The 137,955-nt window shown below is 51.6% G+C and overlaps 6 protein-coding genes and 1 pseudogene across 21 annotated transcripts in view; 1 reads left to right on the forward strand and 6 right to left on the reverse strand.

The window, feature by feature from the left end:
* Positions 1–5,255, reverse strand: part of REM2 (RRAD and GEM like GTPase 2) — an 8,005-nt gene extending 2,750 nt beyond the window's left edge. The window contains exons 1-3 of the mRNA XM_051822640.3: positions 2,016–5,255; positions 486–827; positions 229–302 (exon numbers count right to left, since the gene is read on the reverse strand). Coding sequence (XP_051678600.1) covers positions 229–302; positions 486–827; positions 2,016–2,118 — 519 coding nt within the window. The 5' untranslated portion in view covers positions 2,119–5,255. The remainder of the gene's footprint in view (positions 1–228; positions 303–485; positions 828–2,015) is intronic.
* Positions 5,256–8,604: 3,349 nt separating this feature from the next.
* LRP10 (LDL receptor related protein 10) lies at positions 8,605–14,541 on the reverse strand. 2 transcript variants are annotated; one of them, XM_002718061.6, is made up of 7 exons: positions 13,907–14,541; positions 13,515–13,559; positions 12,239–12,374; positions 11,341–11,531; positions 10,206–11,223; positions 9,780–9,909; positions 8,605–9,669 (listed from the first exon to the last, which is right to left on the reverse strand). In XM_002718061.6, exons 1-7 carry the CDS (start codon positions 13,938–13,940, stop codon positions 9,082–9,084), a joined length of 2,142 nt encoding a protein of 713 aa, XP_002718107.2. In that variant the 5' UTR covers positions 13,941–14,541; the 3' UTR covers positions 8,605–9,081. The 2 variants fall into 2 exon arrangements, with proteins under 2 accessions (XP_002718107.2, XP_069909995.2); XM_070053894.2 differs by lacking the exons at positions 13,515–13,559; positions 13,907–14,541 and adding an exon at positions 12,470–12,621.
* A 15,738-nt stretch (positions 14,542–30,279) lies between these two features.
* MMP14 (matrix metallopeptidase 14) lies at positions 30,280–39,879 on the reverse strand. Of its 2 annotated transcripts, NM_001082793.1 has the most exon segments (12): positions 31,970–32,307; positions 32,573–32,688; positions 33,107–33,257; positions 33,384–33,522; positions 33,713–33,793; positions 33,796–33,848; positions 33,850–33,873; positions 34,038–34,199; positions 34,695–35,002; positions 35,316–35,438; positions 35,707–35,855; positions 39,497–39,609. In NM_001082793.1, coding segments are annotated over 12 exon segments (1,746 nt in total). In that variant the 5' UTR covers positions 39,605–39,609; the 3' UTR covers positions 31,970–31,975.
* Positions 39,880–41,985: 2,106 nt separating this feature from the next.
* Positions 41,986–45,894, reverse strand: MRPL52 (mitochondrial ribosomal protein L52). 3 transcript variants are annotated; one of them, XM_002717900.6, is made up of 5 exons: positions 45,857–45,894; positions 45,692–45,749; positions 45,546–45,613; positions 42,780–42,844; positions 41,986–42,154 (listed from the first exon to the last, which is right to left on the reverse strand). In XM_002717900.6, the coding sequence occupies exons 1-5, from the start codon at positions 45,882–45,884 to the stop codon at positions 42,005–42,007; spliced, it is 369 nt and encodes a 122-aa protein (XP_002717946.3). In that variant the 5' UTR covers positions 45,885–45,894; the 3' UTR covers positions 41,986–42,004. The 3 variants fall into 3 exon arrangements, with proteins under 3 accessions (XP_002717946.3, XP_017203680.3, XP_089166063.1); XM_017348191.4 differs by lacking the exon at positions 42,780–42,844; XM_089309937.1 differs by lacking the exons at positions 41,986–42,154; positions 42,780–42,844 and adding an exon at positions 43,215–43,300.
* Positions 45,895–59,315: 13,421 nt separating this feature from the next.
* SLC7A7 (solute carrier family 7 member 7) lies at positions 59,316–99,969 on the forward strand. 12 transcript variants are annotated; one of them, XM_089309938.1, is made up of 11 exons: positions 59,316–59,447; positions 65,428–65,549; positions 66,586–67,129; positions 91,155–91,280; positions 92,808–92,952; positions 95,988–96,111; positions 96,355–96,458; positions 96,746–96,842; positions 98,765–98,914; positions 99,100–99,283; positions 99,486–99,969. In XM_089309938.1, exons 3-11 carry the CDS (start codon positions 66,631–66,633, stop codon positions 99,590–99,592), a joined length of 1,536 nt encoding a protein of 511 aa, XP_089166064.1. In that variant the 5' UTR covers positions 59,316–59,447; positions 65,428–65,549; positions 66,586–66,630; the 3' UTR covers positions 99,593–99,969. The 12 variants fall into 12 exon arrangements, with proteins under 12 accessions (XP_089166064.1, XP_008267568.4, XP_089166068.1 ...); XM_008269346.5 differs by lacking the exon at positions 59,316–59,447 and adding an exon at positions 62,517–62,685; XM_089309942.1 differs by lacking the exon at positions 59,316–59,447 and adding an exon at positions 63,352–63,437.
* Positions 99,970–101,511: 1,542 nt separating this feature from the next.
* OXA1L (OXA1L mitochondrial inner membrane insertase) lies at positions 101,512–107,762 on the reverse strand. Its single transcript, XM_008269344.5, has 10 exons — positions 107,682–107,762; positions 107,086–107,247; positions 105,559–105,769; positions 103,343–103,486; positions 102,992–103,077; positions 102,662–102,826; positions 102,380–102,484; positions 102,136–102,298; positions 101,973–102,053; positions 101,512–101,895 (listed from the first exon to the last, which is right to left on the reverse strand). Exons 1-10 carry the CDS (start codon positions 107,742–107,744, stop codon positions 101,750–101,752), a joined length of 1,326 nt encoding a protein of 441 aa, XP_008267566.3. The 5' UTR covers positions 107,745–107,762; the 3' UTR covers positions 101,512–101,749.
* Positions 107,763–118,835: 11,073 nt separating this feature from the next.
* On the reverse strand, positions 118,836–118,952 carry LOC127484076 (U2 spliceosomal RNA; annotated as a pseudogene).
* Between the last annotated feature and the right edge of the window lie 19,003 nt (positions 118,953–137,955).

The raw sequence follows: 137,955 nt of genomic DNA on the forward strand, positions 1-137,955 counted from the left end.
GAAGCTGCAGGGCTTGCCAAATCCAGATCCTAACTTTCCTCTAGTTCAAAAAGACAATGGTTCCTATGGCCACCGGCCGGCCACACATTGGTGTGGGCCTTTGAGCTCTGGGATGGCGGGAATGGAGGGTCAGGTTCCAGAGTGTGTGGAAACAAGAGCCTGCAGTCCCACCAGCCTGGAGCCGGTTCTGGCTTCATCACCCGCTTACAGCCACTTCTTGGTTCTCACCTGTTCCCAGATGTCATAAACAACTAGAGTCACTTCTTCCTTATCCACCGTGATGCGTCGCTCATAGGTGTCCTCTGTAGGGACATAGGGAGAGGAAATGAAGTCCATCAGGAAGCTCCCCAACACTTGTGAGACCTGGGCCCCAGCCCCAGGACCCCCTCCAGGAAGCTGCCTCAGAAAGCATGGGAAGGCCTCGTGCCACCAGCACTTCCATCCTTGCCCAGGGCCCCAGAGCCCCTACAGGGCTCCCCCAATACCTGGGTTCTCCAGCTCGTGAGCGCTGTCTCCCTGGAGACCACCGAAAGTGCCTGCTAGGGTGCTCTTGCCCACGCCGCTCTCCCCCACCAGCATGATCTTGAAGATGCCGTCTTTTGGGGCAGAGCCCGCATCCCCTGAGCCCAAGGAATCGGAGGAGCCAGAGGATGAAGCCTGGGTTGGCCAGTCAAGTTCATCCACAGCTTGGGCCCGCCGCAGCTGGTGCTTGTAGGGCACAGGCATACTGCCTCTCCTCCTGGGGACCCCAGGGGCAGAGGGGGGCCCGCCCCGGGCCAGCCCTGCCAGCAGTTTCTCTGGTTTCTTCAGCAGTGTAGCATCTGCTTCTGAGCGTGGGAGACAGGGCAAAGAAAAGGAAGCTATGAGCAGGATATGCCCAGTCATCTGCAGAGGGCTCCGTCCAGCTTCGCGGGTGCAGCCACACCTACCCTACAATGGCCTGGAGGGACTGGGAATCTGACCCTTACACTAAACTCCTCCAGAAACCTGAACTGGTGAGAGCTGACAGGGTGGCTCCCCCTTCCCCGTGCAGTCCCAGCCACAACCTGTTCAAAACAGGGCCCGTGCAGGAGAGGCAGTCGTGTGCAGGCTCACACACCCACTCACGCTTTACACTGACAATGCAGGCACAACCTCAGCCTAGCCCTCCTGCCCTGCTTTGTGGGGGTGGCGGCTGCCCCTCCTTCTACGAAGAGGCCCTCTGTCTCCTCCTGCTCCCCCCGCCCAGTGATGCAGATTGAGGAGAGACTGAGGGGATGAGAAGCTGAAGCCATGCCCAGGTTCTGGGGAGTAGGCACTGGCAGACTCAAAAACTTTGTGGCGAGCCTGCTCCCAGGGCAGGGCCTTTGCTCTGGGAGACAGAGTGGGCGTGAGGGTGGTGCTCCAACCCTGGGCCCCCCGGGCAAGTGTCCCCAGTGCACAGGTGTACGTGAGACTGCTCTGTGTCCCTGGCTGTCCCTGTGAGTGGGAGAGAAGATGGTGTTTGTGGAGAGGCAGACACAGAGAGTGTGTGTGTGAGCGAGAGGGAGAGTGACAATGCGCGGGTCAGGGTAACCGCAGGAGAAACAACAGACACAACAAAGGGGGCTGGCGAGAGGCTGGAAATAGCCCAGATCAATACTTGGCTGGCAGCCAGGGCCTGCAGGAGCCAGGAGAAACCCTGACAACAGGTCCCGGGGGCAGCCCCCCACCCGCCCGGGATTCCCAGGCTTGGGGGCTGCCTCGGTCCTTCCTCCCTTCTCTGCTGCCTGTCCCAGCCTCTTGGGAATGAGGTTGACCCAGGGGCCAGGTACGAGTTTCTCAAGCAAAGCCCTGGGAGTGATGGGGGAGGGGACACTTAGGCAGTCTCCTGCTCCACCCCGCCCAGCCCCAATCCTTGCGTGAGCTGGGGTCTTCTCCACATCCTGACTTGCCCTTTCCCCCTGCTGATGGAACCCCCAGTTCTGACATCGCCAACGGGGCTTCAGCTCCCACCCGCAAGCCCTCAGCCGCAGCCTGCCCAGGTTAGCCCTCACCTGGTGTGGGTGTCCCTGGTGGGGAGGCCTTGTGGCTGCCGGAGGGACAGAGTGCTGTGGTTTCTGTGTCCGTGTCCATGTCGGTGTCGAGGTCCGTGTGCATCGGTGTGCGTGTGTGTGTGCAGCCCAGCGGCTCGCGGCAGCCGCTGCTTCACTCAGCGGCACTGTCAGCTTTTCGCTTTAAATGCCACCCCCCCACACACATGCCCTCCCCCCAGACACCTGGGGAAATGGCCCCGCCCCCTGATGAAGTCACACATGCTAATAAGCAGTGACGTCAGCGGGATTCCCTCCTCTCCACCCTCCCTCCTTTTCCTTTGTGTCGCTTTCCCCCTGGGAGCATACACACTGCTGAGCAGAGCCCGGAGCCCACCCGGGGAAGGCGCGGAGGGCCCAGGATTCTGAGAGGTGTCTGTGGGTGAGGAAGCTGAGGAAGCAGGGTGCAGGCACCCAGTGGAGCCAGGGGACTGTCTTCAGGAGCCAGAACTAGGCATCATTGCCTCTGCTTTTCCAGCCCCCTGGCCCAGCGTCCAGACCACAGTGGGTGCCCAGTGCCCAGAAAGAAGGGTGAGAGGCAGAATGACTACATGCTGATCTGGAAGACAAACAGGCCAAAAAGATGCAGGGACAGAGGGCCAGCCACCCTGCCTCTTCGGGGCTAGTAGCCACCAAAGCGTCCATTTCCCAGCCTGGCTCTAGAGCGCGGGGCTCTCGGGACAAGGCTGCTTTCTTTGGGCAGCTGCATTTGGGCACTAGGTTCAAGGTGTAAACCTTCGCAGGGACTCCTTCAGTGTCCCCGCCCCTCTGCCCGGCCCACCAAGCCCAGGATAGAGCAGGGAAAGGGGAGAGAAAGCCACCGCTGCAGGAAGCCCCGATAGGCGGCCTCCTTTGCTGTGCCTTGTAGTTCAAGTTCCCTTTCCCAGGAGGTTCCCACACCCCAGTCTTCTCCTGACACCCACGGGCAGGCACCCAAGCACAGGTTTGATGTCTTTCCCTCTCTCACCCCATTTGGCCAGGTGTTATGCTAAGCACTTCTGCACTTTCTCCTTTCTTCCAGGAGACCCTTAGGTGCAGAGGGGCAGGTGGGGGGCAATCATGCCAAGGGAGAATGGGGACACCACGTTTCTCACCTAGATCTCTCCAAGCCCAAGATTCTTTTCATATCTACACTGTGCTGCTTTCTGTGTCTCCTATTACTGGGAACAATGTATATTGCAATCCTTGGTGGACTTTTCCAGTGGAAGAAGCAAACAGCAATCTTGGGAATTCTGGGCAGACCCTCCACTCATCTGGAGGTCAACGACGAGGTAATGGAGTCGGGGAAGCAGGGAGGACCCCTCAGCAGCTGAAACAGGCATGCACTTCACTGATCAGGGGGCTTCTCCAGCCTTCAATTACTGCCTACTGATCCTGTATTCCCAAGTTTATTTGTCTACGTGTGTTCCTGTACTAATAGATCAGAAGCGGCCGGCGCCGTGGCTCAATAGGCTAATCCTCCACCTTGCGGCGCCGGCACACCGGGTTCTAGTCCCGGTCGGGGCGCCGGATTCTGTCCCGGTTGCCCCTCTTCCAGGCCAGCTCTCTGCTATGGCCAGGGAGTGCAGTGGAGGATGGCCCAGGTGCTTGGGCCCTGCACCCCATGGGAGACCAGGAAAAGCACCTGGATCCTGGCTCCTGCCATCGGATCAGCGCAGTGCGCCGGCTGCAGCGGCGGCCATTGGAGGGTGAACCAACGGCAAAGGAAGACCTTTCTCTCTCTGTCTCTCTCACTGTCCACTCTGCCTATCAAAAAAAAAAAAAAAAAAAAAAAAGATCAGAAGCACATTTATGGGGGCTGGCACTGGGCGTAGCAAGTAAAGCTGCCTACAGCACCAGCATCCCATATGGGCTCCTGTTTGAGTCCCGGCTGCTCCACTTCTGATCCAGCTCTCTGCTATGGCCTGGGAAAGCAGTAGAAGATGGCCCAAGTCCTTGGGCCCCTGCATCCACGTGGGAGATCAGGAAGAAGCTCCTGGCTCCTGACTTCGGATCAGCTCAGCTCCGAAAGTTGTGGCCATCTGGGGAGTGAACCAGCAGATGGAAGACCTCTCTCTCTGTGTCTCTACCTCTCTCTGTAACTCTAGCTTTCAAATAAATAAAATATACCTTAAAAAAAAAAAGACACTTAAGCAAGACAAAAAAGGAAAATTGAGAAATCCTTAGCTTCTAGATGTTATAGCAGCCACACAAGGAGAGTTTAAACCTGAAAAGAGGAAGTTCAGTTCATCATCCAAGATGGGGCAGAGAAGGAAACTGACACAGGGTTAGTTTGGATTGCATTAAAGGCTCATCCCACCTGGTCTTTATTTCGTCAGTAAAGAAGGCAAAAAGCCCTGTCAAACAGGGAAATGGGTCAGGCACTGAAGGCATCAAGAGTGGACTGCGGGGGCTGGCATATGGCAGAGCAGGTAAAGCTGCTGCCTGGGACGCCAACGTCCCATATGTGTGCAGGTTCAAGTTCTGGCTGCTCCACTTTTGATCCCTGCTAATGTGCCTGAGAAAGCAGTTGAGGATGGCCCAAGTGTATGGGCACCTGCCACCCATGTGGGAGACCTGGAAGAAGCTCCTGGCTTCTGACTGTCTCAGGTCCAGCCATTGTAGCCATCTGGGGAGTAAACCAGGGGTTGGAAGATTTCTCTCGCTCTCTGTCTTTCCCTTTCTCTGTAATTCTGCCTTTCAAATAAATAAATTAAAAAAAAATGTACACATTTACAGCAGTAAGTGACCCCAGATAGGAAAGAGGCAACACCACAAACAGCAACAACAAAAAACAACCATGCTTTTGGGGCCAGCGCTATGGCTCACTTGGTTAATCATCTGCCTGTGGCCCCAGCACCCAGGTTCTAGTCCCGGTTGGGGCACCGGATTCTGTCCCAGTTGCTCCTCTTCCAGTCCAACTCTCTGCTGTGGCCCGGGAAGGCAGTGGAGGATGGCCCAAGTGCTTGGGCCCTGCACCTGCATGGGAGTCCAGGAGGAAGCACCTGGCTCCTGGCTTCAGATCAGCGCAGCGTGTCGGCCGTAGCTGCCATTTGGGGGGTAAACCAACAGAAGGAAGACCTTTCTCTCTGTCTCTCTCACTGTCTAACTCTGCCTTCCTCCCACCCATGTGGGAGGCCAGGATGAAGCTCCTGTCTCCTGGCTTCAGCCTGGCCCAGTGCTGGCCATTGTAGCCATCTGGGGAGTGAACCAGCAGATGCAAACTTTCTCTCTGTAGCTCTAACTTTCAAAATAAGTAAATCAAAAAAAAAAAAAAAAAAAAAAAAAAAAAAAAAAAAGGTGTGTTTGTGTGTGGGAGAGGTCCATCTGGGCTGGCATTTGGCCTAATAGTCTAGACTCCAGTTAGGAAGCCCTGGACCTGTGCTGGAGCGCTGGGTTCATTATCTAGCTCTGCTCCTGCCTTCGGCTTTCTGCAGCTGAAGAACTGGCTCAAGTAATCCTGCTAGCCACGTGGGAGACCTGGATCGAGTTTCTAGCTCCTGGCTTCAACCTAGCCCAGTCCTGGCCATTGTGGACAGCTGGGGAGTGGACAGTGGAGGTCTATTTGTCTGTCATTCTGCCTCTCAAATAAATAAAATCCTTAAAGTGGTCTAAGGTCATTTAGCATCAAGGCAAATGGCTACCCCCACCACCACCTGTTACAGCTGCACTACTGCAGAGAAGCCATTGGTTTCTATTAATGTTCAACTATTCAGAAAATTTTATATTTCACATATGCTGAAGATGAATATAACATTTGAGAATTATCTCCTTCCGCTGTGAGTTTTTAAAGCATTTTAAATCGTAAAGGAGTGAGCTTTATTTATCAGAAAAATTCACTAGATATTTGGACTCATTCACATAAAACCTGCCAGGAGTGAATCAGGGATTGTAGACCCCAGCCCCAATTCCTTACCCTGACATCTGCCTACCTTCCATCCAGCCATGGGCCACAGGAGCAGACTGGGTTTCACTTTGTTTTTTTTTTTTTATTTTTTTATTTTTTTTTTTTTTTTATTTTTGACAGTCAGAGTGGACAGTGAGAGAGAGAGAGACAGAGAGAAAGGTCTTCCTTTTGCCATTGGTTCACCCTCCAATGGCCGCTGCTGCCGGCGCACTGCGGCCGGCATACTGCTCTGATCCGAAGGCAGGAGCCAGGTGCTTCTCCTGGTCTCCCATGGGGTGCAGGGCCCAAGCACTTGGGCCATCCTCCACTGCACTCCTGGGCCACAGCAGAGAGCTGGCCTGGAAGAAGGGCAACCGTGACAGAATCTGGCGCCCCGACCGGGACTAGAACCCGGTGTGCCGGCGCCGCAAGGCGGAGGATTAGCCTGTTGAGCCACGGCACCAGCCCTGGGTTTCACTTTGGACAACTCCCCTTCTCCCAACTGCAAGGTGCCCACACTAAGAGGGGCTGGAGGAGGCCTTCTGCGGTGCACCGGCCATGACCAGGCTCACTCAGGAGGGGAGATCCTGTGCCAACAGTGGGACAAGAGGGTGGGATCTGGACCTGAACCACGCCAGGTGGAAATCCGCCCTGCTAGAGACTGGCCCAGTCTGTACCTCCCCTGCTGCTGCTCTGACCCTGTGAACAGAGTGCCCACAGCACACCTTCGCTGTGAGCACCGACAGCATGTGGTGAAGGGTCTGGAACTCCAGCAGACCTGGTGGGCCCACAGCCTCAGGCTGTATGGCTGGGGACCCCCTCCCCTCCCACCAGAGCCTGGAGTTTGCTTGGCTCAGGCCCAGAACTTTGCTCACGGAGTGTATTTTGGTTCTTTCTGTCACCTCACTCACAGCCTAATCCCCATTTCAGCTGGGCACACCTTCCCCTTCTGTGCCAAGAACCCCCACAGAGGTCCCACACCCTGAGACGGGGCACCTTGGAGAGTGGTATGTCTTAACAGGATTTCTTTCTTTTCTTTTTTAACAGGATTTCTTAAGTTGCCATGTTTCTTTTTCCTTGGATCCTGGTGGAAATAAACTTGAGCGACTGCTCCCCAGTGCCCGTACAGCCTGCACCATCCCTTTCCTCCTTCTCACCAACCAGGGCCTTCACCGTGGTGGCTCAAGTAGTGTTTGTGCTTGCATCCCAGAGCCCGCACGCAGCACCTACAGGAGCTGCTTCCAGCCCCACTCCTCTGTAAGCACAGTCTCCCCAGTGGACTCTGCCCCAAGTGCCCCCTAGAGCGCTGGGAAGCGTGCCACCACCGGGACATGCCTCCTCCTTCAGTCCTGGCCCAACTGCAAGGTGCCAACACCCCCAGGAGGGAAAAGCTAAGGGAGCAAGCTAAGGAGTGAAGTTACAAGGCTGTGGGTTTTTGAGGTGGCCAAGGGGGAAGAGAAGGGTGAGGCAGGGGTAGGGAAGTCACTGTTCCCTGCTTCACGCTTGTCCCTGGGCCTGACGTGTACTTGGGAAGGAGGCCCCAGAGGGAGACCTGTAAGCAAGAACCAGGCTCCCTGAAGCCCCTCCCCTATCTCTGGAGTCTCATCCCCGAGCCCAGATGCCAGCGCCCCAGCCGTGCACCTGGATCCCCAGCCCTCTGTTGCCTGCCCTGGCTCTCACTCATTAAGGACAGAGAAACATGGTGTCAACTAGTGCTGGATGTGAGGATGCTGACAGGTGGACTCGCCAGGGCCCCTCCACCAGAGGCATGGGGCTGGCCAGGCCAGGTAGCCAGGGTGGGAGGGCAGAGCGTAAGTGGCCTCTTGCTGGGAGACCGGGTCTCCCGCTCGCTTCTGAGACATTGCTCCCACCCCAACATGTCACTGCCAGATCCTCTGAATTCATTTTCATACCCAAGGGCAGCTCTGTGGCCTTGCCCACATTTCTCATGGGCCATTCCCTCCCCCATCGCCTTCCCCAGCTCTTCAGCCCTGGCCACTATCTGTGTTCCTGCTTCCTTTTCTCAGGAGGCCCAGGGTCCAGCCCACACCCTAGCCCTCACGTCTCCTTAGCTGACTTGTCCTGTGGACTCTCACCCTGCCTAGAAGTCACAGCTCTCTTCAATTGCTGACACCATTCTTTAGAATCCAGTTTGGGCCCTAGAAGGGAGAACTCCTATGTTTGGCCATGGTGTCACCAGCACCTTTGTACCCTGAATGCTTGTGACCTTTCCCTCATCTTTGCCTGCTTTGAGGCATCCTGGCTGACAGCTGATGTGTGATGCATACGACAGACCTCCAAGTGCCTGGTGGGGGTGGAGAATGAAGGGCAGGAGTCAGGGCTCCTGTGTTCCACCAGGGACAGTCTTCTCCCGAGATCTGTGCTCTGGGATCACTCCATCAATGGGGACCCTGCTGTTTGCAAGCCCCAACTGGCCTGGCAGTTAGTAAGGAGGCTCGGGGGCCCCTGGCAGTGAGTGGTGGTGGAGAGAATTGGTCCTTAGGGTTTCCAGAACCTTCTTACCTTCTGAGTGGTATACAACTCAGGAGTGGGGTGGCTGTCAGAGGAACAGCAAGGACAGGAGGTGAAGGGCCGAGCAAAGCCTCCACAGGATGAACAGACGAGTCAAGCAAAAGCTGAGGAGGGTGGAGAGGCAGGGTAAAGAGGCAGGGTAAAGTTGCAAAAACGTTAAAATTTATGATTCCTTTATTTTTGACTTTGACACCTTGGGCAATGAGCTAGCTATGGGACAAAAGCATTTCTTGTGTTCTTTGTGTGAGCCAGGCCCTGGAGGAAGGATGGCAGTTAGCAAAACCTCAGGCCCTGCTCCAATCGTCCCGGTGAGGGCTAGAGGGTCTCCAGGCAATTGGCATTCTGGTGCTTAAGGCCACTTCTGGGTAAGGGTTGGCAAGGGTGCAGTGCCCAGGCTTGTGGTCCTTGAAGCACTTTTACTTTGAAACAATAGCCAGCTCAATGGGGGAGGATGGAGAGGGGGTGGTGGTGCAGGGGCTGTGGTCTCTGGTTGTGTTCAGAGGGGGCTCTGAGCCCTCTCCCTGCCTGAGGGACACCTAATGTCACAGTGGGAACATGAGGCCAATGGCAGGCCCCCATCTCCACTAGCCCATGGACAGAGGAGCTGCTGCAGAAGGGCTGAGCCAGGGCCCCTCAGGCAAGCAGCGGCTCATCCTCTGCCTCGACCACCCAGACCCCGGGCTCAGCCAGCGGCACCAGCAGCACATCGTCCTCATCCTCTGGTGCCAGGACTGCTGCCTGGGGCCCAGGCGGGGGCCAGGTTGATCCCAGAGGCCGCAGACTGGGCAGGAAGCGGCCTCGAAGGGCCTGCACCACTCCAGACAACAGCGATGGCTCCAGGGGCCCCGAGGGCAATGGCTCTGGGGCCTCGGGGGCAGGAGGGAGAGCTGGGGATGTGCTGGCAGCTGGGAGAGGAGCCTTGACAGGCAGTGGGGGTGCCTGCTCCCCATCCTGCCCACCCACTGCCCCGCCTTCTGGGGCTGGACCCGCGCTGCCATCCAAGGCCTCAGGGGGAGCAGCGGGAGATGCCACCTGGGATCTGGTCTCAGGGGCCCGAGCTGGGGGGTTGGCTCGAGGAAGCAGGCCCCAGCGGCGGAGGCGGCGCACCAGGCGGCGCACCGAGCGGCCCCGCTGGCGGCGGCGGGCTCCCGAGGCACCCCCTGGAGTCATATCCTGGCGCAGGATCTGCAGCAGAGAGCGCAGGTTGCCCAGCACCGAGTTCTGCAAGGAGAGGAGGCAGACATCAGAGTCAGAGGCTAGGGGCTGGGTGATGGCGGGGACCTCAGCATGGGTGCGACGGGGAGGTGCTCAGGTTAGGGGGAACGACTTACGTCATTGGGGTTCTCTGTAGGGAAGTCGTCCACAGGCGGGATGGCGCCCTGGGCAATGAGCTGCCCATAGGAAGGGGGCGCCTGCTGCTGCACAATCTCGGCCTCCATCCGGGAGAGGGGGGCGAAGATGCTGGAAGGAATGAGGGGCTCTCGGTCACGGGCGCTTCCCAGCATTGCCCCAGCCTGGACATCCTCTTCCCTCCACACCGGGGCTGGGGCAGCCCTGGCTTTCTCAGTGGTCAGCTGACCTCCCTTCCTTCCTTGAGACTGCTCTCAGGACCAAGAGCTGTCCTTCCAACAGCCAACCAACAAACCGGTCCCAGGGAACTCCCACCAAGCGGGTACCCTCCGGGTCTCCGGCAGCCGCACAGGCCCCGTCTCACCCTCCGTCCCCACTGCTCCACAGCCGGCCTCCCGCCCACTGACCTGTACTCCTGGGTGCGAATGGCATAGAGCTTGCAGGTGCAGCCCAGGGCGATGACCAGCAGCAGCCCACACACAAGGCTGCCGATGATGGCGGCCGTAATGACCTTGCGGGGCAGGGCGTAGGAGCAGTCCCACTCATCGCTGCCGTCGGCACAGTCTGGCTGTCCATCGCACACCCATGTCTCATACACGCACTTCTCGTCCCGGCACCGGAAGTTGCCAGGCTGGCAGTGCCGGCAGCGCCTCTCGTCTGCTCCGTCAGCACAGAAGGTCTGGTAGTTGCAGCGGTCAGCAGGCAGGTAGCAGGCCGTGGCGCTGGGGGTGCCGGCAGCCCCACAGGGGTAATGTCCGGGCGGGCAGCCCGGGCAGTTCTCCTCATCTGTGCCATCAGCACAGTCCCATGAGCCGTCACAGCGCTGCGCCTCGCTGTAGCAGCGCTCACCCAGGCCTTCCCCAGCCCCTAGGCCAGAGCCTAGGCCGCAGGGCCGATCCCAAGGCAAGCAGTAGCCTCGCACGTGGTAGGTGGCGTTGAAGCCCCGGCCGCTGCTCCAAGCAACCGTGTGGTAGGCCACGACAGCCTGGCCAGACAGGGTCTCCACGGTGACAGCCTTGCCATTGTTCAAGTGGGTGAGACTGCGCAGTAGCCGGGGGGCCTCAGGGGGCCCGGCGCCATCATACACGTGCACTGCATCTCCATAGCCCAAGTCCAGCGCCGTAAAGCGCACCGCAAGCCGCCGGCCATCGTGGGGGTCCAGCAGCCAGAGGCAGGACTGGGGGTGGGAGACTGAGGCCAGGTGTGAGTATCCCGGGGAGGAGAAGACCCCGTAGAAGTCCTCCAAGGTGAGATTACAGGGCAGGGTAGGGGCAGAGGCTGGGGTCAGGCCAGGGAAGGGGTCTGAGCTGCAACCTGCCTCATCAGAGCCATCGCCACACGCATCGACCCCATCGCAGCGCTGGGCAGCAGGCACGCAGCGGTGGTTCAGGCACTGGAACTCCTCCTGCAGGCACATCAGCCAATCTGCAGAGGCACCAGGGAGAGGGGCTGGAGGCATTAGAGTCACTGCGATCTTCCCCTCCCTCCCGGGGCTTCCACTGCCTGCTCCAGTGGCCTGTCCAATACCCCTGTCCGGCATACCTTGGCTGTAGGAGAGCAGAAAGCCCGGGCCTACTGGTGCCCTGGCCCCAGCGTAGCTGTAGGTGATGGTGACGTTGCCACCTGGCAGCTGCAGAGGACTGGCAGGTGCCTCACACAGGGAGATCAGTGGCTGGAGAGGGGAGTGCAGGATTAAGCGCTCTGAGCCACAGGCCAGGTGCAACTTCTGGAACCTACAGGAGTTGGGCGGGGAGAGAGGGTCAGGACATGGGATGTTCTTGACCGCCGCTGGCTGCCTCCTCCCCCAGTGCCACTGGGCGCCTCCTGCTCCCAGCAGCACATGCACTTGCTTTTCCAAGCAGCCAAATGAAAACTCGGTTAACCACATGAGTCCTAACAGAGGCCCAGGACACCCAGCAGGCTCGGTGCAGGCTGCCCTCTCTCCTCACCTCCTCCTCTCTGGGCAAGTTCGTGGAAGGTGAACTATGAGAGGCAAATAGCCAGGTACTTAACGTGGACCCCAAGTCCCTGAGCCAGGGTCAGAGGGGCCTGAGGAGACTTGGAAGGCTTAAAAGATCTGGGGAGGCGGAGGTCAGCTCTGAGCTAATGAAGGAATGGCTCTGAGTCCCAGGCAGGGACGTGCAGGTGATCGAACGAAAGACATCTCAGAACAGTCAGGCGATCGGAGGCCATCTCAGAACAGTCAAACCTGAGCCCAGGTCCTTTACCAGAGTGACTGTTGACCTTTGGAAATGCCCAGGACCCACACTTGATGTCCACCCCCACCCAGCTCCAATTTACCCTGCTTAGCAACAGAATGGGTCAAGCTTTGATGATGGCCATGGCCACACCCAATCCTACTCCTCCCATCGGCATGGAGGAGCAGAGCCTGGGGACTCCTCCCGCAGCGGGGTGGGGAGGGATCTGGTCTGCTTCTCACCTGACTGTCACAGTCTGCTCCTTGCTGCCCAGGATGAGCCAGGTGCAGTTGACAGGGGAGCCGCGGCTGTCCCGACTCAGGGGCCTCTGCAAGGTGCCCTGTACCTCCAAGAGCAGGGCTGGGGGATCCTCACAGGCTGGAGAGAGGAAAGCGGGACACTGGCGGAGAGGCCCTTACAGCCCACCCCTCCCCAGCCTTGAGGTCTTCGAGCAGCATTGCACCCAGGCACACCTGCACCCTGGATACAGCACTCTGGCCCTTGCTCGCTGTCCAGAGCTTCCCCTCACCGGTCACCACACCACAGTTCTGAGGTTTGCTGTGCGCCAGCCACAGGGTCAGGAGGAGCAGGAAATGCCGTCTCTTCCCCTCAGGGAGACCACATTCTGGCTAGGCAAGTCAAGCATGAATATTCCAGAAAGAACTGACAATGGTACATAAAACTACTAGGTGTGGGGCAGGCGCTGTGGCGCAATGGGTTAACGCCCTGGCCTGAAGCGCCAGCATCCCATATGGGCGCCAGTTCGAGACCCGGACATTCCACTTCTTGTTCAGCTCTCTGCTGTGTCCTGGGAAAACAGTAGAAGATGGCCCAGGTGCTTGGGCCCCTGCACCTGCATGGGAGACCTGGAAGAAGCTCCTGGCTTTGGATCAGCGCAGCCTCGGCTGTTGCGGCCAACTGGGGAGTGAACCAGCGGATGGAAGACTTTTCTCTCTCTCTCTCTCTCTCTGCCTCTCCTCTCTTTGTGTAACTCTGACTCTCAAATAAATAAATCTTAAAAAAAAAAAAAAACCTACTAGGTGAGGGGCTAAGCCTCTGCCTGCAGTGCGGGCATCCCATATGGGCACCAGTTTGAATGCCGGCTGCTCCATTTCTGACCCAGTTCTCTGCTAATGTGCCTGGGAAAGCAGTGGAAGATGATCCAAGTGCTTGGGCCCCTGTCCCCATGTGGGAGACCTGGATATAGTTACTGGCTTCTGGCTTTTGCCTGGCCCAGCCTTGGCTATTGCAGACATTTGGGGAGCTGATGAAAGATCTCTCTCTCTCTGTCTCTCCTTCTCTCTGCATTTCAAATAAATTAATAAATATTAAAACATAAAAGAACAAAAAATGAACAACAGCTACCAGGGAGGGCCCCCGCAGGGCCTCAGTACCCCCTCTGTAAAGAATGGACGGTATCCACTCTATGACAGCTGGAATTCGGGGAAGAGCGAGTCCTCCTCTTGGGTGCCCCCTCCTGACCAGGGTCACCGAGCCCCATGGGCTTCCTGCACTCACCGGGATTGGGGAAAAGGATCCGATCTGGGTGGGCCAGAGCGCCTCCTAGAGGAGGAGAGAGAAAGGGCAGGAGAGCGAGTCACCCTTGGAAGTTGTCTTCACCTGAGCAACCCCGGGAGGAAAGGGAGCCATCCTGGACTTCCGGGCAGTTTATGGGAAGGGGTAGTGGTGCGGGGGCAGGCTGCGGAGCGTGGCCTCGAAGGGAGATCCGGCCGCAGGGCCTGTGGGGTAGCTCAGGTGGCCCGGAGGGGACGAGGGCTGAGCGGGACTCCCGGCTGGGCACTTCCTGGGGGGGTAGGGACTGGCGGTGCTGGGAACGCCGGCCCGGGCGAGTTGGAGCGACCGGGTCCAGTGACAGCCCCGGGGCCGGGTAGCCTTGGCGGGATTCTTACCGAGGAGGAGGAGGAGGAAGGTGGCCGGCAGCATCGCGGACGGTCTGGAGGTGGAGGAAGAGTCCAGGAGCCCTTGTCTACCCGGTAGGGAGGAGGCGGCGGCGCGCCGGGCGTCTAGCCTCCCCGAGGGGGCTGCATGGCCCAGACTCGACCGACGCTCTGGATGCCAGGGCTGGGGGCGGGGAGGCGGCGGCGGCGGCCCGGGTGCAGGGGCGGTGCCTCTCACCAACTTCAGAGTTGTTTTCTCCGGCCGTCGCCGCGCGTTCTCTCCCGGGGCCGGCTCGCGAAGACGCAGGACTCAGTGCGGGACTGGGCGCTGGGGGCGCGCCCTCGCCTTCGCCGGCCCGCAGGCCGCGACCGCCCCCTGTCCAGGCTCGGCCGCCACCTGCCGGGGCTGGAGGCCACTTCCTCTTCGGGCCAAACTTTGCCGTCTGTCAGCCCGCAGGACCGGCCGGACGCGGCTCAACTTCTGCAGCGCCTCCAGCCCGCGGAACGCGGCAGGGCAGCGCGGGGAGGGGGAGACGCGGCTCGGCGCGGCTCCCCGGCCCTGGCCACGGCCCAGGCTGTACCCCCGCCCGCCCGAGGGTTGGAGGAGCTGGGGCGTAGAGAGGGCGGGTGACGAGCCTGGTCCCACCCCTGCCAATCAACGCGATCGCCCCGCCCACACGCTCGCCTTAACCCCTTTCCGGCCCTGCCAGGACTTGTCCGACTGGCCCTTGACCGGCCGCCTCCGCCTGCACTCTGGGGCCTGGATAGCTGGGTCCTTCGGGTGGAATGCGTTGTCCGAGGCCATCTGCTTGTCCCTTAACTGCCGTGCTTTTGCTTCAGACTCCTAAGCTCTCAGTACTTTTCTCGTCCCAGGATCTGAGACCCGAGAGCACTTTTGGTGGCGAGCCTTTATTGAAGCAGTTGCCACGCGGAATTGTAACGATTTGTTTATTCATCATTCCCGCCCCTGCCCTGGAAGCTGAGGCTTCCCGTGGGCTGGGCTCCACTGTTTATCTCCGCGCCCCCTGGGGAGACGCGAAGCAACGTGCTGGCACCACTTGCTGGTCACGTGACCTTGAGAAACATCAGGAAACCTCTCCTGCTTCTCGGAAAGGTAGTGCAACTCCCTCTGAAGGTTGTTGTGGACACGGAGGGGGAAGATGCAGCTTGAGCAGCCGGCGCCTTGCCTGGTGAGCCTGGTGAGCGCTGTGTGTGGGTGGGGATTGCCCACTTCCTGTGGCACTGATAGATAATAAACAATAACAACTCACAGCAGATGGTTCTTACGCTTTCCCCACATTTCTGGCCCCAATCTAAGTAATCCCTCTGTGACATACTTGGGAAGAGCTTTATAGGTGTCTGTTCCTTTAATACCGGCGACACCTCTGTGAGGCAGATACTGTTGCTACTCCCATTTTGCAAACAGGGACGCTCAGGCTCCAAGTGTTTGGCCCAAGATCTGGTTCAGGCTGAGCATCAAGTCCAAAATGCTACAAAATCGGACATTTTAAAAAGATTTATCTTATTTTATTTACTTGAAATTCAGAGTTACAGAGAGAGAAGTGACAGAATCTTCCATCTGCTGGTTCACTCCCCAAATGGCCCAAAGCCAGGAGCCAGAAGCTTCATCTGGGTCTCCTTTGGGTACAGAGGCCCAAAGACTTGAGCCATCTTCTGCTTTATTCCCAGGCACATTAGCAGGAAGCTGGATTGGAAGCAGGGCAGCCAGGACTCGAACCCATACCCAGATGGAATGCCCGGCGCTGCAGATGGCGGCTTAACCCGATGCACCACAGTACCAGCCGCAAAATCTGAAATTTTTTGTGTGTCATTGATGATGCCACAAGTGGACATTCCACACCATGAAGCTTTGTTTCATGCACACAATTATTTAAAATACTGCATGGAATTATCTTAACACTATGTGTATATGTAATAATGTTGTATATGTGTGTCCTTAAATGAATGTGGCTGTTAAAGTTGCCTAACCACTTTTTATTTTTAGATTTATTTATTTGAAAATCAGAGTTACACAGAGAGAGAGACAGAGAGATCTTCTATCCCTTGATTCACTCCCTGGAGCCAAGAGCTTCTTCCCTGACTCCCACACACTTGACAAGGGAACAGGCACTTGGGCCATCACTGGATGCTTTTCCCAGGCAGGAAACTGGTTTGGAAGTGGAACAGCCAGGACAGGGGATGCTGGTGTCACAGGTGGTGGCTTCACCGGCTGTGTCACAACGCCAGCCTCCTTCCATTATTTTTCATGATTCCTCAAAAACATCCAAGAACATTCCTCAGGCCCATTCCCAAAAATTCTTGATGGTTTAGGATGTGATTTATATGGCCTTGGATAGTTAAAGATGAATTAAACCTTGGGGCCAGCGCTGTAGCACAGCAGGTTAAAGCCTTGGCCTGTGATGCCAGCATCCCATATGGGTGCCTGCTGCTCCACTTTCGATCCAGCTCTCTGCTATGGTGTGGGAAAGCAGTAGAAGATGGTCCAAGTACTTGGGCCCCTGCACCTGCATGGGAGACTGGGAAGAAACTCCTGACTCCTGGCTTCAGATCAGCGCAGCTCCGGCCATTGTGGCCATCTGGGGAGTGAACCAGCAGATGGAATACTCTTTCTCTCTCTCTCTCTCTCTCTCTCTCTCTCTCTCTCTCTAACTCTGCCTTTCAAATAAATAAATATTTTCTAAAAAATTTTAAAAATAAACTAATTAAACCTACACTTATTGTAAACACCTTGGTCCCCTCTGATTTCCTTCTTACTCTTTTTTTGTTTGTTTGTTTGAATTCTTTTTTTTTTTTTTTTTTTTTTTGGCCAGGCAGAGTTAGACAGTGAGAGAGAGAGAGTTATAGACAATGAGATAGACAGAGATAAAGGTCTTCCTTCCGTTGGTTTGCTCCCCTAAGGCTGCCACGGCCGGTGCTGCACCGATCGGAAGCCAGGAGCCAGGGGCCTGGCAGGGCCCAAGCACTTGGGCCATCCTCTGCTGCCTTCCCAGGCCACAGCAGAGAGCTGGACTGGAAGAGGAGCAACTGGACTAGTACCCGGCACCCTAACTGGGACTAGAACTCTGGGTGCCGGTGCCGCAGGGGAAGGATTAGCCACCAAGTGAGCCATGGCGCCGGCCTGATTTCACTCTTAAATAATAACCCCCAGTGCCTACTACAGTGCCTTGAACTTGGAAAGCACTCAAATATTCAGAGAATGAAAAAGTATTTTCATTCATGATGAATGCTCCCAACAATCTAGATTTTTGGTGCATTTTTTGTATTTTCCCCCAGCAGGGCTCTCTCCTCCCTTTCCCAGCCACCTGCCACTCTTCCTATGTCACCACCACCTCTCCTGCTCCCTTCTCAAAGTCCCTGCTCCCCCATACAGCCCGTCCCCCACGGACTCCCTGGGGCTGTCTGGTGTTTTTCCCTTATGTGGCTGACCTCCCTTTCTAAACGGGTTGTAAGCTCCTTGGGACTGAACTGAATGAAGTCTGAAGAGTTCTCAGCATCTGCCAGGTGCCCGGCACAGACAACACAACCAGCACTTAATGAAAACCTCCACAACTGCTTTTAGGGCTTAAACCTTTGCAAGTTCCCCGTTCTCTCTGGCCTGATTCCCTTTGCGGCCCCCTCAGGGTACTCATCAGAGTCCCTTGGTAATCCTTGAAGGCAACAGTGGGGAATCCAGAGAGACTCAGAGCGTGGGACCAAGGTCCAAGCGGAAGGAAGCCAGGGGCCTTGTTATGGCCAACTCTATGGCTTCATGCCTTGCTGAGGTCTCTAACAACAGATGGACAGAACACAGCTGTGAGAAAGGATCCCAATGTGTGTGTGTTCCATCCAGAGCCAGAGGGGTTGAAGTCACCATTTACTGGTTGAGTACCCCTTATGCAAAATGCTTGGCACCAGAAATGTTTCACTTTTCAGACTTTTTTCATATTTTGGCATATTTGCATATACATAATGAGATACCTTGGGAATGGAACCCAAAACACAGAATTTAGGGACCAGTGTTTCAACATAGTGGGTAAAGCCACTCACTACCTGTGACACCAGCATCCCATATCAGTGCTGGTTCGAGTCCCGGCTGCTCCACTTCTGATCCAGCTCCCTGCATCAGAAGATGGCCCAAGTATCTGGGCCCCCACCACCCACATGGGAGACCCAGAAGAAGCTCCTGGCTTCAGCCTGGCCCAGCGCTGGCTGTTGTGGCCATCTGGGGAGTGAATCAGTGGATGGAAGATTCTCTCTCTGTCTCTCCCTCTCTCTTCCTCTGTAACTCTGACTTTCAAAATAAATAAATAAATCTTTTAGAAAGGAAGAAAAATAATGGAAGTAGTGGAAAATGGATAGATGTCTGGCTTTCAAAATGAAAATACCTAACTTATACAGGGTACTCAGCATGCCGTGCTAAGTACTTCATGCGAATTAACTCACATAATTAGCTTACCATGCCTCTGGGAGCAGTTGCTGTTTGTGTCCTTGTTTTATAATTGAGGAAACTTGAGTCACAGTTTGGACAACTTACTCAAGCTCAAACTATTAGCATGTGCCAGAACCAAGACTTGAATCAAAGTGATAGATTCTAGAATCTTCAGAACAAGGTCTTCAACACCTGGCTGATTGCTAGAATAGATTATGAAACAGATGGTTTGTGAATATGCAAAGAGGGAAGGCGCAATATGCGGCTCGTTCACCTGTGTGGTCTCCTGTTCAGTGCTCTTTTACAGAGTGAGTGACTTGGGGCTAGGTTCTGCCAGTAGGTGACACTGGTGGGCGACTGGAAGGGAGGAGAAGCCAGGCTAAGCCCCATTCCCCCAGCTTTAGCTTTGTCTCTCCCAGGAGGTGTGTGCCTGCCATGGTTCCACTCCTGTTAAGTAGCCTGCTGTTAGGCACCTGTAACATCACCTCCTTGTTCTCCAGCTTCCTGCTGTGCTAATCTCTGGTCTACCTCACCATCTCCTTTTTTGGTTTTTTAAAAGGTAGAGTGATAGAGAGACAGCAAGCAAGATTTCCATCTGTTGGTTTATACCCCAAATGGCCACAGTGGTCAGGGCTGGGCCAGGCCAACGCCGGGAGCCTAGAACTCCGTGTTAGTCTGCTACAAGGGTGACAGGGGCCCAAGTACTTGGACCACCATCTGCTGCCTCCCTAGGCATAATAACAGGGAGCTGGATTGGAAGTGGAGCAGCTGGGACTTGAACCGGCACTCTGATACAGGATGCTGGAATTGCAAGAAGCAGTTTAGCCCATTGAGCCACAATGCCAGCCCCCTTAAGTTTCTTAAAAGTCCGCTTGTGTGACTAATTGGCTTTCAGAGTACTACCCTGGATGTATTCAATCCTAACAAAAAGTGATGTAACAGTCAATCTTGGCTTCATCTTTCTACTGTGTTTGCCTGAGAGTATCCTGAAAACTTGCTGTTTTCCTGGAAGCCATTTGAAAATTTTAGTATTATCTGCTGCCTGGAATGTTAAAATCAAAAGCTTTCTGGTTTCTTTTAAACGGTAGTTTTTCCCACCTAACTCTCTCTTCTCACACTTTGCTGTAAGTGCATAAACGAAGCCGTGTCACCTTCAGTGCTCTAATGCAAATCTCCTTAACTGCATTTCCATTCATTAGCCACATTTCCTCCTTTCCGTGTTGCTACGGGCTAACTGCCCTGGCTGAACTTGCTGCAGAAGAAGGATCCTCTTTCTGCCAGTTTCAAAAACATTTTTCTCCCTTCTTTTGAATCTTCACTGCCTGCCTCTCCAAAGGCCATCAGGTTCTACTCACAGTCACTTCAAGGCATTTTGGTTTTCAAATTTTTAAAAACATTTTCTGGTATTCTTTTTTTTAAAGGTTTATTTATTTATTTGAAAGGCAGAATTACAGAGAGAAAAGTCTTCCTTCCATTGGTTCACTCCCCAGATGACCGTAACAGCCAGAGCTGCACAGATCCAAAGGCAGGAGCCAGGAGCTTCTTCCAGGTCTCCCACACCGGTGCAGGGTCCAAAGACTTGGGCCATTTTCCACTGCATTCCCAGGCCATAACAGAGGGCTGGATTGGAAGTGGAGCAGCTGGGACTTGAACCGGTGCCCATATGGGATGCTGGCACTGTGGGCAGTGGCTTTACCTGCTACCCCACAGCGCTGGCCCCTCAGCATTCTTTTTTTAAAGTTCTATTTATTCGAAAGGCAGAGTGACAGAGAGCAAGAGAGAAAGAGAAAAAGAGAGAGAGACATCTTCCATATCTTGACTCCCTAAATACTGTTAATAGCTAGGGCTGCGCTGGCCAAAGCCAGTTACCTGGAACTCCATCTAAGTCACATGTAGGAGCAGGGGCCCAAGTACTTGAGCCATAACTTCTGCCTCCTAGTGTGCATGTGAGCAAAAAGCTGGATCAGAAGTGAAGTCAAGACTTGAACCCAGGCTGGTGCCGCAGCTCACTAGGCTAATCCTCTGCCTGTGGCGCTGGCACCCCGGGTTCTAGTCCTGGTTGGGGCGCCAGATTCTGTCCCGGTTGCTCCTCTTCCAGTCCAGCTCTCTGCTGTGGCCCGGGAAGGCAGTGAAGGATGGCCCAAGTGCTTGGGCCCTGCACCTACATGGGAGACCAGGAGGAAGCACCTGGCTCCTGGCTTTGGATCGGCACAGCGCCAGCCGTAGCGGCCACTTGGAGGGTGAACCAACAGAAGGAAGACCTTTCTCTCTCTCTCTCTCTCTCTCTCTCTCTCTCCAACTCTGCCTGTCAAAAAAAAAAAAAAAAAAAAAAAAGACTTGAACCCAGGCCCTTCCATGCAGGATGCACTGTGGCTTAACCTCTCTGCCACAATGCCTGCTCCATCCCAGGCCATTTCAACTTTCACTGACACAGTTCTAGTCTTTCCAGCTTCAGCTCTTGACCTGTTGCAAATAACTCTCACATTTTAAGTATTTGCCACAGAAACACACCACTTTTGGTGCTCGAATCTATATTAGTTATATTTTTCTGAATGACAAAGTACCCCCAAACTTCAACGGCTTAAAATACAGAATAGGGATGGGCATTGTGGTGCAGTGGGTTTAGTCACTGCGTGGAACACCCACACCCCATATGGGAGTGTAGGCTTGAGTCCCCGCTACTCCATGCTTCTGATCCAGCTTCCTACTAATGCACCTGGGAACCAGCAGAATGAGAACCCAAGTACTTGGGTTCCCAGCTGGATGGAGTTCCGGGCTCTTGGCTTTAGTCTGGTCTACCCCCAGATGTTGTGGGCCTTTAGAGAGTGAACCAGTGGATGGAAGCTCAGTCTCTCTCTCTCTCTCTCTGTATTTCCCTCATTCTCTGTCAATCTACCTTTAGAATAAAAGAGTGTTCTTCTATTTGTTGATTCATTCCCCAGATGGCCGCAACGGCCGGAGCTGGGCCTATCCAAAGCCAGGAGCCAGGAGCTTCTTCTGGGTCTCCCACTTGGTGCAGGGTCCCAAGGACTTGGGCCATCATCTACTGCTTTCCCAGGCCATAGAAGAGAGCTGGATTGGATGTGGAGCAGCCAAGACTCGAATCGGAGCCTATATGGGATGCTGGCACTGCAAGCAGAGGTTTAGTCCCCACTACGCCACAGTGCTGGCCCCATTGCATTAAATTTTTTAAAGCTGTTTATTCAGTTTAAAGTATAAGTAGAGATATTTATTCTTTTTTTAAAGGTCTATTTATTTTATTTGAAAGGCAGAGTTACAAAGAGGCAGAGAGAGTCTTCCATCCGCTGGTTCACTCCCCAAATGGCTGCAATGGCCAGAGCTGAGCTGATCTGAAGCCAGGAGCCAGGAGCTTCTTCCTGGTCTCCCATGCAGGTACAGGGGCCCAAGGACTTGGGTCATCTTCCACTGCTTTCCCAGGCCATAGCAGAAAGATGGATCGGAAGTGGAGCAGCCAGGACTTGAACCGGCGCCCATATGGGATGCCGGCACTGCAGGTGGTGGCTTTACCTGCTAGGACACAATGTTGGCTCCTGCATTTAATTTTTAAAAGATTTATTTTATTTAACTGACAAGCAGAGTGAGAGGGAGAGACAAAGACAGAGAGAGTTTCCATCTGCTGTTCACTCTCAAAATTGCTGCAACAGCCAGGGCTGAAAGAACGGGTGTTGAGAGGTCTTGAAGCCATGTCTGATGGTGAGCTGTTTAGGGAACTAGAAAGTCTTCAACCAAAGAGAAGCTTAATTTTAGTGAGAGAGAGAGAAGCTATGTAAAATAGATGCAAATATTGGACAGGCTGCAGTGCAGAGTGATGCTTGTTTATTTTGTCTAATCTGAAAGGCAGAAGCTGGAATTAAAGGGGCCTGCCCCTGGCTTTAGGTGCTGGAGGGCTGACTTGGGGCAGACCTGGCCGGGGGCCCTCCGTGCCCCCTGGAACTCTGGCACCGGTAGGTTGCAGGTGGCTACCTCCACAGAACACACACAAAGAGAGCCAGGCACCTGGGGTTGAACTCCACAGAAGGCTGAGAAGGGCCCTGGGCGGGCGGTGGGAAGAAGGGGGCCCTCAGGGTGCTTTGGGGGCAGCTTCAGTCAGAGCCTGGGTTGGGATGCAGAAAGAAGCGTGAAGGAATGCAGACAGTGCCTATAACCTTTGGCTTGAGACAAAAGGAACAAGTGGGGGCAGTCACTGGGGGCTGCAGCGGGCTCCAGGCGCCAGCTCTGCAAGCCAGGAAACCTCTGTGTGTGCAGAGAGGGAGGGAGCTGAAGGCCTTACCATATGGGCCCCGAGCAGGTTTCTTGGGGAATGAGGTACAGCACAGCCTCCTTCCTACCTCGGGGTTTGAGACCAACTTCCCTGAGACAGCCTCCAGTCTATATTAACAAAATTAAGAACTGCTAACATGGCTCTTAAAATACTAGGTATAGTAAGAACATTTACATTCAGCAAACGAATGAGCAATGAATGCAATAATACAGCGCTATTCACAAGATACCTACAGGAATTTCTTTGGCGGTGGGGGCGGTATAAACTTAAGGGCCTTTATCACCAGGAGACCAGGACAAAGGGTTGGACTGGCTCCAGGGCTGAAGACAGGCGAGTGAGTGCTTAAAGCTCTCCCCAAGAGGCAGGGGCGTGACTTCCAGAGGCCTCGGGGTAGGTACGGGGAGCCCAGAGACCTGCTAGCTCAGGCTAGCCCGGGAGTGCTTTCCCCTGGACTGCGGCCCGATCCCGGAGTGGCCCGTGCCTGAGGCGTCCACAGGGGGGCAGTGTGACAACTCGGAGGCGCTCTGAGGGGAGGGTGCAGGAGCGCCTGTCTGGCTCGCTCCCGCGGACCCTCAGCCCCAGCACCCCCTCTTCCTCCCTTCCCCGGCGTTAGCGAGGGCCGTCCGCCAACCCCCGCACAGGGGCCGCCGACGGAAACTCTGACTTGTCCCCCTCTGCAGCTGGAGGGCCAAGAACGGCTTGTCTGCCTGTCTCGCCCAGGGGCCCACCCCTCTAAGTACAGGTGTCCAGGGTGGAAACACGGGAAGTGGGAAGGGAGAAGGGAGAAGGGGGAAGGGACAGGCGCGTGATGGCAGTGGCCCTGGTGCGGCTGGCTTTGACCCTTGCTCTCTCAGCTCCCTAGGTTCGGTTTGCAGTCTCGACACCCGGCACGAGGGGGCGCCACCAGCATGCAAACCCTGCCTGGCTGGTCGCTGCTGCAGAGGAGGCTTGGGGGTTCCTCGGGGACCCTTCCCCAGCTTCCCTCCGCTCAGAGCTAATGCGCGGTCCTGTGTAGGGATGAGGGTACCTCCTGAGTACCTGTCCGTGGGACGGAAGGGAGCGTTTAGGGCCTTGTGGCACGGAGCTTACAGGGAGGAGAGGAAAGAGCAGCCCTCCAGCCAGGGTCTAGGCTGGGCTGGGAGTGCAACCTGAAGGCTTGGTATTTCCAGAGAGCTGGTACAGCACAGCCTGATGGGCACAAAAGTAGTGTATGTGGAGGAGGGGAGCCATGGGGACAAAGTAGGGAGGGCTCGGGGCGTGAACATCTTCTTTTCAGTATATTTTCCTTGTTTTAAAGCCTTTTAATGATTGAGGTGAGGGGCTGGCGTTGTGGCGAAGGGTAAAGCCGTCGCCTGCAGTGCTGGCATCCCATATGGCCGCCGGCTTGAACCTCTCTCTCTGCCTCTCTCTCTGCGTAACTCTGACTGTCAAAACAAAACAAAACAAAACACCACTTCACCTTGTGAATTTCACCTCAATCTTTTTTCTTTTCTTTCTTTCTTTTTTTGGCTGCAATGGCCAGAGCTGCGCCGATCCGAAGCCAGGAGCCAGGAGCTTCCTTCGGGTCTCCCACGCGGGTGCAGGGGCCCATGTACTTGGGCCATCTTCCACTGCCTTCCCAGGCCATAGCTGAGAGCTGGATTGGAAATGGAGCAGCCAGGACTCGAACTGGCGCTCATATGGGATGCCCGCGCTACGTCAGTGCCCCTAAAGTGAAGTTGTGAAGTGAGCACCTCAAAAGTGTCTACAAAAATGTTTAGAGCGGGAAGGAATCCCCCCCCCCCCCACACACACACATTGTAGTACAGCAGGTTAGACCACTTCCTGCAACACCAGGATCCTGTCTGAGCATGTCCTGGCTGCTCCACTTCCGATCCAGCTCCCTGCTAAGCTGGGGAAGATGGTCCCATGTCTTGGGCCACAAGACACCCACGTGGGAGACCCAGATGGAGTTCCAGGCTGCTGGCTTCTGTTGGCTTGGGTGTTGCAGCCATTTGGGGAGTAAACCAGCAAATGGAAGATTTGGGGCTCTCCTTCTCTCTATAACTCACATAAATTAAAAAAAAAAAAAAGGAAGCAGGGTATAGTTCATTAATGGTGACACATACACTATCAGCTGTTAATAATATGGGAAGTGGAGTATGTGGGAAATTTTTTTATTACTACTTGTCAACTTTTTGTTCCGTAAATTTAAAACTATTCTGAAATAAAATGTTAAAAAAATGTTTATTTGTTTTTCTTTGAAAGGCAGAGAGACAGGGAGAGCCCCTGTCCCTGGTTCATTCAGCAGATGCCAGTAACAGCTACTGCTGAGCCAGGAACTCAGCCTGGGCCTCGCCCATGGGTGGCAGGAGCTCAGCTGCCTCCCAGGGTGTGCATGAGCAGGAAGCTGGAATCTGGAGCGGAGCCGGGCCTCACACCCAGGTAGGGTGGTATGGAATGTGAATATCCCAAGTTATGTCTTAACCTGTGCACCAAACACCGGCCTCTCAATGATTTTTTTTTTTTTTAAAGATTCATGGACTATGTATTTGAAAGAGCAACACAGAGAGAGAGATATCTTCCATCCACTTGTTCATTCCTCAAATGACTGCAACAGCCAAATCTGGGCCAGGCAGAAGCCAGGAGCCTGGAACTCTATCTAGTCTCCCACGTGCTGGGCAGGAGCCCAGTATTTGGGCCATCCTCTGCTGCCTTTCCAGGGGCATGAGCAGGGAGCTGTAAGGCAGCAGAGCCGCTGGGATGCACTGGTGCTCCGATGTCGGGTGCTTGCAAGCGATGGTTTAATCTGCTGCACCACAACATCACATCGGCCTCAATGATATTAAAACAAACAAACAAACAAAAAACCTGGGGCTGGCGCTGTGGTGCAGCGGGTTAACACTCTGGCCTGAAGTGCATATGGACACCGGTTGGAGACCCGGCTGTTCCACTTCTGATCCAGCTCTCTCCTATGGCCTGGGAAAGCAGTAGAAGAAGGCCCAAGTCCTGGGGCCCCTGCTCCCGCGTGGGAAACCTGGAAGAAGCTCCTGACTCCTAGCTTCGGATCGACACAGCTCTGGCTGTTGTGGCCAATTGGGGAGTGAACCATCGGATGGAAGATCTCTCTCTCTCTCTCTCTCTCTCTCTCTGCCTCTCCTCTCTGTGTAACTCTGAATTGCAAATAAATAAATAAATCTTTAAAAAAATAAAAAACCCTTACATACTTGCTACTGCATGTGCATGATACTTATGTATTCCCAGCTGCCAGTGGCCATGCAACGATTGTTTACTGCATACCTCCTGTGGGCTAGCACCATCCACTCCCCTGGTGAGTGGGCTGAGGCTAGACCGTGAGTGATGGGGTCCGTGTTGTTACGGATCACAGAGCTGTGGGACCGACTCCCATTTGCAGTGATGGCAGAGCCTGAGACAGGAAGAGCCATCTGTTGTGCCTGACTGTCCCGACTCCTGAAACCTCAGAGATGTGAAGGGATCTGCCGTATTCGGTCGGAGTGGCCAGGGCCCGGACAACAGAGTCGGACACTGAAGAGGCAAGGACACATTTTGGGAAACTGATCTTGCCATCTGGCCTGGTGCCACATGACTCCGAACGCTGGGAGAAGGGTGACTCTTTGACCACAGAACACACACACATGAACCAGAACACCCATTGCGTGTGTGCGGATCCCCAGGCCTTCCGGGACCCCAGTCTTTGCCCCTTTCTGTGGTCAGCCCGGGTTTGCCCTGCCCACACCCCATCCTGCCCCAGATCAGGGAAGTGGCCCTGGGAGGAAATTGAGTGAGCAGGATGTGACCCATGGTGAGCCAGCCTGCAGACCGGCTCCATCCCTGGGCTAAGTGAATGAGTGCTCAGAGGAAGTCCTTCCGCCCATTCACTGCTGTCCCTGCCACTGTCCCTCCCTCCCCAGGTGTGGGCCTCTGGGGGCAGGGAGTTGGTCTCCTCCTGGAAACCAGGAAGGCCCTGGAGGCTGAGGAATAAGGGCCTGCGGTGGGGGGAGTGGGGGTGGGGGTGGAGGTGGAGGGAGCTGTCCAGAGCATGGAGGCCAGAAGCTGCTCCCTGGGGACATGTGACAGCCTCAGCTGGGGGTAGGGTAGGGGGTCACCCAGTGATCCTGCTGTGGAGCCCCCCTCCCCCGCAGGCCAGGACTGGTGGCAGGGGAGGGCGGAGGGGGCTGGGCCTGGCTGGGAAAGGCTGGCCTGGAAGGAGCCTTCGGCGAGAGGCCAGGGTGGAAAGTATGTGTGTGAGCTCATTTGGAAGGCGGCTTCTGGCCAGTCCGTCCTGCCTCCCTTCCAGGCCCCGGCTGCCCAGCCCCCTCAGGGGCTGCCTCTGGGTCTTTCCAGCCAGAGGCAGAGCCCCCAGGGGCGGGGCTGCATGTGCAGATCTGCTCTCCTCCAGGGGTAGGGGTGGGGGTGGGGGCAGCTAATGTCGGGACAGAGGGTGCAGGCACACGGAGCAGCCCCGGCTGGGGTTCCTGGGGGCTTAGGGCATGGGCACGGCCCTGGTGCAGCCATTCCCACTCCTGCGCTGCCCCTCCACCAGCTGCAGCCGTGGTCTCACTGTGGCTTCTGAGTCTTCCCTCGCTGTGCCCGTTCCTGCCTCCCAGAAGGAAGGCGATGGGCTGGCAGAGTGGGCTTCCTGGGGGGAGCCCTTCTCCTGCCCGGTCCTGACGCCACTGTGCAGCCAATACGCAAGTGCACGTGCGTCCAGTGTGTGCAGGGCCAAACTTGGCCACCTCCGGCCTGGGACACCAGCTCCACGCCCTCCCCTCCCCCTCTCCCCGCCTCACTGTCAGAATTTGCCTGTGCAGGAAGTGTCCTGTCGATCTGGGCTTTACATTTTTATATATTTATTTTTGGATGTTAGTCTTTTTATTTTTTTTTAAGATTTATTTATTTGAAAGGCAGAGTTAGAGAGGGCGAGACAGAGCATCAGTCCTTTTGTTCATTCCCCCAGTGGCTGCAGTGGCTGAGGCTGGGCCAGGCAGAAACCCAGAACCTGGAACTCCGTCCTGGTCTCCCACGTGGAAGCAGCACCTGGGCCAGCTTCCACTGCTTTCTCAGGTGCACAAGCAGGGAACCGGATTGGAAGTGGAACAGCCAGGTATGGGATGCCTACATCACAGGTGGTGGCCTAATCCACCACGCCACAGCACCAGTTCTGTATTTATTCACTGATTTTGTTTATTTGAAAGGCCAAGCAGATAAAGAAAGCTCTCATTGGTTTACTCTTCAAATGCCCACAACAGCTGGGGCAGGGCCAGACCAAAACTAGGATCATGGAACTCCATCCGGGTCTCCCACATGGGTGACAGGAACCCACGTACTTGTGCCATCACCTACTGCCTCCTAGGGTGTGCATTATTAGTAGGACACTGGAATGGGAAGCAGAGCTAGTACTCAAATCCAGGGACTCTGAGATGGACTGGGGTCCCCCAAGTGTGGTCTTAACGGCTGCTCCGAATGTGCACATTAGATCTGGACTGACAAGCTGCGACCTTGGGCGAGTCACTCATCTTTCTGGACCTCAGTTTCCCCATCTGTGAAACGGGGGCAAGGTTGGTGCCTGTATTATTCTGTGCCGCAAGGACCTCACCAGATGTTTCCCCTTCACGAGACGGGAAAGGAGGAATACAGGGGGGCGGACCAGGAGGGCGGAGGGACAGCAAGGGGCTACAGCACCGGCCGATTACGTAGGAGAGGGCTCACTCTCTCCTGTCCCCTGTCTTCCACAGGGACCTGGCTCCTCTAGAGGTCTTCCCTTTCCTTCCCTTCCCAGCCCGCTGACCCAGCGCCTGGCTGGCGGCCCTGGAGGCATGGGCCCAGCTGGTGGCAGGAGCCCTGGAAAAGGGGAGGAGAAGACAGGGAAGCCCAGGCCCCTCTCAGGGTATGTGGGCAGGGGGCATCCGTGGTGGTGAGCAGTGGCAGCGGGCAAGGGGCTGCCCCTCTGCGGCCCGGTGCCTCCTTAACACCCGCTTCCCTGGGTTCGGCCCAAACCTCCGTGCAGATCCCCCTTGGCTCCCTCCTGGCTGCTCCGACTCACATGTGCTGCTTTCGAATAAAGGAACTTGGAACCACAGAAACTGGGTCAGGCCCAATGGACAAATCAGGGCAGGGCCAGTGGAAGCCGAGCCCGCAGGTCCTTGGGAGCCCCCGGGCCCCTGCTCTCCCTTCCCCCCGGCCCGACCCAGTGGTTCCCTGAAGTGGGGCCTTGTGATCCCTGAGGCCCCTCCCAGGGTCGCTGGGGAGCCTCAGCAGGGTGGGCCGGGCAGGCCCCAGCACGTGAGGAGCACGGGACTGGACGCAGCCTCCACCCTGCCGTGCCGCAGAAGGCTGGAAGGCCATCTTCCACCTCTCCCCACTTTGTCCCCGGGGCCTCCATTCCCGTCTCTCCCCCCTTGGCTTCAGAGAGCATCTTGTGATTCCAGAGCCAGGGCCAAACAATTTCCTCGTGATGGGGAAACCGCACTCCAGCCGCGGGAGCCCTGGGCTCCCCTCCCCTGCCGCTGGCAGTCCCCCCCTCCCCAGGCTCCTCCACTGGCTCCAGCTGTGTTTTGCAGAACTCCCACTGGATAACATCTGTAATTGCCTCCAGATGCGCACCACAAAAACACAAAGGGCCATGAGCTCATCTTCGACTTGCTTGCCACACACACACACACACACACACACAGGCCCCGCCACCCCCAGATGCCCCCGACCTCCTCGTGCTGCCTTCTCCAGGTGCCCAGCCCCTCCCATGAGGGTGATGGGGAACTGGCGTCCGCCTCCACGGAGACACCCAGACCCTGCCAAACAGCTGTTGGCAGGGGCGGTGAGGGAGGCCAGGCACAGGGTCAGGGTTCCTGGCTGGCAGGAAGGAGGGGTACCCCTTCTGCCAAAGCAATCACACCATCCAGCCCGGAATAGCAGCTGGAGAGACCCACCATAGGTGGGGCCAGGGCGCTGCCGCGGGGGCCTGGGCTGGAGCCCGGGGGTGGGCAGGGCTGCAGCAGGAAGGGAGGGGGGAGAAGGGAGGGGGCTGCTCTCCTCCAGCTGAGCTGACTCAGCAAGTGAGCAGAATCCTTCCAGGCTGGCTGCAGAGGAAGGGTGGGCCGACAGCCTGGGAACCCTGTCTGGGGCAGCAGTTTCTAAGGAAAGAGGAAACAAAACCTCGTTCTTTTGCCCCTCCAACCTGGGACACTGAGCAGTGAGATCTCTGTTGTGTCAGGCGGGCCGCTCCTCTTTCTGTCCCTTCTGTCCATCCGTCCTGGAGCCTGAGCCTGCCACGATCTTGGGGATCCCCCAGCCGCAGGCTGAGACGCACAAGGAGACGGAGGGTCTGCGGCCGGATCACACGACAGGCTAATGCAATTCAGGAAGATTTTCCAAGTGGCCTCAGCTTTACCACTTCCTCTTGTCTCTGGCACCCTGGGGTCCCAACAGTGGTCTTTGGAGCCAGGGGCAGTGCTGCTGGGGGATCTGCCAAGTGTGGCCCTGACCCCCGGAAGGGGTCTGCCCTGCTCCCCAGCTGTGGCCCCTTGAGTCCTGCCCCTCCACCAAGAAGGAACGTCTTTATGAAAATACCCGCCCCCCCACCCCATGGAAAACACAGCTCATGGTGCACCCGCGCCTTCCCAGTCTCCTCGAAAACCACAGCCCGTTCACCCCTCAACAGAACGGCGGCCACGCAAAGAATGTGAAACACAGTTTATTCTTTGTGGAAAGGTTGAACAAGGTCAAAAAATGTCCATAGAGGGCACCGACCCAGCCCCGCCCTGCAGGTTCCTGGGGTCAGATGCCTCTGCTCCCCCCGCCCCCACCCCTCCCCAAGCCCCTTGTTAACAAAAAGGAACGATTTGAATGGAATTCATATATAATAATTATAATAAAAATATACATTAAACAAAACAAAAAAAACAAACAAGACAGAAATTTAGCCGAACTGCCAGCACCGTTCACTTCAATTCCCCCACCTGTGCCCCACCCCCCTGCCACCCCTCTCCTCTCCTCCCTCCACAAGGTCTCCCTCTCCCAAGTCCCCAGTACCATGACCACCTTTGGTGGCTGAAGGGGACTTCAAATGGGTGGGCCGGGTTGGGGGAGAGGGAGGGCAGGACACCGGAAGCTAGACAGAGGAGTGTGGCCATCCGGGAAGTGAGAGGCTGACCTGGCCAGGAGAGGGCCGGGCCCCTGCCACTCCTGGAGGCAGGCAGGCGGTGGCTAAGGCTGGGCACTGCCAGGCTCCCCCGGACCCTCCTCTGGCCCAGCAACTCCAAGGCCTCTATCTCTGGGGTCCCCAGGTCCCCAGCCCTCTATGTGTGTCCTCTGCCCCTCTCTCCAGGGAGGAGGGGCCCAGGAGGAGCCAGTGCGCCTTCCTCAGGGCCCTTCCTGAGACCTCCCCTGGGTACTAGCGCCCACCCTGTGCTGCCCCTGCTGGTCCGACCTGCCCAGTCCCAGCCATCCCCTGCTGCCACTCTGCCACCTGTCTCCCCTGACTGCTCTGACTGCTCTGCCCATGGGTCCCAGCCCCAGCTGCCTGCATTAGAGTGAGGTTCTTTCTCTGTGGCTTCAGGCTCACCCCGGGGGCCTCCTCTGAACTCTCTGCTCCTGGGGAAGCACAACCCTTGGCCTTGACACCCCACCTGAGGCTGACATTGGGGGGGCTGGCCAAGAGTTTCTTCAGCCCCAGTTTAGTCCTTTAATGGCTCAGGCTCCTTCCTTGGAAGGTCTCTGGGGTAGTGGGGGACAGGCGTGGGGGGCAGAGGCAGATGTTTGTGAGAGGAACTTGACACTGACCAAGCCACATAGATCCTCTCTGGGTCTTCTTCCTGGGATTTTAGCGTGGCTGGACACTCCCCACCACCTCGCACCCTCACGGTCTCCATCCCTAAAAAGAGTGGATTCCCTTTCCTGCCAGAAGGGGTCCCGGGAAGTGCCCACTGCATACACCTGGGGCTCCTGGGGCAAGCGTGCCCATAGCCTCCTGAGGTCAGAGTTCAGAGGTTTAAAGTATATGTCAGGGGTAGCAAAGGAGCAGATGACCCCATGTGACCTTTACCAGTGAGGTCTGAGGGTCTCGCCTTCAAGTGCAGAGCCCCCAAGACATTTGCATGGGGCTGGACACACACCAAGCTACAGGGCTGCCCTACTGAGGGCCAGAGGCTGGAAGGGGCCACCCGCCCTCCTGCTCAGTCCTCAGGGGACCCCGCTAGGGAAGAAGCAATGGCAGGGGTGAGTGTGGGAGTGGCCAGTCGGGGGACAGAGAAGAGCAAGGAGGCTGGAGGGAGGGGGCTGGGAATGGGCGGGAGAGCCCACCCACCACCACCTGCTGCCACTGGCCTTCAGAGCAAAGTCCTCGCGGTGGGAGTGGGTGGGCCAGCGGTGGGGGTCAGACCTTGTCCAGCAGGGAACGCTGGCAGTAGAGCAGTCGCTTCGGAGTCCCGTGGCGCCTGAAGAAGAAGACCGCCAGGCCCACGGCCAGCACCAGGAGTAGCAGCAGCACGGGCAGCACCACGGCGGCCGCGCTCACGGCCCCGCTGCCCTCCTCGTCCACCTCGATGATGATCACCTCCGTCTCCTCCTCAGTCCCCTCATCCGGACGGCCCCCCGCCGGGCAGCCCATCCAGTCCCGCAGGGCGGACTTGGGGTAGCCGGGCTCCACCTTCAGCTTCTGGTTGTTGAATTTCCAGTATTTGTTCCCCTTGTAGAAGTAAGTGAAGACTGGAGGGCAAGAGATGAGGCGGGGAGAGGGGCAGGGGACACCGTGAGTGAGACTGCCAGCTCAGTGCGCCCCAGCCCCCTCCGCTGTCAAATGCCATGATGACAGCGCCAGGTGGGAAGAGTGGCGGGGACTGGCCCAGTGCCTGGCGCATACATGGCGCATGCATGCCTGCCTTCATGCTCATGGTCACGGCCTCCCACACCACGCCGCCCTCTCAGTCTCCTCCCTGCTCCTCCTCGCCTCCCCATTGCAGGCCCCTCTCACCTTCATCACTGCCCATGAACGACCCTCTGGGAGACTCGGGGATGCCTTCCCACACTTTGATGTTCTTGGGGTACTCGCTGTCCACTGCCCTGAGCTCCTCGTTGAATCGGTAGTACCTGGGGAAGAGGAGGGGGTGGTGGGACACTGAGCATGTCCCCAGAGGCCAGCAGGCCCCGGAATGGGGGCGCTGGGGAGCAGAGGGCGGCTGTAGACAGGGTGGGAGACCGGGGGTTTGAGTAATGAAGGCCTGCAGCTGAAGCCGCGGAAGGTGGGGGTGGAAGGGAGGGCCCAGGCTGCAAGGAGCCACCAGCAGCCCTTAATGACAGTGCCTGGCTGCTGGGGCGGAGGCACGGTGCTGGGGGCAGGAGGCGTCAAATGACCAAGTCTGCAGTGGTGACCCGGTCACATCCCACTCAGCGGAGGCTCAGGCAGCTCTGTCCCCAAGATGACACAGTGGTGGGCTGGGAGGAAGGAGAGTGGGTCCCGGGGTGCAGGGAGAGGGGGACGGCCTGGGTTTCAGGCTCCGGGTCTTACTTGTTTCCCCGGAAGAAGTAGGTCTTTCCATTGGGCATCCAGAAGAGAGCGGCATCGATCTTGTCAGTGGGAAGCCCTCGGCCCAGCTCCTTGATGTGCTTGGGGTAGCCAGGCTCCAGGGAAGCCTCGTCAAACACCCAGTGCTTATCTCCTGGGAGGAGAGGAGAGGGCGGATTTGGGTTCCACGTGGGCTCCAGGGGCTTGGCTGGGGGTGGGGGTGTCAAGCAGATCAGCTCCTCCTCCCAAAGACCAAGGGGGAGTGCGAGAGCCCCGTTACCTTTGAAGAAGACGAATTTGCCATCCTTCCTCTCGTAGGCGGTGTTGATGGACGCAGGCAGGCCCCGCCAGAACTGGCCGATGGGCATTGGGTAGCCGTCCATCACTTGGTTGTTCCTCACCCTCCAGAACCAGCGCTCCTGGAAGCCAGGTGGAGCGGGAGGGGCACGTGAGCACTTGTGGCTTGGTCCTTGAGCTCAGTCCCCAAAGCACCACAGCCCTGTTCCTCCATCTGAGGTTTTAGTCCACCTGCTGCTGTCTCCAACCAAGCCTCTGTGCCAGAGAACCTCTTCCTGCCTCCCGAACCAGCCCCCTCCTCCTGCCTCTCACCTTGAAGACAAACATCTCTCCTCGGAGCACGGCCACAGTGTCAAAGTTCCCGTCACAGATGTTGGGCCCGTAGGTGGGGTTCCTGGGCTTATCGGGGATAAAAGTCCGGGAGGTTGTCCTGGGTGGAGGAGGCATCTTTGTGGGGGACCCCGACTGGCTCCCTGCAGTGGGGAAACAGAAGAGGGCACTTCATACTTGGAGCAGAGGGGAGGGGAAGGACAGGAAGACGGGCAGACGCCTCCCCCGGAGAGGCATGGAAAGCCTCGGGCTGGGGCGCGAGGTGCAGAGAGCGCAGGGAGCAGGGCGCTCAGGAGGGGTCACTTGCCATAAAGCTGTTGGATGCCCCGGCGGTCATCATCAGGCAGCACGAAGTTCTCTGTGTCCATCCATTGGTAAAACGGTGCCATGATGGCTGAGGGGTCATTGGAGTGCTCCAGGCCCAGGGCATGGCCCAGCTCATGCACAGCCACCAGGAAGATGTCATTCCCTGCAGGCACAGGGACGGTCACGATGGCAGCCTGGTCCCTTCCCACAGGCTCCCTCTCCCACGGGACCCCCGCCAGAGGCTTCAGCCCCACACCCCAGCCCACACATCCTGAGGTCCAGCTTCCTATTTGGTACACAAAGCCCAAAGCCAGGCAACAGCCTCTTCTGGGTGGAGGTTAGGAAGTGCTTTGGAGGGGGGGCAGGATCCCCATCCCAGGACACTGGCTCTCTCTGTGGCTAGACAGGACATTTGCCTGGAGAAGGGGTGACGACGGGCTTTGAAATCTGACTAGAACAGCAGTCGGCAGGTGAGAGAAGGATCCCCTCACTGTCAAGAGCCTGGCTCAGGCTGTCTGTTTTGTTTGCAGGCTGAGACCAGGACATCCCTGCGGGCCCTTCCAGCCCTGAGACTGCGGGAGGAGGGAAGGAGAACCCTCCTCCAAACCACTGCCAACCCTCCCCAGAGCAGGCCCCGGGGACTGCCTCGCCCGCTCACCGTTCAGGTCCTCATTCCGGACAGTCCAGGGCTCCGCGGAGTCAAAGTGGGTGTCCCCTCCAATGTTGGGGCCCGGGAAGTAGGCGTGGGCCAGGAAGCCACCCTCGCCATCGAAGGGCGTGCTGTCGCCATGGAAGCCCTCGGCAAAGAAGATCATGATGTCGGCCTGCTTCTCACGGCCATCGCGGATGTAGGCATAGTGCACCTCGCGGAAGCGCAGCGGTGTGGCGCTCTCCCACACGCGGAATGCCTTGCGAATGGCCTCGAATGTGGCATATTCGCCCACCTTGGGGGTGTAATTCTGGATGCTGAGGTCCAGCCACGCAGGGAGAGGATGGGGGTGTATTAGGATACCGAGGGGCCAAATTCTCCTGCACTCTCCCAGGCCTGACCGACTGCCCAGCCACCTCTTTGGCCCCAAGAGCTGAGGCCTTTCTGGCAGGGGGCAGCACGCCCGGCCCTCCCCGCCCCTTCCCCGATGGCTGCACCTTTCTCTAGGGTTACAGCCTTCTTCCTCCCCACTCCCAAAGATGCTTCCCACGTCTCCGAGTCTCCCACATCCGCACAAGTGTTCTGCAAGGGCACCAGATGTGAGCAAGGTCGCTTGCCTGTTGCACTCACCAGAAAGTGATCTCATTATGCTGCCATTTGAGGCCCTGGATGGCGTAGCGCTTCCTTCGGACATTGGCCTTGATCTCAGCCCCAAACTTGTCTGGAACACCGCAGCGGGGGCGCCTCATGGCCCTAGGGTGGGTTGGGATGGGAGGATCAGACTCAGGGGAGTGAATGAGCGAGGAAGTTCTGCAGGGGCTGAAGAGCAGCTCTGGGCCTGGGTCTGTGTCGGGTGGGGCTCACGGTGTGTGGCACTTGGGGAAAAGGCCGAGCTCGCAGTCAGGGTGAGCATGTGGGACTCGGAGGTGGGAGGCCGCCTGGCATGCAGGCAGCAACGTTTCTGCTGCTCAGGGCTGTCGGTGGGTGCTGGGCAGAATCCCTGCTGGGGCCCAGCACTTACTTCATGGTGTCTGTATCGGCCTTGCCTGTCACTCGCAAACCGTAGAACCTCTGCATGGCAGCAATGGCAGCTGACAGTGACTGAGGAGAGCGCTGTGTGTGGGTGCGTAGGTCCCCTGGAGGCAGGTAGCCATACTGCTGCAGCCAGGCCTGTGGGGAAAGGGGCACGGCTTAGAGCATTCCCACCTGGCCCAGGGGATGCCTCTGCCTCCCCACTGGTACTGGCCCACAGTCCTGGCTTGGTGAGGAACAGGCTCTAGGCTCCGAGCCTGGCCTTGGCAGCAGACCTGGAAACTTCCAGGCTGACCGGAGCGCTGGCCCAGGTCCCGGGATGGTTTATCCTGTTGGGGGTGTGAGTGCGAAACCGGGTTGGGAGCCTCGGCTCCAGACTTCGGCTCCAGCCCTGGTGCTTATCAGAGCTCCGGGATGTGGACTCGGAGCTGCAGTTCCTCATAGCGCTTCTCGCCTGGGTGTCAGTGTCCATACACACACCTCGAGGAGGAGTGGTGCCTACGACCGGTACAATGGTGGTACTGGGCTGAAGGGGCTCTAGTTCTGGCCCAACACCAGGCTCTCCTGACACGGGGCTGCCAGGCCACCAGCACCGTCATCACTGAGACCATTTTAGGAAGGAGCTAGAGCTGAGGGTAGCTGCTGTCAGAAGCAGGGTCCTGGGAGGTGGTGAGGTGTGACCCAGCCACAGAGCGGGATCCTGTCCTGTCCCCATCTAAGCACCTTATGACCCAGGGCTCGGCACCTGAAGGCCCACTGACAGTTCTCAGTGGAGTGAGTGGGAGATGGGGGTGGTGGTGGAGACCTGGTGACCGTCTTGTATTTCAGATATGCTGTGAATTGTTCGTAATATAAAGGCTGGCATATTGCCCTACATTAAAGCAAGGGTTTTGGTGTTTGATTGGAAGGCACACATACTGCAAAGCCCTGTTGAGTTTTGAAAAAGTCAGCCTTTATTGTAAGAACAATGGAGTATCTTCCTAAAGCCTGAAAAACAAAACAAGTCAAGATATATATATGGAGTATGAAGATGCTTGGGTTATTTTATGGGAAAACACCACCCAGACAGCTCTGCTCCCTGGCTCCAGCTCTGCCTTCTTAAGGCGTCCTGAGGGGTGGGCTGGCGGGGAGAGTGGGAATGGCTGTTGGTGGGTGCTGCAGGCCCCAACTGGGGACATCAGCAGGCATGGGGTCTGGGGTGATTCAAGAGCAGCTGACTGCAGACCTACGTGCACAAGGGTAAGAATTGCAACATGGTTTTGGGAAGTGATCCCCCAAGGCTGACAAGAGTTAAGGCACGAGATGTAAACAACCCAGCCAATGGGCCTGGCCAGCACCGCCCAGCGCCCAGCACTGCACAGCGCCCCTCCTCAGGGATGGGGGAGGGTGTGTGAGGATTAACCTCTGCTATACCAGAGGGCAGCCTAGCAGGGTGTGCCAGTCCCCTGTGACTCCCTGGAAGCTGGGCCTGCCCTGACCTGTGCTGGCTGATGCCACAGCCTGTACCCTCCGGAGGCCTGCTGTGGCCCGTGCCCAAGTATGCAGCAAACTCCCTTTGCCCCTGCCTCACCTGCAGGATAGTCAACGCCCCAGGCCTCTGGAGGAGCACTAGCTTGCAGGACTTGGGGGAAGGATGAGCCAGGCTCCCTCAACCCTCAGACAGCAAAGGTGAGGGAGAGATCCAGGGGCCAGATGGCAGGAGGGAGTGAGAATCCATGTCCAGGAGCTCCCAGATACATTCCTCCCCTGTGAGTCTTCCAAGAGAGGAAGCAGGTGCAAACACACCCACCATCTCCACCCCCTAGCCCAAAGAGAAAAATGAAGGCTCAGTTAAGAACTGGACTTCCCTGGAGTCAAGAGAGCCACGAGGCCTGGAAAGGAAGTGCCCTGTCTCTCTCCTCCTCCATCTCCCGGGGGCAGGCTTTGAGCAAAGCAGGAACCACAGCGACTCTGAGGTCGGAACCGCAGAAGAGAGGACTCTTGTGTCTGCGGCTGGGTGTGTGTTGGGGGGACAAGTGCCAGCCAGGCCAAGGGGAGGAGGGCTGTCCTGGAGCTGGTGCAGGGCCATGCAGCCTGAGGCCTGGGCCACCCTGGCTTTCCATCCTATTGGGCCTGGAGAATGTGAAACTGCATTGGGTCAAAGAGCTTAGCTGGCTGCTTTGTCTTGATGAATGAGAGGTGCAAGGCATTCCCCTAGGCCTATGCGAGAGTTAGGCCTCTGCTTGAGTCCTGCAGAGGTGGGGGCCGGCCAGCCAGCCAGCTCTGCAGCAGGCCTGGATCCTAGCCTCTGGGCCTGCTCCTCCCTCTCTCTGCCTGCCACCCTTCCAGGGCCCAGAAGCAAAAAAATAAAAAATAAAAAAATAAAAAGGGGTGGGTGGGTGGGTGGGTTCTGGCAATGGGAGAGCTCATGACCCAATTAACACAGAGCCAGGGCTGCCGCCCCTCCCCTAGGGGGCCTTGTGGGCCAGGCCAGGGAAAAAAGGCAGGGCAGTGAAGTTGGCAGTGGGCAGCCCACAGATGCCCAGGCTCCTTTTGTTAGCAGCTCTCCCTTGTCAGGCTCAGAGGAGTGCTCCAGGCCAGGGAAGCAGTGACTCCTTCCGGGAGCAGCAGGCTGAGTGCTGGGCCGCAGGGCAGATTTTGTCTCCCAGGCCACACTTTCTCCAGGCCGGTCCCCAGGGCCACAGACAGACCACGTTCTTCTTTTTCCGAGAGGTTTCCAAGGGGGATGGGCCCAGGGCAGAGGAAGCCAAATCCAGAACCCATCCCCCTTCCTGGGTCCTTCCTGGCTCCTCCCGACCGCACCCAGGCCCTTGCCCGGCTGAGTGGGCTGGGATGGCCCAAAATAAGAAGCTGATCAAATCCGTCTCCCACCTTCACCCCAAAATAAAAGACAGAGGAAAAAAACCTCCTGAGACAACTCCCACGCGGCTTCCTCCCGGGCCCCGTGGGCCATGGTCAGGGAAGGGTGGGGGCAGCAGCGCCGCAGGCCATTGAGAGCAGTGAGGGCACTCTGGGCTGGACCTCTCCCCACTCCCGTGAGACGCTCCAAGCCCCCTGCCACTAATGCAGAAAAACCATTTACAACAAAAAGGGGCCGAGGGCGCCGACGCGGGTGGGCACAGGGCGGCTGAGCCCCCCAACTCTGATTACAAGGGGAGCTTTGTGTGCGCAGAGGCGGCCCGCGCTGGGACCCTCGACGCCGGCGCTCCGGACCGGACACGGTCGTCTCGGTGAGGCGGGGGCTGGGCGCCCTGGCAGCCCACCCGGACTCGGACCCCACCTGGCCGCGGAGGGGTCGGCTGGGGCCCGGGGTGGCGCGAGCGGCGCGCTGGCCCCGGCTCGCGGCGAGCGTGAGAGCGCCAGAGAGCTGGGAAGAGGCAGGAACCACAAAACTCGCACGGGACCAGGAGCCGGGCCGCGCGGTCCTGGAGCGGAGTCCAGATGCTTAGCAGGCTCGCCCACTGGTTCTGGAACTGAGCGCAGAGCCCAGGGGTCCTGGGGCGGGGAGGGCGGCTGCCCGCTGCACGGTTCTTGCAAGGAAAGGAAGGAACGCGAAAGAAACTCGGCGGCCGCGGCGGCGGGTGCGGGGGGATGGGGTGGCTGGAGGCAGGCAAAAGTTGAGCCGACTTGGAAGTTTGGAGATGAGGAGGGAAAGAAAAGGAGGAGAATCCTGCAGGCCTGAGCAGCGGAGATCCCGAGATCCCCTCGTGTCGGAATGGGGTTGTCCCCCGGGGGACCCCCGGGCTCGCCTCCCCGGCGGGCCGGAGGAGCTCACTTACTTCGGGGCTGAAGCTGTTGCTTTGGGCCGAGCCGAGGGAGGCGAGCGCGGTGCCGAGCGTGAGCAGGGGGAGCAGGAGCCTGCGGGAGGGTCGTGGGGCGGGAGACATGGTCCGCGACCGTCGGGGCAGCCGGGCTGGGCGGGCTCCGCGGCGGGGCCCTCGCCTTGGGGTCGCGCCGCCACTCCCTCGGGGACGCCTTTGTCTTCCGGAGGCACCGACTTTGGATTCCTAGAGCGCTGCGGGCCAGGAGGCGAGAGGACTGTTCTTGAAGTGCCTGTTTGCGCTCCTCTTTCCCGTTTTTTGGTCTTTCTTCTGCTTAGTCGGCGAACTGGGTCGGGAGCCCTCTCGTCTCTCTTCTCTGGTCCCTCCCTTCTCCCGCGGCCGCTCCTCCGCCCCCGCCCCAATGCCCTCCTTTCCTGGTGGGGACGTGGTTGTTTCAGCCTGAATCCAATTACAGTCAAGAGCTGGAGGAAAAAAAAAAAAAATCCAAAGTTGCCTTTCTGTGGTGCAGGCTGCCATCTGCAGGGGCTGAGGCCACAGGGGACAGCAGGGGGCTGTGGGGGGACCCTGGGGAGGGATGTGGGAGACTTTCTTGCCCTAAGCATAATTTGGGTGGCTTGATTGCTCTGGTGTCTCAGCATGTGTTTCCACACCGAGTGGGAAGCACTGGAAGCCTGTGGCTAGGGCCGACAAGGAGTTCAAGGGCTGGGATGGCGGCCAGGGTGGGCCTGCCTTGCCGGTGAGACCTCGACTGGGAGAAGGGGCCAGTTTACTAGCAGTTATGGGAATCAACGGCTGGAACCCGTGAACAACCACCTCTGTCCCTCCCCTCTCCTGCCAAAAGCCCCAAACCGTGACAAAGCCCAAACACGCAACACACCCGGCAACCACATCAGCTCTGGGGTCATCCTTGCAGAAGGACCAATGGGCTCGCTTTATCATTGTCCCTTGCAACTGGGCTGCTTCATAATTAGAACTGGCTGGGGCAGAAAGGGGTGCTAGGCCATGACACCTGGGAAAAAGCAAATCGATTTTGGTGAAACTACTAGGAAGCAAGGAGGCCTAGGAGTCAGGACCTTGGTGTTTTGTTCTGCCTCCGCACTGGAAAAGGAGGCTATTCCACCTAGACTGAGATCTCCTGGACTCTGGGAATAAAAGGTGGAGGTATGCAGGGAAGGGGGAGGGCAGGCCAGAGCTGTGGCTGAGAAAGGGAGGCAGATAAGAGGGTGAGAACCAGATCTGGACATGCAGCACAACAGAAGCAGGAAAAGTGTGGGAGACAGAAAACTCGACCATCAGCGAAATCTAAGACCCGAGAATTGAGTTTGGTCAGCCAGAGGAAGGAGGTAGTGGGGGAGGAAGGGAGGGAAAGCAAGCAAAGGCCTGACAGAGGGTGGGCAGAAATTGTGTCAGGTGGGAAAGCTCCAGCACCTTCCATGTTTGTGGCAGAGCGGAGGGGCAGTGCTCTGTGTTGGGAACAAGGCTACTTTGCCCCCTGAATTCATGGGAGGAGCCCTGATGAGTAAAACGAAAGGCATCCCAGGTGCTGGGTGGCTTCCGGGTTTGTGAGAGGGAGGTGTATAGAGGGTTGAGACCCTTGGGTAGGGCTCATCTACACACCCGGGTAGGGAGATGCAAGGTTCTCTTCAACCAACCTCTGGAATTGAACCAGAACCACGGCCACTCAGAACTTAACTCAGCAGAACATACATCTAATTCTTGTTCTTCTCATCGGTCTTGGAGTATCCTCCTGGACCAAGTATCTGAACTTCAGGAAAAGCAAGCAGGCTCATGGGTTGGTGCTGTGGCACAGTGGTGAAAGCCTACAGTGCCAGCATCTCCTAGGGATACTGCTTTGAGTCTCAGATGCTCTACTTCCAACCCAACTTCCTGCTAACATGCTTGGGAAAGTAGAGGAAGATGGCTCAAGTGCTTGGGCTTCTGCACTCACGTGGGAGACTGGGAAGAAGCTCTTGGTTCCTGATCAACCCAGCTCCAGCCATTGTGGCCATTTGGGGAATGAACCAGCGGATGGAAGCTCTCTTTCCCTCTCTCTCTGTAACTCCGCCTTTGAAATAAAACAAACCTCAAAAAAAGCAAGCTCAGTTTGAAAGCCTTTTTCATCAAGAATATTTATTAAGTCCCAACTGCACACACGTGGCAGAGCTCTGTATGGACGGGCTGTGAAAGGCCTGAATGCCTGGTGGAAGCCACTCTTCAGTTTTTATGTCCACAGAGCAGCTCCTGCTCAGTTGGGCTAGCCCTATGGCTGGCAAAGGAGAGTGTAAAAATCCCAGGGCAAGATTCCAATAAACTGGAATGGAGCCAGGGGTCAGGGCACTGAGCCAGGAATCCGGGGCAGTGATGGTACAGCCTATTCTTCCTGGTGTCTGAGCTCTTTGGCTCTAACGTTAGATGAGGGACAGCGAGGCTATCTTCTGGCTGAGATGAGGCATCTAGGGGACACAAAAGCAAGCCAGACGCTGGGGAAGAGGGCAGGGTTTGCTTTTATTGACGTGGAAGCAGGCTGTTCAGTGAAGCTCCTTTGGGTTTAAGAGTGTTTTTCTGCTTCCTTTCTTCTTCCTGCAACTTCTGCTGCCGGAGCTGCCATGCCTGTAATCCAGCATCCATTTCCTGTGACAGCAGCACAACACGTCTCTGAAACAGGAAAACAGTGTGGGCAACATCTGGGACGTGTGCGCTGAGGCTCTACCCTTTCACTCACAAATCCCAGGTCCTAGCTGGAAAATGACTGCTCACTGGGGATGGGTGGGACCGAGCCTTGGGCTGGGAAGCAAAAGGGAGGCAGAATGTCTACTGCTGGTCCTGCCTTAGGAGGGCGCCACTGTCCTCTCTTCTCACAGTGTCATTAAAACCCGTGGCTGTTAATACCTCAGTATCTTAGGTGCACCACAATTCAAGACAAATTATGGACTGTTTTCCCCCTCTGGGAGCAGCTGTTCAGACTTTTAGTTAAGAAGCCTGTACCCCACATCACAGGACCTGGGTTTCAGTGCCTTACTCCAGCTTCCTGCCCAGGCAAACCCTAGGCGGTAGCAGTGATGGCTGAAGTTCACTGGGTTCCTACCACCAATATGGGAGAGACCTGGACCCCAGTCCTGGCTCCTGGGGTTGATGTGACCTAGTCCCACCTGTTGTGGGCATTTGGGGGGGTGAATCAGAGGTGGGAGTTATCAATATCCCAAATAAAAAAAATAAAAACTCTCCTCCCACCCCCTCTGATAACAAACAGGTAGCTCTGGCTGGGGCTCTAGACACTCACTGCAAACTTCTCCCTTTCAGCTTTTCTTCGAAGCTGGCCTTTCATTGGGGGAGCCGGGCGGCCATCTAGACAGAAGTGAGAGAAAAGCAAGCGTTTGGGATGGCCTGTAGCACCGTGTGCGAAGAAGAATCAACTTTCAGCTTCTCTCTTCCGTTTCAAACCTGCTGTGGCTGAACTCTCCTAAATCATGTCCCTCATCTTCAGGGGTGAGGGATGGCAGACCCACCAAAAATAAGTTTGCAGGCACGTTCCTTCTCCGTTTCACTTACTGCTCATTAGCCGGCATTCCGGGTCCTCTGCAGTGCCAAGTCCACTGGTTTATTTTCATATTCAGAAACCCCACCCTCAAGCAGTGTGATCATTGTTCTACTCTGAGTCCCCTGCTAAATTCCAGCTCACTCGGCAATGAAATTGCCCTTTTTCATTTCCCTCCCAGCCCAATCCTTACCCTCAGCTCCACTGGAACCCTAACTTTCCCAGATACCCTTTTGTAACCTCTTCAACTCCATCAGTTCTCTCCTCTGAAAGAAGCATATATCATTTAACAGTCAACTGTTTGTCCTGGGACATTTACCATACTATTGTTTTTTAGCGTCATTGAGCTATCTTAGATCCTTCTGGAAAAGAACAGAGTACTGAAATATTATTCAATTCCTAAAATGTCCACACTTTGTTTTCCCAGCCAGACTAAATTCTTTGGGATCAGGGACTGTATCACCAGCTTTTGCTATTCATAGTATGTAGGCACATAAGCATGTAATACAAATTCCATAAAGTATCTGCTGACTTCCTGGAAAGATGCACTATCTGACCTCAACCACTTTACAACAGAGATGAGGAGAAACAACACTTACTTTCTCCAGTAAAGAAACAATAAAAATTTTGCCCAAAGGTTTTTTTTTTTTTTTTTTTTTTAAGGCAGGGCAGAAAAGAAGTAATGTGTTTTGGGAAAAGAAACTAATATTGTGTATGCCAAGTGTTCTACATGGGCTATTTCAGTCTGTCCTTATAGGAATCACGAGATAGGTATATTTTACAAATAACTGAGAATTAGGTGAAAGTAAGTAACTTATCCAAGGCCACAAAGTTAGCAAGTAGGGAAGCAACGAGTAAGAATCAGGTATAAAGGCAGGTGTTGAAGTTCGGTGTGTGAAGATGGTTGTTTGGGATGCCTCTATCTTTTTTTTTTTTTTTTTTTTTTTTGACAGAGTGGACAGTGAGAGAGACAGGGAGAAAGGTCTTCCTTTGCCGTTGGTTCACCCTCCAATGGCCGCTGCAGCCTGCGCACCGCGCTGATCCGAAGGCAGGAGCCAGGTGCTTATCCTGGTCTCCCATTTGGGTGCAGGGCCCAAGCACTTGGGCCATCCTCCACCGCACTTCCGGGCCACAGTAGAGAGCTGCCTTGGAAGAGGGGCAACCGGGACAGAATTCGGTGCCCTGACCAGGACCAGAACCCGGTGTGCTGGCGCCGCAGGTGGAGGATTAGCCTATTGAGTGGCGGTGCCAGCCTTTTTCTTTTCTTTTCTTTTTTGCCTATATAGCTTATCAAGGTGCCTAGCTCGAGACTTAACTACTCTACTTCTGATCCAGCTTTCTACTAATATACCTGGGAGGCAGACAACAGCCTAAGTACTTGGGTACTTGTCACCCATGTGGAGAACCAGACTGAGTTCCAGGTTCCTGGCTTCAGCCTGGCCCAGCTCTGGCTGTTCCCAGCATTTGGGAAGTGAACTAGTGGATGGAAGATCTCTTTCTGCCTTTCAAATTAAAAACAAAACAAAAAAAAAAACCAAAAAACAAAAAAACAAAAAACAAACAGGTGTATATCATTCTAGACTTCTTCATATTCTATACTACAAGATCTTTGTCATCCTAAAGTACATAACAGGTGGGGAAAAAAAAATCAGTCTTCCTCAGTTACCAAGTATCTGGTAAAGCGCCATCATGCTTCTAGAGACTCCAGGAGGTAACAATACCCAGGCTTTTGTGCTGTCACAGAGGCCCAGCCCCACCCAGTTCTAGTCCTAGTTTTGCTACACCTAGCCGTATCAGGTACATCAACAAGTTTGTAGGAAAATAGATTAAAAGGTATTTATTTGTAGGGGAAAGAAAATTGAAATCTAGGCAGTTTGTCCATGGTACATATTTTACAAGAACGTTTTGAAGACCCTATGTACTTCACATTTTTTGTGCCAAAATAAACATCTTTTAAGTCCATTTTTTCATGAAATTTTTAAAGTCCCCTTGCATGACCACGAGCAATTCACCTCTGTAAGCCTCAATTTTCTTGCCTGTAAACACGGGCAGTGGGGAGTGGTTTCATCTTCCCTGAGGTCAATTATAGATCCTCTCTCTCTCAAGTAAAGAGGAAAAAGACTTTGCTGAAGGGAGCCTGCTATCCTCCATCTTCACCCTTGCCCTCTGAGAGGCTAATTTCCGCAGCCTCAGGCACCAAATTCTCAAACCGTACTCACCGCACAGAAGGGCAGTTCTTCCTAACTTTTTATTTCCTCTTCCTAACTTGATAAAAATCGTGTCCCCCTTGGAGGAACGGAGCCCTCTGCAACCCCAGGGCGCCCCTAGTCGGAATTATCTTCCGTAGTTTAACGTGCCAAATAAAGCAAGCGGTGCCTCTCCCCAAACCCCGTTTTCCAGAGACTGAGTTCCGAGCGCTGTGCACCGGACACGCCCCCGGCGCCCCGCCCCGGCCCGGGCGTTCCCACCGCGCCGAAACCGCCCGAGGACAGTGCTCCAGCCCGCGCTCACCGGCGAAAGACCAGTCTGGGAGCTCCGTGAGCGGCCCGTAGTCAGAGGGGTTCGCAGCCCGGCCCTGCCTGCGTGGAGAAAAACAGTTCGGTGAGGACTCAGCCAGGTTTCTTGCTCCCTCGTTCCCCCACGACCCCAGCACTCACTGAAGTCGCCACTGGCCGCCCGCCCGAGCCAACGCGCTGCAATGCAGCCTCCGAACACCTACAGGAAAAACAGGACAGAGTTGGCTGAGGGGCGCGGGCGACCCAGGAGACCCAGCTCCGCCCCGCCCATGAGCGCCCCAGTCCACTAATCCGACAGTCACTCACTCTGAAGGAGAGTCCCTAAAGCGGCCATGCTGCGACGCAGGAGCCGGAAGTGGGCGTGGCCTCGGCGCCCGTGCGCAGTTCTGCGGGGGAAGCCGGAAGCCGCCATCTTGAATCTGGTTTCAATCACGGGTTCCGCCATCTTGGGTTGTACGGAAGTGGAGCGAATGTGCGACCGAAGCCTTGGTCCAGAATGAACTGTTGTCAAAGGCATCTTCAGTGGTGGCAGTCTGCTCTAAGACTGAACCGTCCTGAACTGTTGCCCCAAGACCCACAGTGGTCTCTAGTTCTTTGAAATCTATAGCAACTTAAGAGTAGCAGCATCCACATTATTTCTTTTTTCTTTTTTTTTTTGACAGGCAGAGTGGACAGTGGGAGAGAGAGACAGAGAGAAAGGTCTTCCTTTGCCATTGGTTCATCCTCCAATGGCCGCCGCAGCCAGCACGCTGTGGCCGGTGCACCCCACTGATCTGATGGCAGGAGCCAGGTGCTTCTCCTGGTCTCCCATGGGGTGCAGGGCCCAAGCACTTGGGCCATCCTCCACTGCACTCCCTGGCCACAGCAGAGAGCTGGCCTGGAAGAGGGGCAACCGGGACAGAATCCGACGCCCCGACCAGGAGTAGAACCCAGTGTGCCGGCGCTGCAGGCGGAGGATTAGCCTACTGAGCTGCGGCACCGGCCAGCATCCACATTATTTCATTCCAATCTCCTGCATCACTATTAGCAGAGTTTTCCTGGATTAAGACATGTGGTGAAACCTGGAGTGAATCAGAACATTTGGCTTCAGCCCTCACTCCTGTGTGTAAGGAAAGGCTGTAGGGAAGGAGACAGAACATAAACTCAGAGCCAGACCAGGTTTATTCAGAGAAAAAGCCTGGGTGGGGCTCACTCCTCGTGAATACGCAGCCGAGAGCGCACCCTCCCACACAGCCTAGTGGCTTATATAGTGTAAGGTAGGTGGGAAGGCTTGTTAGGGTGGTGTCTGGACTAAGGCTGAGCTGCTGAGATAGTGGGGAAACCTTGGGCTAGGGACTGGGTGTGATTTGGAAGGGTTTGGGCTGGGTCCGTATCTAGGGTTTGGACTGAGGCTGAGCTGATGGGATAGTGGGGAGAGAGCTTGGGAGTGCTGTGGCTTGGATGGGGCAAGCTTTGAGTGAACTCTTAGGATATTGGGGATTGTGGTGCCAGCACACTGGGTTCTAGTCCCAGTTGGGGCGCCGGATTCTGTCCTGGTTGCCCCTCTTCCAGGCCAGCTCTCTGCTGTGGCCCGGGAGTGCAGTGGAGGATGGCCCAAGTGCTTGGGCCCTGCACCCCATGGGAGACCAGGATAAGTACCTGGCTCCTGCCATTGGATCAACGCGGTGCGCAGCCCGCAGCGCACTGGCCGTGGCGGCCATTGGAGGGTGAACAAATGGCAAAGGAAGACCTTTCTCTCTGTCTCTCTCTCTCTCACTGTCCACTCTGCCTGTCAAAAAATTAAAAAAAAAAAAAAAAAAAAGGATAGTGTGGGCTCAGGCTGATGGCTGGATTCTAATTTTTTTTTTTAAAAGGTTTCTGGCCATAGTGAAATTAGGCATGAGAGCTGGATCAGAAGAGCAGCTGGGACATGAGCCAGCGCTCATATGGGATGCTGGCACCGCTGGCAGATGCTTAGCCTACTAGGCCACAGTGCCAGCCTCTCCCTGATGTTTTTTTTTTTTTTTTTTTTTGACAGGCAGAGTGGACAGTGAGAGAGAGAGACAGAGAGAAAGGTCTTCCTTTGCCGTTGGTTCACCCTCCAATGGCCGCCACGGCCGGCGTGCTGCGGCCAGCGCACCGCGCTGATCCGATGGCAGGAGCCAGGTACTTATCCTGGTCTCCCATGGGGTGCAGGGCCCAAGCACTTGGGCCATCCTCCACTGCACTCCCTGGCCACAGCAGAGAGCTGGCCTGGAAGAGGGGCAACTGGGACAGAATCCAGCGCCCCGATTGGGACTAGAACCCAGTGTGCCGGCGCCACAAGGCAGAGGATTAGCCTAGTGAGCCACAGCGCCAGCCATCCCTGATGGTTTTAAAGGACCACTGCTGCCCAGGAAGTGGGCAACCAACCTGGTCTTGAAGATGAGAGAATTGTGCTAGGTCATCTAGGTTTTCCTTGAGCAAACAAGATATGTCTTCAATTGTGTTTGCCTTGCCTGCTGAGATTGTTAGTCTGACCACTCCTTTCCCAACTCCTGCCAGGACACCTACTGCAATTAACAAGAGGGTAAATCCAAAATCCTTCATCACATATCTGGTCAGGGGGACAGGGCATAAAGTCTGGTCTAGAGCATAGGACAAAGGGGAAGATAAGAATACGAGTATAGTGGGCCGGCAATGTGGCTCACTGGTTAATCCTCCACCTGCGGCGCTGGCATCCCATATGGGTGCTGGGTTCTAGTCCCGGTTGCTCCTCTTCCAGTCCAGCTCTCTGCTGTGGCCCGGGAGGGCAGTGGAGGATGGCCCAAGTGCTTGGATCCGTGCACCCACGTGGGAAATGGGGGAGCACCTGGCTCCTAGCTTCGGATCAAAGCTCCGGCCGTTGCGGCCCTTTGGGGAGTGAACCAACAGAAGGAAGACTTTTCTCTCTGTCTCTCTCACTGTCTGTAACTCTATCTGTCAAAAAAAAAATATATATATATATACAAGCATACATGTCCCTGTCCAATTAGTAGGAAGAAAGATATATGCTTGGTTGCTGCAGAGAATGAATGCTCCTGTTTCTGGTCCCATCCATGCTACTAAATAGAAGTAGGTAGGTTCTGTGCTTATTGATGTTTGGTACATTCTGTGGGTATCTACCTTCCAGTCCAATTCTGCCAGCCTCAACCTGTGGCTGAGAGTGGAGCTACTTTGGGTTGGGAGAGTGACGGTCTGGTTACAAGCTTTTTTTTTTTTTTTTTTTCTTTTAAGATTTTATTTATTTTATTTGAGAGGTAGAGTTGCAGACAGTGTGAGAGGGAGAGACAGAGAGAAAGGTCTTCCTTCCATTGATTCACTCCCCAAGTGGCTGCAACAGCTGGAGCTGTGCAGATCTGAAGCTAGGAGCCAGGCGCTTCTTCCTGGTCTCCACGTGGGTGCAGGGGCCAAGTACTTGGGCCATCTTCTACTGCTTTCCCAGGCCATAGCAGAGAGCTGGATTGCAAGAGGAGCATCTAGGACTAGAACTGGTGCCCATATGGGATGCTGGTGCTGCAGGCAGAGGATTAACCTATGGCGCCATGGCGCCAGCCCCTGGTTACAGGCTTTGTGGGGGAAATGAACCCACTTTCTGGAGAGAGGGGAAGGAAAGAGCTTTACCCAGTCTTAAGTGGACCTGTGTGGAGGGTTTGGTTAGAGCCTGTTTTAAGAATCTGTTCATCTGTTCTTTTCCTGAAGGAGTGGGGGAGTGATGGGGAATGTGAAAATGCCATGAGATATGAAGAGAGGCTAATACTAGCTGGGTAATTTGGGAGGTAAATTCTTGTCTGTCATCTGATTGAATGGAAGCAGAAAGTAGAAATCTGGGGACAGTATCCTTTAGCGGTATAGTAGAGCAGGGAAGCTCTTTCATTAGTGGTGAGGAAGGCCTCCACCCAACCAGAGAAGGTGTCCACCATCACCAGAAGGTAACGTATCCACTTAACTGGTGGCATATGGGTGAAGTCACTCTGCTAGTCCTTTTCTGGATGTGACCCGTGGGCCTGGTGAGTAGGGAATAGGGGTGGTCTAATGTTAGAATTGGGGTTATTTGTTTGGCATATGCTACATGTCTGAGATATGTTGTGCAGTTTCTTGTATGGCAGGAGTTAGGTATATATGTGATTTTAGAAAATGAAGAACAGAGTTTAGGTTTGAGTAATATAGATTTTTTTAAAAAAATTATTTATTTTATTTGAAAGTCAGAGTTACACAGAGAGAAATGGAGAGGCAGAGAGAGAGAGAGAGAGGTCTTCCATACGCTGGTTCACTCCCCAAATGGCCTCAACAGCCAGAGCTGGGTCAATCTGAAGCCAGGAGCCAGGAGCATCTTGCGGGTCTCCCATGCAGGTGGGCCATCTTCCTCTGCTTTCCCAGGCCATAGCAGAGAGCTTGATCAGAAGTGGAGCAGCCAGGACTTGGACTGATGCCTATATGGGATGCCAGCACTACCGGCAGCAGCTTTGCTTGCTACGCCACAGTGCTGGCCCCAGAGTGGAGGTTTTTTAGAAAGGTATCTTGGAGGGAAAAGGGGAGTATTAGCTTATTATCTAGAAACCACCGAGTCTTCCTTAGAGGTCCTTTGTTGTTGGAATTGAGAGGTTTCTAAGTCTGAGTAGACAGGAGCTAGGTTAAAGAGAAAAGATGAGGTCAGCCGGCGCTGTGGCTCAATAGGTTAGTCCTCTGCTTGCAGCGCCAGCACACCGGGCAGGATGCCGGATTCTGTCCCGGTTGCCTCTCTTCCAGGCCAGCTCTCTGCTGAGGCCCAGGAGTGCAGTGGAGGATGGCCCAAGTCCTTGGGCCCTGCACCCAAATGGGAGACCAGGAGAAGCACCTGGCTCCTGCCTTCGGATCAGCGTGGTGCGCAGGCTGCAGCGGCCATTGGAGGGTGAACCAACGGTAAAGGAAGACCTTTCTCCCTATCTCTCTCACTGTCCACTCTGCCTGTCAAAAAAAAAAAGAGAGACTTTTTTTTTTTTTTTAATGTTTATTTGAAAGGCAGAGATCTAGAGGGAGACAGACTGACACTGTGTCAACCAGTTTGAGTTCTGGCTGTACCACTTCTGCTCCAGCTCCCTAATGTGCCTGGGAAAGCAGCAGAAGATGGGCCAAGTCCTTGGGCCCCTGCTACCCCTGCTACCTGGAAGAAACTCCTGGCTTCGGCCTGGCCCAGCCTCAGCCATTGAGGCCATTTGGAGAGTGAACCAGTGGATGGAGGATACCTCTCTCCGTCATTTCAAATGAATAAATAAATCCTTAAAAAAAAATAGAGGGAGAGATAGATATCCTCCATCCTCTGGTTCACTCCCCAAATGGTCTCAGAGACCGGAGCTGAGCCAGGCCAAAGCCAGGAGTCAGGCGCTTCTTCTCGGTCTCCCATGTGGGTGCAGGGGCCCAAGGACTTGGGCCATCTTCTGCTGCTTTCCCAGGTGCGTTAGCAGGGAGCTGAATGGGAAGTGGAACAGCAGGGACTCTAACCAGCACCCCTGTGGGATGTCAGCTCTGCAGATGGAGGCTTAGGCTTCTATGCCACACTGCCAGCCCATAAATAAATCTTAAAAAAAAAATTGGAATCCAGATGTGAAAATATATCCCATGAGTCCCAGGAAAGAAGGAGGTCTTGATTAGTGCATGGAAAGGGAAGGGGATATGTTGCCTGTTTTGGGGCCAGAAGAATTACGTGAGTGGGGTCACAAGAAGTCCCCAAAAGGTAACAGAGGTAGAGATTAGTTGGACTTTCTTCTGATACCCTATTGCCTTTCTCAGCTAGATAATTAAAAAGACTACTGGTATGTTCGAGACGGGTCTCTCGGGCAGGGCCACAGAGTAAAAGATCATCAAAGTATTGAAGAAGGGTGCTGGATGAAAGGTTAACAGAGGGTAGTTCGGCCTGCAGGGCCTGCCCACAGAAGTATGAGCTGTCTTCAAAATGTTAGGGTGGGACTGGTGCTGTGGCGTAGTGGGTAAAGCCGCTGCCTGCAGTGCTGGCATCCCATATAGGCGCCTGTTCGAGTCCTGGCTGCTCCGCTTCCGATCAAGCTCTCTGCCTGGGAAAACAGTAGAAGATGGGCCAAGTCCTTGGATTCCTGCACCCACGTGGGAGACCCAGAAAAAGCTCCAGGCTCCTGGCTTCAGATCAGCTTGCTCCGGCCATTGTGGCCAGTTGGGGAGTGAACCAGTGAATGGAAGACCTCTCTCTCTGCCTCTCCTTGTCTCTCTGTCACTCTGACTTTAAAATAAATAAATAAATCTTAAAAAAAAGAAAATGTTAGGGTAACACAGTCCAGGTGAGTTGTTGAATAAGGCAAGAATCAGGGCCAGACCAGGTAAAGGCAGAGTGTCTAGGCAGTGTCAAGATTGAGAGGAATCACGAAGAAAGTATTCTTTAAGTCCAAGATGGTAAAGAGGGAAGTTGTAGGGGATGTTTGGGAGAGAAGAGTGTAGGGGTTACACACAACTAAGTATGTGAGTTGGAGAGAAGCATTAATGTGTTAGAGGTTCTGTACTAGATTATAGAAGCCATTGGGTTTTTTGACAGGAAGTGTGGGTGTGTTATAGAGGGCATGAATTGGGATGAATATGTGAGCCTGAAGGAGGTGGTCTGTGATAGGTTCTAGACCTCTGTGGTCTTCTGGACTTAAAGGATATTGGGGAACAACTAAATAGCTTTTGTGGGATCCTTTAGGGAGATATGAACAGGAGTATGGTGGGTGGTGATTACAGGATGTGATGTGTCCCACACTGTAGACTGACTAAGGTGAGGGGTGGAAGGTCACTGATATGAAGGGTAAGTGTATAAGTTTTATTCCCAAAGGGAATGGGGCTGGTTGCCTCCAGTGGTGGAGAAGGTCTCGGCCTAAAAGGGGGGTGGGGCAGTTGTGCAGATCTAGGAAAGAGTGTAGAGGAGTAATATCTCCAAAGAAGCAGTAGAAAGGAGGAGTCCTATTAGACTTCCCAATGAGGCCTTTCATGCCAACAGCAGAGACAGAGGCAGGAAGGAGAGGGTCATAATATTCAGTTAAAACAGGTAAACTAGCCCCAGTGTCCACCAGAAAGGAAATTCGCTTGCGAGACACACTGTCCCTATTACTCCTTGATCCATGGGCTCATCTGTGATGGGCCGTGGAACCTGGGCTCCTTCATTCCGTCAAGTTTAGCAAAGATGAGATGTCCTGTGTCGGGGGTGGCAGGGAAGAAGACCGCCCCAGATAGGGAGGGTGTCCTCTCTGGGGACAGTCCATCTTCCAGTGGCCCCACTGTCCACAGTTGGGGCATGGTCTGGTGAGAGGCCTTGGGTTAGGGTAGTCCTTGGCACAGTGCCCAGTGTTGCCACTTCAGATAGCAAGCCCCCTGAGGGCTGGGACTTGGGTTGCAACTTGGATTTTGGAGGCTGGTGTCTGAATTCCTTCCGAGTCCTTAGTTCCTTGTCTCTATTATAAAGATGCAAAAAGCCACATTTGTGAGGTCTCTCTGAGGGATTTGTGGACCATTATCCAGTTTCTGGTGTCTGTGCAGGATGCCCAGGACTGATTGGGACATAAAAGTGGGTATTTTCAAACAGTTGCCCTTCTGGAGAATTGAGATCTGTGTTGGTGTGTCTTGTCATTGCCTCTGTAAGGCTGGCCAAAAAGACAGCAGGGTTTTCATCAGGGCCCTGGGTGATCTCCTGGATCTTATAGTTAACCTTTTTATGGCTGTTTTTATCAATAGCCACTAACAGGCGGGAGATCATATGATCTCGATGATCTCAGGGCCTATAGCCCTGGGTCTCTGGGTTGGTGAGTCCAGACTGGGTTAGGAGTGTCTCTGGGACAGCTCAAGTAGCCTCTGGGTGTCTGTCTGGGGCCCAGCGGTGCACTGTGTCTGCATGCTGTTGAGCAGCAGGCCAGATAGTTCCGATTCATCTGGAGTTAAGGTACAGGACAAGATGAGACAGAGATCTTGCCAGGTCCAGCTATAGGACTGAATCAGGTGACGAAATTCCTTATGATATTTGGAGGGTTCTCTGAGAATGAGCCTAGATGCTCTTCAATCTGATTTTAAGGTCTTTTAGAAAGAAAGGTACAAGGGCCCTAGCTGGACCTTCCTGGCTGGCCTCCTCCCTCAGTGGGTTGTATAGTTTGGGAGCATGTGTGAAGAGGGGAAAAGACAGGAGGAGAAGAGAAGGGAGAATCGGATGAGGAATCAGGCGGATTGGCCTGGGAGAAATCACCAGGTGGTGGCTGGAGGGGGCCCTGGGCAGGTACCGGGGAAGGTCATCCCTGGTCAGGATCACAGAGGGGCTGAGGGAGGGCTGGTGGAGGGTTTAAGGACATTGGTAAAGAGGGCAAAGAGGATTGTATAGAGAGTGAGAGGGGGCAGAGACGGAGGGGCCACGAATGAGTGTGAAGAGAAGGTTCTGTTCCTGGGGTCCTGAGGAGGGGAGAAGACGGGGAGAAGCTCCAGGGCTTTTTCCTGCTTGAGGAGGACCTGGGCTGAGGAAAGTTGGGCTCGGAGGAGAAAAAAAGCCTGGGTATGTGGAACCTCCGACCATTTCTCTGTGTAAAGTTACTAAGATCACGGAGAATTTGGAGGGCAAAAGTGCTGAATTCTGGACACTCACAATAATTTTCCAGTGTAGGTTCAGGCCAGGCTTTAATACAAAGGAAAATTAGTCCTTTTGACTTTATTTCCCTCCTTAGGCCCAATGCACCCAGGTTTTTAAACAGACGGGCCGAGAGGAGGAGTCAGGTGGAATGCTAGAAATGTCAGAGTGCCTGGATCAGGTAGAATGGGACCGGAGGGTCACTTGCTTAGAGTGTGCTCTTGAGGAGCCCGCAACCAGAATCTTCTCCTGGCGAAGAGTTAAGAGTGGTCCTAACTTTTTTTTTTTAAGAATTATTTATTTATTTGAAAGTCAGAGTTACACCGAGAGGGAAGGAGAGAGAGAAAGAGAGAGAGAGAGAGAGAAAGGTCTTCCATCCGCTGGTTCACTCCCCAGTTGGCTGCAACGGCTGGAGCTGCGCCGATCCGAAGCCAGGAGCCAGGAGCTTCTTCTGGGTCTCCCATGCACAGCTGAGCACTGGGAAAGGAAGCTATATCGTGGGAACTTGAGCGGGCCATTGAAGATTTTCTTGAGGGAGGGGCTAAAATGTGACTCCATTATTATGATTCCTTTATACATTACTATAATATAGCCCTTGTGACAATCCTGTGAGGTAGGTACAGGCTGAGCATCCCTAATCTGAAAATCCAAAATGCTCCCAAATCTAAATTTCTTTTTAGCACCAACATGCCAAAAGTGCAAAATTGTACACCTTACTCCATGTAATTGTTCACAGAATATAGGAACACTAAAAATATTGTATGAAGCTCCCTTTGGGATCTGTGTTTAAAATGTATGTAAAATATAAACTTCAAGGTATTTTATTATGTATATGTAAGTATTCCAAAACCTGAGAAACACATCTGTCTCAAGTATTTTGGATAGGGATACTCAGTTTGGACTTGTTAAGTGATAAACCCAAATCTGTGACTCCTCTCCCTTTTTTAATTTTTATTTATTTTTTTCAAGGGGAAGAGGGGGATCTCATCCATTGATTCACCCACCAAGTGCTGCAACTGGAATCAAACCCAGGCACTTGGATCTGGGCTACAGGCATCTTAAAGGTTAGGTCAAATGCCTGTCCCCTCCCTGTTATCACTTGCTAGTGAGGCTTTGCTTGAGGAAAGCCATTTCATCTGAATTTTAAAAAGTTTCATATATCACATTTGTGAAAACATTGAAAGGGTTATAATGTGAGTGAAAGTGCTTTACGTTGAGGTTTCTATGAAAGTGCCCATTACTGCGTGCTAGGCTAGACACTTAAACACATGCTGACTGGGGAACCTGAGGGAGTGGTGTAATGGCCTATCTGGAAGTTTATCATTTCCTTCTGGGGAGTTTTTCCACAGGAGGTGGCTCTGAGTTGTGCTTTGAAAGAAGGGAAGGGTGGATCCTGGTTTAAGAAGCAAAAGCAACTATTTTGATAACAATAAGAATAGTATAGGTGAGGGCTGACTGAGAAGAGGGGATGGGAACAAAAGAAACTTGGCTAGAAGCCACAGCTTGACCCACAAAAGTAAACAAGGGACATAAAACAGGGAATACCATTGCCATTTTGTGTTCACATATAATTTTTCTTATCAAAACGCTGGTTTCAGGATTTTCATAATAAACCTTAAAGTCAACAAGACAGTGCAGGAAGCAATTACTGAAGATTGCTTGTAGTTTTCAGAGTCCAGGAAACTAAAACAAAATGTGGCTGTGCTTCTATTGTTTTATATTTAGTGGCAGGATATAGAGTAAGTGACACCTTTCCCAAACTTGGATCCCTGAGGCTTTGGTCCTGACATAGACAGCAGGCAGCAGTAGAACCTCATAGTTTATAGTTAGAAAATCAGGAAGTAGATGCCAAAGAAGAACCTGGGCTTCAGCATTCAGGACTGACATGAGAGATGACAGGCTAGCACTAACACTTACGCTACATAAAGGATTTGGACCAGCAACACTCCTGTCCCCCAGTAGCTCACACATGAACAGAGCATCATCGGCTCACAAAATAGAAAAGGACACATGCATTTAAGTGGACAATAATGAGGATGATGTGAATGTACACACAGAAGTGGACACGCGTGAGTGGTTCATAGCTGTGCGAGCCAAGGAGTAGCGCCGAAGGAGTTTGCGGGCAGGACGGGAAGTTGGATTGGAACTGGGAAATCTGGGAGGGGAAGAGTCTTTGGAAGGAAGACAAGTTCAGCCTTTGACGTGGTTAGTGTGATGTGGCGGGGGGACAATCCATGGGCTGTAAATAGCAGGAAATACGGGTTAGGACTTTGTGAGAAAGGGGGGCGGGGAGAGAAAGCAAACAGTGCTGACAGCTAACATCATCAGCATTCTCAGGGACCTCCTGGAACACTCTTGTGGGGAAGGGGTCTGGCACCTGGACAGCGCTCCTCGATGACTTCATCAGCCTATAAACCACAGGAAAGCGGCTTCATCATCCCGAACTGGATGCCTTTTAACCTCTGGACTTCATCTGGCAAAGACTGGCGTTAGGAGTGATGTGACGCCTCATGATCTAAGCTTCGTGTCCTTCCTCTCCTGGACGCCTTTGCCTTTCAGGGGCATTGTGCCCTGTACTTGGCTTTAACATTTGTTAGCCATTTATGTTCTTGTCTGACAGGTTTATTCACACATCTTTCTCTCCTGTAGGTCTGGATGCAGTTGCTTTTGTCTGAGTACGCTGCTCTGGGAAAGTAGGTGCCTTTTCGTGCATGCTGCCGTTGGAGAAGGACCATGAGTGAAGCGAGCTCTGGAAGCTCCTTCCACCTTGATTGTCTCTATTTTGCATGTCTAAGGCTGAAGAGGAGCTGGTGCCATGGCATAGCAGGTTAAACCACTGCCTGCGATGTCCCGTTCCCGCTGTTACACTTCCGATCCAGCTCCCTGCTAATGTGCCTGGGAAAACAGCAGAAGATGGCTCAAGAGCTTGGGCTCCTACCACTCACATGGGAGACCTGGATGAAGCTTTTGGCTTTTGGCTTTGGCTTGGCCCAGCTCCTGGCTTTGTGGCCATTTGGGGAGTGAGCTGGCAGATGGAAGACTGATCTCTCTTTCTCTCTAACTCTGCATTTCATAGAAATAAATCTTAAAAAAAAAAAAAAAAAGAGTTCAAGGTTGAACAAATTGTGGAGACAAGCAAGAATTTTTGGGAATTCTTTTTTTTTTTTAGATTTATTTATTTATTTGAAAGGCAGAATTACAGAGAGAGAGAAGAGAGGTCTTCCATCTGTTGGTTCACTCACCAAATGGTTGCAATGGCTGGAGCTAGGCTGATCCGAAGCCAAGAGCCAGAGCTTTTTCTGGGTCTCCCACATGGGTGCAGGGACCCAAGGACCTGGGCCATCTTTCACTGTTTTCCTAGGTCATAGCAGAAAGCTGGATTGGAAGTGGAACAGCCGGGACTTGAACTGGTGCCGATATGAGATGCTGGCAGTACAAGTGGTGGCTTTACCCACTATGCCACAGTGCTGGCCCCGGGAATTCTTTTTTAAAAAAAGATTTCTTTTTTTTTTTTTTTTTGAAAGGGAGAATGAGTGCAACAGCTGGGACTGGGCTGGGCCAGGCCAAAGCCAGGAGCCTCATCCAGGTCTCCCACATAAGTGCAGGGGCCCAGGCACTTGGACCGTCTTCCACTGCTTTCCCAGGCACATAAGCAGAGAGTTGGGTTTGAAGTGGAGCAGCCAGGACTTGCACTGCTGTCCGTACAGGTAGGTAGGGGCTTAACCTACTCCGCCACAATGCCGGTCTCCAGAATTCTTTATTTTCCTCTTTAGAACAGTTCAGAGGTCACATCACTGTCATTCCATGCAAGAAATGTGAGAACTGAAGGCTAGAAACCAGTCAGTCACCCTCACAACACACTGCTGTGTATTATACTCCCTTGTCACTTACACAAGGCATTTTAACCATTCCTCTACTTTTCCTAAAGCTGTCAAGTCCTTGCTAACCCTGTAGTGGCTAAATTCTGTATTACATGACCCAGCTTCAAGACGGGTGAATTATGACCTCTGGCTCCACTCTTCCTTCCTGTCTCATAGCTGGGAAGTCTTTTAAGACTGGTCCTGAAGGCAGATGGCTCCTTGTGGATCTCTGCACTATTGGTTTAGGAAATGCCAAAGCTAAAGGCAGGCATTGGGTGAAGTGGTTAATAAGACACCGCTGGGGCCACATCTGCTGTCAGAGTGCTTGGATTTGAGTCCTGTCTTCACTTCTTTTGTTTATTTGTTTGTTTGTTTAAAGACTTATTTTATTTATTTGAGTTACAGAGAGAAGTAGACACAGAGAGGTCTTCCAAACACTGGTTCACTCCCCAAATGGCTCTAACAGCTGAAGCTGAGCCAATCCGAAGCCAGGAGTTTCTTCCTGGTCTCCCATGCAGGTGCAGGGGCCCAAGGACTTGGGCCATTTTCTACTGCTTTCCCAGGTCATAGCAGAGAGCTTGATTGGAAGTGGAGCAGCGGGGACTGGAACTGGCACTCATATGGGATGCCAGCACTGCAGGCTGGGGTTTTAACCCTGTGCCACGGTGCTAGCCCCCATCTTCATTTCTGATTCCAGCTTTCTGTTGGTGTGCGCCCTGGGAAGCAATGGTGATCGTTCAAGTACTTGGGGTCCCTGCCACCTGTGTAGGAGATGTGGATTGAGTTCTGCACTTCTGGCTTTGGCCTGACCCAGCCCCAACTGATGTGGACATTTGAAGAGTGAGCCAGAGAATGAAAGATAGGTCTTTCTCTCTCTCAAAAAAAAAAAAAAAAAAAAAAAAAAAAAAAAAAAAATCTGAATGGCAAAGCCAGCCTATTCAGGAGGTATACAAAAGGTAACAATTATTTACGAGCCATTTTTTAGCTTTACTACGTGGTGAAGCATTGCCAGATCCCTTCTTGACCTAGCCCACGAGCTCCCTCTTTCTCAGGGTCCACGCTCCCGCGGTAATCTGCAGATGAAAGGCGCTCCGGAGGAGATTCCAGCCTCCCTGGCACCGACGCCCGGGATATTCTTGGTTGAGTGCTGCCTCCTGGCGGCGGCGCTACTGCCCAGACACCTTTCCGACCTGTGGAGACCACTTTTAATTTGGGATCGCTAAGCTGATGCAATCGCTCCCCCAAGGGGGCGGGAGTCGCGAACCCAGGGGAAGAGACCCCTCCCCCGGCTCCAAGCAGGCGCCGCCTCCTCTCCCCTGTCCCCTTGGGGCTTTCCAGAACTGGGTCCTTTCGAACTCTCAGCCGAGTGACTCCGGGCTGGACGCAGAGGTCACCAGGGTTTGGGGCTCCCTTTGCCCAGACCCCGTCGGGCCGCCAGCTGGAGCTGGATTGGGTGGGTGGAGTGCGCGTTCCTGGGGCGGAGGACTCGTCTCTAAGGCTATCCACGGTCATTTTCATTTCCACGGGCAGTGCAGCTGTGGCGGAGCCAGGAGAGGGCTGGGGTTGCGGGGCCCCTCGGTTCGCGGACCTTTGTTCCCATCGCCTACACCTACCGCAGCCCCTTCTTCCAGTGGGGGTGGCGGCTGCTTGACCAGGCGGAGGCTCTGGAGGGGGAAGTCTGGCGTGGTGGGGTCGTGGTCCCCCCAAAGCGGAGCCCTGGTCGGTCCCGTGGTCATACCTGGACTTTTGGGGAGGGTCAGCTCTTCAGAGGGACTCTTGAGTGCAGACGGTGGCTGGGTCGGGACTTGGGAAAGCGAGACCCTAGAGCCGCAGATACTGGACCGACAGGGGATCCGGGAATGCGGGGTAGGGGCAGAGTGGGACAAAGGGACAAAGGTGAGCCGGCGAGCGGGGGCGGAGGGGGGAGGGGAAGGGGCGAGGGATCACTTTCGGGGAGTGCGGGGGCGGGGTCCGGCGGAGTTCGCGCCACTGGCCTGGCGGTCCTGGCTGCCTGGGCGCACCTGCTTCGTCCTGAATCTGAGCGCGCGCCTCCTCCTACCTTCCCTTTCGTGGCCGTAGCGCATCGGTCTCGGCACTTCCACTGGGTCTCCCACATCTGGATGTGGGGTAGAGCAGCCAGGAGGCTCCTGAAGCCGGGAAAGGGCGCTAGATGAGAACCTTTTCGTTTTGCTTTCTTTCTTCCATCTACAGAACAAAAAGTCAATCCCAAACCATCGAAGGCCTCTTACTAAGCCTGAAAACCTAACTCTGCTTGCTTTCCCTTTGTTACTTTCGGAAGAATAAATAACTCTGAAGCACGGGGCGGGGCGGAGGGGGGCTCCTGGAGGTCAAATTCAAGGACTTGCCCAGGAGTCCAGCCAGCTGGAAAGTCAGGCAAGGAGGAAGCCCACCGTCATTATTTCATTGTTCATGCAGCAGACACTAGCTGAGCCCTGCGCTAGGTGATGCAGTGGTGAACGAAGCTCTCCTGAAGCGACCCTCTAGTGAGATGACAACTGACCACACCCATGGTCAGGGTCACTGGGAAGAATGTCCCAAGGCAGGTTTGTGGCCACAGCAGGGAGGTCAGTGTGGCTGGGATGGAGTGAGGGAGACAGTGAGGCCAGCTGGGGAGCAGCCTGGGTCTACAAGGGCATGAACGTGTCCTTGGAATAATTCGGACATTTGGTGCCAGTGAATCTGGATTTCTCTGTCTCTGGGTGCAGTGTAAGTTGGCGCCTATCCAGTGGCAGAATCCCTGAGTACTCCTTCCCTGGGTTGTTTGGCAGCAGGCAGGTGCGGGTTGCAGGGTGTGGCCTGAGACCAGCAAGCTGACCTTGGCCTCAAGGCAGCAGTCACAGGTGGAATTCTGTGAAGTGCCACTCCCTGAGGACAGAGATTTATGCGATTGTCTACATTCTGAGTGGTTTAATGTGCCTCCCAAGAAGTCTGCTTGGGAAAATTGCATGTGCTTCATTCTCTAATTTTGAATATAAAGGAGCTTGCATAATTTTTTAAAATATTTATTTATTTATTTGAAAGTCAGAGAGAGGAGAGGCAGAGAGAGTGAGATCCTCTATCCACTAGTTCACTCCCCAACTGGCTGTAACAGCTGGAGCTACGCTGATCAGGAGCCAGGAGCTTCTTCTAGGTCTCCCATGCAGGTGCAGGGGCCCAAGGTCTTGGACCATCATCTACTGCTTTCCCAGGCCATAGCAGAGAGCTGGACCGGAAGTGGAGCAGCCAGGACTCAAACTGGAGCCCATATGGGATGCTGGCACCGCAGGCAGAGGCTTAGCCCACCATGCCACGCTATAGTTTTTTTATTCTGAAAAAAAAAAAAAATCAGTATTCTCCCCACCTCTGATAAGTAAACATTCAATAGATATTTAAATAACACAGGTTTGAAGGGACACCCATTCATTAGCTTGCCCAGGGTACCATGGCCCAATTGTCTCTTTTTAAAAAAAATTCAGGGGCCCACGACGATCGTGGCTCACTTGGTTAATCCTCCACCTGCAGCGCTGGCGTCCCATATGTGTGCCGGGATCTAGTCCTGGTTGCTCCTCTTCCAGTCCAGTTCTCTGCTGTGGCCCGGGAGGGCAGTGGAGGATGGCCCAAGTGCTTGGGCCCCTGCACCTGCAGGAGAGGCCAGGAGGAGGCACCTGGCTCCTGGCTTTGGATCAGCATAGCTTCGGCCATGGCAACCATCTGGGGGGTGACAATGGAAGGAAGACCTTTTTCTCTGTCTCTCTCTCACTGTCTAACTCTGTCAAATTAAAAAAAAAATTCAGAGAGATTGACAACTCCCTTTTGTTGGCTCAGCCCCCCCAAATGCCCACAATGGCTGGGACTGGGCCAGGCCAAAACTGGGAGCTGGGAGCTCTTTCCAGGTCTCCCCGCAGGAGTAGCAGAGACCCATCTACTTGAGCCCTCATTTGCTGCCTCCGAGGGTGTGCATTAACAGGAAGCTGGAGTCTGGAGGGGAGCTCCAACCCAGACTTCTGGGACCCAGTGTCCCAAGTGGTGTCTTTCATATTTCACCAAACGCCCACCTTTCCACTGGTCTCTCAATCTGGCGACACACATGTCAACGTCAGCTGAACGACTTGGAGAGCTGAACACTGGGCGGCCTTACCTGATGCTTGGCTGGACCCCCACAGGTAACCTTCCTTGGTTTACCTTAGGGGCAGAAATGGCACCAAAAGCTGCCCTAACTGAGCTGCTGCATGCCCTCTGCAGAACTAAGGATAGCACGGGAGTGAGAGAGGGAGGAGGGGAATTGTCAGGGGCCTGGGGTGGGGGCGCCATCCACCACAGGCAAAGCTCAAACGCACCATCAGTGCTGGGCTACTGGGAAGAGCAGAGGCTGGGGAGGGAATAGGAGGAGGAGCTGAGACGCGGAGAGGAGAAAGTGCCTGGAGGCCAGCAGGCGTGGAGGTCCTCTGGATCTGAACGGGCAGTCGCAGCTCCAGCCCGTCCCCTGGCCCCTCCCCACTGCCGGCCAGAGTCGCACATGTGTTTTCCTGTTTTCCAATTCGGTCCCCGTCACCCTCTGCCTTTTCTGCTCCTCAGAGCCAACCAGCCGCTGCACGAGGCATAACCCCTGGTTCCCCTAACCAGCACCAGCCCCCACCCCCCAGCGTGCTGTAGCCCCTCCTCCCCGCACCTGCCCAAAGGTCACGGGACAGGTAAGAGGTGGGAGGGGGCGAGAGGGGACGTGCAGGAGGACAATAGAGCGAGCCCTGAAAAAATCGGCCAAAGGGAGACCCAAGAGCTGCCTGTTTCCTGGTCACTGACCCAGCCCAATCTAGGCAGGAGCTTCTGCCCAGACTGTCGCTAATGGAAGCCCTGGCCACAGGAGTAAACAGTTTCCTTCTTGTTTCACTTTTTTTTTTTTTTTTTTTGAGGGACTCTCTTAGCCACAGTGGAATACAGAAAAACAAATGGAGAACTGTAGAGGGAGGGGCCGAGCGGCTAGCCTGAAGTGATGGGGGAATGGAGCCATCCCAAAGTGTGTGTGTGTGTGTGTGTGTGTGTGCGCGCGCGTTTTCTGTTTCTGTTGTTAAGGGAGGCAGTGCATACCAGTTGGAGCCAGGAAGGCAGGACGAGGGGTCTGGTGGGGCGTGGGGGAGGGAATGGAGAGCCAAGACCCTGACCTGCGTGCTGGTTCCTAGACTAACGGGGTCTTTGCTGTTCGTGGGTAGGGGCAGCATGTGGGGCTCCGCTGGCTGCTCAGCACGCTGGGGGCTCCTGCTGCTTGTTTGCTCAAAGCCCTGAATCTAAAACTTTCCCAGGTTGTCCCCTGAGTGTGTGGTCCTATAATCTCCCCAGTTCCTCAGAGAGGAGTGCGCCTTCGGCCGCGGAAGATGACCAGGGGGCGCTGTTCTATCTTGCGGTTTCTCCTGCAAAGTCTGGAGAAAGTCTGCCAGAGCCCCTTTAGGTGAGCCTACGGGCGCTGCTGGTCCTGGGCTGCCCGACTGGCCGGAGGCATTGCGCGGACCCCAGGCGCCCGGGGAAGAACGTGAGCTGCCGCAGGAGTGCCTCTGGCCCATGTGCTAGGCAGGGCTTGAGACAAGAGGAGGGCTTCTCCACGCTGCGCAGCCTCCCCGGCCGCGTGCGTGGGCCGCTGGAGTGGGCTGGGAGGGAGTCCCCGCTCGCAATTCCTGGCCAGACCACTAGGGCATGCTGTTTGCTGGAGTGTGGGTTTCATCGGGGCTGGTTTCTGTCTCAAGATCCCAGAAGAGGACTTCACTTGTCCGACACCACCGGTCGGGAACGAAGCCCTGCCTGGTCTGCCCCAGCGCTGCCTCCCGGCTCTCTCTTCCTTCTCTCACGTTAGGCTACATGTCCACCGTTGGTGCCGGTGAATTGGTCTTAAAAGGACTGGCTTGATGATGTGTTTCTCTGTGCCTGTGTCTGCTTCACAAGTGGGTACCCTTAGCACAGCCCCGCGATCTAGAGGACTAGTAATTACCTCTCCTCCCCTCCCCCCGAGGATGAGAAAGGGGAGGAGCGGCCGGGAAGGAAGTGAACCAGCCTCAGCCTAGGCTACTGGCTGGAGGACGGCACAGCCTTTCTGTTTCATCTAATCACATCTTCCCCCAGGTGATTCATGAGGGAGCCGCCTGCAGCGCCTTCCTGTGTGAAAGGCAGGCCTGGAGACTAGGGCAGATCGGAGGAGTGGGTGACTGGGGGGGGGGGGGATAGGAGGAGCTCTGGGTTTGGAGTGGGGTCCCCCCACCCTGTGGGTGACTGAGTGCCTGCCCCAGTGAGATAATGTGCTCGAGTGCTTAGCGGCTGTGGTCTGGTGAGTGCTGGAGGAAGCCAGCTATTACTATTACAGGAGAGTTTTGGGGGGTGCTGGGAGGAAAGGAAAGCGATTTCAGGTATTTGTGAAGCTGTGTTGGCGGAAGCAGGATCTTTGGATAGGGCTAGCACCGGGTGACCCCCTCCTGGTCCAAACAAAATGTGCAAGGGGCTAGCCGGGGGAGGGGGTGTGGAGCATAGATAAGTCTCCCTGGGGTTTTTAGATCCCTGCTGCTCTCCGGTTGTAGAATAAGGTTGTAGAATAACCGAAGAGGAAGCGGGTAAGGAGGGGGCAGGCTGGTGGATTTCAGGACAGATACATTCGCAAAAGAGACTGAGAACAGAGGGTTTCAAGTAGACTACGGAGATAGAATAAACTCTGATTTCCAACAAGTGCTTTGCTTCCTCTGCTGGTTCTGGGCCTGTCTGTCCAGAATAGCTCAGTGAAGTCGTATTTCCCCATGTTTTTAAAAAATTGAAGGAAGCTTGTATTGGGGGAAGGTGTTTATAGAAGTTCCCCCTACCCCCAGGGACCTTGGTCTGCCTTATTAAGGATGAAAACCCACGTGGGCGGGGTGAGGCTTAAGCTCATTCCTTGACCTCATTCCATTAGAAGTTGCTGGGGTCCCGATGGTCCTGGTTTTGGGGCAGCCTCCCGCCCCGCGTGGGGAAGTGTGCGCAGTTACCCAGTCACGAGGCGCAGGGACAGCGCTTAAACTTCCTCTAATCTCCGCCTGTGAGCAAGGCTTTGTGTCTCAGTGTGCAGCCTTCCTGCCTCTTCATGGTTTGGGGTGGAGAAGTGAGGCGAGGGTGGCGCCCTCGCAGTGCCCCCTCCCTGTCCTCAGCTAACTTGCTGGGGGACAGCTTTGCTTGGGCGCCCTGCTGACTGTCCTTTCTTCTGCGCTCCCTGTCCCTGAGCAGAGCTGACAAAGGAGATTCCTGTGAGAGCCTTGCCTTCTTATCGCCAGAAAGTGCTGAGCCAAGAGCTCCTGGCTGCCCCTTTTGCAGATGTGAAGGGCCAATGAACCTTGGACCCAGACAGTTGCTTAACACCCCCTCCCCCGTCCTCACCCCTTCCTTCCCCCTCCCTCAACCCCTCCACCCTTCTTGACTTAAATCCCTAGGCGGTTGTCTGGTCTTCCCTTCCACTGCTGGCTGAGGAGGAGGAGCGGTTGGACTGGCCATTCCTGGAGGGCGCGTCTCTACGCCACGGCCCTGGGAACCTGCTCGCGTCCAGGACCAGGGAGTAAGTGTACAGCCCACTGCCCTTGCCTGCCTCCCCTCTGCTGCTCTGCACTTTGCAGTCTCTTCCTCCCTGGGCGCCTCTGGCCCTGCCCTGTCTCCACTCGCCTGAGTAGCCGACCCTGTTTCTCCCCCAGCTGTCCCGCGCTGTGTTTCTTGAGAACCACAGCCTTCGCTTCAGCTGTTTCTCTGCCTGGGCTTTGGCTGTGTCTCTGCCACGGCAGCCCCCAGTGGGGAGCCGGTCAGCAGCGGCCTCAGGTCCTCAGGTCGTCTTTGGGTCGCCCTTCTTTTTTTGGGTGGTATGACTGTGCTGATGTGAAGGCTTTGGTGGCGGGAGACCTGGAGTCCTAGAGACTGGGCAAGGCATCCGGGGAGAGGGAGGACAAGGCAGAGACAATGAGGCTGCTGGGCTTTGCCAGGGCTGCGGACTCCAGCTGGGGGTGGTGTGAGGGATGCTTCCAGGACAGTAACCGGCTTGTGGGGTTCCAGGAGGTGATCTGGGGAACCTTTCAGTTTTCCAGAGCTAGGGTCTTTGGGCGGAGAAAGCACCGTGAGGGGAACCACACAGAGTGGCTGCTCTCAACGTTTGTTTCTGATATTGTATCTAGCACAGGTGATGAGTGAGGCTGAAGTTGGGAGGGAAGTCAGACCTTTTGGGTAAGGCTGAAAACTCCAATTCAAAGTGCTTTGGTTACACCTGGGACCTGCCAAGCCGCCCCATGTGCCTGTCTTGTTTCACTGGAGGTCCCGACAGAACTAGGATTTCGTTTTCTCTTGGCAAATCAGGTAGACGGCACCATCCTGGTGATAAGAGACAGATGCTGTCTTTCTGGGGGAGTGAGTGCCTTACCTTCAGAATTTGGGTTGGGGTCATTTTGATGAGCCAGCTGGAGAGGAGGAGGTTGCTCAGAGATGGGAAGCAGGAGGGAGGTCTCAGAAGTGGTGGGTGGGCCGCCCATACCGGCTCCTGTGCGTGCCAGGGGAGAGGTCTGGCTAATTACCACCAGCCATCCAATCTGTCTCCTCTTTCTTCCTTGGAGGGCCATGCCAAGAAGCTGGTGAAGGCTTTCCTGTCCTCTTGCACCATGGTCGACGGCGTCAAATATGAAGTGGCCTCCCAGCATGAGCCAGATGGCGGCCCTGTGGAAGATGGGGCCAGCCCGGGGTCCGAGCAGGTCAAGCTGAAGAAGGAGATCTCGCTGATTAACGGCGTGAGCCTCATTGTGGGGAACATGATCGGCTCGGGCATCTTTGTCTCCCCCAAGGGTGTGCTCATGTACAGTGCCTCCTTTGGCTTCTCCCTGGTCATCTGGGCTGTCGGGGGCTTCTTCTCTGTGTTCGGGGCCCTTTGCTATGCGGAACTGGGCACCACCATTAAGAAATCTGGAGCCAGCTATGCCTACATCCTGGAAGCCTTCGGGGGACTCCTCGCCTTCATCCGCCTCTGGACCTCCCTGCTCATCATCGAGCCCACCAGCCAGGCCATCATTGCCATCACCTTCGCCAACTACTTGGTGCAGCCCTTCTTCCCCAGCTGCTTTGCCCCCTATGCTGCCAGCCGCCTGCTGGCTGCTGCCTGCATCTGTAAGTGGGGCTGGGCAGGAGGCAGTGGGCGGAGGCTGGGATGCAAGTCTGGTTAGACAGCAAGAAGATGGGAACGGATGCCTCTGCCAAAACCAAGTTTGTGTAGAAATTCAGTTTACTGTAGAGCGTAAACAAAAATGGTAGCAACCTGCGTTTCCTCAACTTCCCATGGTAAGAAGCAGTTTGCATGTTCTTCCTTGAGTCTTTTAATAAAGGTTTTTTTTTTTTTTTAAATATTAATTTATTTGAAAGGCAGATTTAGGGCAGAGAGAGAGAGAGAGATCTTCCATCTGCTGGTTCATTCCCCAAGTGGCCTTATCAGCCAGCACTGGGCCAGGCTGAAGCCAGGGGCTTCTTTCAGGTCTCCCATGTGGGTGACTGGGGCTCAAACACTTGGGCCATCTTTTGCTGCTTTTCTCAGGCCATTTAGAAGGGAGCTGGTTATGAAGTGGAGTAGCTGGGATTTGAACCTGTAGTCATATGGGATACCAGCATCGCAGGTGGTAGCTTTTTACCCATTCCACCACAATGCTAGCCCCTCCAGATCTACTTTTTTTTTAAAAAAAAGTTTCATGTTATTCCTTCTTAATTTTAAAACTGTAGTTTATTTAACCACCCAGCCCTCTGCTAATGGCCATGTAGGTAGCTCCAGGTTTTCAGCCTTACAGATAATGCTCCAGTGAATATCCTTTTGCACTTGCATGAGTATTTCTGTGGTCTAGATTTTTTTAAAAAGATTTATTTATTTATTTGAAAGGCAGAGTTACAGAAAGGCAGAGAGAGGTCTTCCATCTGCCAGTTCACTCCCCAGATGGCTGCAATGGTCATAGTTTGGCCGATCCGATGCCAGGAGCTTCTTCCAGGTCTCCCATGCAGGTGCGGGAGCCCAAGGACTTGGGCTGTTCTCTGTTGCTTTTCCAGGCCATAGCAAAGAGCTGGATTGTAAGTGGAGCAGCCATGACTTGAATTGGCGCCCATATGGGATGTGAGCACTGCAGGCGGTGGCTTTACCCCCTACGCCACAGCGCCAGCCCCTAGATTTTTTTTTTAAGATTTATTTATTTTTACTTGAAAGTTACACAGAGAGAGAAGGAGAGGCAGAGAGAGAGGTCTCCCATCCGCCTGTTCACTCCCCAGATGGCAGCAACGGCCAGAGCTGCAGTGATCCAAAGCCAGGAGCCAGGAGCTTCTGGATCTCCCACGTGGGCGCAGGGGCCCAAGGACTTGGGCCATCTACTGCTTTCCCAGGCTACAGCAGAGAGCTGGATTGGAAGTGGAGCAGCCGAGACACGAACTGGTGCCCATATGGGATGCTGGCACTGCAGGTGGCGGCTTTACCCACTTCGCCACAGCGCCGACCCTGCACCTAGATTTTGAAGATTTTATTGGGGGGCCAGTGCTTTGGCATAGCGGGTAAAGCCACCGCCTGCAGTGCTGGCATCCCATATGGGTGCTGGTTTGAGTCCTGGTTGTTCCACTTCCAGTCCAGCTCCCTGCCAATGTGCCTGGGAAAGCAGTGGAGGATGATCAAAGTGCTTGGGCCCCTGCACCCACATGGGAGACCCAGAAGAAGCTTCTGATTCCTGGTTTTGGATCGGCCCAGCTCCGGCTGGTGGATGTGGCCGTTTGGGGAGTGAACCAGTGTTGGAAGACCTCTTTATCTGCCTCTGCCTTACAAATAAATGAATCTTTTAAAAAGAAATAAAGTAGGCTTGCTCTTTAAAAAAAGAATTTATTGGGACCACTGCTGTGGTGGAGTGAGTAAAGATGCCTTTGATGACTCCATCCCATGTGGGCACTGGTTTGAGTCCCAGCTTTTTTTTTTTTTTTTTTTTAAGATTTACTTATTATTTATTTGAAAGTCGGAGTTACACACAGAGAGAAGGAAAGACAGAGAGAGATTGAGAGAGAGAGAGAGAGAGGTCTTCCATCCGCTGGTTTACTCCCCAGTTGGCCGCAATGGCCGGAGCTGAGCTGATCTGAAGCCAGGAGCCAGGAGCTTCTTCCTGGTCTCCCATGCAGGTGCAGGGGCTCAAAGACTTGGGCCATCTTCCACTGTTTTTCCAGGCCATAGCAGAGAGCTGGATCAGAAGTGGAGCAGCCAGGACTTGAACTGGTGCCCATATGGGATGCCAGCACTGCAGGCGGCGGCTTCACCCCCTATGCCACAGCTCCAGCCCCAGGTGTTCCACTTCTGATTCATCTCCCTGCGAATGCACCTAGGAAAGCATTGGAAGATAGCCCAAGTGGTTGGGCCCATGTTCCCATGTGGGAGACCCAGAAGAAGCTCTTGGCTTCTGACAGGCCCAGCTCTGGTTATTGTGGCCATTTGGGGAGTGAACCAGTAGATGGAAGATCGCTCCCTCTCTTTCTCTGTCTCTCCCTCTCTTTCTCTGTCTCTCCCTCTCTTTCTCTGTCTCTCCCTCTCTCTCTGTCTCTGTAACTCTGCCTTTCAAATGGCAGAGTTACAGAGAGAAAGAGATCTTCCATCTTCTGGTCACTCCCCAAATGGCTGCAATGGCTGGGGCCCTGCCAGTCAGAATCTAGGAGCTTCATCTGGGTCTCCCTTGTGGGTTTAGGGGCCCAAGCACTTAGGCCATCCACCACTGCTTTCCCAGGCACATTAGGGAGCTGAATCAGAAGTGGAGCAACTTGGACTCAAACTGGCACCTATAAGGGATGCTGGCATTGCAGGTGGCAGCTTTACCTGCCACACCACAACACCCACCCCAAGGGCTAGATTCTTGAAAGCATCATTTTAGTCTACCTTGGCTTTCTCTCCATCTCATCAGTAAAATATTATCTAAATCTGTACCAGATGGAAGACCTTTCTCCCTGTCTCTCCCTCTTTTTGTTTGTCGCTCTACCTCTCAAATAAATAAATAAAATCTTAGAAACAAGTGAACAGACTCACATTAGAGGTGCTGAGAGGAGGGTCTACAGCCTCACCTCCCTGGTGCCTCTGTTCTAGAGAAGTGCCCTTCTAGCCTGGGAGAGCCTGGGACCCTTGGAGATGCCCCCACCCCCAGCTGTGAAGCAGCTCAGGCACTTTGTCAGTTGAAGGGGCGGAGCAGCAGCAGTGGGGGCGGGGCGGATGCAGGAATTTCCCAACAGGTGCAGTGGATCACTGGGTCACTTCTCTCCAATCAGCCTTGTGTCCTTTCCCCTTTCGGTTTCTCTATTGCTGCATTTACTCTTCAGCTTCCTCTCCCGCCTCCCTGGTTTGCTGTTGTGTAGAGAACTGGCTGTCCTCTGTGAGGTCCTCCGGGGTCGCCTGGGTCCATGAGTGGGGCTCCAACTCCTCTCTGTGGATGGGATGTTTGCAGTGCATGGAGACGGTCGGAGACGGCTAGCAGGCTCTGCCTTGTGTTGCAATGGGGGTTTCCCTGAGGACTTACATGTGATCTGTAGTTTCTCTTGCAGCATTTGCAGATGATCTGAAAGGCTAATTTTAGGATCTGTTGGCCTGGGGGCCCCTCAAATGGAGGTGGGGACTTCTCCATCTTGTGTAGAAAAGGCTTAGTTCCTCCTCTAGCATTTCCAAGATGGTGGCAGCACTTTAAGCACTGGGATTCTATTATTTTAACCATCTTTGTTGAAATGTTTAGACCCAGTGACGTGTTTGCTTGTCTGCGTAATTTGACATTTCTTTTGGTGATTCAAGGTCACTGTGACAGTCTCGATTCTTCTGTGACAATGAGGCCTTCCCGGGCCCCTGAGACAGGTGCTTCCTTGGGCTCTCAGGCTGGGGGCCTGACTCTCCTCCTTTCTGCTCTCCTCTGGTTTCTGTCTGTGTCATCTGACAGCTGTTGCTCCTTGGTTCTGGCATGGTGCCTACCTCCACCAGTCACCCCTTTTCAACTTGCTGCTTCTAATTTGGGAGTAGAGACATAATCAAACCCTTGAACAGCCACGTACACAAACACACACATGTCCAGCCTTGTCAGAATATATGCGAAGTGGCCATGATTATGGCTGAGTCTGCAGCGCTCCCCAGAAAGTGGGGGCAAGTAGTTTTTTTTTTTTCTTAAAAAGATTTTGTTTATTTGAAAGAGTTACAGAGAGAGGTAGAGCCAGAGAGAGAGGGAGGTCTTCCATCTGCTGGTTCACTCCCCAAATGGCCACAACAGCCAGAGCTGAGCTGATCCGAAGCCAGGAGCTTCTTCTGGGTCTCCCACGCGGGTGCAGGGGCCTAAGGACTTGGTCCATTTTCTACTGCTTTCCTAGGCCATAGCAGAGAGCTGGATTGGAAGGGGAGCAGCTGGATCTCAAACCGGTGCCCATATGGGATGCTGGCACTGCAGGTGGTGGCTTTACCTGCTATGCCACAGTGCTGCCCCCCCCCCCCCCGCCACCCTTTATTTTAAATATTTTATTTATTTATTTGAGAGGCAGAGTTATAGAGAGGGGAGGAGACAGAAAGGTCTTCCATCTGCTGGTTCACGCCCCAAATGGCCACAACTGCCGGAGCTGGGCTGATCCGAAGGCAGTAGCCAGGAGCTTCTTCCAGGTCTTCCATGTAGGTGCAGGGGCCCAAGCACTTGGACCATCCTCTGCTGCTTTTCCAGTCCTTAAGCAGGGAGCTGAACTGGAAGAGGAGCAGCTGGAACAGAAACTGATGCCCACATGGGTTGCTGGCCCTGCAGGCAAAGGCTTAGCCTACTATGCCACAGTGCCAGCCCTGAGCATGTAGTTTTGTGCATTGATCTATGGTGTCTGTTTGAGAGGATTCCCGATGAGGTAAAAGTGCTTCTGTCCTGTGTTTGAGGCTTGGCTTAATAGCTGTGTGACCCTATGCAGGGGGCAGTAGTGGACAGTGACTGTGTAGTTTTTTTTTAAAGATTGATTTATTTATTTGAAAGGCAGAGTTACAGAGAGAGAAAAGGGGAGGTAGAGAGATCTTCAAAGCCAGGAGCTTCCTCTGGGTCTCCCACATAGGTGACAGGGGCCCAAGGACTTGGGTGGTCTTGTTGCTTTCTCAGTCACATTACCAGGAAGCTGGATTGGAAGTGGAGCAGCTGGGACTCAAACCTGTGCCCATATGGGATGTTGGTGCTGCAGGTGGCAGCTTAATCTGCTACACCGCAGCGCCGGCCCCTGACTATGTACTTCTAAACCAGGGCGAGAATGAAAACCACAAATCATGAGTAAGATGTGGATGATTATTATGTTTAAACTACAAACTTTCTTGGTTGGCTGCTTATGGGCCTTTTTATCCTCTTCCTGTGCCAAGCTTCTCGCGAGTGGTGATGGTTGGATACCTGTGATATTCCTGCAGAGATAGGATCTGGAATTTGTCCTATCTTTAATAACTTCGGAGAGGCATTGCAATCTGGAAGAAGGTTCAGAGGGGCAACCGTGATTGCAGGAATTTAGTATTTATGGATGTATTCCTTCAGCCTCTCTTTCGTGAGCCCCTGGCACCAGATGCTGAGACCTGTGAGAATATTCTGGTTAGCTTAAGTGAGGATTTAGGCAAAATCTTAGGATTTAGCAAAAAGAAGGGCTTTGACACAGGGCTTTCATTGTTTCGTACTCTCAGGAGACATTTGTTTAGGGTGTGCTGTGTGGTAGAGACTTTATGTTGAGAAGAGACACAGGGTCCTGGCCACCCAAGGAGTCAGTGCAGGAGAGAGGAGGACCCGCTAACAATTACCCCGCAGTGTAATGAGTGTGGCAATCAGGACACCACGGGACTGAGTGGGACAGTGTTATTTTCATCCTGCAGAAACTTCCTAGAGAACACGATATGTGAGCCAAATTTTGAAAGTGATGCACCTAGGACATTTCTCGCAGAGGGAACTGCATGTGCAAAGATGTGGAGGTGTGAAAAGGCACAGAATGTTACAAGAATTCCAGGTAGTTGGTATGACTGGAATGTAGGGTGGGAGAAGGGCAAAGGTACAGCCCAGGGAGAGGAGGATCTTTCTCTTTTTTTTTTAGGACTTTTTAAAAAGATTTTATTTGAGAGGTAGAGAGAGGTCTTCCATCCGCTAGTTCACTCCCAAATGGCCTCAACAGCCCGACCTGGGCCAATCTGAAGCCAGGAGCCAGGAGCTTCTTCTGGGTCTCCCATGTGGGTGCAGGGGCCCAAGGACTTGGGCCATCTTCTGCTGCTTTCCAGGCCAAGCAGAGAGCTGGACTGGAAGTGGAGCAGCTGAGTCTCGAATTGGCGCCCATATAGGATGCTGGCACTGCAGGCAGAGGGTTAGCCTACCATGTCACAGCTCTGGCCCCAGAAGAGGGTTTTATGTGGTGCAGAATAGACAGCTTAGACTTCACCTTGAAGACACAGGGGAATGGTCACAGCAAGGGGAGGGGAGGTGGAGGTGGTGAAACGATCAGATTTGGTTCAAAGGGAGAGCTCTGGTGGCCAAGGGGAGAGGGTTTTTGGAAAGAATGGGAGATAGAAGGTGGAGGGACCGGTTTAGGGACCTGAAACCCGAGAGCTCACGTGAACCTTCACTGTGGAGTGGCCTCAGGACCAGAGATGAGGGAACGGATAAAAAAATAATGACAGGGTGGAATTTCTAGGAATTCTGCATGTAGAATACGGGAGCTCTCGGAGGTGCAGGTAAGGGTGTGAGCTTGGGCACCATGGGGAGTAGGAAAGGTAGACTGAGCAAGGCAGAGGAGGCATCTAGGGGTTCAGTGGGCTGTGTCTGTGGCCCTCCTTTTTTTTTTTTTTTTTTTTTTTTTTTTTGGTGTAAAGATTTATTTATTTAAAAGTCAAAGTTATGCAGAGGCAGAGAGAGGGAGAGAGGTCTTCCATCTGCTGGTTCACTCCCCACATGGCTGCAGGCCATAGCAGAGAGCTGGATGGGAAGTAGAGCAGCAGGGACTTGAACTGGTGCTGATGCTGGATGCCAGCACTGCAGGTGGTAGCTTTACCTGCTAAATCGTAGCGCCAGCCCCTTTTTAAATTTTTGAAATTTAATTTATTTTTAAAAAAGATTTATTCATTTGAAAGGCAGAGATAGAGAGAGGCAGAGAGAGAGAGAAAGAAAGACATATCTTCCATCTGTTTGTTCACTACCCTCATGGCTGCAATGGCCAGCACCGAGCCAGGCTGAAGCCAAAAGCTAGGAGTTTCTTCCAGGTCTCCCACGTGGATGCAAGGGCCCAAGCACTTATCTTCTGCTACTTTCCCAAGCACATTAGCAGGGAGCTAGATCGGAAGTGGAGCAGCCGGGACTTGAACCCACACCCATATGGGATGCTGGCACTGCAGATGAGAGCTTTACCTGCTCTGCCACAGTGCCAGCCCTGTGGCCCTTCCAAGCAGTGGCTGTCTTGGGGCATCATGACTGTGAGCTGCATCAGGTTCCCAGCAGCTGAATCACACTTACCTAACAAGCAGCTCCTGTGCGAATGCTAAAGCCTGTTTATGCATGCGCCATGGTGGGCGTATGTGTGTGCGATTTCTAATGACCAGGATGTGTGGGAGTTTACTACTTGGGGATCCCCTTCCTGGGATCGTAGTCACTGGGAAACCAATCTAGTAATCAGGAGGCTGCTTGTAGCACATGGAATTGGGACACAGGAAGAAAGTTGAATCATCTATGAAAAGTTTATGAAGTTGGGGGGCTGCATCAGACACAGAGCTGTGTGGAAGAGAAGCCAGGCTGTCCATTCGGCACCTGTGTGTGACGGGCTGGGAGGGGTAGTGAGCCGTGTCCTGGGGCATCCGTCTGCGTGAAAGCAGTCAAGCTGGGCTGAGGCACCCAAGCCGCTCTGTTTTCTTTTTTTTCTTTTTTGACAGGCAGAGTTAGACAAAGAGAGACAGAGAGAAAGGTCTTCCTTCTGTTGGTTTACCCCACAAAGTGGCCGTTACAGCCGGAGCACTGTGCCGATCCGAAGCCAGGAGCCAGGTGCTTCTTCCTGGTCTCCCATGCGGGTGCAGGGCCCAAGGACCTGGGACATCCTCCACTGCACTCCCGGGCCACAGCAGAGAGCTGGCCTGGAAGAGGAGCAACCGGGACAGAACTGGTGCCCCAACCAGGACTAGAACCCGGGGTGCCGGCGCCGCAGGTGGAGGATTAGCCTAGTGAGCGGCGGCGCCGGCCAGCTGCTCGGTTTTCTAAGGGCCCTGTCCCATCTGGCTTCTCTGACTCATCCGGGACACTCTTCCCCGTCTCTCTCTGCTCCAGCTGCACCAGCCTTCTTGCCTTTCCCCAGATGCCTTCAGAACTTACTCCCTCGTTCCTTTCACACAAAGACCACCTTCCCGGAGACCTGTCCTATCTCAGGCGGTCCCTCTCGCTCCCCTGCCCTGTGCTGTTTTTCTAGTAACTCATCACAGTGATTGTTTACCTGCGTGTTGTCTGCCTGTTGCTCTGGTGTATAAACATCGTGAGAGCAGGACTTTGTTTCGCTCACTGCTGGATCTCTGGCACCTGGAACGGGTCCAGGAATCTGCTAGGTGCTCAGTCAACATGTGTTGAGTGAGGAAGGGGGCAGAATATTCTAGGCCCAGGCAAAGGCAGCATAAAGGGCAGAGGTGAGGAAGAAGGCAGGGGTGTGAGGTGTGCAGGGGGGATTGGGAGCTATGAGGGGCAAAACGTGGCAGCCAAGAGGCGAGAGCGCAAGGCCTCCCTTCCCAGGGGCTTTGGATTTCTGTGAGCAGTCACTGAAAGATTTGAGCAGGAAGTGACAAAGCTGGGGTGGAACCGAGGGGACAAGGCTGGAGGCAGACACAACATTCAGAAGCTCTCCCAGCGATCCAGGCAGGAAATGACAACAGCCTGAGCGAGGGTGGTGGCACTTGGGTAGACAGGAAGGCAAAGACCTGAGCAACTTAGTCATCGGTGCAACCAATGAGACTTATGTGGAAGTTGGATGTGAGAGGAAGCTGTCAGGAATGCTGCTACCAGCCCGCAAGTTCTCGCCAGCAAGGGCTCTGCTTGTGTTAGTAGGAGCCGCTGTACCTTTAGCAAAGGAACAGAGAGAGGAGTGTGACAAATATTCTCTGAATGAAGGGACAAGGTTTCTAGTTTGGGCAACTGATAAGTAGTGGTAGCATTTATAGGGAGGAGGACGATGGAATCATGTTGAATTGGAAATTTTTTTGTAGGCTGGTAGGTGGATGTGCCCATTTGGAGCTTAGGAGAGAGATAGGGCTGGAGACTGAACACTCAGCAATGTTCCTGAAGCACTGGCCATGTTCCCAGCACTGGTTGTTGTCTGCACGGAGCTGTGCCTGTGTGTGTGTGTGTGTGCGTGCGTGTGCTTACAACACAGCGATCTCAGGGCAGTCATGCTGCTTGCTTGGCAGCTGAAGGCTCCAAGAAGGAGTCATCCATCAGCCGAAGTAGAAAACTACATTGCCTTGTATAATCCAGCCTTGAAGTCACGTGGTATCAATGCTGCCATACTCTGTAGGTAGAAACATTCACAGCAGATCACCCAGTTTCAAAAGGACAGGACAAACCCTGCCTCTTAACTGGTGGGGTGTCAGTCACATTGTAAGAAGAGTTGGTGAGATGGGAACTGTTGCCGAGACCTCTTTGGAAAGTATGATCTATATTGTGAATGGTGTTGAGGAGTGTAGTGGGCTTTCTCCTAAGGCAATGAAAATCTTAAGGTTTTTAATTTTTTTTTTAAACAAAGATTATTTACTTACTTGAGAGAGAGAGTGAGAGACAGAGAGAAAGAGAGAGAGAGAGAAACTCGTGCTTCCATCCATTGGTTTACTCCTCAAATTCCCACAACAGCTGGGGTTGGCCCAGGCCAAAACCAGGAACTAGGAATTCAGTCTGTTCTCCCATGTGAGTGGCAGCAACCCAGGTACTTGAACCATCATCTGCTGCCTCTCAGGGTGTACAACAGTAGGAAGCCAGGACTCAAACCCAGGCACTCTGATGTGGGATGTGAGCATCTTAACCTCTGTGCTAAACTTCTGCCTCTTAAGCCTTTTTAAAGCAGGAGAGTGACATTTGTGATTTAAGCTTTAGAATTTGTGATTTTTTAAAAGATAACTCTGTATTTAGCATGCAGGATGGGAAGCAGAGAGACCAGTTAGGAAGCTGTTGCCATGATCCTCCTTGGACTAGAGACATCTCTGGGGCATAAGGGACTGGTTACGACTTGGACATTGATTCAATAATGGGTGGAAGATGCTGATAAGATGACCAGGTCTCTGGCTTAGGTAAATGGGTGGATGGTGATGCCAATTGCTTATATGGAGAACACTTGGTTTGAGAGAGAGAAATTGATGTGCTCAGTTTTGCACGTGGGGACTTTGATGTGCCTGGTGATATCCAGTGGGTGATTAGATAGTCGTATGTTTCCAGAATTGGACTTGTAATATGCTTTTGGGAATCATTATTGTATAGATGGTAATAATTGAAATCATGGGAGCAGATGAGATGATCTTGGGACAGGTTATAAAAAGGGAGAACAAGGGGCTGGCGCTTTGACTTAGGGGGTTAATTTGCTGTCTGCAGTGCCAGCATCCCATAGGGGCGCTTGTTCAAGTCCTGGCTGCTCCACTTCTAATACAGCTCCCTGCTAATGTGTCTGGGAAAGCAGCAGAGGGTGGCCCAAGTGCTTGGGCCCCTGCACCCACGTGGGAGACCCAAAAGAAGCTCCTGGCTTTGGCCTGGCCCAGCCCTGGCTGTTGCAGCCATTTGGGAAGTGAACCAGCAAATGAAGATCTCTCTGTCTCTGTCTTTCCCTCTCTCTAACTCTGACTTTCAAATTGATAAATCTAAAAAATATAAAATGGGGTGGGGCAACAAATGGGCTTAGAATAGCATTCTAAGGAAGACTCACATTTGAGGGTCAGGTATTCTGCAAAAAGATGGAGAAAGACTATCTAGAAGAGGAGTAGAACAGAGCAATTCAAGAAGGAATGAATGACTCACAGTGTCCTATCTGCCAAGAGTTTGTAAATCTAGATACTGATTGAGTAAACTTGATTAGATTTATCAAAGTGGGTCACTGGTGACTTTTCTGAGGGTTTTTGCCTAAGGCAATGAAATTTCAGGGCAGTGATAGTTGAATCAGATCTGGTAGTCTATGTGTACTATGTGCTGCATTCTGGGATAGGCCCCTGGGGGCATGAGGATAATTGTTACCCACATAGCTCCAGGGGGGTGGGTTGGACTGGTAGGTAAACTATTCTAGCCGGTGTTTAGTGTGGGGAGGTGGGAGCACAGAGGAAGGGCAGCATGCCTGGGGGAGGTGGGTTTACACTCAAAAGTAGCCTTTCAGGAAGAACTGTAAAGTAAAATAAGGAATGGAAGGACATTTGGGATTGTAACTGGGAGGTCATGGGAAACTCGGTGGAGTGGAGGAGGGGGAAGGGAGCTCAGGCTGCATTGTAGACATGGAGGAGGTGGTATGTGTGTGTGTGTGTGTGTGTGTGTGTGTAGGGATGTGGGTTGGGGGAGGGAACATAGGTATGCCTTCTGGAAGATTGAGTGTAAGCAAGGAGGGTAGTTGTTAGGGAGAGACCATGGCTGAGGGAAAAGACTTAAGCCAGCCTTAGGTTGGTATTGGGGTATGTTTCTGGAGAAGTTGAGGAAATACCCCTGCCCTACCATAGGACCCTCTCTGGTTGGAATGGTTGGGTGCCCTGACTCAGGATTTTTTTCTCTGGAATGGTGCAGGGCATGCCCTTATCCTTTCGGGAGGCAGCAGTAGAAATACTGGTTAAAAGAATCTGGTAGGACTGGATTCAGTCCTAGGTCAGATTTGTTAGCTTCAGTTTCTTCCTCTATAGAATTGGATTCCTACCTCATAGTCTTTTTTTTTTTTTTTTTTTTTTAAAGATTTATTTATTTGAAAGTCAGAGTTACAGAGAGAGAGAGATCTTCTATCCGCTGGTTCACTCCCCAGTTGGCCACAATGGCCAGAGCTGCGCCAATCCGGGGCCAGGAGCTTCTTCCAGGTCTCCCATGCAGGAGCAGGGCCCAAGGATTTCGACCATCTTCCACTGCTTTCCCAGGCCATAGCAGAGAGCCAGATCAGAAGTGGAGCAGCTGGGACTCGAACTGGCGCTCATATGGGATGCCAGACACTGCAGGCGGTGGTGCTACCCACTGTACCATAGCGCTGGCCCCGTCACAGAATCTTGATCTATACTTCATCTGCATTTGCATCTTTTTCTAGTCAAACAGTGACAGTTTTAAGGGATCAAAGAGTTTCTGCTCCTTACTGTCCCTTGGAAGGCGTAGTCTTCCCTTAGAACTGCTGAACTGCAGCCCTGGATTGCTAATCAACCTTGAAATCATTTACTGATAATTGCTTAGGCAAGTTTTTTGAACGGGTGACTGACTTCACTCATTGCTGATTTCATTGTCAGAGTAATCACATGTCGCCCTTTCTGCCAGGAACACTGCCTCTTCCTCCTCACCCCCAGGGCTAGCTTCCATATACCAAGTCCTGTCCTGGTGCCCACCTGCACCCCCTTCTCTCCCCTAGCCTGGAGGTTGCCTCTCGTGAACTTTCCTAGCACTTACTTCTTGTAATTGTCCATGTTCACTTTTCCGAAAATCTCAGGGCCTGCACAGGGCCTGGAACACAGAAGCACTCAATATATGCTTGTTAAGTGAGTGAATGAATTCTGAGTTCTGGAGGAACCTTGCTGTCCTGCCCAGGGTCCTAGAAATGGTTGGTTTTCCTGATGCGAGCGGTGTGTGGATGGTCCCTCCTGAAGCTGGTTATTCTGGCTTCTCGAAGCTCTTGTGGACGGCAGAAGTATCTCCGTTACCATAGGGAGACAGTAGATAACAGTACACAGTGTATAGATGGGTAGATAAATCCCACTCCCAGTTCCATATCCCTACACACAATTCGGAAGGTATCTGGTGTGGTAGAATGGATGTAGTCTTTGGGGCTGAACACTGGCTGAGTGACCTTAATTTTCTCAACTGTAAAATAAAGATCATAAAGATTAAATTAAAGGATATATGTAGATTTGTAAGCGATGAAGCCCAAAATTGTTAGTAAAAAATGGTATCTAGCACTGCAAATTGTATTCCCAATCATAATGCATCTTCCTGATTTCTAAAGAGTTTACTTTGTACATTGTGCATTTGGATGACTTCAGAGCACTTTAAATTTGATGGCAGCTCAGGCGCTATCAGAAACGAGGCCTGAGAGTGACTTCCTGTTTGGCAGGAGAGGTGGAGCCGTTCTCTTGGCAGAGGTGGGTGGATTTCTAGAAGTCCAGTTCTACCTGACTGTCCTTTCTTTGGAGCCAAGAATTCTTGGCCGTTGTTGCTGTTGGACATTTCTGTTCTCTTGCCTGCCCTCGCCCTTGGTCTAGTGTTTGTGCCTGTTGTGTCTTCAGCCTGCTGTCTGTCTTGCTCAGGCCCCCTGGGAGTCAAGTACTGTTCTTTAGGAATCAAGTGAAGATCCCTGATGCTCTCACATGTGGCCCCAGAGAACTGTGTGTGTATTAGCCCAGCCCCCACACACAGTTTCAGTGACCTGCAAGCAGTTGTGATCTAAATATTGAATGGAAAATTCAAGAAACAATTTGTAAGTTTTAAGTTGCATGCTGTTCTGAGTAGCATGATGAAATCTCTTGTTGTCCTGTTTTTATTACAGTATATTGTTACGACTGACTACAAATAGAATTTTTTTTCCTAAAGGAACCTTTATTTAAGGAATACAAATTTCATGCATTTCATAAATACAACTTTAGGAACATAGAGATTCTTCCCACCGTACCCGCCCTCCCACCCACATGCCTCCTTCTCCTATTCCCAGTCTTATTTTTCACTAAGATTTATTTTCAATTAATTTTATACACAGAAGATTATACTAAGAGTTCAACAAATTGTATGGGGAAAAAAACCCAAACCTGTTCCTCAACAGTCAGTGCCTCATAAATTTGACATGTTGTGTTTTCATTGTCACTCACTTCTTTGTATTTTAAACATTTTACTCGGTTTTTAAACAAGTTCTACCCATATGGAAATTTTTTAAGCTTTGATTTTTGTTATTTTTAATTTCATGGCCAGAGAGATGGTTTCTGTGATATTGATTCCTTGGAGTTTACTGAGTCTTGAGCCTTGTGTGTCATTTCTTTCTTTTTTCCTTTTTCCCGTATAGTATTGTTTTCATTCCTTGCTATGCCTAATTTAAATTAACCTCTCTAGGTGTGTATGAGTAGGAGAAAGCATCATGTGTACAGGGTTTGGTACTGTGTCTGGTTTCAGCCACCCACTGGGGTCTTGGCCCTTACCGCCCAGGGATAAGGAGGGACTGCTGTATGGGTTCTTCAGGAAGCGTCAGCTGGATGGGGGCACGGAAGCTGTGGTCGCAGAGTGAACTTGGCTGAGCAGAGTGTTTCGTGCTCTTGGCTCTCAGGGTTGAGGGGGAGGGTCTGGGGTTGCTGTGGGATCCGAGCAGGGGGAGGAGCAGACAGCTCCCCTCAGTCCACCGGAGCCGCTTGCAGACCTTGAAGGACTTCGGATCTCCGTGTGTTTCTCTGAGAACTTTGGCCATGTATCTGCAAGTAACTTCTGGTCCCGGAATGACTGACCTGGTGTACTGTGGCTAATGAGGTGGAACAGCCAGGTGCCCGACCCCTGACTGACTTTTGCCCTTTGAACTTTCTATTTGGAGGTTAGTCACTTCTCTAAAGGATTTTCCTCAGAGCCTCTGCTTTGGAGATGAGGAAGTTTACATCCCGTGTCCCACATTCCCCTTGACGAATGGGCGGGAGTCAGGGCCCTGGGCGCTCTCTAGGGTGGGGGTCTCTGTGAACTCGGGAAAAGACTCTTGGGCTCACCCATGGGCTCCTCCTCCTTCTGTTCTCTTCTTCTCTGCCTCAGAGACAGATGAGGGGAAACCTGGAGGCGGCTGGGGACAGTGGGTCCTAACCGCTGTACACTGGCGTCACCCAGGAGGCACAGAGACAAACACTCGTCGCCCCACTAGCTGGCTGAAGGAATCCGAGCCACCAGAGAGAAGAACGGGACCTGGCTTGAAGGACAAGAATTAGGGAAGCAGGAAACTTGGTGCGGGTCTTGTGTCGCGGGGGTGGGCAGAGCAGTTCTCGCTCGTCACCTGACTTCAGAATCACCTGGGAGCTTAGCAGATATGCTGATGCGGGGCTCAACGCCAGAGCTTCTGACTTGGGCGGCCTGGGTGGAGCCTGCACGCTGTCTTTGTTAGAGCTTGTCCTGTGGTGCCGATGTGCAGCCGGGTGCAGGAGCCCCGGGCTCGGCGGAGGCGTCAGGCTTGCTCTGACTGAAGTTGTTTTGTATGCGGTAATTTCATGATGGTTACCTGAGGGAGCACTCCCGGAGCAGGTGGCGCACCAGGCCTCCTGGAACCCCAGCACAGACTTCCTGAGTCAGGACTTCTGGGAGCGGAACCCTGGCTCTGTAGGCTGACAGGTTCCTCGGTGATCCTGCAGCTCACTCAGGCGCGTGGTCTGGCTCCTGAGGACTTGAACTGAATCCAGCTGGGCAGGCCGACCCGGACCTCGTTCACAAGGACAAGGGGGCTGAGCAAGGGGCAGAGGGGTTGTTAGGCCGAGAGGGTCGGGGGGCAGACTGCCCGCTGGCCCCTCTGAAGGGTGAGAGCCAAGGGACTCAAGTGCTGCCAGAAGGACACAGGGGATGGGATCCAGTCCAGTGACCCGTGGGTTTGTGCCAGAGGCCCCCGTCTGTGGTGCCCAAGAAGGTGAGATGGTCCTGGCACTGCAAGGGAAGAGGCTGAGGGCCACCTGCTACCTGAGGGCACAGCAGCCCTGGGGTGGGAGTGAAAATACAGCAAGGAAGGCAGGAAAAAGAAGTGATGTCAAGGGACGTATTCCAAACCAACATTAGACAAAACAAATTGGGGGCCTGGCGCTGTGATGTGGTGGCTTAAGCTGCCACTTGGGACACCTGCATCCCATACTTGAGCATGGGTTCAAGTCCTGTCTGCTCTGCTTCTGATCCAGCTTTTCTGCTAATGTGCCTGGGAGGCAGCACATGATGGCCCAAGTACTTGGGTTCCTGCCACCCACATGGGAGACCTGGATGGAATTCCAAGCTCCTGGCTTTGGCCTGATCCAGCTGTTGGCTGGCTGTTGTGGGCATCTGGGGGAGTGAACCAGCAGATGATTCTCTGTCCTTCTCCTCTCCTTCTTTCTCATCCTGCCTTTTAAATACACAGATAAATAAATCTTAATGGCCGGCGCCGCGGCTCACTAGGCTAATCCTCCACCTAGCGGCGCCGGCACACCGGGTTCTAGTCCCGGTCGGGGCGCCGGATTCTGTCCCGGTTGCCCCTCTTCCAGGCCAGCCCTCTGCTGTGGCCCAGGAGTGCAGTGGAGGATGGCCCAGGTGCTTGGGCCCTGCACCCCATGGGAGACCAGGAAAAGCACCTGGCTCCTGGCTCCTGCCATCGGATCAGTGCGGTGCGCCGGCCGCAGCGCGCCGGCCGCGGCGGCCATTGGAGGGTGAACCAACGGCAAAGGAAGACCTTTCTCTCTGTCTCTCTCTCTCACTGTCCACTCTGCCTGTCAAAAATAAAAAAAAAAAAATAAAATAAAAATAAATCTTAAGAAAGGGGGCTGGCACTGTGGCTTAGTGGGTTAACGCCCTAGCCTGAAGTGCCGGCATCCCATATGGGCACCGGTTCTAGTCCTGGCTGCTCCTCTTCTGATCCAGCTCTCTGCTATGGCCTGGGAAAGCAGTAAAAGATGGCCCAGGTCCTTGGGCCCCTGCACCCGTGTGGGAGACCCAGAAGAAGCTCTTGGCTCCTGGCTTCAGATCGGCACTGCTCTGGCCGTTGCGGCCAATTGGGGAGTGAGCCATCAGATGGAAGATCTATCTCTCTCTCTCTCTCTCTGCATCTCCTCTCTCTGTGAAACTCTTTTTTTTTTATATTTTATTTTATTTAATGAACATAAATTTCCAAAGTACAGCTTATGGATTACAATAGCTTCCCCCCCCATAACTTCCCTCCCACCCACAACACTCCCCTCTCCCACTCTCTCCCCTTCCATTTACATCAAGATTAATTTTCAATTATCTTTATATACAGAAGATCAATTTAGCATATATTAAGTAAAGATTTCAACAGTTTGCACCCACACAGAAACACAAAGTGTAAAATACTATTTGAGTACGAGTTATAGCATTAATTAAACACCTAAGAGTAATTGTGTATTATTTACAGGTAACTGACTTTCAAATAAATCTAAAAAAAAATCTTAAGAAAGAGATGCAGCAGAGAAAAGCAGGAAGAAATGAAATCTCTGGGTTTAGGCAGCAAATGGGAGGTTTTTCCTGAGGACTTACATTGGGACCCTCTGAGCAAGGTGCAGTGGTTGTGTCCTGGAGACATTGGCGTGTTGGCAGGCCTGAGCATAGCAGTGAAGGGGCTGGGCCTCTGCCCTGACAGTGTGCCTGTGACACAGACCAGCCCGGTGTAGGGAGCTGCAGTTTTCCCGAGCAACCTGATGAAGAGCTTGCTCATGCCACTTAAGCCTCCAGACTGCTGCCCTCCCACTGACTGCTGTGGAATGAATGATGTCACCAGCCAGAAGACACCCAAGATGTGTCACTGGTGGCGTTGAGGTTCAAGGTAGCAAACTGAGTGGCAGGTGGAATTTTCTTCTGTCAATGGGAGGCTATGTGTGTGAAGCGGTGTGTGCGAAAGAATAAAAAATGCAGAACAGAGGACTTGCCTGTAAATTCTAAGATACCAGAAAGATAGACCTCCAGGCAAGGGATAGAGAGCAGACTTCGGAGGGATTGGGGAGAGATGTGTTTAATAAGGTTTTAAAATGAAATTTTAGAGGAAAGGAGAAAAATGCACAGATAGAAGTATAAATCTGGGTGTGCTGGAGGCTGTCAAACATTATATAACAGGCATAAAGGCAGAGGAGTTGCTCAGTAATGCAATGGCAGAAAATAGAATGGAAAATCAAAGATGCTTTGGACTTTATTAATCTAAATATTGCAAGTAAGGCCAGTGAACATATATGACCTTCAACTGCAAGGAGGAAACAATTTCATAGCTATCAGTGACATTTGATTAGGATATGCTAGTGAGAGTATATTGGTTCAGAAGTGATGGGTTTGCTAGAAGAGCTGGGATTGACATTTCAAAGGGTGAGGTTCTCCTAGGAGGATCTGATCTCACAAGGGATACTGCTGCCTCTGGGCAAGGTCGCATTTTGATTCTTTCAGTTGTAGTGAGAAGGAGATTTCAGTACAGGGAGGTACAGACACATGTCAAAGGATTTTACCCCCCCCCCCCCTTTAAGATTTATGTATTGATTTGGGAGAGTGACAGAGAGGGACAGAGAAAGAGATCTTCCCATCCACTGGTTCACTTCCCAAGTGTCTGCAATGATCAAGACTATGCTAGGTGAAAGCCGGAAGCCAGGATTTCCTTTCTGATCTCCCACATGGGTGTCAGGGGCCCAAGTATTTGAGCTATCTTCTGCTGCCTTCCCAGGTGCATTAGCAGGAAGCAGGATTGGAAATGGAGCAGCTGGGACTCGAACCAGAGCTCCAATAGTGATGCCAGCATTGGAAGCGGTGGCTTAACTCTTTGTGCCACAGCTCCGGCCCCAATCTTCCTGTTTAAAGTCAGCTGATGTTAATTCTCTCTGCAACTCTAATTCTCCCTTGCCACACAATATAGTATCTGCAGGTTTCAAGGGTTATGATGTGGACATCTTCTGGGTGGCATTATTCTGCCTACCCCAACTGATAACCCAGCTTTCTGAAAAAAGTGGATTCTGAGCACTCTGGTTTGATAAATTGTTTCTTGCCCAAATTCTAGGCACGTTGGTTAAAGTTGGTTAGCAGGTAATTTTAATTTTTGATTCAATTTCAATTTTTAAATTCATGTATACATGTGGAACAGTGGACATCATAAGTGTATCACTTAATGAATTTTCACAAACTGAGCACATGTGTAACTAGTATCCACATTAAGCAGTTGGCTCCCTGGGGCGAGTGTTGTGGGACAATGGGTTAAGCTGCCACAAATTGGAGTGCCTGGGATTGAGTCCTGCCTCTGTTTCTTATCCAGCTTACTGGGAGGCAGTAGATGAAGGCCCAAATACTTGGGTCCCTGTTATCCATGAGGGAGACCCCAGTGGAGTTCCTGGCTCCTGGCTTCAACCTGACCCAGTCCTGGTTGTTGCAGGCTTTTGGGGAGTGAACCAGTGAATGGAAGATCTCTCTCTTGAGCCATCGTCTGCCTTCCTAGGAGCATTCACAGGAAGCTGGATCCGAAGTGGAGCAGCTGGGACAAACCGGTGCTTCAGTATGGGATTCTTGCATTCCCAGAGGTGGCTTAACCTGCTGCACTATAATGCTGGGCCTCTCTTGTTATTGTTTTTAAATGTTTACTCATTTATTTTCATCTATTTGAAAGGCAGAGTGACAGAGATGGAGAGAGATAGATACAGATACAGATAGAAAGAGACAGAGATCTTTCATCTGCTGGTTCAGTCCCCAGATGCCTGTAACAGCCAGGATGTTGCTGGATGGAAGATGGAAAGCAGAGGAACCGGGACTCAAGCTGGCACTCTGATAGGCATTGCAGGCATCTTAAGTCAGGGCCTAAGCTGCTGCACCACAACGCCTGCCCCCTGGTGGGCTCCTAGTTGATTGATGTGGAATACTGACAACGTGGAGGAAGGTCTATAGTGACCAGCTACAGGGCTCTGTGGATCCTAGTCCACATTTCTTGCAGTGAGTTCTGGGAAACCCAGGAGGAGTACTAATCAAATTTGCACATTTCCTAAAATTCAAGGAGTTTGAACTGGCAAAATCAAGGGGGAGAGAAAGCCATTTCCAATAGGTGAGAATACTACATAAAAACTCAGAGGAAAATGACTAAGAATCAATATTGAGTCCTGTATCTGAGATGATAGAAAAATCTTTTTTTTTTTTTTTTTTTTTGACAGGCAGAGTGGACAGTGAGAGAGAGAGACAGAGAGAAAGGTCTTCCTTTGCCGTTGGTTCACCCTCCAATGGCCGCCGCGGCCGGCGCGCTGCGGCCGGCGCACCGCGCTGATCCGATGGCAGGAGCCAGGAGCCAGGTGCTTTTCCTGGTCTCCCATGGGGTGCAGGGCCCAAGCACCTGGGCCATCCTCCACTGCACTCCCTGGCCACAGCAGAGGGCTGGCCTGGAAGAGGGGCAACCGGGACAGAATCCGGCGCCCCGACCGGGACTAGAACCCGGTGTGCCGGCGCCGCTAGGCGGAGGATTAGCCTAGTGAGCCGTGGCGCCGGCCAGAAAAATCATTTTTAAGGGCACAGGAAGAGAGGTGGGGGGAAGAGAGCGCGCACATTAGTTTGAGGTCGGGGGAGTCTGTCAGTGAGTCCAGGATGTGACTGCGTCTGGGGCTTTCCCTTTCCGGGGAGACATTGACGAAGTGAAGACTGTGCAGAGGCCAGGCCTGGGCTGCTGGGTGGCCTGGCAGCCATGCCTGCCTCACAGCGGGGTGAAGAGACCAGAGGGAGACAGGACATTCATCTTTAACACTACCAAGGGCCCCTGTAAGGGAAGAAGGCTTAGCTGGATTCTGCGTGGCCCCAGAGCAGAGGAGCATGGGGTGGAAGTTGTAAGGAAGCAGCTTCCGGCTCAGTGGAAGGAAGAGCCATAGCTGTCTTTGAAGATAGGATGAATCGTCTAGGGAAGTATTGGGGTTTCACAGTTGCTGGAAATTGGAAGCATAAAATGCATGGACCAGCAGCCTACGTGCTGTGTGCATTGAGAGCTGGTGGTGCTGGAGGGTTGTGGGTTTACTGCTCTTTCTCGGGGACGTTGATCCAGAGTGGGGCTGCACGTGTCGTTCCGCCTGGCGCTGCTGGTGCAGGGTCTTCATGCCAGAACTAACCTCTCACTCCAGGGGACCCTGCCTGGGCTGGGTTCAGTGATTCACTCAGGAGTATCTCTTTAGCTGATTATACGAGAGACTTCCTCCCAGCTGTACCTGGCTGGAGGGTCAAAGGTGATTTCAGGCCGTTCTCCTGTGCACTTGTTGAGTGGGGATTGGGTTGTCCCCAGAGGAGGAAACATAGGGCATCTCTGTCCTCTTACCTTGAGGTTGCCTCCATGTTATTAATGTAACCCCACGGTCCCCTCCTGGCTCTGACTCTGAAGCAGGAAATTGGCCTCGGCTTCCAGAGCGGTGTACTTGGCTGGGCTCAGGGCCGCCGGTCAGCTGGATTCAGCGGGGCTGGGGTGGGACAAAGAGCCCAGTCAGCACTGTTGCCTGCCTACCCACTTCCTGCTGCTGAGGCCGAGAGGCCCAGGAGGAAGCTGGGCTCCGGGGAAGCGGAGGGCTAGCTCGCTGTAGGCAGTTCCCCTCCTCCTGGCTTCTTTCTGCTGGATTCCATTCCTCAGACGGAGCCCCTGTACTTAGTGCAGGCAGCAGACCAGGGCAAGAAGGTGGGAAGAAGACAGAAATCGGACTCAGGAGTGGAACAGGGCCACGGCTGGTGGGCGAGAGGAGGAATGCCCCTGGTAGGACGTGGCGTAGAGAAGTGGCAGGGGGCGCAGGCCACGAGTTTTCATTTCCGAAGCTGCCATAGTGAAGTGTGGTGGACTGGTTGCTTCACCGTCTTTGCCCTGTCCACACCCCTGGCCAGGGCCGAGGACAGATTCTGGGGCACACAGCCGCAGACTCTGACCCCGAGCTGCTCCCTGAAGGCTGTGGCGATTTGCTCTGGTGACCGACAGGCTGGCCAGCAGTTTCTATCAGGGGATCCCACTGCCCCAGCACAGGCAGGGTGGGTTGTGTGGGCTCTTGACAGCTGGCACGTGGGGCAGAGCCTGAGGGCAAGGGGTAGAGGTCACAGGATGGGCAGAAGGGGCCAGAGGGCTGGAGGGGAAAGTCCACTGGGGCGTCAAGGATGGGTACCCCAAGGACCCACAGACTTGAAAGATTTGTGGAGGGCAAGACATGGGCCCTGCGGTGCTTTGTGGGGTGCCTGTTAAAGACGGGGTGTGTTTTAATGATTAACTTAGCACTGGGATGGCCTGGAGCTGTGGGTGTGTTTTTGCCCTGCCCTGGGATAAAGTCTGGTTGTTTATTGTCTTGTTTATAAGGCCAGCATCTGAGCAGGACAGGAAGGTTCCTTCTGAGGCAGAGCAGAGGAGAATCTTGGCAAGGAGGAGAGCTGGGGGAGGAAGGGCAGATGAGGGAGGCCGGTCTTTCCTGCCTCTCAGGAGGAGGTTATAGGGGATGAGGCCAGGACACTGCAGAACAGGAGGAGCGGGGCCACCAAGGGCCACACAGGGTGGCTGAGCCTGGCTCCCGACCGTGATGGCCTGGAGCAGGCACGCTGGGCACTGGGCCTCACTTTGCACTGGTGAGGCAGGGTGGCGCCAGCCTTGTCCTCGGAGCCCTTGGGAGTTAAGCTCTCCATACGGTGTTCCGGTTGCTGTGCTGTGAGGGGGCGCAGTGAAGCCACTTGCCTGTACCACCTGTGGGGAAGGCGTGTGGCTGTGCCCATCTGCCCACCTGGCCAGGTGCTACCCAGGGATCTAATGAACACTTCAGATCTCCATCCCTACTGTATCCTGGGACTACTGGTCAACCTCACAGCATGTGAGGCCTTCGCTTCTCAAATTGCTTCCTCTAAATGAGTGACTGTAGCATTTTTTGAGAGCAGCTGTTATGACTTTTTCTGAGATTTTTTTTTTCTTTTGACAGGTAGAGTGGACAGTGAGAGAGACAGAGAGAAAGGTCTTCCTTTGCCGTTGGTTCACCCTCCAATGGCCGCCATGGCTGGTGCGCGGCGGCCGGCGCACTGTGCTGATCCGAAGGCAGGAGCCAGGTGCTTCTCCTGGTCTCCCATGGGGTACAGGGCCCAAGCACTTGGGCCATCCTCCACTGCCTTCCCAGGCCACAGCAGAGAGCTGGCCTGGAAGAGGGACAACCGGGACAGAATCCAGCGCCCTGACCAGGACTAGAACCCGGTGTGCCGGCGCTGCTAGGTGGAGGATTAGCCTAGTGAGCTGCGGCGCCGGCCTGACTTTCTCTGAGATTGTAATGAGAACTCTGAGAAACACATGCAGGGACCAACGCTGTGGTGTGGCAGGTTAAGCTGACGCCAGCATCTCATAACGGGAGCACCGGTTTAAGTCCCAGCTGTTCTGCATCTGATCCCGCTTCCTACTAATGTGCTTGGAATGGCAGCGGAGGGTGGCCCAAGTGCTTAGGTCCCTGCCACCCTTGTGGGAGATCCTGATGAAGTTCCTGGCCCGGATCTGGCTGTCATAGGCATTTGGGGAATGAGCCAGCAGATGGAAGATCTCTTTCTGTTACTGCCTTCCAAAAACAAACAAACTTTAAAGAAAAAACAAAAACCAAACCAACAACCCCCGCTCTTAAGGGTGACCCGTGAACTTTACTGTAGTTCATTAGGGGAACACCTTGCCTCAACCCCAGAGGAGGAGAAAGGACTGAGGAATGTGGCCCATACTTCTGTGGAGTCCGGTCAGGAAAAATGCCCTGTCCCCTTTCTATGGGAACTGCTTTTAGCTCCAGGAATCTTTGCAAGCACAAAAACAAGCGGCTGAACTGGCAGGCAGTGGGCAGGAAGTCTGGCTGCACGTCCTGACCTGCTGGTCCAGATGTTGGCCAAGTCGCAACAGGACGTGTCAAGGTTAGCAGTAATACCGGAGTCGGCGTGCTGGGTCCTGGGGCCTGTGGGAGCGGCAGACTGCGACTTTTCAGAGCTGAGAGCTAGAAGGCACCACTGATCCCGTCCAGCTCTCGGTTGCCTCTCACTGCTGTGATTGGGAGTCTGGGTGCACTTTTGTCTGTGAGCAAATGCACAGTCCCTCTGTGTCTCCACCTCAGGTGCTGGGGGCAGGGAGTGTGCTGGTGCTATGTACAGGGTGCTCAGCAGGTGCCTTTGGGTGCTGATGATGGTGAGGAGAGGCGGAGGTTTTCAATAAAGAGCCAGTAAAGGCCCAAGCGTGTGCTGTCTGGCCGAAGCATCTGTCTTGGTGATTGGACCTGGAAAAACTTGGGAGCCCAAGGCTGGCTGGGTGGGAGGGGATCAGCCACCAATCAGTATTCTTTTTCTTTCAGGTCTCTTGACTTTCGTAAACTGTGCTTATGTCAAGTGGGGAACTCTGGTACAGGACGTTTTCACCTACGCTAAAGTTTTAGCACTGATTGCGGTCATCATTGCAGGCATTGTTAGGCTTGGCCAAGGTAAGAAATATTATCAACGGCAACTATCATTTGTCAAGCATTTTCCGGGAGCCACACTTGTCTCAGTGCTCTCTGTGCATCATCTCATTGGATTGCCACAGTCACCTTATTTGGTTGGCGTCATTGTTTTTCCCATTTTATGGATGAGGAAATGGCTGCAGAATTAAGTGCCCTGCTGCCCAAGTCCCAGGCAGTAAGTGTTGGAGCTGAAATTTGTACCCAGGCAGACCGTCCTTTACCTGTTAGGCGTGCTGCTGCCCAGAGGAGGCCGCTCTTGGCAAAAGGGCTGACAGCTGTGCACTGAGAGCTGGTGTTTGCAGAGTGACGAGCCTAATATTACGGTAATAACTGTTCTGCCAGGGTCAGAAACAAACTCCTTGTACCTAATTCTCAGCAGTTTCCAGGTATGAATGAACACCTGCCCTACAATCACAGTTTACCTGGGTGCACTGAGCCCAGGCTTCCCTCTACCCTGGTCAGCCCTGGCTGGTGTTAGAAAGGGGGTGGGACCCAGCCAGCCTACAGAGCAGCGCAGAGTAGCACCACTCCTGTTCTCTAGCCCTTCTGTTCCCTAGTGGATTCTTTTTTTTTTCTTTTTAGATTTATTTATTTATTTGAAAGGCAGAGCCACAGAGAGGCAGAGAGAGAGAAAGAGAGGCAGGGAGAGAGGGAGAGAGAGAGAGGAGTCTTTTGTTCACTAGTTCACTCTCCAAATAGCCATAGTGGCCAGAACTGGGCTGATCTGAAGCCAGGAGCTTCTTACGGGGGTCTCTTATGTGGGTACGGGGGCCCAAGTAGTGCAGGGGCCCGAGGACTTGGGCCATCTTCTTACAGCTTTCCCAGGCCATAGCAGAGAGCTGGATTGGAAGTGGAGCAGCCCATGTGAGATGCCAGCATTGCAGGTGGTGGCTTCACTCACTATGCCACAGCACTGGCCCCTCCCTGTTGGATTCTTGTCCTTTCTTATTTGTCATGGGTCCTTGCGGTCAGGATCCCCACACACGCCACTGTCTGCATTCTGGCACATTTTTGTAGATGTGTTTCTTCTGTTTCCTGTTTCTTTTCTTGTTAAGCATTTTATTTATTTGAGAGGCAGAGAGAGAGAAAGACACATGGAGAGAGAACTCCAGTCCACTAGTTCACTCCCCAAATGCTTTTAACAGCCAGGGCCAAAACTGGGAGCTGAGAATTCAATCATGTCTTCCACATGGGTGACAAGAACCCACTTATTTGAGTCATCCCCACTGCCTCCCAAGGTCTTTGTTAGCGGGAAGCTGGAGTCAGGGGTTGGAACTGGGAATTAAACCTAGGCACTATGATGTGGGATGCAGGCGTCTTGACCAGTGTCTGAACCACCAGGCTAAACGCCCACCCCCTGTTCTGTGCTTCTGCAGTGGTACCCTTGCTGCCACATGGGTTCAAAGCCACTTACCTGCTATTACTGCTGTATTCTACTCCTTTACTCAACCATCTGGAAGTTGGGGAACAAGCCACTAATCTTTCTGCCTTCTAATGTTTGGGTTCTAGGAGGCACGGCTCACTTTGAGAATTCTTTTGAGGGCTCATCATTTGCAATGGGTGACATTGCCCTGGCATTGTACTCAGCTCTCTTTTCCTACTCGGGCTGGGACACCCTCAACTATGTCACTGAAGAGATCAAGAATCCCGAGAGGTAGGTACCTCACGGCTAACTTTCCACAGCAATGCTGGCCATCATTTATTGAACTCCTTCTGTGTGCCAGTCACAGTACATCACAAACACCTGTGGGGTTGATTTTATCAGCTCCATCTTAATTTTTAAAAAACGACATATTTATTTGAAGGGCAGAGAGATGGGCGTTGAGGGAGCTGGTGTGGTGGAGAGAAAGAGGTCTTTTATCTGCTGATTCACTCCCTAAATGGCTATAACCGTCAGGGCCGGGCCAGGCTAAAGCCAGGAGCTGGGAACTCCATAAGGGTCTCCCATGTGGTCGACAGGAACTCAAGTAGTTGAGCTTCCCAAAAGCATTAGTAGAGAGCTGCATTGGAAGTGGAACAGCTGGGACTGGAATCAGCATTCTGATATGAGCCATCTGTACACCAATGTCTGTCCAATGAATTTACTTAAAAATTTTTAAAAACTTATTTGAAAGTCACACACACACACACAGAAAAATGAAGCTCTCCTATCTGCTGGTTCTCTCCCTGAATGTCCACAACAGCTGAGAGTGGGCCAGGCCAAAGCTGGGAGTCAGGAACCCAGAGTCTCCCAGGGACCCAACTCCCTGAACCATCAACTGCTGCCTCCCAGCATATGTAACAGCAGGAAGCTGGAACTGGGATAGTGGCTAGGACTTGAACTTAGGCACCCCAATATGGGATGCAGGTACTCCAACTGGTAACTTAATTGTTGTGCCAAATGCTTGCCCCTACTAGCTCCATTTAATTTATTATCTCATTTTATTTGAAAGGCAAAGAGACAGAGACAAAGATCTTCCTTGTGCTGGTTAATCCCCAAAAGCCTCTAACAGCCAGGGCTAGGCGAGACCAAAGCCAGGAGCCTGAAATTCAATCTGGGTGTCTCACAGGAGTGGAAGCAACCCAACTTACTGGAGCTGTCACTACTGCCTCTCAGGATACACATTAGTAGAAAGCTAGAGTCAGAGTGGAGTCAGGATTCAAACCTAGGCCTTCAGATTTGGGATGTGGGCATCCCAAGGAGTATCTTAAATGCTGTGCTGAATGCTCACCGTTGTAAAGTTTTTCTAAAAAGTCCTTTTCACACTCGTTCATTTACTCTTGCATTAATTAAAGAAGATTGTACCATGTGCTTATGTATGTTCTAACAATAGATTTTGCAGGGCTGGCACTGTGGTATAGCAGGTAAAGCCACCGGCTGGAGTGCTGGTATTTCATATGGGTGCTGGTTCAAGTCCTGGCTGCTCCACTTCCTATCCAGCTCTCTGCTATGGCCTGGGAAAGCAGTAGAAGATGGCCCAGGTCCTTGGGTCTCTGCACCCATGTGGGAGACCCAGAAGAAGCTTCTGGCTCCTGGCTTTGGGTCAGCACAGCTCCTGCTGTTGCTGCCAACTGGGAAGAGTGAACCAGCGGATGGAAGACCTCTCTCTCTTTCTCTGCCTCTCCTTCTCTCTCTCTCTCTCTGTAACTCTTTCAAATAAATAAATAAATCTTTAAAAAAATATATATTTTACTTGGTATATCTTTTACCCACATAGATAACTTTAGGTTTTAAACTTATGGAAACCGCTGGTGCTGCGGCTCACTAGGCTAATCCTCTGCCTTGCGGCGCTGGCACACCGGGTTCTAGTCCCGGTTGGGGCGCCGGATTCTGTCCCGGTTGCCCCTCTTCCAGTCCAGCTCTCTGCTGTGGCCCGGGAGTGCAGTGGAGGATGGCCCAAGTGCTTGGGCCCTGCACCCCATGGGAGACCAGGATAAGTATCTGGCTCCTGCTGTCGGATCAGCGTGGTGCGCCGGCCGTGGCGGCCATTGGAAGGTGAACCAAGGGCAAAGGAAGACCTTTCTCTCTCTCTCTCTCTCACTGTCCACTCTGCCTGTCAAAAAAAAAAAAAAAAAAAAAAAAAACAACTTATGGAAACCTTCCTTTGTTTCCCAATTCCTTGATTCCCAGGTTCATTCTGGCATTATGTTGCTTGTCATTCAAGCAGATCACCCCATGCTTTATCTAAATTGCCCTGTAGTCTTGCAGGGTGAAAGGAGCATTGGATAGGGAGTCAAAGAACCTGCATTTTTTTACTGATTGTGAGTGATTCGTTCAAGGTCATCCAACAAGTCTCAGGTTGCTTCCTTATCTGTAACTGAGGGGGTTGAATTATAGCATCTCCAGGGCTTTTCCTGGCTCTAAAACACCATGATTCTGGGAACTACGTTTTGCCAGTGGGTAGAGTGTCTGTAAATTTTCAAGATCAAAAGAATAACAATTCCTATACCAATAAACTCTTTTGACTTTGAGAGACAAAGCACTGCTGGCCTACATCGGCTGTGGCTACCTTGGGAGCAGAGGTGATAGAAGCTGGGTAGAAGCCTGGCTGGTGCTTCCACCTACTGGACAGAAGCTGAATGACTCCAGTACTTGCCCCTCTGCTTTTCTGGTGACACTGTCAAGGATGTTTATATAGATCATGGCTTTCTTGGACTACAGGGACCGTGAGAAGTCTTTGTGCCCTTATCTTGGCCACAAGTGAGGCTGGCACCCAAGGTTCTCAGAGAGGGTGAGTGGACACTCTCTCTCCCAGGTTGCTTGTTCAGAAACACATGTTGCTCTTCCCACCGAAGGCCTAGCTTATTCTCTGGAGATGTTAGATTTCACAATTTGCCTCCATAATTTCTTATAGTTTTAATCCTAAAATTTCCAGTGTTGATAATCTTAGAGAATGAATCCTGATACTGTGAGAACTTTGGATGTAAAAACAGCTTCCATCTGCTATGCTGTTTGCTGTGATATAGTACATTAATTCTCTTTTTCTTTCTGTGGCATTTTCTCCTGTGATATTCCTTTCCCCTAATGCTCTTTAGTTCTAAAGAGTTCAGAGCTTCAGCCACTGTCCTAGGCTGAGGGCAGAGGCACTGGAAAATGCAGCAAGAATCTCTGTCCCTGGAAAGATTGGCGTCGCAGGGAGAGTCAGGATGGAAGGAGGCACAGGGATGTGACTGTGGGACTAATATATCCTTTACTCTGTTTGGCTGTAGGAACCTGCCCCTGTCCATTGGTATTTCCATGCCTGTTGTCGCCATCATCTACATCTTGACCAATGTGGCCTATTACACTGTGCTAGACATGAGGGACATCTTGGCCAGTGATGCTGTTGCTGTGGTAAAGGATTTTCACTAGCAGGAGAAGGTTAAGGGTGTGTTGGGCTTCTGGGTATCTCTCAGCTCTTGAAATTCTTGGAAAGGGGGTAGACAGCCTTAGAGGAGTACGTGTAGGATGCTGGGCTTGCAAGAAGGTCCTGTGACCCCCACTGTAGTGGAAGGGTTGGGTTTCTGGGGAATGCCTCTCCACCTCTATCATCACGTTGACTTCCTGGTAATGACCTCTCCATTTATTTCCCTTTAGACTTTTGCAGACCAGATTTTTGGAGTATTCAACTGGACAATTCCACTTGCAGTTGCTTTATCCTGCTTTGGTGGCCTCAATGCCTCCATTGTGGCTGCTTCTAGGTAACACTGGCATCTTTTGCTGGGGTTCATTTTGTGAAGAGTTATGGCTGGAGATGGTAGAACTTCTAGAACCTGGATTTTAACCGCCTGTGTCCCCCAGATGACACCTTTTGTCTTGCTGTTCCCATCAGCAGTCTCCAATTGTCACTAATCTCAACACTGAACTCCATTCCATCTTATGCACTCTTTTGAAGGGGTAGCAGAGAGGGAGGGCCACATGGCAGGTGAACCAAGTTACACCCAGTGTCTCACAGCTATCTCAGTCTCTCTTGTTTTTCCTAAAACAGGCTGTTCTTTGTGGGCTCAAGGGAAGGCCATCTCCCTGATGCCATCTGCATGATTCATGTGAAGCGGTTTACGCCTGTGCCTTCTCTGCTCTTCAATGTAAGTGATCTCAAGGATGACTGGAAGCCGGATTGTGGGGGGAAACTTTGGTAATAGTGGATGCCAGCTGTTCTAGTTTCCACGAGGCTTAAAGGATTTTTTTTTTTTTTAAAGATTTATTTATTTATTTGAAAGGCAGAGTTAGAGGAAGATCTTCCATCTGCTGGTTCACTCCCCAAATGGCCGCCAATGGCTAGAGCTGGGCCGGTATGAAGCTAAGAGCCGGGTGCTTCTTCTGGGTCTTCCATGTGAGTGCAGGGGCCCAAGCACTTGGGCCATCTCCTACTGTTTTCTCAGGTGCACTAGCAGGAGCTGGATCGGAAGTGGAGCAGCTGGTACTCAAACTGGTGCCCATATGGGATGCTGGTCCGCAGGTGGCTTTACCCACTGAGCCATGGGGCCGGATCCTCAAAGGAGAATGATAGTGTAGTGCCTTAGCGAAGTTTTTCTAACTGCTGCAGTGTTTCCTGAGATCTGTTCTCAGGAATGGTGATCACCGTGTTCTAAGGTAAAAGATCAAGTACAGGAATACACTGCAGTGACTGATTGCCATTCAGTGAGTGATGTAGTTTTTAAGAGAAGAAATGATTGCTTTTGCTCTTCAAATAAATGAAATTGTAAATTAAAATTAAAAAATATCTTGCAGAAGGCCGTCTCCAGATGGCTTCAACCTACATTTTTAGCTCATTTCTTTCTACTCAACTCCACGTTGCTTTTTTGTAGGACTCTCTGATGCTATTTCTCTTACCTAAAAGTCTTCTCTATAATTTGCAATCCTAATTTTCAAAATCCATTTCAAATGAACTCACCATTTAAAAAAAATTTTTTTAAATTTTCTTTGAAAGGCAGGCAGATGTCTTTTGTTGGTTCACTTCCCCAAATACCTGCAATAGCCAGAGCTGGGACAGGCCGGAGCTGGGAGCCCAGAACTCAGTCTGTGTCTCCCATGGGGGTGGCAGGGACCCAAGTACTTCAGCCATCATTTGCTGCTTCCCAGGGTGCACAACAGCAGGACGCTGAGTAGCTGGGACACAAAGCAGGCACTCCAACATGGGATGCCCATGTCCAAGTGGTGATTTAATCACATGCCTGTCACAAAAAAAATTTTTTTTAAAGATTATTTGAAAGGCAGAGTTACAGAAAGGGGGGTAGAGAGAAAGAAATCATGCTTCCATCTGTTGGTTCACTCCCCCAAATGGCTGCAAAGGTCAGAGCTGGGCCAAGCTGAAGCCAGGACATTCATCCAGGTCTCCCATGTGGGTGCAGGGGCCCAAGGACTTGGGCCCTCTTCTGCTGCTTTCCCAGGTGCATTAAGCAGGGAGCTGGATCAGAAATGGAGCAGCTGGAACTTGAATTGGCACCTGTATGGGACGCGGTTGCTGCAGGTGGTAGCTTTACCTGCTATGCCACAGCACCAGCCCCACAAAATATTCTTTAAAAAAAAAAAAATTGAGACAAAGAGATCCTGTTTGCTGATTTACTCTGCAAATAACTGGGCTGAGAACCCAATCTAGGTCTCTTATGTGGATGGCAGGGACCCAACCACCTGAGCTGCTTCCCAGGGTCTGGTGCCAGGAAGTTGCAGCCTGGGGCCCCAGCTTGGAATTCAGTCCAGGCACTCTGATAGGGCATGTGGGTGTCGCAACTGTCATCTTAACCACGCAGGTAAACACCCACACCTACGTGAAGTATTTTTTGAGGGGCTGTACTTTATTGAAGGTTAACTTGATAAAGGTTTGAAGAACCAGTTGAAAGGCTAATGACTAATAGGAAATGAGATCCTGAAACAGGTGCTAACTCAGGTGGGAACAGTAGAGACTCAGGACTTGACAGGGAATGGATCTGTAGGGATGGAGGGGAGGAAGAAATGATATGCCTTGAGATGAAAAGGCCCCGAGAGCTGACTTGGATCGCACCTGCAGGGCATCATGGCACTGATCTACCTGTGTGTGGAGGACATCTTCCAGCTCATTAACTACTACAGCTTTAGCTACTGGTTCTTTGTGGGGCTCTCCATCTTGGGTCAGCTCTACCTGCGTTGGAAGGAGCCCGATCGACCTCGTCCTCTCAAGGTAACTCACCTCTGGTCCCTCAGAACAGCTAGCGCTGCAGCTACTGGGCGTTCTCGCGAGTTTACTCAGACACCTTTGCCTAGGGCTTGAAGGTGGTAGTGGGCTGGGATCCTTACGGGAGGCGGGGTTATTGTGGCTGTCAAGGGTCCTGAGCTAACACCCAGTTGTTTTGTCTGTGCCCGTAGCTCAGCCTTTTCTTCCCCATTGTCTTCTGCCTCTGCACCATCTTCCTGGTGGCTGTTCCGCTTTACAGTGACACCATCAATTCCCTCATCGGCATCGCCATCGCCCTCTCAGGCCTGCCCTTTTACTTCCTCATCATCCGAGTGCCCGAGCAAAAACGACCTCTTTGCCTCCGAAGGATTGTGGGTAAGCCTTGGATCCATGAGTCACCTCAGCTAGTCTATGGCTTTTTTTTTTTGCTTTTCTGGAGATTGAGCTCTCGTGTCACCTTTGCTATAGCCCGTTATTAACCTTATTACTAACTGAATCACTCCCCTCAGTCTGTCTCATTCAGTGCCACTTGAACTCAGCTCAGTTTAATTTTGTTTTGACTCAAACTTCTTTGTAGCGTCCGCCACCCGGTACCTCCAGGTCCTGTGTATGTCAGTTGCTGCAGAAATGGATTTGGAAGATGGAGGAGAGATACCTAAGCAACAGGATCCCAAGTCTAACTAAAACCTGCTGGAATCCTGAGATGGGGCAGATGAGGCCTCTCGTTTCCTACCAGCTGGAGTCAAGGAAGCTGAAAAACTCCCTTCTTTGGAGGCATCCACCCAGAAGCCTAGTGAAGGCAGCTTCAGCCCCTGAATTTGCTTCTTGAGACATGAAAAGTAATTTATTTGTTCTGCTACCTTTGCTCCAGGCTTTGGAGAGGACAAAGCAGACTGTGGTGGGGCATGTCAGGTGTGGGCATGGTCTAGCAGCATCCTGGGTGTGCCTACCCACTCCTCCTTTTCTTGAAAAGGGCCAACATTGCTCCAAACCTCCTGTCTCCTCAGAGACACGAAACTGTCATGTGTGCTGGACAAAAATAAAACGGTTATGTTCCTAAAGTCCGAGTGGCTTCATCTTATACAGTGTCTTGGGGAAGCTCCCATTAGTCTGAAAAGAGGGAAGACTAAACACAATCTTTTGAAAATTATCATTAAGAATTTGAACACATCTCTTTTTTAAAAAGATTTATTTCAAAGTCAGTAAGAGAGATCTTTCACCCACTGGTTCACTCCTGAGATGGTTGCAACACCAGGGCTGGACCAGGCTGAAGCCAGGAGCCAGGATGGCCTAAGCACTTGGGCCATCTTCCACTGCTTTCCCCATGCCATTAGCTGGGGACTGGCGCTCCTATGGGATGCCAGCATTGTAGGTGGCAGCTTTACCTCCTATGTCACAATGCCGGCCCCAAATCTACTCCTTAAAGGAAAATTTTGGGGTCTAAAAAATGTAGTCACTGAGGCAGGTGTGGCACAGCAGGTTAAGCCGCTGCTTAGGGTGCCTGGGAGTAAGTCCAACCTACACTTCCCTTTCTGCTTTCTTCTACTGTACATTCTGGGAAGCGGCAGATGACGGTTCAGGTGCCTGGGTCTCTGTCATCCCCTCACATCCTGACACCTGGCTCAACACAGTTGCTGCAGGCATTTAGGGAGTGAACAAGTAGATGGAAGATCTCTCTCTCCATCCTTATCACCCTTCCAAATAAATAAATCTTTAAGAAAATGTGGTTACTACATTTAAATGTAATTTGTTGGGGCCGGCACCGTGGCTCACTTGGGTTAATCCTCTGCCTGTGGCACTGGCATCCCATGTGGGTGCTAGATTCTGTCCCAGTTGCCCCTCTTCCAGTCCAGCTCTCTGCTGTGGCCCGGGAGGGCAGTGGAGGATGGCCTAGGTGCTTGTGCTGCTGCACCCGCATGGGAGACCAGGAGAAAGCACCTGGCTCCTGGCTTCGGATCAGCGCAGCGCTGGCTGTGGCGGCCATTTGGGGAGTGAACCAACAGAGGGAAGACCTTTCTCTCTGCCTCTCTCATTGTCTATAACTCTGTCAAATAAAAAGCAGCAATACCAAAAAGAAGTATTAACAATCATTATTGGTAATAATACAATAAAATTTAAAAATAATTTTAAAAAAGATTTATGTATGTATTTGAAAGGCAAAGTTAGAGGCAGAGAATCTTCCATCTGCTGGTTCACGTCCCAAATGGCTGCAGCAGCAGGATCTGGGCTGATCTGAAGCCAGGAGCTTCTTCTGGGTCTCGCACACGAGTGCAGGAGCCCAAGCACTGGGGCCATCTTCCACTGCTTTCCCAGGCCATAGTAGAGAGCGCGATCAGAAGTGGAGCAGTTGGGTCTCGAACCAGTGCCCATATGGGACGCTGGCCATGCAGGTGGCAGCTTTACCCAATACGCCACAGCACCATCTCTTTTTAATATAATCTTATACTTCCATGACTGTGATGCAAATGTGGGTACAGAGACACATCTACGGAGTAGAGGTTTATGCTCACTGCATAAAAGGGCACAGGTCAGCAAGAGCAGTCATGACTGAACGTATCCTTTTTTTCTGTGGCACACAGAAAAGTAAGTGTCAGGAAGCAGCATGTAGTACAGAGGTTTACTAACCCTGTGGATGGGAAGAGCATTTGGCTCCCCAGTGCACTCTCTTACATGCAGGCATTAAAGTCTGTAGTGGAAGCCACTTTAAAAATGGACGTAAAAGTGAACATCTCCATGTCCCACGGCTGCTAGGTCTGGGACAAGGACATGGCATTAACCCTCATTTTGAGGATGAGTCTTTGAAGATACACAGTTCCTGCCAGAATGAGGAGGCAGCGCAGTTCAGCCAAGCGTGTCACTCCAGGGTTTTGACTTTGGTTTGCTGCTGCTGCTGCTGCTGCTGCTGCTGCTGCTGCTGGGGGTGTTGGAAGGGTGGTTCTTTGCAGGCTGTAGCAGAGGGTTGTGGGTAAAGGTTTGCCTTAGGGGACCTGCAGGAAAGAAAAGAAATTTCAGTAACAGGAAAACAAGAACCAAGAGAAGGACTTGGCCTGAGAGGATTATTTACCCCTGGCCGCCAGCTCCAAGTGATTCTGCATGCGTCGTTCCCGCTCTCGAAGCTGATGTGCCATCTCAGCATTCTTCCAGCCTGGAGAAAGACAAGAGGCAGTCTTGTCCCCGTTTTGAGACCACTGTCCCCCGCTTCTGTTCTGTACAGGGCAGGCCCTCACCTTTCTTGAAGCTCTTTATGAAGCCCTCTCGTGGAGGTAATTTGTCAGGGTCATGCACAACACGCTGGGGGATTTTAAGTACAGTGCGTACGGCAGGAATCCGGAGGCAGGCCACCTGGCCCAGGGAAAACAGGTTGGAGGCGAGCCAGTACACAAACACTGCCTGGGAGAGAATGAAGAGAAGGTCTCAGACGTTGTGTCCCTGGTCAGCTTGCCAGGAGGTAGCCCCTAAGCCATTACTTACGGAGGGAAAGTGGATGGTTATGGGCAACACTGCCAGGGGCATCACTCGGAGAACATTTCGCATCCACTGAAGGTCAGAACTTTGCATGCCCGTCTCAGCACCTAGCTGTCAAGGGGAAGAAACCAGGCCAGTTGCGGGAGCAGAAGAAAAGAGTGACACGTGCCATTTTAGTGAAACTGCCTCTCACCCACCAGGGAGTGAAGGATCACCATGCTCCACTACTGCTTTCTTCCCTACGCCCGGTCACTCTGTGGGCCTGGCGCCTGGCCAGCCAGGGCTTACCTCCAGCACACCCCACATCGTGGCAGTGACCACCATCGGCAGGATGTAGGTGGGATCAGACACGGTGAGATCCTGGAACCACCAGAGGCCGCCTGTCTGCAGGCTGGGCACAGGAAGGTTGGCCATCTCTCTCAAGGCGATGAAGAAGGAGATGAAGATCGGAGCCTGTTTCACAGGATAAACAGTGGTGGCATACGTTAGCAGGAGACATTTCTGTTACTCCAGTACTGAAAGCCACTGGGTCACCACCGCCTGCCTTTGTAGGGGCCTGGGGCATGGGAAACACAGAGAAGGCAATTGGATAACGTAGAGGGAAAGGTCTTGGCTCACCTGAGTCAGAGGTAGAATAAGAGGTCTGAGGAGTTTAATATCATGCTTTTTCTGGTAAAGTGTCATCTCTGACGAGGCCCTGTACACTGAGGCGAGAGAAAATCAATGGCTGGCTAACAGCTGTCTGTGAGTCTGTCTGTGTGTGTGTGTGTGTGTGTGTGTGTGTGTGTACGTGCTCATCACCAGGCCCATGAAAGTCTGAACGGACCCTGGCCACCCCTGGAAGCACGGGGCCCAAGAAGCAGATCAGTCTTTAGAACTGGCCCAACAGTCGCAACTCCTGACTTCCCCCAGCCGACTGTCAGAAGTGCAAATGCGATCCTCCCCCACAGCACCCCGCAGCTGACTTACACTCAGCGTGGTCTCCTGTCAACCTGGCCTCTCGGATTCGAGCAGAAAACTTCTGGATCTCAGGCACATGGTTGTGGATCTTGGCTGCCTCCCGCTGGCCTTTCACGATGAGAGGAAAAATCAGGCAGCGGGCAAGCACTGTACCTGGAAAACACAAACTAGGATTGGAGTGAAAGTGAAGCAGTTCTGTGGCTGAAGGCTTTGTAGGTCCCCCCCCCATCTGACTTCAGCCTTCTCCATGCTCTGTGCCATGACGCCCAGAAGTAAGGGCGGGGCACTGCTCAGTCCTCTGCTCTGACACACGAGACTCAGTCACCTCCTCTAAGCAGATGACCAGGACTCCTGTTCCCTGAACACAAAGCTGACCGAAGCTCAGTGCCTTCTAAAGCTTTCTATTATCAATGGAATTTTCTTTTTTTACCCATAGGCATGGCCCAAATACACAAAACAAATAAATCAGGTTGGCCTGAACGAAGGGAGATGCTCTGGCCTTCCCCTTGCTCAGAGGGCACTTTATGGAGCTCTTGGGCTGCCAGGAGTAAACTGGGAAGCTATTATGGAAACTGTGCATAGGAAGTGACCTGGTGACTGTTTTAGTTTCTTCCTATTTATTTTCGTACACTTCACGTTTCCCAATCATTCTGACAAGTATTTAGTTCATGGTCTCTGTAGACATACAAGTAGGCCTAGGCTGAGAAGAGACCGGGGGAAGATTCACGTTTAGGTTCTATCAACATTATGGTGATGTGGAGTGGAGAGCGAGCCAAGACGGGAACTCAGGATAGCAGCAGTGAAGGGGTGTGCAGAGTAGCGGGTAATGGCAATGGGAAGGTACGATCAGGACTAGAGGAAGGAAATCAGGAAACACTGTTAGAGAAGCCAAGGGGTAGGCTTCAACTTCTAAAATGTCTAATGCAGAAAGACCAAATGTGCCAGGAAAACCTGATTTAGCAATGTCATCACTGGCAGTTTTATTACTAAATATAATGTCCTATGACAATCAGTACTCAGGTGATATTACTAAAAGCCAGACTGCTGACGGTCAAAGAGTAAATGGAAAGAAGCAGGACCACCAGAGGCAGAATCCTGTTTTTAAATAACAGCTATGAAAGGAAGGAGGACCACATGGGTATGCTTGAACATGTTTACGCTTTAAGTACGGCAGTAAGGAGTTAAATGCTGAAGACACAGGACAGAATAGATAAGGACGTAGCAAGGTGTGGAAGAAACAATTCAAAGCATAGTTCTAGTCTTTGTAAGAACAATCCGAGTGCTTTCCCAACTCCGGGTTTCAGGCGCCTGATCTAACCTTCTACTCTCCCCAACAAGGGTAGTGTCATCACTGTGAAAAAGGTCCCTCTATACCAACCCCACTCTCCCATTCAATCATCTCTACTTCTTGAGTGCCAGATGATCCAGTGGTTCTTTTTTTTTTTTTTTTTTTTTTGACAGGCAGAGTGGACAGTGAGAGAGAGAGACAGAGAGAAAGGTCTTCCTTTTTGCCGTTTGTTCACCCTCCAATGGCCGCTGTGGCCGGCGTGCTGCGGCCAGCGCACCACGCTGATCCAATGGCAGGAGCCAGGAGCCAGGTGCTTCTCCTGGTCTCCCATGGGGTGCAGGGCCCAAGCACCTGGGCCATCCTCCACTGCACTCCCTGGCCACAGCAGAGAGCTGGCCTGGAAGAGGGGCAACTGGGACAGAATCCGGCGCCCCGACCGGGACTAGAACCCGGTGTGCCAGCGCCGCTAGGCGGAGGATTAGCCTAGTGAGCCGCGGTGCCGGCTCGATCCAGTGGTTCTATGTTCTTCAGGAAACAGAGTGCAGCTGGGTACCGCGAGCCTCTGACTCTCATTTGAATCATCCGCTTTTCTGACTCCTGAATTTTTCCAACTATTTCTGCTGCCCACTGACAGAATCTGAGAGAGACAGATCTTATCTCCCAGTTCATTCTCCAAATGCCCCCAGCAGGTCTGGGTAGGGCCAGGGGCTGGAGCTGGGAGCCAGGAACTCAATCTGGATTTCCCATGAGTAGCAAGAATTCAACCACTTGAGCCATCATTGCTGCCTCCAGAGGCTACACCAGCAAGAAGCTGGAGTCAGGCAGCTGTGTATTAAACCCAGCCTCTATGATACGGGACACAGATATCCTAACTGCTAGACCGGATGCTCACCCCTTGAAATACCACCTTTAAGGTTCTATTCCCAAGTTCCCTTACATGCAGCAATGGCCCCCCACCACGGTAGCTCCAGATCAACGTGCATAAATTCCAGTAAATTCTGAATCAGTCCCACTGGGGTGTACGAGCCCAGGCCCAGCTCAGTGAAGCTCTGTTCTGCAGCAGCCTGGATTACATCCGCCGTCTCGGAGGGCACCTCAGGTACCACTGAGGCTGAAGGAGGTGCAGGGACAACAGGAGCAGGCGGAACCTGTACAAAAAGAAGTCAGGTGTGACACTAACGGGGAAGACGTAGAAATGTCCTACGACAACCAGTGCTCTTTACTTTTGTTTTTCTGGGGCAGCCTGCAATACCCACAGCTTTCATGTGTAAAAAGGACAACGTATTTTTGCCTCTAGGCAGGAAGACAATTACTTCTCATAGCAGCTTCCCAAACTTTAGCCTTTTGAATATGATGATTATAGTTTTAGTAAAACAACTCAATTTTTTTTTTTTTTTTTTTTTTTTTTGACAGGCAGAGTGGACAGTGAGAGAGAGACAGAGAGAGAAAGGTCTTCCTTTGCCGTTGGTTCACCCTCCAATGGCCGCCGCTGCAGCCGGCGCACCGCGCTGATCCTGGCAGGAGCCAGGAGCCAGGTGCTTTTCCTGGTCTCCCATGGGGTGCAGGGCCCAAGCACCTGGGCCATCCTCCACTGCACTCCCTGGCCACAGCAGAGAGCTGGCCTGGAAGAGGGGCAACCGGGACAGAATCCGGCGCCCCAACCGGGACTAGAACCCGGTGTGCCGGCGCCGCAAGGTGGAGGATTAGCCTATTGAGCCACGGCGCCGGCCAAAACAACTCAATTTTTAAGACCTAAACAGCTAGCTAATCTCCTCTTCTGAGACAGCACCCCAAAATCATGCATTTGGTACCCACGGTGTAATTTTTCTACCACACACACTCTGAATCAAATCTTCCCTCATCAGTGGTTTGTCCACCTCTGTGTCGGACAACGCCTTTCACATAAATCTCTCCTCCTGTACTTTCCCCTATTTTTTTTTTTTTTTTTTTTTTGACAGGCAGAGTGGACAGTGAGAGAGAGAGACAGAGAGAAAGGTCTTCCTTTGCCGTTGGTTCACCCTCCAATGGCCGCCGCGGCCGGCGCACCGCGCTGATCCGATGGCAGGAGCCAGGAGCCAGGTGCTTTTCCTGGTCTCCCATGGGGTGCAGGGCCCAAGCACCTGGGCCATCCTCCACTGCACTCCCTGGCCACAGCAGAGAGCTGGCCTGGAAGAGGGGCAACCGGGACAGAATCCGGCGCCCCAACCGGGACTAGAACCCGGTGTGCCGGCGCCGCAAGGCGGAGGATTAGCCTAGTGAGCCGCGGCGCCGGCTCCTCCTGTACTTTCCAATCATCCCCCTAGTGAACTGAAAACCTACCCCCGAGCACAGACGCTAACATGTTGGGGCACTGTGGGAAGTGTGGACAACTCTGCTACATTACTCCCCCTCCTCCCAAACAAAATAAAAATAGAACAACCAAGAAGCACCATTCCCGGCCCCCAGGAATGAAAAGGTCTCTTACCTGGGCTTCTGCAAACGAGACGGCAGAGACACTGAGCCAGCGGGGGCCGGCGGCCGCGATGAGCACGTAGCGCGGGCGCCCCAAGCCCCGGCCGGCTGGGAACAGGAGCCCGGGGGTCAGCAGTTTCCGGGGCCATTGCGAGGGCCCTGCGACGCTGTGGAACTGAGCGGGGAGAAGGATGATGGAGCCCCTTTACCGCGAGCGAAGCCCCAGAGCTCCGCGTCCCATGAAGCGGGTCGCCCGGCTCCCACAGGTGAGGCCACTGCTGCACTCCACGCGCAGACCATCGGCCCGAGGGCGTGCAACGGGGGCCAGCCCGGGGCTCTCCGGCATCGCGGTTACCCCGAAGCCACGCCGCGCTCAGAGGACGAGGCTGAGGGACTCTGAGGGGCAGGAGCGCAGCCAGTCCCGCGAGACGAACAACGCCACGGCGCCGCTGAGCCCGGGTAGCCGGGACGTAACCCTCCCGCGTCCTCACGCGCCCCGAGGTCATGACACACAGGTCCTAGTGAGCGGGTCAGCGTCTGCTAGTGCCCCCAGCTGCAGTCACGGGGACAAGGCAGTACGCGGGCGCTCGGCCCCGGGGCCACGCTTACCTGGCGCTGGGGTCGTAGCAGACGCAGAAGCTCCCGGCGTCCGCACATTAACCCCATCGCCATTTTGCCCGGAAGAGGCTTGGCGTCCGCGCGTGCGCACTCAGGACCGCAGCCCGGCGGGAGGAGGCCCCTCTGGAAAAGGGAGGAAGCCAAAGCGTGGCCGGAGGTCACGTGGTAAAGGAGCCCGGAGCTTGCCGGCTGAATTTGAAGCGGGTAAGACGAATCCAAGGGCGACGCGAACGGACTCGTGCTTTTCCGATTTTGAAAGGAAATGTGTCTACAGCCATGAACGCACCCTGAACGCACCTCACCGCGTCTGATAATGTTCGCGGCCCTTGTTAGTGACAGCGTAAACCCGGGTCTATGCCTCTGTCCTCCAGAGTCGCGATTGTTCTTTTTGATTTGTTGGTTTGAAAATAGCCTCCAGTCTTGGCCGTGTTTGATGTGGGTTGTTCCCATTCCATGGTATTTGATTTTTGTTTTTAATTTAACAGGCAGGGTTAGACAGTGAGAGAGAGAGAGACAGAGAGAAAGGTCTTCCTTCTGTTGGTTCACTCCCCAAATGGCCGCCACGGCTGGTGCTGTGCTGATCCGAAGGCAGGAGCCAGGTGCTTCTCCTGGTCTCCCATGCAGGTGCAGGGTCCAAGCACTTGGGCCATCCTCCACTGCTTTCCCGGGCACAGTAGAGAGCTGGACTGGAAGAGGAGCAACTGGGACAGAATCCGGCGCCGCAGGCAGAGGGTTAACCTAGTCTGGTATTTGATTCTTTTTGCTAGATAGTGTTGTAGTTGCATATACAATGAAATTAGAGAGTAGTGTGGAGTCTGATAGAGATGGAGGAAAGGCAGCTTCTAGGGGATGTTTTCCTCCCAGATAAAAGCATAAACCACCAGGAGGAAACTCCATGGCTCCCTTTCCCCTTAATTAAGTGCGGTTGTGTGGGACTGTGATGTTGAGGGGCAGGTCTCAAGATGAAAAGCTAATTTCTTGAAGGCTGAAAGATAGAAAAATACCTAAATACTTGATGATGTCATTGATTTGTGGTTCTGGAGCCACTGTTTCTAGAGTTGGTTGTGTAAGATAGTTTAGAAGGTCTTTATTATTTTTTTTTTTAATTTTTGACAGGCAGAGTGGACAGTGAGAGAGACAGAGAGAAAGGTCTTCCTTTTTGCTGTTGGTTTACCCTCCAATGGCCGCTGCAGCTGGCACGCTGTGGCAGGCACATCGCACTGATCCGAAGCCAGGAGCCAGGTGCTTTTCCTGGTCTCCCATGGGGTGCAGGGCCCAAGCACTTGGGTCATCCTCCACTGCACTCCCGGGCCACAGCAGAGAGCTGGCCTGGAAGAAGGGCAACCGGGACAGAATCCAGCACCCCGACCGGGACTAGAACCCTGTGTGCCAGGGCCGAAAGGCGGAGGATTAGCCTATTGAGCCACGGCGCCAGCCTTAGAAGTTCTTTATTCTTTAGGCTGTAAGTCTGTTGCTTAAGCATTGTTTCATGAGGCTGAAAGCATTCTTCTTTCCAAAGATTAAGGCAGAGGTACAGAGATGGAGAGGCAGAAAACTCTTCCATCTACTGGTCCACTCCCCAAATGGATGCAACAACTGGGGCCGTGACTGGATCAGGCCGAAGCCAGGAGCCTGGAACTCCTTCCAGTTCTCCCATGTGAGTGGCAAGGGTCCAAGTACTTGGGCCATCTTCTGCTACCTTCCCAGGTGTACCAGTAGGAAGCTGGATGAGAAGTGGGACAGCTGGGATTCAACTCTGCTGATGGCAGGTGGTGGCCTAACCAGCACACGGTCCTATCCTCCTTTTAAAATTATTTGAAAGGTAGAGTTATAGATACAGAAGGAGAGAGGGAGAGATATATCTTCCATCCTGTGGTTCACTCTCTAAATGGCTGGAATGGCCAGGGCTGGGCCAGGCTGAAGCCAGGAGCCTGTGATTCTACCCTGGTCTCCCCATTAGGCTGTACCAGTCTCAGTACTTGTGCCATCTTCCACTGCTTTCTCAGGCACATTAGTATGGAGCTGGATCAGAAGTGGAGCAGCCAGGACTTGAACCAGTCAGCACTCATATGGGATGGTGGCATCACAGGTGGCGGCTTATCCCACTGTATCACAATGCTAGCCCCACTGAAAGCATTCTTAAAGATACATAAGGTGAAATCTCCTTCTTCCAAGGGAAAAAAAAAAAAAAAAACTACTACTCAGGATGGTGAGAGTTGATTACACTAAACCCTTACAAAGTCCTAAGTACAGAGTGCTGTCTGAACAACAAAGTATAGTCTGAGAAAGATCTAGTAGCCTGCTAGTTTTAGGTTATGAATGTACCTGACAAATACTGAAAACTAGGAGGCAAAGAAATTTAATACAGATTTGGTGATAATTAGTGGTATGACTCAAGGCTCATATGTATTGAATGTTACTGTATGGAGGACGGCCCAAGTGCTTGGGCCCTGTACCCGCATGGGAGACCAGGAAGAAGCACCTGGCTTCTGGTTTCAGATCAGCACAGCGCTGGCTGTAGCAGCCATTTGGGGAGTGAACCAACGGAAGGAAGACCTTTCTCTCTGTCTCTCTCTCTCATTGTCTATAACTCTACCTGTCAAAAAAATTAAAAAAAAAATGTTACTGTAAACAAACTTTTTAGAGATTATTTAAAAAAGATCTGCAGCTGGATGAAATATACAGCTATAGAACACTTGGTGATAGTGGAACTAGCCAATGGTGGGCTGTTTTGTGACCCCAAAGGAACCATCCCTCCCAGTATTTGCACTCTTTGTGGTTCCCTCTTCTTTATTATAGGCTGTCCCTGTGACTTGTCTTAGCCAATAGGATGTGTTGGAAATGATGCTGTGCCGGTTCTGGGCTGTCGCAAGTGCCTGCTGTCACACAGCTTGACAGGGCTTAAGAGCGAAGTGTCAGAGCACGGGGAAGAAAGGAATACAAGGACACAAGACTGCCTTCACAATGAGAGATTTTTATTGCTTACACACCAGGGATTTTTATCACACTACTAATCAGCATGCTCATTGAGGTCAATACACTTATCAGTATCAATATACTTATCGATCCATACTTATCAATATACTTAACAGTCTAATCTATAGCTTAACTGCTACTTAACTTACTATAATAACACTTAACTATCAGAATAACACTATTTCCTTAATGACTAAAGAACTATTGGGATCAATACCATTAATATCAATATCAGTAATACTACTTGAGCTTATTCATTAATCCACAGATCACAGTATATGGTGTTAAAATAACTTTGAGGGCTATTCAATTATAATAGTATATGTACAGCAAGGTATCGTTATTTTTAGTCATAGGGTCAAAGCATATTCATATTACATTACACATGGCTAATGTGATTTATAAGAGTTGCGTTTTCAAGGCTCACATCATGGCATGAAAAAGAGTCAGTGTTCAAAGTGCAGAGCTCAACGTCTCGGCAGAGACGGATCTCGGATCAGTCACTTACAGGCAGGAAGTTGTGGGAAGGCTGTCATTCTGGGCAGTGGGCTCAGAGTTCCCAGTGGATGGCAAGGCAAGGAGTTGGAGATGTCCCCTGCTGAGAGGCCTGGTTCGGCTCTGCGGTGAGGTCTGGCAGCAGGCTGACACAATGTCCAAGCGAAGTGGCGAGGTGACGGCTCCACTGGAGATTGATCCCTTAGTCGCCTTGTGTCTCTTAGCAAGGGGGCTGGCGAGCTGGCTCTTCGGCTCCAAATGTGTGGAGATCCAGAGGTTCACACACACCGGGCCCTTGATCCGTTATCGGCTTGTGCTGTTACCTGCTCCTCACAGAGTAACGGGCTGCCTCTTCAGCTCCAGATGTGTGGAGATCCAGAGGTTCACACACGGGGCCATGATCCTTGAGAGGATGGAGAGCAGTGCCAAAGGCTCTCCTTTTATCCTAATTTTCCTGGCAGCTCTCCTGCTTGTTCAGTTCGGGTGCCCCCAATCAGTTGTGCTCCCTCTTGGAGTTTCCCGGGGTGCCACCAATCCGTTGTTTAGGATTGGGTGTTTCCAGCTCATTCTCAGGTTGCGTCCAATCATCCTGCGAGTAGGAAGGTAACTCAAGGTTATCGTTCGTAGCACACACGTTACCAGACTGCCCAGGGATGTCTGTTCAGTCTGATGAGGAGCATCTTTCTTGGCAAGCACTGAGCTTGACATAAGTGATGTCATCAGTCTCTGGCTTGACATGAGTGACTCCATTTGTCTTTACTTGCACTTTGTGGATAGTGGTAGTTTTTGACTCTAGGCTTCTCTGTGGAGTTTCCACAGTTCACCTCTTTCTGCTTGTCTGGTAAGTGGTGATCTGTGACTCTATTTTTGGGACTCCTGTGGGATTCCCCACATGGGCCTGGTCCTTAAGAAGGCCCGGTAGCTTCTGCTGTACTTTTAGGGGGAAGTGAGCTGCTCTCTAGAAGGTTAGCTTCTCAGACTTACATGTTGTGGGGAGCCCAGCCTAACTACGTGGAGGAGCACTGAGGTCTGGACTAACAGAGTGTACACCAACTTGCCAGCCGTGTGAAAAAGGCCACTTTGGAAGTGGATTCTCTACTCCATATGGAACAGACAGTCTGTCAGATCTGCTCAAGTTGCAAATCTACAAGGAAATAAATAAACGATTATGTTTTTTAAACCGCTGTTTCAGAGTACTTTGTCGCACAGCAATAGGTAACTCAAATGTACTTTAATGTTGAGTGAATGAGTATCTATACTTGGGAAAAGAGCATTTCCTGCCTTTCAAGCTAAATGAGGTATATCTTATATTACTTTGTAATTATTTCTGATTCATTTCTATGTGTCTATTTTTTGGGGGAGAGGATAATCCCATTTTCCCTTTTAGATTATTTCTAGAAGCACAGACTGTATTCTATTTTTGCAACTTTTTTAAAAAAATTTTATTATGTATGTTCCTTTTCAAGAGTGAGTGACTGACTGACTTTCATTTAGCTATGGGTAGGGGATCACAAATTAAGACAGCCATAAGGGTGGCGCTGTGGCGTAGCCGGTAAAGCCGTCACCTGCAGTGCCAGCATCCCATATGGGCGCTGGTTCGAGTCCTGGCTGCTCCACTTCTGATCCAGCTCTCTCTGCTGTGGCCTGGGAAAGCAGTAGAAGATGTCCCAAGTCCTTGGGCCTCTGCATCCACATGGGAGACCCAAAAGAAGCTCCTGGATCCTGTTTTTTGGCTTTGGATCGGCCCAGCTCTGGCTGTAGCAGCCATTTGTGGAGTGAACCAGTGGATGGAAGACCTCTTTCTCTCTCTGTTTCTCTCTCTCTCTCTCTCTCTCTTAAGAGAAAGAGTTTACTGGGGGAAACCCGACAGACTGGAGGGAGGGGGTGAAGAAGGAAAAGGAGAAGGAGAGTGTAAGAAAGAGATCCAGAGAGAGATTAAGAGAGAGAGAGAGAGAGAGTCTCCCTCTCTCTTTAAATCTTTCAAATAAATCAAATATTTAAAAAAAAAAAAAGACAGTCTAGAAAGCTCAAGAGAGAAGCAACTCATCATATACAAGGGAGCCTCAATAAGATTACCCACTGTTTTCTTAGCCGAAAAAAAAAACTTTTTAAAGATTTATTTATTTGAGATTTAGATTTACACAGAGAGGGAGAGACAGAGAAATCTTCCATCTGCTGATTCACTCCCCAAGTGGCTGCAATGGCTGGAGCTTGGCCAATCTGAAGCCTGGAGCCGGAAGCTTCTTCTGGGTCTCCCATGTGGGTACAGGGGCCTAAGGACTTGGACCATCTTCCGTTGCTTTCCCAGGTGTGCTAGCAGGGAGCTGGATTTGAAGTAGAGCAATTGGGATCGAACTGGTGCCCTTATGGGATGCCAGCACTGCAGGCAGTGGCTTTACCAGCTACACCATAGTGCCAGCCCCCAAATTTCTTCTTATAAGAATACCATATTGGGTTAGGGCCTACCCTTAAAAAAAAAAAAAAAAAAACCTCCACTCATTTTAACTCAGTTATCTCTCTCTCTCTCTTAGATTTACATATTTATTTGAAAGGTGAGTTACAGAGAGGCAGAGGCAGAGAGAGAAAAATCATCCATCCACTGGTTCACTCCCCATGGCTGCAATGGTTGGTATTCAGCCGAGTGGAAATTAGGAGCCAGGAGCTTTATCTGAGTCTCCCATGTGGATGCAGAGGCCCAAGCACTTGGACTATCTTCCACTGCTTTCCCAGGTGCATTAGCAGAGAGCTGGATTGGAAATGAAGCAGCCAGGACTTGAACCAGCATGCATATGGGATGCTGGTGCTTCAGACGGTGGCTTAACCTGCTACACCACAGTGCCAACCCCTCAGTTACTTCTTTAAAGACCTTTTAATACAGTTATATTCTTAGATATTGGGTGTTAGAACTTCAGCACATGCATTTGAGGGAAACAGAATTCAGTCTTTAATTTTTTTTTTTTTTTTTTTTTTTTTTTTTTTTTACAGGCAGAGTGGACAGTGAGAGAGAGAGACAGAGAGAAAGGTCTTCCTTTGCTGTTGGTTCACCCTCCAATGGCCGCTGTGGCCGGCGTGCTGCAGCCGGCGCACCGCGCTGATCCGAAGGCAGGAGCCAGGTGCTTCTCCTGGTCTCCCATGGGGTGCAGGGCCCAAGCACTTGGGCCATCCTCCACTGCACTCCCTGGCCACAGCAGAGAGCTGGCCCGGAAGAGGGGCAACCGGGACAGAATCTGGCGCCCCGACCGGGTCTAGAACCCGGTGTGCCGGTGCCGCAAGGCGGAGGATTAGCCTATTGAGCCGTGGCGCCGACCTCTATAATTCTTTTTTAAGATTTATTTATTTATTTCAAAGGCAGAGAGGCAGAGAGAGGGAGAGGGAGAGAGAGAGAGATAGAGAGAAAGAGAGAGAGAGGTCTACCATTTGCTGGTTCGCTACCCAAATGACTGCAGTGGCTGGAGCTGAGCCTATCCAAAGCCAGGAACCAGGAGCTTCTTCTGGGTCTACCATGTGAGTGCAGGGGCCCAAGCACTTGGATTATCTTCTGCTTCCCAGGCGCATTAGCGGGGGAGCTGGATTGGAAGTGGAACAGATGGGATTTGAACCAGCATCCATATGGGATGCCAGCATTACAGGCGGTTAGTTGCTTTACTCACTTTGCCACAGTGCTGGCCCCTATACATCATTTTAAAAGTAATTGGTAGAGGCTGGTGCTGTGGCGTAATGGGTGAAGCCACCGTCTGCAGTGCTGGCATCCTGTATGGGCGCCCGTTTCAGTCCTGGCTGCTCCACTTCCCAACCAACTCTCTGCTATGGTCTGGGAAAGCAGTAGAAGATGACCCAAGTGCTTGGGCCCCTGCACCTGCATAGGAGACCTGGCTCCTGGCTTCAGATCAGCCCAGCTCCAGCCTTTGCAGCCATTTGGGGAGTGAACCAGCAAATGGAAGACCTCTGTCTCTCTGCCTCTGCCTCTCTGTAACTCTGCCTTTCAAATAAATAAATAAATAAATCTTAAAGAAAAAGTGCAGATCATGTGACTAACAATGTGGGACTTGGAGTTGAGGAAACTAAAGGTGTTAGGGATTTTGAGCAGGGAAGTTTGGAAAATGGTGGTGCCACTGACCCAAATGAATACATTAGTGAACTGGTCATTTATTTTCCTGAATGCTCTCAGATCCCTTTCTGATCTCTCTCCTAAAGATTTATTTGTTTTATTTGAAAGGCGGAGTTACAGAGAGAGAGAGAGAATCTTCCAGCTGCTAGTTCATTCTCCAAATGGCTGCAATGGCTGGAGCTGGGCCAGGCTGGAGCTAGGAGCCAAGAGCTTCTTCTGGGTCCCTCATGTGGGTGCTGGGGCCCAATCACTTGGACCATTTTCTGCTGCTTTCCCAGGCACATTAGTAAGGAGCTGGATTTGAAATGAAGGACCCAGGAATCAAACCAATACCCTTAGGGGATGCCGGTGCTTCAGGTGGCAGCTTAACCTGCTATGCCACAGAACTGGCCCCCTTTCTGCCCTTCTGCTCTCTCTCTTGTACTGCATGGAAACTTCATTGCCCAGGTTCGCCTGTCCTCTGGCTTCTGGATGGGTTCTGGCGATGAAAGTACCTGGCAAAAGAATGTGGAGAGGGAGCAGAGAGAATCCAGGGCATTTCTCCCACTCTCTCTGCTTCCTCTATTCCATTCCTGGCAGCTGCAGCTCCTCCTCCTTGGCCTGGCAGCCTTTCTCTCCGTGATCCCAGTTCCCTGCATGTGCACCTTGCCATGATTCTGGTGCCCTCTGGATGCCCTTAGATTCTGGGCTCTTGTAATCCCATGACTCCCATTATCCATCTAGGCTAGAAGGTAGTAGCTGCCTGCTGTTGCCAATTTCTGATTGCTTCACCATGTCCTGTTTGGCTTCTTAGCTCTCCTATTACCATGTACAAAATCCTTGTAGTAAAATTCCTCTGAAATACTTTGAGTGGTTTTCTTTCTTTCTTTCTTTTTCTTTTTCTTTTTCTTTTTCTTTTTTTTTTCTTTTTCTTTTTCTTTTTCTTTTTGACAGGCAGAATTAGACAGTGAGAGAGAGAGACAGAGAGACAGAGAGAAAGGTCTTCCTTCCATTGGTTCACTCCCCAAATGGCCACTACGGCCAGCACTACACTGATCCGAAGCCAGGAGCCAGGTGCTTTCTCCTGGTCTCCCATGTGGGTGCAGGGCTCAAGCACTTGGGCCATCCTCCACTGCACTCCCGGGCTACAGCAGAGAGCTGGACTGGAAGAGGAGCAACCAGGACAGAATCTGGCGCCCCAACCAGGAGTAGAACCTGGAGTACTGGCACCGCAGGCAGAGGATTAGCCTAGTGAGCCGCAGCACCAGCTGAGTGGTTCTGTTTCTTGGCTAAACTCGGGGTAATACAGTTAGGAAGCTGTGTCAGTTGTGAAGTTATTGTCTCTTAGCTCCAAACCCAATGGCTCTGGGATGTTGGGGCTGGTATTCTGCCTCATCAGCTGGCTGCCTGTTCAACTCTGCTAATGAGGGGTGCTAGAGAGAGACTCAGGAGCTAGAGGAGGGAGAAGAGAGTTGCTCTCTCCTGTTCATTCCAAGTGGGCTTCCTCTTTAATTGCATTTCCCGTGAGCGGCATCCCCACAGCACTTCTTACACCAGCAGTGCTTGTTGCAGCGGTAGCTGCCATCTCCTTTTCAAGTTTGCCAACATTTGTAGAACCAGTCTTGTCATGTACCCCGCACCCCCGAGATATCAGTACATGGTGGCTGGTGCCCCCTCCTCAGGTTATTGAGTTTCAGTTCTGTGGGGGACCCTTTTCTAAGTTTCCAAGTCCTAATAAATCTACCTTCCTCTCCTTATGAGTGGTAGCTGCTTTCTGCAGTTGTTACTTCTGTGGTCCTTTAGAGTCTTCTCTCTCTCTCTCTTTAAAATATTTATTTATTTACTTATTTGAAAGACAGACTCACAGAGATAGAGACCTTGATCTTCCATCCACTGTTTCACTCCCTAAATGCTTATGCAGCCAGAACTGGGTCAAGTGGAAGCCAGGAGCTTGGATCTCCACCCGGGTCTATGTGAGTGGCAGAAATCCAAGTACTTGGGTTGCCATCTGCTTCTTCCCAGGCACATTAGTAGGAAGCTGGATTGGAAGTAGAGTATCCAGGACCTGAATTGATACTCCAGTAGGAGATACAGGTGTCCCAAGTGTTGGCTTAGCACACTGTGCCACAATGCCTACCCCCTAAAGTTCTCTTTTAATCTTTTCAGTTACATAGTTGACAACTTTATATCTATTTACTTCTTTATATTAAATTCTCTCGGTTCAAATAATTGGTATGTTTTCTGTCTTCTGAATGGACCTTGAGTGTTACAGAAGTGGAGAGGATTTTTGTTTGGAAAGGTGTCAAGTTTGGTTTTGAATATATTGAATTTGCAGTGACAGTGGCCAATCCTTGGCTGATTATTTCCTTGAAGAAAGGTAGAGATACAGCACTGGCATTTGTGGGAGAGATGAGATAGCAAAATATTTTTGACACTGCCAGTCTTGATGCAATGACAAACTATGCAACTGCCTGAATCTTGTGGGTGAATGGTGTGGTAAGACGAGCTGATAGTTACAAATAGCCTCGTGAAGAAGAGGAAACAAAAGGTTTAACAATTCACAGATTTGAAGATACATTGATCAATTTGTGAGAAAGCATTGATAAATGTAGCTCATACCAATTTATTTTTCTGGCTACTCTTTTTTCTAATTTTTAAAAAAATTTTTAATTTTTAATTTTTTTTTGACAGGCAGAGTGGACAGTGAGAGAGAGAGACAGAGAGAAAGGTCTTCCTTTCAGTTGGTTCATCCTCCAATGGCCGCCACAGTCAGCATGCTGCGGCTGGCGCACCGCGCTGATCCGATGGCAGGAGCCAGGTACTTCTCCTGGTCTCCCATGGGGTGCAGGGCCCAAGCACTTGGGCCATCCACTGCACTCCCTGGCCACAGCAAAGAGCTGGCCTGGAAGAGGGGCAACCGGGACAGAATCCGGTGCCCCTGGCTACTCTTAAATTCTTGCCCAGCCTATGTTCCAAAGTCTATCCAACACTGGGGCTATCCTTACAAGTACAAACTCGGGTCCCCCAGAGCTCTTGCCCTTTCCTCTAGGACCACTGGGAAAAGCCTCCAGGTCACACTGAATAGTGATTTATCCCCTTTTATCTTTGGATTCTACTTGTCTACTACCAGTGCCAGAGTGATACGTAGAAATTTGTACACGTGGGCCGGCGCTGCGGCTCACTAGGCTAATCCTCCGCCTAGCGGCGCCGGCACACCGGGTTCTAGTCCCGGTCGGGGCGCCGGATTCTGTCCCGGTTGCCCCTCTTCCAGGCCAGCCCTCTGCTGTGGCCAGGGAGTGCAGTGGAGGATGGCCCAGGTGCTTGGGCCCTGCACCCCATGGGAGACCAGGAAAAGCACCTGGCTCCTGGCTCCTGCCATCGGATCAGCGCGGTGCGCCGGCCGCAGCGCGCCGGCCGCGGCGGCCATTGGAGGGTGAACCAACGGCAATGGAAGACCTTTCTCTCTGTCTCTCTCTCTCTCACTGTCCACTCTGCCTGTCAAAAATAAAAAAAAATAAAAAAAAAGAAATTTGTACACGTGATGAGAGATTTTTTTTTATTATTGATGAACTGTCTCTATACTTGGCAGTGTGTGTGTACATGTGATCAATTTATTCAAACGTCTGCTAACTGCTGGCTTTGTGACATATTTCTGATAAGAACAGATACTACACTTGATCTTAGCCAAAAGGCCGAGAAGTGAGGTGTGTCATATTTCTATATTTAAATTTTTTTTAAAAAAGATTTATGTACTTGAAAGACAGAGAGAGGTCTTCCATCACTGGTTCACTCCCCAAATGGCCGCAATGGCCAGAGAGCTTCTTCTGGGTCTTCCACATGGGTGCAGGGGCCCAAGGACTTGGGCCATCCTCTGCTTCTTTTCCAGGCACATTAGTAGGGAGCTAGATTGGAAGAGGGGCAGCCAAGACTTGAACCGGCACCCATATAGGATGCCAGAACTGCAGGCCAGGGCTTTAACCTGCTGTACCATAGCTCTGGCCTCTGTTTTTAAATTTGATTTAAGGAATAAAAACTTCATGCATTTCATATATACAAATTTAGGTCTCCATTACATGTAAAGTTTACATAGTTTTGTTAGGGTCCGAAAACGCCCACCACCCGAGGAATGACTCCAAGAGACTTTCTCTCATGCAACCAGCAAGGGGTTAAAGATTTATTGATCCAACATGTTGGGGCTCTCTGAACATACAAGAACAGAGGAGCCTCGAGGAACTGAAGTATAGGGTTTATAAAGGCAAAAACCGCAAAATCGGGAGAGGGGAGAGAATACACGGTTGCTAAGTGGTTGCTAAAATCTTACAATCAACAATTATGATCTTAAGACATAGACAAATCACATCTTCATTATTAGCCCAGGTAACCCAGGTGCAACATTTCTACTTTTAAGCTTGAGCAATCATGCTAGGGGGTTTTTGTGCTCTGCCAAGGGTGTTCTAGTGCACTGCTATTGTCCGACTATTTGAGATCATAGTTTCAGACCAGAGTCTCACGGTGGGGGGGTGCTTTCCCAGAATGGAGTCTCAAGTGCTCCAAAATGGAGTCCCTACTGTCAAGGTGCTACTTCACTCTGTCTTATTTTCACAGCTGCACCAGGAAGATTTAAACCTGTAAGCTTAAGCTTAACTTTTTACACCCGCACATATACAATTTTAACTCTTCAGTTCTAAGTCTTTTCTGTTTTGTACTCACTTTTTTAAAAAAACTTTTTTTTATTTATTTGAGAGGCAGAGTTATGGTTCACTCCCCAAATGGCCATAATGGCTGGAGCCAGGAGCCAGGAGTCTCCTCCATGTCTCCCATGTGGGTGCAGGGGCCCAAGCACTTGGTTCATCTTCCACTGCTTTCCCAGGCCATTAACAGAGAGCTGAATTGGAGGAGGAGCACCTGTGACATGAACTGGTGCCCATATGGGATTTTGACATTGCAGGTGAAGGCTTAACCTACTACACCACAGCACCAGTCCCTTTTATAGTCACTCTTGTTTCATTCATTTGTTTTATTTCTTTGATAGGCAGAGCAGGAGGGTGAGGGAGGGGAGGGAGTAGGAGGAGGGGGGAAGGAGAAAGAAAGTGTTATTTCATCCTTTGGTTTATTCCAGGGCTGGCCCAGGCCAAAGCCAAGAGCCAGGAACTACATCCCAGGTGGGCAGCACAGACCCATGTATCTGAGCCAACACCTTCTACTTCTCAGGATGCCCATCACCAAGAAACTGTATTGCAAGCAGAGCAGGGACTCAAACCCAGGTACTCAGGTATGGGGTGTGGATATACAAAGTGGTGCCTTAATGACTACACCAAACACCGGCCACTGTAATCTACTCTTTTTTGTTTTGTTTTGTTTTATTTATTTATTTGAAAGGTAGAGTTACAGAGAGAGAAAGGGAAAGACAGAGAGGGAGAGAGATCTTCTATCTCCTGGTTCCCTCCCCAAATGACCACAATGGCTGGACCTGAGCCAGTCTGAAGCCAGGAGCTTATTTCTAGTCTCCCACGTGGGAGCAGGGGCCCAAGGACTTGGGCCATCTTCTGCTATTTTCCCAGGCACATTAGCAGGGAGGCGGATCAGAAGTGGAGCAGCAGGGACTCGAACCAGTGCCCATATGGGATGCTGGCACTGCCTGTGGGGCTTTAACTTGCTGTGCCACAGCACCAGCCCCTAGCTTAAGTATCTTTAATTTCCTCTTTCTCCTCTGCATGTGGACATCATTTTTCTTTCCCTTGCTTCAAACCAACCAAAACCTCCCAAACCAAAAAGCCTTCAATGACCTTGCTGTAACTTTTATTCTATTTTTCTCATCCTTTTACTGTTACATGTTTAAGGACAAAATTCCATTTTCTCAGTGCACAGTCACTCCTTGTTCTGGTCTCTTGACCTCTGCTATTCCCTCAGCCCCTGTCCCTGTCACTCATTCTGATCACCGAAAGCAGTTCTCTTCTAATTTTAAGTTGTGGTGGATCTTTCTGAGCCCTCATTCTCTTAGATTTCTCCATGGCTTTTGACATTGTTGGTTACCCTTCTTTCTTAAACTCACCTCTTCGTGTTCTTAGTATAACATGTGATTTTCTTCCCATCCTTTAACCTTCCCAGAACAGCTTAAGTAACTCCACTGAACTTCATTTCTAACACTTCAACTGCAATTTGATGGGGGCATGAAGAAATAGTGGTGTCACTCGAAGCTGATTGCTGCTCAGAGAGGCTTTGTGTAATTTTGTCCTGTGTTGTTGAAATCAACCAGGGAATAGTTCTCAGTTTGAGAGGTCTAGGTATTTAGTTGTGTCGGAAACTGGTCAGAGTAGACAATCTTTTTTTTTTTTTTTTTAAGATTTATTTATTTTATTTGAAAGGCAGAATTACAGAGAGGCAGAGGAAGAGAGAGAGAGAGAGAGGTCGTCCATCTACTGATTCACTCCCCAAATGGCTGCAATGGCTGGAACTGGGCTGATCCAAAGCCAGGGGCCAGGAGCTTTTTCTGGGTCTCCCACCCTGGGCACAGGGGCCCAAGGACTTGGCCATTTTCCGCTGCTTTCCCAGACACATTAGCAGGGAACTGGATGGGAAGTGGAGCATCTGGGACTCAAACTGGCACCAAAATGGGATGCCAGCACTGCAAGTGGTGACTTTACCTGCTATGCCACAGTGCTGCTCCCAAAGTAGACTATCTTATCAGAAACTAGTACAGCTGATATGTCTCTTCCCTGAACAATACTTGCTGGATAAACCATGTCCAACCTGCTTCATTTCTCTGAGTTTCAACCTTTGCATTTCTAACCTCTTACATATTTAGTTCCATTGTTCAGGCTGTGGTTAAGCTCTCCATTTTGCTTTCTCTTCCTTAATGGCATGTGTTGACTTTATTTGTCACATTTTGAACATTCTGGAGGTATTCAGTGCCACTTCTAAAGGTGACAGCTCTCTATATAAGGAAAAAAAACCCTACTTCTTTGACAGAGTTTTCTGTTTTAAGTTATTTAATATAAGTTATGTTTTTGGCTTCCTGGAGATGTTATGGCTGTTATTCAGGAGACAGAAAATAGAATTCATTGTTGATTGAGAGGAATTCTTTCCATAAATAAGAAGTGTTTATTTGAAATATATCCCATGACACAGGATAAGAATAAGAGAAGGTAGCCTGGTCTTTTATTATAATTTCTTTTGTATTGTACAAAGTTATGGGCGAATTTCTATTTCTTATTGTTGTTAGTTTATTCTTATCATGGAGGTTTAGGTAGGCCAAATAGAAAGTGAACTAAGCATTGGCATTGTGAGTTTATGGAAAAAGAAGCCTCAACAAGAAGAAGAAGAAGCCAGAAGTTGTTTCACAGTGAACTAAGACTCTTTGTTCCTGATTTCAAACAGCAGATTGTAGCAGAGCCTGAAGATGCATCCTTTCTGGTGACATTTGTCTTAGATTACCCTGTATTGCTGAAACCCAAAGAGAGGAACCAGGGAGATTTTCCCACTTACGGTTCATAGCCTTTTCCTACTTTCTCATCTTTGGTTCTCTTACGTTGTATTGCCCTTTGCCCCGCATATTTTGCAGTTGGGTACATGGGCTGTTCAGGTGCACAGTCTGTTTTTACTTTAGAGTGAGGAAATTTCAGAGTACAAGGTCCCTTGGCTAGTAATGTACATGTAAGTCAGGGTAAAAGGTACCCTGCTTCTCTCACTAGCCAATTCTGGGGCAATTTGAGTCTCCAAATTAATAAAGATAGAACATAATAATCCACTGACTAAAATAGGGATCCGTGAGTCTGTACTGATGTACAAGTATGCCCATTTAAAATTTTGAGAGGCAGAGAGAAAGTCTCTCTCTCTCTCTGTCTCTGTCTCTCTCGCTCTGTGTGTGTGTGTGTGAGAGAGAGAGAGAGAGAGATCTTCCATCTTATGGTTTACTCCTCAAATGGATGGCTGGGGCTAGGCCAAGGCAAAGCTGAGTCAGGAACTCCATCTGGGTCTCCTACATGGGTAGCAGGGGTCCAAGAACTTGGGCCATCTTCTACTGCCTTCCCAGGCCCTTTTGGGGGCAATGAATCAGAAGTGGAGCAGCAGGGATTTGAACCAGTGCTCTGATATGGGATGCTGGTGTTTCAGGAGGTAGTTTAAACCCATTGTGCCACAACAACAGCCCCGTTTATTTTTATTTTTAAAGATTTATTTATTTGAAGGGCAGAGTGACAGGAGATCTTCTGTCTGCTATTTTACTCCCTAAATGGCCATAGCAGCCATGTTTGGGCCAGGCTGAAGCCAAGAGTCAGGAACTGTATTTGGATTTCCCACATGGGTGGCAGGGACCAAGGCACTTGCACTAACTCCACTGCCTTCTTAGGCAAATTGACAGAAAGCTGGACTGGAAGTGGAGCAGCTGGGACACCAACCAGTAATCTGAAATGGGATGCCAGTGTTGCCAGCGGAGGCCTAATCTGCCATGCCACAATGCTGGCCCCTTGTTCAGGATTTTTTTCTTTAAATTATGAATGGATGTTGAAATTTTTTTTAAATTTTTTTTTTTTATTTTTGACAGGCAAAGTAAAGTGGACAGTGAGAGAGACAGAGAGAAAGGTCTTCCTTTTTGCCGTTGGTTCACCCTCCAATGGCTGCCCCAGCCGGCGCACCACGCTGATCCGATGGCAGGAGCCAGGTGCTTCTCCTGGTCTCCCATGGGGTGCAGGGCCCAAGCACTTGGGCCATCCTCCACTGCACTCCCTGGCCACAGCAGAGAGCTGGCCTGGAAGAGGGGCAACCGGGACAGAATCCGGTGCCCTGACCGGGACTAGAACCCGGTGTGCCGGCGCCGCAAGGCGGAGGATTAGCCTAGTGAGCTGCGGCGCCGGCAAGGATGTTGAAATTTATGTATGTGGCAGAGTTACAGAGAGAAAGGGAGAGACAGAGGAGATCTTCCATCTGCTGGTTCATTCCCAGATGGCTGTAATGGCCAGGGCTAGCTCAGGATGAAACCAGGAGCCAGGAGCTTCATCCAGGTCTCCTACATGGAGGAGAGGCCCAAATACTTGGGCCATCTTCCACTGCTTTCCCCAGGCCATTAGCAGGGAGCTGGATTGGAAGTGGAGCAGCAGGGACATGAACCAGTGCCAATATGGGATGTTGATGTTGCAGGCGGTGGTTTTACCAGCTATGCCACACACTGGCCTTGGATGTTGAATTTTGCTGAATGCCTTGTCTGCCTTCTGTTAAGATGACCATGTGATTTTTATTCGTCATTTTGTTGATGTAATTTATTACATTTATTGATTTGTGTATGTTCAACTATCCTTGTGTTTCTGAAATATCCCACTTGATCATGGTGAGTGATCTTTTCAATGTGCTGTTCAATTCAATTTGTTATTATTTTATGAGAATTTTTACATCTTTGTTTACTAGAGATATTGGTCTATAGTTTTTGTTGTTGTTTGGTTTTGTTACAAAGGTAGTGTTGCCTTTGTAGAATGAGTCCGGAGGGGTTCTCTCTCTTCCCTCCCTCCTTCCATTTCTTCCTTCTATATTTATTTCTTTTTTATTTTTATTTTTTAAGATTTATTTATTTGAAAGAGTTACAGAGAGAGAAAGGAAGAGGTGGAGAGAAAGAGAGAGGTCTTCCATCTGCTGGTTCACTTCCCAGGTGGCTGCAATGGCCGGAGCTGTGCCTATCTGAAGCCAGGAGCCAGGAGCTTCTTCCAGGTCTCCCATGTGGGTGCAGAGGCCCAAGCAAGGACTTGGGCCATCTTCCACTGCTTTCCCAGGCCATAGCAGAGAACTAAATCTGAAGAGGGGCAGACGCTCACAGCACTGGCCACCCCCCTCTTTTTTTTTTTTTTTTTTTTTTTTTTTTTAATGTATTTGAAAGGCAGAGAAAGGAGAAGAGAGAGAGGATTTCCCAAGTGTCCACAACTTCCCGAGCTAAGAGCTGAGGCTACCACACAGGTAACAGGAATCCAATCACTTGAGCCATCATTGCTGCCCTCCAGGGGTCTGCATTAGCTGGAAGCTGAAATCAGGGGTGAAGCTGGGTAAACTCCAAAATTCTGATGTAAAGGCATCTTTTTAAAAAAGATTTATTTATTTATTTGAAAGAGTTACAGAGAGAGAGAGAGAGACAGACAGACAGACAGAGACAGACAGGTCTTCTATCTGCTGGTTCACTCCTCAGATGACCGCAACGGCTGGAGCTGGGCTGATCCAAAGCCAGGAGCCAGGAGCTTCTTTCAAGCCTCCCATGTGAGTGCAGGGTCCCAAGGACTTGGGCCATCTTCTACTGCTTTCCCAGGCAAGGGAAATCCAGTAAGGAGCTGGATTGGAAGTGGAGCAGCTGGGACTCAAACCATTGCCTATATGGGATGCTGGCACTGCAGATGGCGGCCTTACCTGCTTTGCCATAGTGCCAGCTCCAAGGGTAACTTAATGGGTATCTTAACTGCTAGACCAAGCACCTGCCCTTTAAAGCCAACCTTGTGTGATACAAATATAGCTACTCCTGCTCACTTTTGGCTTCCATTTGCATGGGATATCTCTTTCCATCCTTTCTCTTTAAGTCTGTGTATATCTTTTTTTGTGAAGTGTGTTTCTTGTAAGTAGTATATTGTTGGTTCTTTTTTTTTTTTAACTCATTAAGCTACTTCATATTTTTTTAAAAAGAGATTTATTTATTTATTTGAAGGGAAGAGTGACCTCATATACCATAATGTATTTCACCCGAACAAGGGCACATCCCTATATAATATTCATAATGTAATCAACCTAAATCAGGAAGTCAACATTGATATTAGTATAACACTATTATCTAATCCACAGACATTTCAAATTTTTCCAGCTGTCCCACTCTCTCTTCTTTCTGGTCTGGAATTCAATCCAGTTTCACTTTGCCTCTAGTTATCATGTCTCTTTAGTCTTCTTCAATCTAGAATAGTTGCTTAATGTTTCTGTGTTTCTCATGACCTTGGCAGTTTTTTAAAAGATTTATTTATTTGAAAGAGTCGGAAAGAGAGAAAGAGAGAAAGAGAAAAAGGGGGGGGGGGAGAAGGGGGGGAGGGCGGGAGAGAGAGAGATCGATTGATCTTCCATCTACTGGTCCACTCCCCAAATGGCTGAAACAGCTGGGGCTGGGCTAGGCCAAAGCCAGGAGCCAGGAGCTTCTTCTGGGTCTCCCATGTGGGTGAAGGGGACTAAATACTTGGTTTATCCTCCGCTGCTTTCCCAGGCACACTAACAGGGAGCTTGATTGGAAGTGGAGCAGCTGGAACATGAATTGGCACCCATATGTGATATTGGCATTGCAGGTAGTGGCTTTACCTGCTATGACACGATGGTAACCCAAACCTTGGCAGTTTTAAAAAGTGTATATTTTCATTCAGTAAGTACTCTAAATTGGGGTTTTTCTGATGCCTTTCCCTGTGTTCCAGACTCAGGTCATGCATTGTGGTGTTTTTTTTTTTTTAAGATTTTTTTTTAAGATTTTTTTATTTTTATTTGAAAGGCAGAGAAAAGCAAGAAGGAGAGGGAGAGGGAGACGGGAAGGGGAAGGGGAAGGGGTAGGGTGAGGAAGAGGAAGAGGGAGAAGGAGAGGATCTTCCGTCTATTGGTTCGCTCCCCAAATGGCCATAATGACTGGGACTGGGCCAGGCTGAAGCCAGGAGTTTCATCCAGAGCTCCTGTGTGGGTGTAGAGGTCCAAGCACTTGGGCCATCTTTCACTGATTTCCCAGATGCATTAGCAAGGAGATGGATTGGAAGTGGAGCAGCTGGGAGTCAAGCTGGCATCCACATGGGAGGCCATCATTGCAGGCAGTGGCTTAACCTGCTGCGTCACAGTGCTGGCCCAGGCCATGATTTGTTGATAGGGGTACTCCCCAAAAGGTACTGTACTCTTCTCATTGCACTATGTCAACCTAACTTGTTGCTAGTGATGTTAATCTTGGTCAACTGGTCAACTTGATATTTGCCAAGCTTCTCCACTATGAAGTCACCATTTTTTCATTTGTAATTGAATAGTGTTTTGTAGGGAGATAGTCCTAGACTGTGCCAATCTCCTATTCCTCATCAAACCTTTAACCAGCCCATCTTTTTTTTTTTTTTTTTTTGACAGGCAGAGTGGACAGTGAGAGAGAGAGATACAGAGAGAAAGGTCTTCCTTTTTACCGTTGGTTCATCCTCCAATGGCCACTGCAGCCGGCACACCATGCTGATCCGAAGCCGGGAGCCAGGTGCTTCTCCTGTCTCCCATGTGGGTGCAGGGCCGAAGGACTTGGGCCATCCTCCACTGCACTCCCGGGCCACAGCAGACAGCTGGACTGGAAGAGGAGCAAGCGGGACAGAATCCGGCACCCCGCCTGGGACTAGAACCTGGTGTACTGGCGCTGCAGGCTGCAGCAGCCATTGGAAGGTGAACCAACAGCAAAGGAAGACCTTTCTCTCTGTCTCTCTCTCTCACTGTCCACTCTGCCTGTCCAAAAAAAAAAAAAAAAAAAAAAAAAGAAAAGAAAAGATGGGTTGGTTGGAGTGCAGATGGGATTTGGGTTTTCAGATCCGTCCTGGAGTGGATGCACATTGTAGAATGGTTAGGAATCAACTTGACCTTCCCAGATGCCCTTTGTTCAGGTTAGATTTCTCTGGTACCTTCAAACCCTAACCAGGCCCTTAGCCCCAGCCTAGAGTCAAAGTGGCCTCTGGAGGGCAGAAGAACACCAGGTGATCTTTCCTCAGCTCAATGTAATGACATCCATTGCTTTCTTCATTTCTTCTGAAACCCCACATTTTAGCTAATAAACTAGAAAGAGTTTGATCATCTGGAATCATAATTAGAAAAGTTTAGTGACATTTATCTATCATTATAAAAACTTTGAATCATACCAGTAAACAGATAACAGCAATTAGCAAAGTCACCAATTAGAGTATATTAAGTAGAATGATTTTTTTTTGATGTAGTTGTAACTAACAGTCTGTAAAATGCTGTTATTGGTTTCTAACAGTAGGTAGGAATTATACAGGAACTAAATGTCTGGCTGTGTAGAACAATGGCTAGGCCTTAGGAAGGACTCAGACTTTCTGGGTTTGTATCTAGAAGGTACCACCTACTTACTAGGTGTTTGTCATTAGGGATGTCAATTACATTTTTTTAAAAAAATTTAAGATTTATTTATTTTATTTGCAAGTCAGAGTTACACAGAGTGAGGAGAGGCAGAGAGAGAGAGTTCTTCCATCCGATGGTTCACTCCCCAATTGGCTGCAATGGCTGGAGCTGGGCTGGTCTGAAGCCAGGAGCCAGGAGCTTCTTCCAGGTCCCCCATGTGCGTGTAGGGGCGCAAGGACTTGGACCATCTTCTACTGCTTTCCCAGGTCATAGCAGAGAGCTGGACTGGAAGTTAAGCAGCCGGGACTAGAACCGGTGCCCATATGGGATGCTGGTGCTTCAGGCCAGGGCATTAACCCCCTGTGCCACAGCGCTGGCCCCACTTTTTTTTTTTTTTTTTTAAAGATTTATTTATTTATTTGAAAGAGTTACAGAGAGGCAGAGGCAGAGAGAGAGAGAGAGAGAGAGACAGACAGACAGACAGAGACAGACAGGTCTTCTATCTGCTGGTTCACTCCTCAGATGACCGCAACGGCTGGAGCTGGGCTGATCCAAAGCCAGGAGCCAGGAGCTTCTTTCAAGCCTCCCATGTGAGTGCAGGGTCCCAAGGACTTGGGCCATCTTCTACTGCTTTCCCAGCCCATAGCAGAGAGCTGGATCGGAAGTGGAGCAGCTGGGACTTGAACCGGTGCCCATATGGGATGCTGGCATTTCAGGTGGCAACTTTACCCACTACAGCACAGTGCCGGCCCTGTCAATTACCTTTTAGGTACCTCAGTTCCCTTGTTTGTTCAGTCTGTAAAAGTACCTTATGGGGCTGTGATGTGGTCTAAGTGAGATAACAAAATTTTGTTTTTGTATTTGTGTACAATACTTATTTATTACTAATAATATTAGGATTATTTTCCTGAAACCATTATACATCAAATAGATAAGTAATTATGTCAACATTAACAAGATCAAAATTTTCACATAAATAATTAGAGTTATAACAACAACAAAAGTGAAAAGTCTCTAACTCCTATTTCTTTTCTTTTTTAAAAAGTTTACTTATTTGAAAGAATGACAGAGGGAGATTGAGGAGACAGAGAGAGAGAAATAGATCTTCTGTCTGCTTGTTTCCTCCATAAATTCCAGATGGCCATGATAATTGGCCTGGGCCAGGCTGAAGCCAGGAGCCAGGAACTCTATCTGGGTCTTGCTTGTGGGTAGCAGGAACTCACATAGTTGGCCATTGTCTGCTGCCTCCTAGGTACATTAGCAGGAAGCTGGCTTGGAAGCAGAGTAGTCAGGATTCAAACTAGCTCTGTAACATGGGTTGTGGGCATCCCAAGTGGTGACTGAACCTGCCATGCTGCAGTGCCTGCCCCTAACCTCTATTTCATTATGCTCATGGGCTATTTTATTGTTTTCTTTTATTCTTTTTGGTTGTTTTCTAAATATACTTTATGTTTTAGAGCAGTTTTAGTTTCTTGGAAAAACTGAATTAAAGATACAGAGATTTCCCCTGCAAACATGCCTGCGTAGTTTCCCTCAATATCAATATCCTGGAAAAGGATACATTTATTACATCTGATGAATCTACATGAATACATCATTATGTCCCAAAGTCCGTGGGTTATGTTAGGGTTCTATCTTGGTGTTGTACATTTGAAGCATTTGGACAAATGTATTATGACATCTATTCACTTCTGAAGTGGAGTCACTGCCCTCAGCACATTAAGTTTATTAGCAGTACCTGGGACATGATAAGCATCTAATAAATATCAGTTTATGGTTGTGATTGTTACCATCAGTGACTTCCTCAGTCAAAACTACCCTAAAATATTTAATTAGCTTTTTGTCTTGATCCTCTAGTAGACAACATTAGCCTGTTATTACTTACTAATAAAAATGTATGGAGAGCAGTCTTGTTCTCCTCTACGTTAGTTTGAGATGGGTGAGATTGAGCTGGTCCATTCTGGAAAAATAACTTCTGGGGTCCAGTGCTGTGGCATAGCAGGTAAAGCTGCCACCTGTAGTGCTGGCATCCCATTTGGGCGCCAGTTCAAGTCCCGACTGCCCCACTTCCGATCCAGTTCTCTGCTATGGCCTAGGAAAGCAGCAGAAGATGGCCCAAATCCTTGGACCCCTACACCCACATGGGAGACCCGGAGGAAGCTCCTGGCTTCTGATTGGTGCAGCACTGGCTGTTGCGGCCAACTGTGGAGTGAACCAGTGGATGGAAGACCTCTCTTCTCTGCTTTTCCTTCTCTCTCTGTGTAACTCTGACTTTCAAATAAATAAATAAATTAAAAAAAAAATAACTTCTGGGCAGCAAGTCAAGAAACAAGAATAAGGGAGACAAGATGAAGCCATGAAAGGAACACAACCACATTTCAACAGTGGAATGTGAAGATGAAGAGATCGAAGAAATACGAGAAACAGAATTCAAAAAATTGATTGTAGGATTACATAGAAGCAAATCTATGAACTAAAGAAATTCGTATATGACACGAATGAAATTTTTTTCATGAAATTGAGAGTTTAAAGAGAAAAAAATGAAATATTGCAAATGAAGTATACAATAGAACAAATAAAAAAGGCAGTAAAAAGCCTTAACAACAGAATTGGTGAGGAAGAAGAAAGAATATCCGAGTTAGAAGACAAATTGCTGTGGCCGGCGCCGTGGCTCAATAGGCTAATCCTCCACCTAGCGGCGCCGGCACATCGGGTTCTAGTCCCGGTCGGGGCACTGGATTCTGTCCCGGTTACCCTCTTCCAGGCCAGCTCTCTGCTGTGGCCCAGGAGTGCAGTGGAGGATGACCCAAGTGCTTGGGCCCTGCACCCCATGGGAGACCAGGAGAAGCACCTGGCTCCTGCCTTTGGATCAGCGCGGTGCGCCAGCTGCAGCACGCCAGCCGCGGCGGCCATTGGAGGGTGAACCAACGGCAAAAGGAAGACCTTTCTCTCTCTGTCTCTCTCTCTCACTGTCTACTCTGCCTGGCCGAAAAAAAAAAAAATTGCTGGAAATTTTGCAGTCAGACTAAAAAAAATTAGAAAACTAAAAAACAGTGTTGGAGATCCATAGGATACTATCTAACAGCCCAACATATGGATTTTAGGAGTTCCTGGAGGTGTGGAAAGAGAGAATGGATTTTAAGCCCTTTTTAGTGAAATAATACAGAAAACTTCCCTAATTTGGAGAAGGAAAGGGATATCCAAGTACAGGAAGCACATTGAACTTCTAATAGACATGACCAGAAAAGATCTTCACCACAACACATTGTAGTCAAACTCTCCACAGTAAAACATAAAGAAAAGATTCTAAAATGTGCATGAGAGAAATGCCAGATTACTTTCAGAGGATTTCCAATTAGACTCATAGCTGATGTCTCATCAGAAACCCTACAGGGTAGGAGAGAATGGCGAGATATATTCCAAGTCTTAAGAGAAAAAAACTGTCAAGCCAGAATACTGTACCCTGCAGTGCTCTCATTTGTGAGTGAAGGTGAAATAAAGACCTTTCATAGCAAACAGAAATTGAAAGCATGTGTCACCACCCCTACAAAAGATGCTCAAGGATGTGCTACACACAGAAACATGGTCATAACTATGAAGGAAGATGAAGGCAGAAAATCTCACAGTAAAGGTACAAAGAAAATCCAAAGTAAACAATAGTAATATTTATGGAAAAATGGCAGGGACAAGTCATTACTTACCAAGTAAATGGCCACAACTCTCTAGTTAAAAGATACAGACTAGGGGCCAGCACTGTGGCATGTTGGGTAAAGCCACCTCCTACAGTGCTGGCATCCTATATGGGCACCAGTTCGAGTCCCGGTTGCTCCACTTCCGATCCAGCTCTCTACTATGGCCTGGGAAATCAGTAGAAGATGGCCCAAGTTCTTGGGTCCCTGTGCCCGCATGGAAGACATGGAAGAAGCTCCTGGCTCCTGGCTCTGGATCAGTGCAGTTCCGGCCATTGTGGCCATCTGGGGAATGAACCAGTGGATGGAAGACCTCTCTCTCTCTCTCTTTCTCTCTCTCTCTGCCTCTGCCTCTCCTCTCCCTGTGTAACTCTGACTGTCAAGTAAATAAATAAATAAATAAATAAATAAATCTATCTTTAAAAAAAAAGATACAGACTGGCTGAATGAAAAAAAAAAACACCATCTATTTGTTGCCTACAAGAAACAGCTCACCAACAAAGATACACATAGGCAATTGTAATAGTCAGGGCTTGGCCATGCAGGTACCAGAGCCCCAATCTCAATCTGGGTCTTCTACCTGGGTGGCAGGAACCCACTTACTTGAGCCATCCTGCTGCCTCTCAGGGTGAGCATTAGTAGGAAGCTGGAGTCAGACATGGAGCAAGGACTTAAACCCAAGCACTTGGAATGTGGGTATCCCAAGCTTTGTCTTAACTGCTATCCCAAATTCCTCTGCTGACATGAGTCTTTGAGTAGACATAAGTTTTCATTTCCTTTGGATATTTAAAAGTGAGATTGCTGGGTTATATAAGTGTATGTTTAACTTTTTTTTTTTTTTTTTTGACAGGCAGAGTGGACAGTGAGAAAGAGACAGAGAGGAAGGTCTTCCTTTCGATTGGTTCACCCCACAACGGCTGCTGTGGCCAGCGCACTGTGGCTGGCACACTGTGCTGATCCAAAGCCAGGAGCCAGGTGCTTCTCCTGGTCTCCCATGGGGTGCAGGGCCCAAGCACTTGGGCCATCCTCCACTGCCTTCCCGGGCCACAGCAGAGAGCTGGACTGGAAGAGGAGCAACTGGGACTAGAACCCGGGGTGCTGGCACCCCAGGCAGAGGATTAGCCAAGTGAGCCGAGGCGCCGGCCGTGTATGTTTAACTTTATAAGAGACCATCAAACTGTTTTGCAGTGTGGTTGTGTCATTTTGCAGTCCTGTTAGCAATGCATATAACTTCTAGTTATACATAGTTTTCATGGCATCTTTCACATGCACACTCTGCTTTCTCTACCACAGTGGGTTGTTTTGAGTGGATCTTCCTTACTGTGAAAGCTCCAGAAAATGTTTCGTTCTAAGAGTCATTATAACAGACACTCTGTTAGGGAGCTCTCCTGTGGAGGCACCGAGAACGCTGAACCCCTGCCATTTTCTCTCGGAACGTACTCAACACTCCGACTTCTTTTCACTCTCTTCTTTAGACAGCCTTGGCAGTTAAGTAGCCATTATATGTCAGTGATTTTATCTTTGTTATTTTAAGTCTTTAAAAATGAGTAGAATATGTTTCTGGTTTCTCTTGTTTGTATGTTTCTCTTTATTTGTTCACTCTGAGTTTCAGTTTGTAGACGAAAGCATCTCCTCGTGGTGTATCTTTCCTCTCAGTCTGGCTCTTGTTGGAAGAAGCCCTTCTGTTCAGGCACGCCCTCTCCTCTGTCTTCCGGACTGGCGGGGGCCTCTGCCTGCATCAGCTGCCTGAGCAGGGCTGACAGGGCCTTGGCTTATTCTTAGGCCTCCCTGCACGCTGAGCCTTTTCTTCCTTTCCCTGTGCTGCAGGAGGGAGAGAACTTTACATGGTGCTGTGCCCGTGTGAGTCCAGGAAAGGCTCTGTGATCTTAAAGCCTTTGAATTTCTCTTATCCAACCAGAGGGAGGTATTCATTTCCACTTGAATAGAGGCACGAAGCTATTTTTTTAGACTGGAGCTGCTATTTTGCATAAAACAAAGCAGTTATACATTAGCATGGGGTAACTGGCTTTTCTCAGTAGCCTCTAACAATGACTAGAGACAATGGTTTAATTATAAGCGAACCACAGTTTAAAGAGTCATAACCCACACACAATATCCGAACCAAATTTTGCCCGTTCCTTTCGAAAGAGATTTCAACTGGTTTGTGGCCCTAATGAAGAGCCTGTTTGTCCCTTCCATCCCCTCACTGCTCTCAAAGCTCTTAGGGCTTATTTCAGCCTCTGGCCTTTGCCAACGCTGTTCCCACAGCCCAGGGTGCCTGCTTTCCTTTCTTTTGCTTATCTGTTATTCACTGCTGTTTTAAGGCTCAGTTCAGGCGCTCCCTCTTTTAAGAAGCTTTTTTTTTTTTTTTTTTTACAATTTCAGTGTATTTTGGGTTCTACTGTCTACACGCATTGCTAATACCACAGGATTTAACTTAGATTGCACTTAAGTTGACTGTATTGATGGACCATGTTGTTTTCTTCACAGAAATGAACTATTTGAGAGTAGAGACCATGTTTTAATACTTTTTGTGTTCAGCACTTAACACAGGTCCTGACAACATGTAGTTTTGTTGAATGAAATTGTTGAATGAATGTTAGGCATATCACAGATACTCAGTGAGTAAATGTTGATTAGTTGGTTGTGGGACCATTGTAGGAAGTAACTAGATAACTTTGTTCACAGTATCATCGTTTTAGTGCTGGGCAGTACTGTTTGCAGAGATGCAGTTAGAAGTCACACTCCACAGGTGGAGGCATTGTGGTGCAGGGTTAAGCTGACACGTGGAGCACCTGTAGTCTGCCTCCCTGGGAGGCAGAAGGTGGTGGCACCAGCACTTGGCTTCTTGCCACCCCTGTGGGAGACTTGATGGAGTTGTGGACTCCTGGCTTCAGGCAGGCCCAGTCTCAGCTGTTGGAGGCATTTGAGGAGTAGACCTGCAGATGAAACATCTCTCTTTCTGTAGCTCTGCCTTTCAAATAAGTAAAAATAAAACTAACAAACAAGAAAAGAAACTACACTGCTCAACCTCCCACTATGTCTTCCTCCAGCACTGACTCCTATTTCCTGTCCCCCATCTTGCACAGTGATTGGACATCAAAGGGTTAGATGGCTTAAAAAAGGGGCCATAAAGGAGGGTATGGAGGGATGACTAGGGTGCTGGGAAATATCTAAGAATATTTTATAATTTTGGTTATAAATTATATTTAGTTCTACAAGTTGGGGATTATATTATGCAGTGATTATATTAAAAATGTGCGAAAATGTTGACTGAGCAGGGAAGGTTTTGTTTACATGTAGTTGGTAAAGACCATGGGGTATAGGACCTACTTCCAAGGATTGAATGACATTTTTGATTGCAGATCCCACACAGTTTTCTGCGGGCAGGGACACTTAATCCAGAGGGAAGTTCCCACCTGGATGTTATTTATGGAGCCAGGATTCAGGAATGTGTTAGGCAGAGAACCCAGAGTAGTGTCTCTGTGAGTCTCCTCAGCACCAATTCTCTTTCCTGTCCTGGGGCCTACTCCAACCAGACAAGAGTGAGCAGTGGAGTGGGGAAAGAGAGCCACTCTGTCCTTTGGCCTTCTGCTCCAGTAGGATCAACCCAGTAGGGAAAAACTTGCTAGACTGAGTAGCTAGCTGGGCCTTGACTTGAGTTTTCCTCTGTAAGTTGTTCATATGATTAAGGCAGAAGTAAAATAATAGGTCTCTGGGGATCAAGCTGAGAGGTATTCCACTCAGTTGTTGAAACTTTAAAATACATTTGAGAGAAGAGAACCCTAAGAAATAAAGTAGGCAATGGTAAAAACAGACGAAGGGGGAGCTTGTTTTCCTGTCTGTAGGAAGCAAAAGAATGCTGAAACAACAATAACCAAGTGGACAGATATTTACATAGCACGAAGTCACACCATTCATTAAAATTTATTTGGTATCAAGTTTATGCTATACCTGAAATAAGTTGCTGTATTTAGGGAGTTTATAGAGATCTAAATTTGAAGTGCTGTAAGTGAAACAAATGGATATTGAGATAGAAAATAATGGAGGAGAGGATTTTATATAAGTATAGGGTTAGGGAATACTTCTTTGGGAAATGACATTTAAGTTGATTTCTGAAGAGTGAGCTGAACACATCATGCTTATGAGAGCTGGGGACAAAGCACCTGACTTGAACAAAAAGCAGGTGAAAAGTCCCCCCGTGTGGCTGGAGGGTGGTGGGTGAGGGGCAAGGACAGGAGCTGCTGCTGGACAGCTAGCCCTGGGCCAGACCAGGCAGGAATTGAAGTCAACTGGGGCATCTCTCTTAGAAAATCGAATGACCTGAGAATCACCAAAGTACATTGAGGGTTAAGGTAAAGCATTTGTGTTTTATTTGAAGAGCAAAGGGAAGCTGACTAATGAGTTTTAGACAGAGAAGTGATTGGACTCAGTTACATTTTATAAAGTTCACTCTGACTGCTGTGTGGAGGATGGGTTGGAGATGGACACAAGAGGGTGAGGAAGAGGAGACCATTTGCAATCATCCATGACAACTGTTAGAGACTTGAACTAGGTGGGAGCAATGGAGGTGGAGAGAGGAGGTTGCTATTGAGATGCATTTTCAAGGGAAAATTGATGAAAGTTAAATTTATGTGTTTTTTTTTTCAAAGTGATAGAAAATCTGTAAGGTCAAAAGCTACCGGGAGGGGCCAGTGCTGTGGTGTCATGGGCTAAACCTCAACCTGTGGCACCGGCATCCCATGTGGGCACCGATTTGAGTTCCAGCTTCTCCTCTTCTGATCCAGCTCTCTGCTTATGGCCTGGGAAGATGGTCCAAGTGCTTGGGCCCCTGCACCCGTATGGGAGACCCAGAAGAAGCTCCTGGCTTCAGATTGGCTCAGCTCCGGCTGTTGTGGCCATTTGGGGAGTGAACCAGTGGATGGAAGACCTTTCTGTCTGTAACTCTGCCTCTTAAATAAATAAATAAAAAAAAAATTTTTTTTTTAAGTTACTGGGAATAACTGAAGGCAGGCTGCTATGCCATGATTTCTCCCAGGAGGGGACTTTGGGTACTTCTCAGTCTGTTCAGGACTCTGTCCTGGAAAGATGAATGCTTTGGACTCACTTAAGGGCATTTGCTTAGAAGCCTCCCAAGTAGCATTGAACGCAACCTTCCTAAAGGAGGTTTCATGAGTGGCAGCTTCCTGTGACAAGAGCCTGCATAGAAGAGTGCCTATGGCCAGCGAAGTCCTCAGCTGTGCCTGAGAAGTAGTATCAGAAGGCTCTGGTGTCAAAATAGTAAGGCTGAATAGATGCTGGGGCAAAGAAGGCACAAATGTGTTTACTGCTTCCCTTTTCAGACTGTATAAGGACAAAAATCACAAAGTCATCGAAATTCTTATTGGGCCTGAAGAAGCCCAGTCTTCAGTGGGAGGCCTGACGGGATGGTGGGAGAGCGTGGCAGCTGTTTTCAAAGGGTTGATGGCTGCTGTGCTCAGATTGACTCTGTGTAACTCTAGAGGGCAAGAGCTGGGATATCCTTAACTCAAGCTAGGGAGATGTATGTCACTCTGACCACCACAGCAAAGCAAGACCATGGGTAGATGTCACTGGAGAATAAAGAAGTAAAAACTAGTTCATGCACACATTGGACGCTGACTGGAACAAGATGCTAATGGTTCATTGCTACAGCAGGGAAAGTGGAGTCAGGATGAGCACTGGGCCAGATCCAGAGGCAACTCAACAGGGAATGCCAAGCTCCTGTCCAGCGAGTTTCAGGGTCAGTTTTTGGTGAATCAGAGGCTAAAGTCAGTTGGAGGCTGAAGGGAACCATGTGAGTTAGGATTGGCAGCTGTACTTCTGATAAATGTTTATGGACAGAGTGGTATTTCCTTAGGTCTCCTTTGGAGACTCGAGAGCCACACTCTGTCTGTTGACCCTAGCAATTAAATGATCT

The sequence above is a fragment of the Oryctolagus cuniculus genome, chromosome 12, assembly GCF_051225735.1.
Source record: "Oryctolagus cuniculus isolate XC-2025 breed Fujian yellow rabbit chromosome 12, ASM5122573v1, whole genome shotgun sequence".
Lineage (NCBI taxonomy): Eukaryota > Metazoa > Chordata > Mammalia > Lagomorpha > Leporidae > Oryctolagus > Oryctolagus cuniculus.

Excerpts from the sequence above, each read along its gene's own strand:
- MRPL52 (XM_002717900.6), bottom strand. The coding sequence starts at position 45,884 with ATGGCCGCTTTAGGGACTCTCCTTCAGA. Across the intron at positions 45,750-45,856 it reads TTTAGGGACTCTCCTTCAGA|GTGTTCGGAGGCTGCATTGC; the intron begins GTGAGTGACTGT and ends TTTTTCCTGTAG. Across the intron at positions 42,155-42,779 it reads CTGAAAGGGAGAAGTTTGCA|AGACGTGTTGTGCTGCTGTC; the intron begins GTGAGTGTCTAG and ends TTCCTGTTTCAG.
- OXA1L (XM_008269344.5), bottom strand. The coding sequence starts at position 107,744 with ATGGCGATGGGGTTAATGTGCGGACGCCGGGAGCTTCTGCGTCTGCTA. Across the intron at positions 103,078-103,342 it reads GACAGGAGACCACGCTGAGT|TGTACAGGGCCTCGTCAGAG; the intron begins GTAAGTCAGCTG and ends CTCTCGCCTCAG. Across the intron at positions 101,896-101,972 it reads CTTGGAGCTGGCGGCCAGGG|GTCCCCTAAGGCAAACCTTT; the intron begins GTAAATAATCCT and ends TCTTTCCTGCAG.
- MMP14 (XM_051821720.3), bottom strand. The coding sequence starts at position 39,604 with ATGTCTCCCGCCCCACGACCCTCCCGCAGGCTCCTGCTCCCCCTGCTC. Across the intron at positions 34,200-34,694 it reads CCGGAATGAGGACCTGAACG|GGAATGACATCTTCCTGGTG; the intron begins GTGAGCGGGCGA and ends CTGTGCCTGCAG. Across the intron at positions 32,689-33,106 it reads TACTTCTTCCGGGGAAACAA|GTACTACCGATTCAACGAGG; the intron begins GTAAGACCCGGA and ends CCTCTTCCCCAG.
- SLC7A7 (XM_089309938.1), top strand. The coding sequence starts at position 66,631 with ATGGTCGACGGCGTCAAATATGAAGTGGCCTCCCAGCATGAGCCAGAT. Across the intron at positions 92,953-95,987 it reads GAGATCAAGAATCCCGAGAG|GAACCTGCCCCTGTCCATTG; the intron begins GTAGGTACCTCA and ends GTTTGGCTGTAG. Across the intron at positions 96,459-96,745 it reads TCCATTGTGGCTGCTTCTAG|GCTGTTCTTTGTGGGCTCAA; the intron begins GTAACACTGGCA and ends TTCCTAAAACAG.
- LRP10 (XM_002718061.6), bottom strand. The coding sequence starts at position 13,940 with ATGCTGCCGGCCACCTTCCTCCTCCTCCTCCTCG. Across the intron at positions 11,224-11,340 it reads TCTGCTCTCCTACAGCCAAG|ATTGGCTGATGTGCCTGCAG; the intron begins GTATGCCGGACA and ends GTGCCTCTGCAG. Across the intron at positions 9,670-9,779 it reads CTACAGAGAACCCCAATGAC|AACTCGGTGCTGGGCAACCT; the intron begins GTAAGTCGTTCC and ends CTCTCCTTGCAG.